At 51.5% G+C, this 111,624-nt stretch overlaps 3 protein-coding genes, 2 long non-coding RNA genes and 1 pseudogene across 7 annotated transcripts; 2 read left to right on the forward strand and 4 right to left on the reverse strand.

Moving 5' to 3' along the window:
- Nucleotides 1-3,559: 3,559 nt before the first annotated feature.
- On the reverse strand, nt 3,560-11,693 carry LOC141582715 (phospholipid phosphatase 2-like; annotated as a pseudogene).
- Nucleotides 11,694-28,039: 16,346 nt separating this feature from the next.
- LOC141582790 (uncharacterized) lies at nt 28,040-34,791 on the reverse strand. 2 transcript variants are annotated; one of them, XR_012515675.1, is made up of 4 exons: nt 31,515-34,791; nt 30,682-30,758; nt 30,040-30,131; nt 28,040-29,646 (listed from the first exon to the last, which is right to left on the reverse strand). It is a non-coding gene; the product is annotated as an uncharacterized LOC141582790 (long non-coding RNA). The 2 variants fall into 2 exon arrangements; XR_012515676.1 differs by having other exon boundaries at nt 30,682-30,786.
- A 447-nt stretch (nt 34,792-35,238) lies between these two features.
- Nucleotides 35,239-69,825, reverse strand: LOC141582697 (uncharacterized). The gene is made up of 3 exons (XR_012515594.1): nt 69,701-69,825; nt 48,953-49,197; nt 35,239-36,408 (listed from the first exon to the last, which is right to left on the reverse strand). It is a non-coding gene; the product is annotated as an uncharacterized LOC141582697 (long non-coding RNA).
- Nucleotides 48,224-59,962, forward strand: LOC120361814 (histone-lysine N-methyltransferase PRDM7). The gene is given in 12 exon segments (XM_074391495.1): nt 48,224-48,289; nt 48,657-48,780; nt 49,102-49,209; nt 50,620-50,669; nt 53,967-54,123; nt 55,538-55,639; nt 55,855-55,964; nt 55,966-56,127; nt 56,528-56,595; nt 57,762-57,896; nt 57,898-57,955; nt 59,717-59,962. Coding segments are annotated over 12 exon segments (1,386 nt in total).
- Nucleotides 69,826-70,005: 180 nt separating the features above from the next.
- Nucleotides 70,006-73,281, forward strand: LOC101035045 (5-hydroxyisourate hydrolase-like). Of its 2 annotated transcripts, XM_074391377.1 has the most exons (5): nt 70,006-70,201; nt 70,617-70,756; nt 71,133-71,282; nt 72,354-72,489; nt 73,004-73,281. In XM_074391377.1, the coding sequence occupies exons 1-5, from the start codon at nt 70,142-70,144 to the stop codon at nt 73,091-73,093; spliced, it is 576 nt and encodes a 191-aa protein (XP_074247478.1). In that variant the 5' UTR covers nt 70,006-70,141; the 3' UTR covers nt 73,094-73,281. The 2 variants fall into 2 exon arrangements, with proteins under 2 accessions (XP_074247478.1, XP_039319881.2); XM_039463947.2 differs by lacking the exon at nt 71,133-71,282.
- Nucleotides 72,029-96,730, reverse strand: LOC141579946 (dynein regulatory complex subunit 4-like). Its single transcript, XM_074391378.1, is given in 12 exon segments — nt 72,029-73,789; nt 74,414-74,479; nt 77,981-78,190; nt 81,056-81,142; nt 81,510-81,677; nt 82,284-82,480; nt 83,154-83,208; nt 86,356-86,562; nt 88,681-88,790; nt 88,793-88,859; nt 91,800-91,886; nt 95,856-96,730. Coding segments are annotated over 12 exon segments (1,407 nt in total). The 5' UTR covers nt 95,859-96,730; the 3' UTR covers nt 72,029-73,639.
- Between the last annotated feature and the right edge of the window lie 14,894 nt (nt 96,731-111,624).

The raw sequence follows: 111,624 nt of genomic DNA on the forward strand, positions 1-111,624 counted from the left end.
TATTTCTCTAATTCCATACATATTTATCTTTGTTGGTTAGTGGCCACCTGTTAATTAAACAATACTTCAGGCTGGGCGTGGTGGCTCACGTCTGTAATCCAAGCACTTTGGAGGCCAAGGCAGGTGGATCGCATGAGGTCAGGAGTTCAAGACCAGCCTGACCAACATGGTGAAACCCCATCTTTAAAAAATAAAAAATAAATAAATAAAAACCAATACTACATTATTCTAGGATGGGAGCCAGGAACTTTGATCTTACGGCATAAAACTACTCTATTACTCTTTGTGTAAAATATATTCCACTACTGGTTCCTAGATAGTTATGTCGGAGAGTACTTAAAATTGTTCCCTTGGCCGTTGCTTGTGTGTCGTTGAAAAAAAAAATCAAGTCATGTATATCTGATACAACTCAACAAGAGAGTGGGTCTCCGTGGGGTTCCAGGACCATCTTTATTAGAATCACTCAGGATGCTTATTGAAAACCCAGATTTCTGGGCAATAGTCAACCCATAAAATAATCAGAATGTGCTATGTCAGAGCCCTACAAACTGCCTTTTATCAGTGTTCACGGGTAATCCCTAAGAACCATTGCCGTGGGCCTTTAATACCTCTCATTTTGTTAAGAACTTCATTATGATTCAGCAAATGCAAAAATAATTCACATATGCTGATACTTATACTAGAACATGTAATTTAATCAGGTTTTATTGTTTCTAATTTACAAATAATAAACCCATACTTTTCCTATGCTAAATGTGAAGTAAATTCACTAACATTAAATCAGCACTAGTAACTATGACAACTAACATTACTAGACCCATTTTATCATTGAAATAAAGTAAGAATCAAATGCCCAGGGCCCTTATTGATTGTATATGTGTCATAAAGATATAAATACTCCTGTATATTTCTGAGTAACCATAGTTTCTTACACATCATAGCTTGTAAGATCTGTGTAGGTCTGTGTCCTAGTCAGCACAGATCTAAGCCAGCAGAAAGTTATTTGCCCCCTCCTTCAGAAAAATCAGGTGGAATGCTTTAAACACCCGGCATTTGAAATTGTGTCATGTATTTGTGTGTGTTTACTGATTTGTTGTCTGCAACCTGACCCACAAAGTGATACCTGTATGAGTGCCGGGGCTCTGTCTACCACTGAAGCACCAGCACCTAAAATAGTGCCTACTGGATACAGGTGCTTCACAAATATTTATTAAACAAAATGAAAGGGAATCGTCCCACATTAGGACAGTGCATAATATAAAAACTTCACCCTAAATAATCAATGAATCTTTGAAACCACAATGTTTATTTTCAATAGTCATTTAATTGTGTCAGTTTGTTTTATTAGCCAAAGTTTGTAGTATCATACAGCCCTTTTATGCTATTTGGTGCCTGGAAAATATGCAGCAGAGGCTTTTCTTTTTCTTTCTTTCTTTCTTTCTTTCTTTCTTTCTTTTTTTTTTTTTTTTTTTTTTTGAGACGGAGTTTAGCTCTTATTACCCAGGCTGGAGTGCAATGGTGCGATCTTGGCTCACCGCAACCTCCACCTCCTGGGTTCAGGCAATTCTCCTGCCTCAGCCTCCTGAGTAGCTGGGACTACAGGCATGCACCACCGTGCCCAGCTAATTTTTTGTATTTTTAGTAGAGACGGGGTTTCACCATGTTGGCCAGGATGATCTTGATCTCATGATCTTGTGATCCACCTGCCTCGGCCTCCCAAAGTGCTGCGATTACAGGTGTGAGCCACTGTGCCCAGCCAGGAGGAGGTCTTCAGAAACCAATTAACCTCAGAAGGTGGAAGCAATGCGGGGCCACGAGTACACAGCCATGGGAAATGATATTTACATGGCTAACAATCTGAGTTTCCTGTGAGAAACAACAGAAAAAAAAAATCCTCCTTGTACAAAGAGAGAAAATACTACTTTTTTTCCATGAAACCATAAGGGTGTGGGCAGTGTAAACCCAAAATTACGCATGAGAGCTTCCCCAGAGCCCCTTGTGGGTAGAGAAATGTGTCTTAACTGCCGCCCTGTCTGCCATCTTGGTACTGGGAACCTGTGAGAATTTCCGAGCCCGACACCCTGTATCCTGGCTTTTCCCAACAGATGCAGAGCAGTGCGTGCATATCCCAGCTGGGCAGCGCCCAAACAGTGAGACAGGCCACCAGCTCCCAGAGCTGGGCCCTCCTGGCTCCTGAGGACTCTCTGGGGATGGCTCTGGTCAGTACAGCCCTTTCTTTCTCTGCTCTCATAGCTGTGGGGTGCACATGTTCTTTCTGAAGCACTGAGACTTCCCCAGCCGAGGCCAGCAGTCGGACTCAGCCATGTCCTCTCCCTCACTCCAAACTTCCTCTGCCCCTCAGTCTTTTCCGCTCATCCCAACATAGCCACCTGCCCCCAGCAGACCACACCGGAGTCCTGTGCGCTGCAGCTGCTCCCACAGACTCGTGGTCAACCCTCACTGTGGTCCTGGCTTTCAAGGCCATTGTGCCTGGGAGGAGACGGAGGTGTCGACTGCTGTCAGGGCACGTGGGCCATTCCCATTTGCTCCTAATGAAGTGACTGTCCCTGTGGGATCTGGCTGGGAACCTCTCTCCCACCCACTGCTAGAGACTCACATTCTGAGCCCAGACACAGTCCTTGGGCATCACTGCCTGCTGTGGCACCCTAGGATACCTGGGAGGCTTCAGTGTGACTTTCCTGGCCAGGATCCCATCTGACACCTGCATGGAGGCAAGTCCCTGACGTTCAGCTGGAGTTCTGCAGGGTCTGGGTCACCTTCCTTCCCGACCGCCAAGGGCAGGTCTCCATTGTGGCCCCTTGGGTAGGGCTCCCAGGCTGCACTTTTGGCCCCCAGGGCTACACCACCCTTCCTGTAGGCTAAGGCCCGATAGGAACACCCTGCAGGGTGAGGGAATAAGAGAGGTTCCATGCGCAAAAAAAAAAAAAAATCAGCAGACACTTAAGTTACTGCCTGTACAAAAAACAAATGTACCCTTTACCCTCCTGTTGAAAAAGTAAGCTCTGTGTGTTCTGCCATCACTTCACGGAAACCAGCCTCTGAATTACCCATTTCAGAAGCGTGGCCCCCAGGTGCAGGGGGTGGACATGAGCAGAGAGGAGGGGTGTGCTGACCCATCTGACCCTTGACCCCAGCGCCCTACAGGGAGAAACGCAAGGGGCGGGCTTGGCTGCTGCCCTCCACCCTCACAGCCGGTGAGTCGGCCTGACGCCTGCCCTCGCGGAGCCCTCTGACAGGAGGCACGCCGTCCCAGAACGGCCGTAGGGAACAGAGGCACTGAGGCCACTCGTCAAACCAATGCCCCATTTTACTAAAAACCACATGTACATTACATTTTACAAAACAGTCCCTTCCTTAACCCCATGAAAGAATGGGGATATTTGGGGAACTAAAGAAATAGGTACCCCTCCAAATGCTCAGGGCTACCTAGGCCTCCCCAGACCTCTGGTCTAGTGCAGGGCAGAGGGCAGCAGAGCCTACTCAGGGTTCCTGGAGCCCGTTCGGAGCCCTCACTGCCTACCCAGCGCCAGAGGGACCACCTGAGGGGCCGGCCTCAGCTGGACTCACAGCCACTCCCTGCCTGGGCGGGGTCCAGTGTCAGGAGGAGGAGTGCGGGTACCCATAGTGGTTGTGGTCAGCCTTGCCCAGGGTCACCGTCAGTGACAGGCTGGGCTTCCGTTTCAGCTCCTCCTCCTTCCGGCAGTGCTGTGGGGTTCGGGCTTTGAAGAAGTCTGAGATGGAGCGGACCTGGCAGAGTGGAGGAAGGTGAGACTGGGCAGGGGCTGGGCAGGCACCAGGGACATGGGCATGAGCAGGAGGGGAGGAACAGGGTCCCAGGTGGGCAATGAGAGGAAGAGTGCCTGTGGGGGAAGAGAGCCCTCTTAGTGGAGGACCAGCGGAGAGCACTGGGGCGCTGACGAGCCCAGGAAAGGGCTGCGGTGTGCAGGCAGGAGACCCAGGGAAGGAACTGGGGGAAGAAGGTGTCCAGGGAAGGACTGGGTTTGGGGCGAGGGTTCCCAGGGAGGAATGGGGGAAGGAGGGGTTCCATGAATGGACTGGGGTTGGGACAAGGAGTCCCAGGGTAGGATGTGCTGGGTGAAGGTAGGGGTACAGGGAAGAACTGGGGTTGGGGGAAGGGGTCCCAGATGAGGATGTGGAGGGGGAGGAAAGGGTCCTAGGATGGACTGGGGTTGGGGGGTCCCAGAGGAGAAATAGGGGGGAAAAGGGGGTCCCAGAGAAGGGCTGGGGTTGGGGGAAGGAGTCTCAGGGGAGGAATGGGGGAAAGAGGGGTCCAGGGATGGACTGGTGTTGGGGAAGGGGTCCCAGGGGAGGAATTGGGGGAAGGAGGGATCCCAGGGAAGGAGGGGTCCAGGGAAGAACTGGGGTTGGGGGAAGGGGTCCGGGGGAGGATCTGGGGGGGAAGGAGGGGTCCAGATAAGGACTGGAGTTCGGGGTAGGGATCCCAGGGGAGAAACCGGACAAAGGAGGGGTCCCATGGAAGGACCACGGTTGGAGGAAGGGGTCCCAGGGGAGGACTCCGTGGGGCCAAAGTGTGCAGGGAAGGACCAGGGATGAGCAGAGAGTGGTCTCTGGACAGCACAGGGGGTGAGTCAGCGTCAGAAGCTCACAGTGAGGCCAGCCACCAGTGCCCCCTGCAGGAGGCCAGCAAGGATGTCTCTCCAGTGGTGTTTGTGATCAGACACGCGGGTGTAGCCCACATAGAGGGCAAAGGCCACCAGGAAGAACTGGTCCGTGGGCCGCAGCAGCCGCTCCCACTTCCAGCAGAGCCGCCTGCACGTAGAGCTGGGATGGGAGAGGACGCCTCAGCCTGTGCCCTGCCAGGCCCTCCCACGCCCACTGCACAGATGGCAGCTCCGAGGCTGGGGGCACAAAACCGGCCAGTCCAGGGCCTCCTGTCTTTACAAGCAAGTCAGTGAGCGCCCCCATGACCACCACGAACCACCCATTTTACAGCTGGGAAAACCGAGGTCCAGGGAAGGGAGTGACTGGACGGGCGAGCCCCAGAAAAAAGGAATCACCGCCAGGAACACCACGCAGTATATCCCAAAGGAGGCGTGTCCCGAGTAGAAACACAACCTGCGGAAGGAGAGGCAGCAGGTCGGAGGGCAGGCGGCTCAGTCGGCATCTTCCAATCTCCCCTTGCCCCCGCCCCTCCCGCAGAAGGGAGGGTTCAACACGGGAGCTGCTGACGTTACAGGCCACCAAATCCCAGGAGCTCCCTGTCCTTTCCAGTTATCTGATGATGGAATCAGAGTCTCCAGTTGGGGCTGTGGCATGAGACGCCTCAACCGTGAAGACTCTGGACCCAACACCCAGGGTGGATGGTAGTGTCCAGCAAGCAGGCAACACTGGTTTCGTTTTCACTGCGTTTATTTTCAGGATTTTCTCCCATCTGTGGAACTCAGGGAAGATTTCTTTTTATATAAATTCGAGATCCCATGAAGGACATGAATGAAACATAGAAAATAGGAAGCAACAAAAAACTGGCAAAAAAGTCACAATCAACGTTTTTGGACCTAATCAAAAGCTTGCAGGCACCAGAGGAACACTTGATTAATATAATCCAGTTGAGGCCGGGCATGGTGGCTCACGCCTGTAATCTCTGCACTTTGGGGGGCTGAGGCAGGTGGATCACGAGGTCAGGAGATCAAGACCAGCTGACCAACATGGTGAAACCCCGTCTCTACTAAAAATACAAAAATTAGCCAGGCGTGGTGCCACATGCCTATAATCTGAGCTACTCGGGAGGCTGAGGCAGGAGAATCACTCGAAAACCTGTGAGGTGGAGGTTTGGGTGAGGCAAGATCACACCACTGCCTGGGCAACAGAGCTAGACTACATCTCAAAGAAAAAGAAAAAAAAACAGATATTCCAGTTGGATCTCAGAACCAACAGCTTTGTGGCATTTTAACTCAACCTGGTCCCTCTCTCACCGCCTAGACTGTGGTGGCCTGAGGGTAACAGACCACACGCCCAGCACAGGTTCCAAGAAGGGGCCTTATTTGCAACTGCGGACAGGGGTATGGTTCGAGGGCTGGCCTTGATCTCACCTGACTGGACATTCTCCCAGTGCCGAGGTGCTACCTGGAGGACATTTGTAGGAAACGTTTACAACAAATTTGTTAGTCTCTGCTGCCTGGGGCCACGAGAGCAGATGAGGCAAAAAACAGAGGAGCCAAACAGCATAGGAGGAAAGACCAGGGAATAAAACGCTCTGGGGAATGAAGGCTTGGAACCTACAAGAGCCGAGCGGTGCTGGCGCTTGGAAGAGGCCTTCGAGGGCCCTGCGCTCACATCCAGCTGGCCTTCCAGCTCTGCACAAGCAGGACGTGAAAGTGAAGGCAGAGAAAACCTGTTTCACCGTGGAAGGGCTGACCCCACAGGCACACAGACCCCTTCTACAGACTCGGGAGGGTGTGGTGGGTTTTTTTTTTTTTTTTTTTAAGTTCCAGATGTTTAAAGACATCTCTGTCCTATCACTAGCTGACCACCAGGCTAAAAGAACAGGAGGAGAAGGCCACTCATCACAGTCAGAAAAGTCATTAAACAAATAACCACTGCAACAAACAGCAAGAACACACCCCAGGGAGGAGCGAGACTCCTATTTCCAGAGTGGCCACATTATAATATTCTAAACACATAGTTTAAAACAAAATAAAACGGGTCGGGCTCAGTGGCTCACACCTGTGATCCCACTGCTTGGGAGGCTGAGGCAGGCGGCTCACCTGAGGTCAGGAGTTCGAGACCAGCCTGGCCGACGTGGTGAAACCCTGTCTCTACTAAAAGTACAAAACTTGTCCAGGTGTGGTGGTGCATGCCTGTGATCCCAGCACTCAGAAGACTAAAGCAGGAGAAGTGTTTAAACCCAGGAGGTGGAGGTTGCAGACAGCAAAGATCGCACCGCTGCACTCCAGCCCGGGTGACAGAGTGAGACTCTGTCTCAAAAAAAAACAAAGAAAATAGGTCAGTTAAGATTATTCAGCCGGGCCAGGCACAGTGGCTTACATCTGTAATCCCAGCACTTTGGGAGGCTAAGGTGGGTGGATCATCTGAGATCAGGAGTTCGAGAGCAGCCTGGCCAACATGATGAAACCCCATCTCTACTGAAAATACAAAAAAATTAGAAGGATGTGGTGGTACATGCCCATAGTCCTAGCTACTTGAGAGGCTGAGGCAGGAGAATCACTTGAACCCAGGAGGCAGAGATTGCACTGGGCCAAGATCGTGCCATTATACATTGCACTCCAGCCTGAGTGACAGAGATTCTGTCTCAAAAAATAAAATAAATAAAAATAATAAAAATGAAAATACAAAAATTAGCCAGGTGTGGTGATACACACCTGTAATTCCAGCTACTGGGGAGGCTCAGACAGGAGAATTGCTTAAACCCAGGAAGTAGAGGCTGCAGTGAGCCGAGATCAAACCACTGCACTCCAGCCTGGGCAACAGAGCCAGACTCTGTCTCAAAAAAGAGATAAAAAGATGATTTAGCCTGAATGGGCTTGGGGGCTCACGCCTGTAATCCCAGCACTTTGGGAGGCCAAGGCAGAAGGACTGCTTGAGCCCAGGCATTCCAGACCAGCCTAGGCAACATGGTCAGACCCTATTTCTAAGAAAAAAAAAAAAAAATGTAAAAACCGGCCAGATGTGGTAATGTATGCCTGTAGTCCCAGCTACTTGGAAGGCAGAGATGGTCTGAGCCCAGGAGTTCAAGTCCTGGGCAAGATAGCAAGATCCTCATCACTAAAAGAAAAAAAAAAGGAAAGGAAAAAAAAGTAAAAGACAGTGACAAGGAACTGAACAAGGAAGGCATAACCTAGGCAATCCTACACCAAATGACAGAGGGCCTTCCTTATCAGTAATTACACTGACTATAAATAGATTAAACACTCCAACTGAAAGTCAGAGATTCGTTAAATGCCTTAATTCAATAAAAAGATTAACATATGCTGGAAAAAAGAATAAAAAGTCAAGATATGGCTGGGCGTGGTGGCATACACCTGTAATCCCAGCAGTTTGGGAGGCCACAGAGGGTGGATCGCTTGAGCTGAGGAGTAAGACCAGCCTGGGCAACATGGCAAAACCCTGATTCTACAAAAAACATAAATAAACAGTAGCTGAATGTGGTGGCCAGTCCTAGACACTCGGGAGGCTGAAGCTGGAAGATGGCTTGGCCTGGGAGTCCAAGGCTGCAGTGAGCTGAGATCACCGTCGTCTAGCCTGGGCAACAAAGTGAGCCTCTGTCTCGAAAAAATCAGAGACTGGACAATACATAAAAAACCCGGCCCAATTTTATGCTAGGTATGAGACTTACTTTAGAGTCAGAGACATAAATAGGTTTAAAGTACAAGATTGGAAAAAAAAATATTCCATGCAAACAGTAACGAAAAGAGAGCCAGAATAGCTATATTAATATCAGACAAAATGGACATCAAGACGAAAATTGTTGAGACAAAACTCATATGTATCATTCTATGATGATGAAAGTGTCAGTCTATCAAAAAGATATAGCAATTATAAAGGTAAATGTAGTAAACCACAGAACTCCAAATTACATAAAGCAAAAACGGACAGAACGTTACAACATGAACTTCCGAAACACAAGAATGCACTGTGTTCAAACAGTAAAAACATACAAAAACAATTGTTTTTATTCTATTTACTTACCCTCTTTTTTCTTTTTATTTATCTTTTTCCTGTAGCCTTGAGCAAAACAAAAACAATTTTTTTTCTTGAGACAAAGAGTCTCGTGTCTCCCAGGCTGGAGCACAGTCAGCTCACTGCAACCTCCGCCTCCCGGGTTCAAGCGATTCTCCTGCCTCGGCCTCCTGAGTAGCTGGGATTACAGGCATCCGTAACCAGGCCGGGCTAATTTTTGTATTTTTAGTAGAGATGGGATTTCTCCATGTTGATCTGGTTGGTCTCGAACTCCTGGCCTCAAGTGATTTGCCCACCTCAGCCTCCCCAAAGCACTGGGTTTACAAATGCAAACCACCACATCTGACCAAATTTTTTTTTTTTTTTAGTCAGAGTCTCACTCTCTCACTCAGATGGCACTGCAATGGCACCATCTTGGCTCACTGTGGTCTCTGCCTCCCAGGTTCAACCGATTCTCTGCCTCAGCCTCCTGAGCATCTGGTATTATAGGTATGCACCACTACATCCAGCTAATTTTTGTATTTTAAGTAGAGATGGGTTTTTACCATGTTGGCTGGGCTGGTCTCGAACTCCTGACCTCAGGTTATCTGCCCACCTCGGCCTTCCAAAGTGCTGGGGTTACAGGTGTGAGCCATCCTGCACAACCCCCACCAAAATTTTTTTAAGAAAAAGAATCCGGGCACAGTGGTTCATGCCTGTAATCCCAGCACTTTGGGAGGCCAGGGTGTGCGGATCACCTGAGGTTAGTAGTTCGAGACCAGCCTGACCAACATGGAGAAACCCCGTCTCTAGTAAAAAATACAAAATAAGCCAGGCATATTGGCGGGTGCCTGTAGTCCCAGCTACTCAGGAGGCAGAGGCAGGAGAATTGCTTGAACCCAGAAGGCGGAGGTTGCAGTGAGCCAAGTTCATGCCATTGCACTCCAGTCTGGGCAACAAGAGCAAAACTCCATCTCAAAAAAAAAAAAAAAAAATTAGAGAAAGAAAAAGAGAAGGCAGACACCAAAGACCACATAGTGTATGATTTCATTTATATGAAACATTGAGAAAAGGCAAATCTACAGACAGAAAATAGGATAATGGTGGTTGCCAGGGGCTGGGGGAGGAGTGACAGCTAATGGCTACAAGGGTTCTTCATTTCCTTTCCTTTCCTTTTTTTGAGACAGGGTCTCACTCTGTCACCCAGCCTGGGGTAGGCACAATCTTGGCTCACTGAAACCTCTACCTCCCGAGTTCAAGTGATACTCCCATCTCAGCCTCCCCAGTAGCTGGGACTGCAGGTGCCCACCACCAAGCCTGGCTAATTTTTTTTTCTTTGAGATGGAGTTTCACTCTTGTTGCCCATGCTGGACTGCAATGACACAATCTCAGCTCACCACAACTTCCACCTCCCGGGTTCAAGCAATTCTCCTGCCTCAGCCTCCCGAGTGGCTGGGATTATAAGCGTGTGCTGCCGTGCCTGGCTAATTTTGTATTTTTAGTAGAGACAGGATTTATCTATGTTGGCCAGGCTGGTCTCTAACTCCCAACCTCAGGTAACCCACCCGCCTCAGCCTCCCAAAGTGCGGGGATTATAGGCGTGAGCCACCTAGCCCGGCCTAATTTTTTGATGTGTTGTAGAGACAGGGTTTTGCCATGTTCCCCATGCTGCGGGATTTCCTTCTGAAGAGATGAAAATATTCTGGAATTAGGTAGAGGAGATGGCTGTACAGCATTGTGAATGTACTAAAAATGAACTGTACACATTAAAATAGAAGAAATGGTGACTTTTATCTTATACAAATTTTATTTTGATTTTTTTTTTTTTGGTCTGACATTACCCTAGGCTTGAAAGTCAATATTTTGATTTTTTTTAAAAGGACAACAATGAGTTGAAACGTTTAAAGACCTATCAGTAGAGATGGTAAGAAGACAGTGCAGAAGAGGGCAGGACTGAGACTCGGAGGAGAGAGAGCACGCTCCTGCAGGCCTCCTGCTGTCTGCGGGGTGCTGGGAGCCCTGAGGCCCCACTCCTGCCTGACCACCTGCCTGCTGGCTGCTCACCACCTGGCTTCTGCGGCTTCTTCAGCTCCCACTGCCCCCCAGAGTGAAGGTTGCTCATCCACACTCACCTGGCCTCGGTGACATCAGCAGCGTTTCCCCTGCACACCCTCTCCAGCTGCACGTAGACTGAGCAGTTGACCCAGCTCCACTCGGGGTCACAGACGGCCAGGAAGTTGGGGTGCAGGTGGCTGACCGTGTACTTGGCCAGGTCCGTCAGAGACTGGCTCACGGCCACCCCAAACAGGAAGGTCCCCAGCACCTTGTACACGGCAGCCAGTAGTTGGTGAAGTTGGAGCGGGAATAGAGCCGGTCCATGTGCACCAGGTAGGCTTCTCCCACCATGACCTGGGCATGGGACAGCTACAGCGACCAGTGGGGGTCCCGGTCAGCCCATGGGTCCTCACTGGGCCTCAGTCCTCCCCACGGGCCTCCCCAAGGCTGCTGCAGAGCTGGGGACTCTAAAAGAGCCCTAGATAGACTCGGTAGCTCACGCCTGCTATCCCAGCACTTTGGGAGGCTGAGGCGGGTGGATCACCTGAGGTCGGGCGTTTAAGACCAGCTTGACCAACATGGTGAAACCCCATCTCTACTAAAAATACAAAACTAGCCTGTGTGATGGTGCACGCCTGTAGTCCCAGCTACTGGGGAGACTGAGGCAAGAGAATCACTTGAACCCAGGAGGCAGAAGTTACAGTGAGCAGAGACCCTGCCATTGCACTCCAGCCTGGGCAACAAGAGTGAAACTCCGTCTCAAAAAACAAAAGGGGGTTCCTATTACCCACAAGTACCACTCGGGGCAAGGCTGTGTCCCCCAGCCCCCCACAGACCTCCAGGCCACCCCCATCAGGAACCCAGGGTTAGGCTGTACCCCATCCCGCCCCCCTCCTTGTCCCCCTGAACCTCTCCTGCCTTACAAAGATGATGGTGACCGTGATGGTGACCCCGGCCATGAGCCCATGGGTGTCTGGTCAGTAGGGGTACCGGGTGGAGTCAACCCCGCAGTAAAATCCTCACTTATACTGGGCATTCACCAGCGACAGGGAGGCTGGAGGGGGAGAAGGGCCTGGGAGCTGCAACGTTCTCCAATCAGCTGGGCTGTGGGGCCCCCACACCTGCCCTGCCTCGAGGCCTCCCATCGACAGCAAGAAAGAGCTCTTCTCACAGCACGTGGGAGGCCGAAGCAACATCCCTTTCCCATCGCCCTCAGATGAGCACTAACTCCCCAGGCCCTGTCACCGTCACACCCTCCCTCTGCTCCTTGAACAAACCGGGCAAACGCTCACCTCAGGGCCTTTGCACAGGCACTTCTCTCTGCCCAAAGTATCTTATTTCTATTTTTAAAAGTAGAGACACTGGTCTCATGTTGACCAGGCCGGTCACAAACTCCCGGGCTGGAGCGACCCCCCAGCCTCAGCCTCCCAAAGGTCCAAGATTACAAGTGTGAGACAACGTGCTGGGCACCAAAGTGACTCTCACTTCCGCTCAGTTTCATCTCCCCTCCCGGCTGTCCACACCGGCGTCCCTCTCACAAAAGGAAAGGTCTGTTTAGCCGTGCGTGGTGGCGCATGCCTGTAATCCAGCTACTGGGGAGGCTGAGGCAGGAGAATTGCTTGAAACCAGAAAATGGAAGTTGCAGTGAGCCGGTATCGCGCCACTGCACTCCAGCCTGGCGACAGGGCGAGACTCTGTCTCAATTTATAAAAAGAAAATAAATAAATAAAAATAAAAGAGAAAATCTGCTCTTTTTCCCTCTTGTTCCATGTGGAATTATGCAGTCACCTGTGGGACACTGGACTTAATCTCCCCCACTCCACCCGCCAGCACCAGGAGGGGCCTATTGTATTCAGGAAGGAGACCCTGGAGGCTGCTCAGAGCCTGGCTAGGGCAGATGTTTAATAAACATCTGTTAAAACAGGCAGGACTTATTTCAACCTAAGAACTGGCCAGAGAAGTCAGGAAAGTGCCAAAGCAGGGGCACAGCGGAGATGCCTTCATGCTCGCCCCTGCCCGTCACTGACTCTCATGCCAGGGCACATGCCAGCCACACAGTGACTCAGGGATCAAAGGCACATTCTCCTGAATTCCACACTTATAGAAGAAGGTGTCACATGGCACTGGGGCTCCCGGGGCCCTGCTGAGCTGAGGGGCCTGGGAAGCCAGAGTCAGCTACAGAGAGCAGGGGCCGGGGGCAGCTCCCTGTTCCATGAGGCAGGTGCACAGCGAAAGCGCAGGGTGTCTACCCCAGAGAGAAAAGAAGGCAGGGCGTCTTTGGCCCAGCAGGGCAAGGACAAAAAAGCGTGGCTCTTCTGAATTCTGAGAGTCTGAGGAGGGACAGGGAGCCTCACACTCCTCCCTGCATGCCAGCTGCAAGGGTCCTAGGACACGGCACGCCTTTGATGCTGGCTGAGTCTGGGGAAATAAAGCAGTGAAGACAGCAGAGGTCTGCCTCACAGGGCAGAGGGAATGCAGAACAGAACGGGCAGTGCAGGGGCCCGGAGGGGGGACGGTGCCTGGAGAGGCGAGCGCTGGGGCAGAGGGAGCTGCCATGTAAGAGCCCAGCTTCTGCTGGGGTGCAGGGGCGGCTGGCGCCGCTGTAAGTGAGGGCAGAGACCAGGGAGGAGGTTCCTACAATTGCCGCGCAGTGGAAGGTCAGGGTCACAGGACTCCAGCAGCTCCCTGCGTCTCAGCAGGCGGAGGCTCACACCAGTTGGCCTCTGTTTCCGACCTCCCTGCCCTAGTAACTCCAGCTAGAGACTCAGACACCCCCATGACAACCGGCCCCGGGCTTCCCTCTGCCTGGAAAGCTCGCCCTGGGGTCCCCGGAACAGGCACCTTCTCTTGATTTGACCCCGGGGGGCCTTCCCGCCCTCACGCTGCCCCCACAGCCCAGTCTGGAACCTGTGGACTGCACTGTGACCGGCTGGAGCTTCCAGATGGAGGTGCCCTCGGCCTGGCCGCCACCCCTGGCACACAGCAGCCACACCCAACCCCACCCCGGCAGCACCTCCCGGATGTGCGGCCTCCAGCAGGCGATTCCGTGAGGCTGCACCTCCCTCACATGCCGTTTACAGAACCGTTTCGGTTATCTGCATGCTGCTGAGCGCCTGGCAGCCAGAAAGTGCCACACACGTTTAAGTAACTGACAGCACAGCTGCTCAGGACATGGCACCCATGGCTGGCAGATACCCCACAGGACATGGCACCCAGGGCTGGCAGACACCCCACTGGACATGGCACCCAGGGCTGGCAGACACCCCACGGGGACCTCGTGCTGTCCCCTGGCCCCCCCTAACAAGGGTCTACTTCGGAGGTCATAGGGCTTGGCCAGAGAACCAGGAAACAGGCTGGGGAGGAACACGCCCCCGCCCCCGGCGGTGACAGAATTGCGCGGGGAGGAAGGGGGCATTGTCCCTTCGGCCACAGAGCAAACACTTGGCCTTTGTTTCCGGGATCCTGGGGGGGAAGGGGGCCTTGGGGCGAAAACCCGCAGGACAGGTTTGGGTCTCCCGAAGCCCCGAAACCTGGGACCCAGCTTTTCTCTCCAAGTGTCTCCCCTGCCCGAGGCACAGGGATTAGGATCCCACCGATGCGCTGGGCGCCAGGGCCAGGTCAGCCCCTCCGCGAGCACTCAGAGTACCCACCCGGGGGCGGAGGCGCGGACGTCCGGGGAGATCCAGGCCGCTACCACCCCTCGGGCCCGCCTCCCACGTGAATCACAGCCCAGGCCTGGCGCGGCGGGAGGGAGGTGTACGCGGCCCCTGCACGGCCACTTCCTGCTGCAGGGCTGGGAGGCAGCTCCAGCGCCCCGGGCGCTTTGAGACCCCCCAGCCCCCCGGGCCCGAGACGCGGGGACCCCGAGACCTGGCAGGTGTGTGCCGCGCGGCGCGTGGAGGGAGGTGCGGCCTCCGGGGTCCACGGAGGGAGGAGGTCACTGCGAACCTGCGCGGAGCCGGGGCCGTGTCTGTCCGGGAGGATCCCCACACCCGGGGCACGTCGAGCAGCACGAAGGCCCGCAGCTCCCGACGCCACTCCCCGATCGTCCTGGCCAGGCTGCAGGTCAGGTGACCGCGGAGCCCGCCCCGGGCAGAAGTGGGGGAGTGGGGTAGGGGTGAGAGGAGTAGGAGAGGAGAGGAGAGGTGGGGAGGGGAGGGACGGAGAGGGTGGGGAGGAGGAAGGGGGAGTGAGAGGGGAGGGGAGCGGCATGCGGCACGGGGAGGAGTGAGTGGGCGAGCGTGTGGGCTCCTCAAGGACCGTGCGCGGCTGGAGCCCGGGACCCTGACCCGTGCTGTGCGGTTTGCACGCAGTGGTGCCAGGCTCGAGGGTCCCCGCGTGGAGAAGGAAGGCGGCAAACGGCAGGACCGCGGGGCCGCTGGGAGGGTGCGCTCTGGCTCCGCAGTACGGGCCCCCCGACTTTCCTCCCAGGAAGTGGCACCCGCGCTCGCTGCGCACCTTGAAACCTCCGAAAGGGCCGGGCGTGGTGGCTCACAGCTGTCATCCCAGCACTTTGGGAGGCTGAGACGGGCAGGTCACGGGTGGTCAATGGTTGGAGACGAGCCTGGCCAACATGGTGAAACCCCCTCTGTGCTAAAAATACAAATATTAAACGGGCATGGTGGCGCGCACCTGTGGTCCCAGCTCCTCGGGAGGCTGAGACAGGAGAATCCCTGGAACCCGGGAGGCGGAGGTTGCAGTGAGCCGAGATCATGCCACTGCACTCCAGCCTGGGCGATGGAGCAAGACTCTGTCCCAAAAAAAAAAATCAATTAAAAAAAAAAAAAAAAAAGCCTCCGAAAGCAGGAAGGGGCCTGTGGCTTCATGACAGGGGTGTTTCTTTTCTCCTAATACTCAAAATCCTGGTGCACTCTTCGATCCCCGGCATGTCAGAAGCTCAGGTTCCTCGGTACCCACCCTGCTGACGGTGTTGGGTGTCCGGGCTTACCCCATGTCCAGGCGCCGTTCCTGCCAGCACACTGACGATCCCATTTAATGGAAGAGCACGGGGGCATGGGGAGGTGGGAACCCATAAAATGGCTCCGGGGTCTGTGCCCCCACCAGGTCCTCGGGAGCCCTGAGCTGAGGGTGCCTGGGGGCTGAGGGCGCCCAAGCCAGGAAACGGAGGCCCAAGGGGTCCTTTCAGCCGGGACCAGCAGGGAGGCCTCAGGAGTGTCAGACCCACCCCTCCCGAGCCCAGCCTTGACCTTTGCCACTCCCGGTCACTTAGTGGGGCATGGCCGGGATGGGCCCCCGGGTCCACCGCCACCCTGAACCTTCAGCACCACGATCAGCCCCCTGGCCCAGCAACACCAAAACAGGGTGCGTCTCAGCAACTGGACTTGAGCTGGGAGCTCCTCAACCCTGCTTCCTGGATGGTCAGACACCTGCACCTCGGGCAAGGGGCTCCTGGGAGACAGCAGAGGTCACGGTGGTGCTGGGTAGGAGGAAACGGTGCAAGCCGCCCTGTGGCTTTGAGTTCCCCTGCTGCACTCACGATGGGGCTGGGCTGGGCTGGGGCTCCAGCTCCAGGTCCAGCTCCTGTCGGGATTAGCGTGCCCGGCATAAATAAATGCTACATAAATGTCGCCTTCAGCATCCCTGCTGCACTTTGCCCCACACTTCAGCCTGTCTGCAGAAGAGCGACTGCTGCTGTCTGTGTAGCCTTCACAGCCCACGTGCACTTTCTGCTACGATGGAGAGGGTGCTGCATCACACTGGAGTCGAGGAAAGGCAGGGTTCTTTAGTGAGCACCTGCTGTGTGCTGGGGGCAAGGGAGAGGTCACTTGGAGGGGCTTGCCACCATGGGAGGGGGGAAGACAGTGGGGACTATGGGATTGGGCCAAGCCAGGAGAGAGACACCCAGGAGAGGGGAGAAGGTAAACCTGGGAGGATAGAGGGTGGGGTGGAGGTTAGAGGCTGTTCCCCTTTCCATCCTTCTCCTTGGGTCAGCCCTTAAAATCCCTGGGCAGGGCAAGGATTAAAATGTGGCTGGGGAAGCAAGAATTCAGATTAGGGTCAGGACTGGGTTGTCTCCTACATTTACTGACTGCATCGACCACACTTCAGGGGACTTCCTGTCAGAGCTTTCTCAGCTGTGTCTACAGCTGCTGCAGCTACCTGGTCCTCCCTTCAGGACGAACGTGCGGCCAGGGCACCTCCCAGCAGGGACAGAGCTGGCCAGGAGGCCAGGCCTCTGCGCCTTGCTCCTTCACCTGCACGTGGCAGAGCTGGAAGTGGGTGGCAGTACACGGGCCCCAAGCTGGGTCCCCTAGAGGCAGGACCACCCCTGGGGGCCTGGCCGCCACCCCCAGGCAAGCAAGCCCCTCTTCACAGGCTCTGCCACCTCGGTGCCTCATAGCAACCTGGATGGCTCCAGGTCTGCCTCCAAATGGACACTTTGGAGACCGAGACACCTGTGAAGGGGACAGAAGGGGGCCTGGCACACAGTAGGTGCCACCTCAATGCAGCCAGCCACTGCACCTGCCCTCACTTTCTGTGCTTCTCCGTGACTTGAAAGGTGAAATACCTTGCCCAAGGCCAAAATGGGAGTCGTCTCCCAGGTTTCTGGTGTGGGGCTCCTGGAGCCAAGCAGGTACCCATCGGTAGGTCTGACATGCAGGCGGTGCGCAGGGAAGGTGGAGTGGGTGGATCCCTCAGTCTCTGTCTGCATAAAGGGGACAAGACAGTAGCTACCACCTGGGCTTGTGGAGGAGATTAAACAGTTGCTTGACCCAAAGACAAACACTAGGAAACATCATTGAACAAAATACGGAGTCAGCGGGTATCACGTGTTTGCTGGGTCAAGATGTAAAAGGTACTTCTTCCCGGGGTGAAGATGAAAAAGCATTGGAAACCACTGCCTTCAGGGTCAGAATCCAGGACTCCTGAATTCAGAAACCCGCTAGGACTGTACAGTCCCTGGTGGGGTGCCCCTTAATGCATTATCGGGTAACCTGACAGTCAGGAACAGGGCAGCCCTAGGGCTTCAGCACTCAGTCTGCTGTGCTCTGTCTGTGAGGAAGTTTGCACTGGGCACACCAAAGAAAACCACATAGCAATAGCCCTGCATGCAGGGACACCCTCCCTGCCCCTCATCTGTAAGTGCTGCGTGCCATCTCGGTGTGCCCGAGGGCTCACCGTCCCTGTCTCCGCCCCCCAGCCGGCACACAGTGGGTGCTCAGGCTGTGCATACTGGGATGACGTCACCCCCGGAGGATATGACAGCAGCAGGGAGCTCGCTGAGAAAGTTTTAACTGGCTCACAGCATGACACCCAAGCAACAGTGGAGGCAACGGGTGTGTTCCCGAGGGGAGAGTTGGTTTCTGTCTGCTTCTTTTTTTTTTTTTTTTTTTTTTTTGAGACGGAGTTTCGTTCTTGTTACCCAGGCTGGACTGCAATGGTGCAATCTCGGCTCACTGCAACCTCCGCCTCCTGGGTTCAAGCAATTCTCCTGCCTCAGCCTCCTGAGTAGCTGGGACTACAGGCCCGCGCCACCATGCCTGGCTAATTTTTTTGTATTTTTAGTAGAGATGGGATTTCACCGTGGTGGCCAGGATGGTCTTGAGCTCCTGACCTCGTGATCTGCCTGCCTTGACCTCCCAAAGTGCTGGGATTACAGTCGTGAGCAACCACGCCCGGCCCACACGTTTGTTTATCTGCAATTTGAATCTTAAGTGGACATCCTGTATTTTATCAGGCCACCCTACCCAGGAACCACAAGGCCCACCAGGGCGAGAGGAACAGCTGGGTCAGGTCAGTAGGGACCCAGACAGTCCCACTCCAGAGCCAGGGCATCCTCAGCACAGCGTGGGCCTGGGAGCCTGAGGCTCTGGGGACAGTGGCCAGACCAGGACCATCAGCTCTGGGCAACTTTCTCCCACCCCAATTCCCCGCCACAGAAACTGTCTCAGGAGGTCCCATCTCCAGGGATGCCCTGGCTAAGGCCTGCTTCCTGGCAAGGCCACTGACTCTGTCCAGAACAGATTTCTATATTTGATTAGCAGGTAATTTGGATTACAGGCACGCACCACCACACCCGGCTAATTTTGGTATTCTTAGTGGAGACCGGGTTTCACCATGTTGGCCAGGCTGGTCTCAAACTCTTGACCTCATGAATACAAATTCTCAATCTTTTCATAAAAGGAAAGCATTCAATAAACTAACACAAACAAATAATAACTTTTCCTTGGCCGCCGAAAAGCTTAGAACAATCAGTTTGTTCTAGAGAGGTGCAGGCTCTCCTGAGGTTACCGAGACCAAGTCTGCTGGAGGCCTAATTAGTCCTAGGAGCCTGGTGTGGAGCGAATGCAGAAGAGCCCCAGGGTAGAGCGGGTCCTTCAGATCCTCCTGCCTGGGTCTGGGCTGCAGGGAAGGCATGATTCCACCACTCCAAGGCCAGCCCAGAGGCAAAGCTGCACTATGCAAGCTGTGACCAGGCTGACCCAGCTTGAGTCTCACACATCAACTCAACTGCGGACGGCCAGGGGCAGGGCCTTCCTGGGGCAAAACAGTATCCCCTCCACCCCTTACCTGTCTTATGCACATCTAGGGCACCTGCAGAAACACAAGACACTACGAACAGGAACGTGCTCAGTCAACCAGCAATGTCCACGCAGGACACCATGAACAGGAACGTTCCTAACCAATGACATCCACACAAGACACCACAAACAGGAACGTGCTTAGTCAACCAGCGACGTCCACACAGGACAGCATGAACAGGAATGTGCTTAGTCAACCAACATCCAGGCAGGACACCACGAACAGGAACGTTCTTAACCAATGTCATCCACACAGGACACCACGAACAGGAACATGCTTAGTCAACCAGCGACATCCACACAGGACACCACGAACGGGAACATTCTTAGTCAACACATGACATCCCCTAAGTGAGCAATGGTCTCTCCCGGCTCCAACCTAATATTCCAACCAAATCAAACTTCCCTGAAACATGTCTCCACTCCAGCTAAAAAAAAGTGCTAAGGCTCCCCACTGCCACCTCCTGGTTTCAGATTCCTCAGCCTAAGAGGGACGGCGTTCCCGCACTGCCCTCCTGACCTCCATGCTCACCCCACACAAACAGGACGCTCATGCATCTGGGTGGCTGCACCCAGCCGGCCATGGGGTCCTCCCTCTTGCAGTTCCTTCTCCATGAGGCCCGCCCCACTACTGAAGTGAACAAGGGACCCAGGCCTGGCCAACCAGAAAACCCCTTCTATTCGGCAGCTCCTGATTCAGGTGCAGGCACAAGACCCAGCGACCAGGTTTACCCAGGAGTTTTACTGGAATCATTGGGCAAGACTCAGGCTTCCCACAGAAATCACAGGTGCCAGGCTGTGTGCCTGGGGTTCCTGGTGCCACCTCGGTCACCACAATGGGAACTGCACCTGAGAATAAGGTCAGTTCGGGCAGCAGGAAAATAGAAGCATCAAAATATCATAATGTGGATCATGACGCCTGAATCCTGTTTCTAAAGGCCCAGGCATCCCTGAACTGGCTCTTAAAAGTTTAACTTCTGGGCCAGGTGCGGTGGCTCATGCCTGTAATCCCAGCACTTTGAGAGGCCAAGGCAGGCGGATCACAAGGTCAAGAGATCGAGACTATCCTGGCCAACATGGTGAAATCCTATTTCTACTGAGAATACAAAAATCATCTGAGTGTGGTGGTACATGCCTGTACTCCCAGCTATTCAGGAGGCTGAGGCAGGAAAATCACTTGAGCCCAGGAGGTGGAGGTTTCAGTGAGCCGAGATAGCGCCATTGCCCTGCAGCCTGGGCAACAGAGCAAGACTCTATCACAGGGGAGCAGTGGGGAAGAGTATAACTTCCACCAGCACCTCAATTTCAGACTCTCAAACAGACGGTAACGGGAAAATGATCTGATGACCAGCAGCCAGTGAAGAGGCATGCTGAACAGTCTGAAATGTGTGTCTAACCCAAATTAACCCTGCCAAAGGACTTGCTTAAAAAACAGAATGGACTGGGTGCAGTGGCTTATGACTGCAATCCCAGCACTCTGGGAGGCTGAGGTGGCTGGGTTACCTGAGCTCATGAGTTCAAGACCAGCCTGGCCAACATGAAGAAGCGCAGTCTCTACTAAAAATGCAAAAATTAGCCGGGTGTGGTGGTGGGCGCCGGTAATCCCAACTACTCAGGAGGCTGAGGCAGGAGAATTGCTTGAACCTGGGAGACAGGGGTTGCAGTGAGCCGAGATCACCTCACTGCACTCCAGCCTGGGCAACAGAGCAAGACTCTGTCTCAAAAAAAATAAAAAAGGACAGGGTGTGGTGGCTCACTCATGCCTGTAATCCCAGCATTTTGGGAGGCTGAGGTGGGTGGATCACCTGAGATCAGGAGTTCAAGACCAGCCCAGCCAACATGGTGAAACCCCATCTCTATTAAAAATACAAAAAATTAGCTGGGCATGGTACGGGCGCCTGTAATCCCAGCTACTAAGAAGGCTGAGGCAGGAGAAGCACTCGAACCTGGGAAGTGGAGGTTGCAGTGAGCCGAGATCGCACCACTGCACTCCAGTCTGGGGAACAGAATCAGACCATCTCAAAAAAAAAAAAAAAGATTGCAAAGCAACAGCATGACAATTATTAGTAATCATTATTAAAAGATTAAAGATTGCCGAAGATGGGGGTGAATGGAGAATTTCCACAGAAAAATTAAAAACACCCAAGAGCAAATATTAAAAATAAAATATACAATACAGCAATTAAAAATTTTGTGACACGGACTAACTAGCAATCTGGTACATTAGAAAAGAGGACTGGTAACGCCAAAGACATGTTGATAGAAATTATTCAAACCGGCCGGGCGCACCAGCTCACACCGGTAATCCCAGCACTTTGGGAGGTCAAGGGGGTGGATCATGAGGTCAGGAGTTCGAGACCATCCTGGCCAACATAGTGAAACCCCATCGCTACTAAAAATACAACAAAAATTAGTCGGGCATCGGGGTAGGTTCCTGTAATCCCAGCTACTGGGGAGTCTGAGGCAGGAGAATCTCTTGAGCCCAGCAGGCAGAGGTTGCAGTAAGCTGAGATCGCACCACTGAAATCCAGCCTGGGCGACAATGCAAGACTCCATCTCAAAAACAACAACAAAAAAAGAAATTATTCAAACAGTAGCACAGAGACAGAAAATAAGAGAACAAAGAGAGACCCGTGCGACAACCCCCAGGCCCATCACACGTGACTGCAGAGACCTGTGGGACACCATGGCCATGATACAGGTGAACACAGAGACCTGTGGGTTACCACAGCCATGATACAGGTGAACACAGAGACCTGTGGGTCACCATGGCCATGATACAGGTGAACACAGAGACCCGTGGGACACTATGGCTGTGATACAGGTGACTGCAGAGACCTGTGGGTCACCATGGCCGTGATACAGGTGACTGCAGAGACCTATGGGTCACCATGGCCATGATACAGGTGAACACAGAGACCTGTGGGTCACCATGGCCATGATACAGGCGACTGCAGAGATGTGTGGGTCACCACGGCCGTGATACAGGTGACTGCAGAGACCTATGGGTCACCATGGCCGTGATTCAGGTGAACACAGAGACCTGTGGGTCACCATGGCCATGATACAGGTGACTGCAGAGACCTGTGGGTCACCATGGCCGTGATACAGGTGAACACAGAGACCTGTGGGACACCACGGCCATGATACAGGTGAACACAGAGACCCGTGGGTCACCACGGCCGTGATACAGGTGAACACAGAGACCTGTGGGTCACAATGGCCGTGATACAGGTGACTTCAGAGATCTGTGGGTCACCATGGCCATGATACAGGTGAACACAGACACCCATGGTCACCATGGCCATGATACAGGTGAACACAGAGACCTGTGGGTCACCATGGCCATGATACAGGCGACTGCAGAGACGTGTGGGTCACCACGGCCATGATACAGGTGACTGCAGAGACCTATGGGTCACCATGGCCGTGATTCAGGTGAACACAGAGACCTGTGGGTCACCATGGCCGTGATACAGGTGACTGCAGAGACCTGTGGGTCACCATGGCCATGATACAGGTGAACACAGAGACATGTGGGTCACCATAGCCGTGATACAGGTGACTGCAGAGACCTGTGGGTCACCATGGCCGTGATACAGGTGAACACAGAGACCTGTGGGACACCATGGCTGTGATACAGGTGAACACAGACACCCGTGGGACACCACGGCCATGATACAGGTGAACACAGAGACCTGTGGGTCACCACGGCCATGATACAGGTGAACAGAGAGACCTGTGGGTCACAATGGCCGTGATACAGGTGACTTCAGAGATCTGTGGGTCACCATGGCCGTGATACAGGTGAACACAGACACCCATGGTCACCATGGCCATGATACAGGTGAACACAGAGACCTGTGGGACACCATGGCCGTGATGCAGGGGAACACAGAGACCTATGGGACACCATGGCTGTGATACAGGTGATTGCAGAGACCTGTGGGACACCATGGCCATGATACAGGTGAACACAGAGACATGTGGGTCACCATAGCCGTGATACAGGTGACTGCAGAGACCTGTGGGATACCATGGCCGTGATACAGGTGAACACAGAGACCTGTGGGTTACCATGGCCGTGATACAGGTGACTGCAGAGACCTGTGGGTCACCATGACTGTGATACAGGTGACTGCAGAGACCTGTGGGTCACCATGGCTGTGATACAGGTGGATGGAGAGACCTATGGGTCACCATGGCCATGATACAGGTGGATGGAGAGACCTGTGGGTCACCACGGCCATGATACAGGTGACACCAGACACCTGTGGGTCACCATGGCCATGATACAGGTGGACGGAGAGACCTGTGGGTCACCATGGCTGTGATACAGGTGAACACAGAGACCTGTGGGTCACCATGGCCATGATACAGGTGAACAGAGAGACCTGTGGGTCACCATGGCCATGATACAGGTGACTGCAGAGACCTGTGGGTCACCATGGCCATGATACAGGTGACTGCAGAGACCTGTGGGTCACCATGGCCGTGATACAGGTGACTGCAGAGACCTGTGTGTCACCATGGCCGTGATACAGGTGACTGCAGAGACCTGTGGGTCATCATGGCCGTGATACGGGTGAACACAGAGACCTGTGGGTCACCATGGCCGTGATACAGGTGACTGCAGAGACCTGTGGGTCACCATGACTGTGATACAGGTGACTGCAGAGACCTGTGGGTCACCATGGCCGTGATACAGGTGAACACAGAGACCTGTGGGTCACCATGGCCGTGATACAGGTGAACACAGAGACCTGTGAGTCACCACGGCTGTGATACAGGTGAACACGAGACCTGTGATTCACCATGGCTGTGATACAGGTGACTGCAGAGACCTGTGGGTCACCCTGGCCGTGATACAGGTGGATAGAGAGACCGGTGGGATGACACACAGCACATGGCACATATACCAGAGACCCAAAAGGAAGACAGAGTGGAACATCAGAAAAATTTGAGAAATATTCTCCCAGAAACTGAACTCTAAGGAAGAAAAAGAAAACAAACATTTTCAGAAATCACGGTCAAGACTTCAAAATCTGTTAAAATGCATCCACCCTCAGGCTGACGTCACTCAGTTCAGAAAAGTAGACCCAGGGACATCACAAACTGTCAAAGTCCAAAAAGTACAAGAAAATCATGTATATGGTCCAAAGAGATTTCATATTTATAAGGTCCAGCCCTATAGGGTCCTGTGAACCCCTCCCTGCAGGTGCAGAGGTGAGAAACTGTAGAAATAAAAGACACAGACACCGAGAGAGAGAAGAGAGTTCGGGGGTCCACTGCCAGCCGAAGCACGGAGATCTGCAGTGGCCTCGAGTGCCTGGATGCTCTGACTTAATTTTCTGAGTACAAAGCAGGGGTCGGGGAAGGTCAGGGAGGTAACGGTGGTAGGTGACAGGGTCAGGTAAATCTCGTGTCTTGGAGACAGGGGGCCCAGGACCTTCACGTGGCCGAGGCCAGGAGAAAACCTAATACGTCAGCGCTCTTCATATATTTGTCAGAAATATCAAGGACATAAAGATTACGTTACAATTATTCTTACCTTTTAAGAAAAAGAGAAACCAGGTGCAGAAGCAAGGCGTCAGAGTGGACGTGGAACATGACTGCTGAAGCCATTATCACAGAGATAGTTAAGCCCCCGGATGTCTGCGGGCCTCCCTGACAGCTGTCAGGCCCACCGCAGGAGCTTGGAGGAGCAGAGTTTTCTCCTGCCTTCCCCAGGAAGGAGATATCTCGGCCATTTTGGACACCTCCTCCAAGTCTTTAGCTGGCTAAACAGCAGGCGCTTCCCCAGGGCCGCGGGGAGCTTCCTGAGCACGGGTACTGCGCACAGCCGAGGAGCCCTCCAGCAGCCCCTATGCGGGTATGACAGAGGGCTTAGGGCATTATGACTTAGGGTCACTTTGTTCACAGTGTCACCTCAGTTCTATGCTTCATAACCCAAGAGTCATTAGTAAGATTAAAGGTTATATTGAGTATATATCTTTATAGGTGACTGTAAGATTATATATGATTATAGGAAGGAATAACTATGTGCCTACATTTCTAATTCTCTTCTAAATCAATATTTATATGGGAACAGGCTGAGGCTCCAGACCCTTGCCAGGGCACTTTCACGGTCCCCCCTACATATATTAAGGAAAACAGAAGAATGAGAAAATTCCTCATCAGAAACAATAGAGAGCAGGCATGAATAGAACTTTAACAGGCCAAAAGAAAAAAATCGTCCATTTGGAATTCTGTATCCTGTAAAAATCTACTTCAAAAGAGGAGGAGGAGCCAGGCGTGTTGGCTCACGCCTGTAACCCCAGCAGTTCGAGACCAGCCTGACCAACATGGAGAAACCCGTCTCTACTTAAAAGTACAAAAATTAGCCGGGCGTGGTGGTGCGCGCCTGTAGTTCCAGCTACTCGGGAGGCTGAGGCAGGAGAATCGCTTGAACCCAGGAGGCAGACGTTGCGGTGAGCCGAGATCGCACCGCTGCACTCCAGCCTGGGCAACAAGAGGGAGACTCCATCTCAAAAAAAGAAAGAAAGAAAGAAATAGGCCGTTGAGCCACAAAAAGATATGGAGGGGCCTGAAATGAATATGGAAGAGGCCAGCCTCAAAGGCTACACACTGTCCGTGTCCACCACAGAACATCCTCGTCAAACTGCTCAAAACCAGCAGGAGCGAAACGTCGTCAAAGCTGGCAGAGAAAAAACAACAGAGGACTGAAGGTTTCCCGCGGGAGGTAGGGTGAGCAAGAAGACAGAACACCTTCCCAGTCTGAAGGAAAATGTAAACCGGGGCCGGGCGCGGTGGCTCACGCCTGTAATACCGGCACTTTGGGAGGCCAAGCAAGGTCAATCACCTGAGGTCAGGAGTTGGAGACCAGCCTGGTCAAAATGGTGAAACCCTGTCTCTACTAAAAACACAAAAAATAGCTGGGCATGGTGGCGGGCACCTGTCATCCTAGCTACTCCAGAGGCTGAGGCAGGAGAACTGCTTGAACCTGGAGGGCGGAGGTTGCAGGGAGTTGGGATCGTGCCATTGCACTCGAGCCTGGGCGATGAAGGGAGACTCCATTTCAAAAAAAAGACGCGATACTGAAAACCATAACATTGCTCAGATTGAAGGTCTTACCAGAGAGGTAAAAACCCACAGAGTGGAGTATCAATTCTCCCCAAATTAAAGATTCAATGCAAGCCTAATCAAAACCCTAGCAAATATTTTTGAGGCAACTGACAAGTTGTGTATCTACCTAAGTTTTAAGATTAAAACTTGTCAGGGCTGGATGCGGTGGCTCACACCTGTAATCCCAGCACTTTGTGAGGCCGAGGCAGGAGGATCACTTGAGATCAGAAGTTCGAGACCAGCCTAGCAAACATGGTGAAACACCAACTCTGCTAAAAATAAAAAAATTAGCTGGGCATGGCGGCGCATGCCTGTAATCCCAGCTACTCGTGAGGCTGAGGCAGGAGAAGCACTTGAACCCGGGAGGTGCAGGTCGTGGTGAGCTGAGATTGCGCCATTGCATTCCAGCCTGGGCAACAAGAGCAAAACTCTGTCTCTAAAATAAATAAGTAATAATAAAACCTGTCAATTGCTGAAAAAATAATTTTACTCTTAAACTTATATACATACAATGAAAACTTATAAAGCTGGAAGACTTGCACCACCTCAGACTTACATGTAACGTGGAACAATTGTGACAGTGTGGCATGACTCAGGGTGAGAGAAAGGAGACACTGTGCAGACACCTGATTTATCACAAAGGCATCACTGCAACTCAGTGGGGGAGAGAATGGACTTTTTTTTCCTTTTGGAGACAGAGCCACCGTGCCTGGCCATGGTCTTTTCAATGTGTGGTGCTGGAGCAACTGCATATCCGTATGGGAAAACAGTTCCCTAACCCACACCTCATACCATTTAACGCCATACACCAAAATTCATTTATTTTTTTTATTTTTCTGAGATGGAGTCTCACTCTGTGGCCCAGGCTAGAGTGCAGTGGTGCAATCTCAGCTCACTGCAACCTCCGCCTTGTGGTTCAAGCAATTCTCCTGCCTCAGCCTCCCATGTATCTTGGACTACAGGCAACTGCCATCACACCTGGCTAATTTTTGTATTTGCAGTAGAGACAGGGTTTCGCCATGTTGGACAGGCTGGTCTCAAACTCCCGACCTCAGGTGATCCACCCGCCTCAGCCTCCCAAAGTGCTGGGATTACAGAGTGAGCAACAGCCCTGGCCACCATACACCAAAATGTAAATTAAGTTGGATCACAGCCTTAAATGTGAAAGGAAAACAATAAAGCTTCTAGAATAAAATGTGGAAGAATACCTTCAAGAGCCTGAAGGTAAGCAAAGACTCTTTTTTTTTTTTTTTTTTTTTGATACGGAATTTCGCTCGTTACCCAGGCTGGAGTGCAATGGCGCGATCTCGGCTCACCGCAACCTCCGCCTCCTGGGTTCAGGCAATTCTCCTGCCTCAGCCTCCTGAGTAGCTGGGATTACAAATAGGACACAAACACATTACTTTTAAAATGAAGATCGGTGGCCAGGAGCAGTGGCTCACGCCTGTAATCCCAGCACTTTGGGAGGCCGAGACAGGTGGATCATGAGGTCAAGAGATCGAGACCATCCTGGTCAACAAGGTGAAACCCCGTCTCTACTAAAAATACAAAAAAGTAGCTGGGCATGGTGGCGCGTGCCTGTAATCCCAGCTACTACAGAGGCTTAGGCAGGAGAATTGCCTGAACCCAGGGGGCGGAGGTTGCGGTGAGCCGAGATCGCGCCATTGCACTCCAGCCTGGGTAACAAGAGCGAAACTCCATCTCAAAAAAAAAAAAAAAAAAAAAAAAAAATGAAGATCGGTAAGCTGGACTTTACTGAAGACACCACCAAGAGAGTCAATGGGCAAGCCACGAACTGGAGCAGACAGCGGCAATGCGCAAAGCCCACAGAGGACTCGCTTCCAGAACTCGTAAGTCACTCCACAAATCAGAGAGAAAGACCACCCAAGTCAGAAATGGGGAAAGCTTTGGGCACGCACAAAAAGAATATCCAAATGGCGAGCACACTCTCCAGGGAAATGCCAGTGAAAGACACGACGCGACAAGAGTCCATCCCAACTCAGGCAAGTTCACCCTCGGGGTCAAACGCCGAGAATGTGAGCGACTCCCACAAACCATGAGTGAGAAACGTGGGCAGCAAGTGTGACCCCAGCACACGCCTACCATGCGACTCCCTGCTGTCCATTGAGAACTGAGCACTCTATCCACAAACCAGACACAAGGGCATTCACAGCCCACAAACGGACCCAACTGTGACACCAGCCCACAGCAGGAGGGGTGGGCAAACATGGCACCCAAACCAAGCACCACAGTGCAATACGCAAGACACAAGCACACAGACGACTCCAACAGCACAGACGTCATACGGAGTGGGAGCAGCCAGCGGTGTCCCGTGGCTGAAGTGATGCTGGCTGCCGAGGACAGGGCACCCTCATGGGGTGAGTTAGGGTTAGAAAGGCCCCTGACAACAGGCTCCGAGGCCAGGGCTCCACCCAGAGTGTGACTGCAGGTGCCTTTTCTGGGTGCGGGTCCCGTGTCCCCTCTGACTCTGCCTTCTGGATGTCCCAGCTTGGCTGCACTTGCCTGCCTCCGTCCCCCTCTCACACGGGTCCATCCCAGCCCTGGAATCACCTTGGAGAAGGCTCCTGAGCTAGGAGCACCGGCCCAGGGCCTCCGAGGGCTCCGGGGAAAGACAAGACCCAAGTCAGTTGGCACGTGAGTCCATGCCTGGAAGGGGCCAGAGCGGCTTGGCTCTGAACTCTAGTGGGAAAGAGATGAAGATCAGGTCCAGGACAGGGAGTGCCCTGCAGAGGTGGGGAGCCAGGCAGGGGAAGCTGAATGACACCCAGCAGGTCTCTCCGGAGAACCCATCTGACCCGGGACTCCTGAGGAGGCGCCTCAGGGCAGAGAGCCAGAGAAGGCAGTGCCCTGGCTCGGGGGAGGCAGCTGGAGTCAAGGGCGGGGCAGGATGGACTGCCGAGGGTCTGGCTGCATGGTTTGACAGGAGAAGACCCCAAGAGATGGACAGAGCTGGGCAGAGTGGGCAGGGCCAGGCATCGACAGGCCCACCAGTCAAGAGAGCCTCCACTTTCTGCTGCCACAGGCTCGGCTGCCCAGCAAGCCACAAAGGGCGGGCACCTGACCAGGCTGGGCCCCTCAGACTGACCAACGATCTGCAGTCCAACCGGGCCCCTCCCCTGCAGAAGTGAGTTCCCTGCCCTGGGCCCCACTCACTCTTCTCACAGGGGCGGTTCAAGTGCAGGCTGCTGAGGTCAGCTTGGAACTGAGGTCCCACCATGATCTCCTGCAAACAAGGGCCTGGGAATCAGGACTCTGAGGAAGCATCTGGCACAGGAGGGAGGCTGGCTGTGGCTGGCTTCGGCAGAGGGGCCGCCATTCAGACCCCAGATCTGTGTGTGCAATAGACCTGCTGATGCCAGTTCTGGGGTCTGAGGACGGGAGGCAGAGGCCTGGGTGTGTGAGGGGAGGCTGTGCCCTGACACTGGCCCGGCAGGCCCAGACAGGATGTCGGAGAGACACTCTGGGTCAGCAACAGGAGCCGGGACTCCGGTCCCGGCCCACCCTGGGGTTGAGCAGCACGTCCCTCCTCTGAGAAGGGGCACACAGCCAGGGAGAGGGCTCAGACCGCTGCGGTGACTGTGGTCGATACGAGGTTGGGAGAAGCAGAGCCACGTACCTTCTTACATTTGTTGGCAGGAAGGGAGTCCTCCTCAGGGTCGGAGGAGGCAGAAGAGCCGGGCTCTTTGACTTCATCAGCCAGGAAACGAGCTTAGGGAAAACGGAGGCAGGTCCCCCAGAGTCTCTACTGCCAGCAGCCTGCACGGCCCCTTCTCCGGGCAAAGACCCTCCACTCCCACTCTTCATCCACTTGATCCCCAGTCTGTGATCTCGTCCCTGGCCAGACACCGGGACGTGGATGGGCACAGAACCCAGGACCCGGGGTGCACTTTGGAGAAAGAGGCCTTCCCTTCCCTTCCCTTCCAAGTGGCTGCTGCACCGCTGGGCCCCAGCTCTCAGCTCCCAGGAAAGCCAGCACACAGGCTTGCAGGGGAGGACGGCTATGGGGATGCTGTCTCTAGATCTGCTACGGAACCAGCACATTCCCCCCTTGTTTAAACTGAATCACTCCGAGAGTCCCTGCTCACTGGCCAGGGTGGGGGAGAACAAGGCATTGGAAGCTACCAATGCTTCCCACCAGGCAGACCCCCTCATCTGTGATGAGTTCTTGGCCCGCACCAGCCCCAGGGCCCTTCATCAGCATCACCCCCACCTGGCCTGGGGCCTGGGCACCGGAGAGGAATGGAACAGGGTCACCTACATCCACTCCGGTTTGGGAAGAGGTCACGGACGGGGTGAGGTCATCAGCAGATGACTGCGTCTCTTCCTCTTCTTCCCCTGAAAGCAAATCCTTCACTATTTGTTCCTTTTAACAAAAAAGTAAAGAACGTTTTACAGTTGAGCACTCTTGGGATAACACTAACGACAACAACAGTGAAGACGCTGGGGGCTCCCTGAGGCTCACATGGGGCCTATGCCCAGTCTTCAGAAAAGGAAACGGAGGTGGCCGAGGGTGCACAGTGTTGCGGTGGGGAGCAGGGATGGAACTGGACCCGTGGGGTGCTATTCCCATTACACAGATGAGGAGCTGGAGGTACCCAAGGGTGCACAGCGCAGGGGAGCTCATATCCAGCCACCAGAGCTGGGAACGGTCAGAGCTGCCACTGGGCACCACCCAGAGCATGTGGCTCTTTCTCAGCTGTCCATGTGGTGTTAACCTTCTGCAATGCAGCCTTCCCCTGCTCCAAATGCCCAGCCCTCGAGTGGTGACCTCTGGGTACCTAATGTCAGAGAGCCCAGTCCTGGGGAGGTGGCCAGGCCATGGTTCCTCTGCCTTCCAAGGTGCACTTCTCCAGGATAGGCCCCGACTGCCCCTCCACCTGCCCACACCAGAAGGACACGTGGCCCGGGGTTAAGGCCAGGGTCCAGCCTCATGCCCACAGCCATTCCAACCCTGGCAGAGTGGTACAGGTGGCCACATTCGACTTGTTCTGGGGGCCTTTGTGCTCCTCTCACTGAACACCCCCTGCTGAGAGGCAGCCCTGGTCCCCGCACCTCTGCTGGGGGCCAGTTCCAGGAAGGGCACTCACTCACCTTGTCCAGGGTCATGTCTGGGAGGTTGGGAGCCACGTCGCCACCCTTGCTCTCCTATTCTGAGATGGGGTCTGAGGCCTCGTAGCCATAGAGTGCGAGGAGCTCATCGAAGGGCATGTCGCTGCTCTGAGTTAGGGAGGGGAACAGGACCCCATCAGGAGGGACTCTCAAGGGGCTCCTGTCCCCTCTCCCTTACCTGAACCTTGCTGGCCACAACCAGGGCTACTCTGACACACCCACAGCAGCTCCCCACACGCAGCACTCCCCAGCCAGACCCCAGGCCCAGTCCCTCATCAGAGAGCTCCTTCACAATCCCTCAGAGAGGCACTGGAACACAAGGGTCACCGGCTGAGGAAGAGGGCACCACCCTGCCCACAGTGCCTCTTCACACAGGGTGAATGACAGGAATACAAGGATGGTGTGACACCTGGCAATCTAGTATTTTAACTCAACATCAGTTTATCAAAGGGAAAAAAAGTAACCTGAAAACTATTTGGTAAAATCTGACATTTATTCCTGATTGAAAAAAAAAACCCCTCAGGAAACTACATAAACCGGCCAGACACAGGGGTTCACACCTGTAATCCCAGCATTTTGGAAGGCCAAGGAGGGCAGATCACTTGAGGCCAGGAGTTCAAGACCAGCCTGGGCAACATGGCAAAACGCCATCTCCACTAAAAATAAGCTGCGTGCCTCCTATTGTCCCAGCTACTCAGGAGGATGAGGCAGGAGAATCACTTGAACCCAGGAGGCAGAGGTTGCAGTGAGCCGAGACCGCACCACTGCACTCCAGCCTGGGAGACACAGCGAGACTCTGTCTCAAACCATTAACAAAGAAGAAGAAAAGTACACAAACAGATGGAGGCTTCATAAACATAATGGAGAAGCTGTCAATTCACACTGGGTCAAAAATGAGTAACCAGAGAAATCACCATCACAAACAGGAACAAGAGTGCCGTGATGAACACACAGCTTGATGCTGAGCCTGTGCAGCCTGCCAGGAAGTGGAAACAGGGCACGTAATTCCCAGGAAGGAAGAGACGTCACCCTCTTCAGCGCTGCTTTCAAATCCCCATGCCCCTCTCATGGGAGCCTCTACACCACTGAGGTACAGCTGCCTGCTCAGACTCCACCCGGCCCCAGGGGTCACTCTCAGCATCCACCTTCCTGAACCTTCCCTCTCATTCTCTCAGGACATCAGCACTGGCATCCCCTCCACCCCAGCTCCTGCCCAGACTCTTCCTGGGGCTTCAAGTCCACAAAGAACCTCCCGGCCCATTCCCAGCCCTTCTCCAAGTGGAACGTCCATACCGAGTCCCCCTTTAGTTCTCACAGGACCCGACGGACAGAACAGATTCTGTATGCCCATGACCTCCAGGAGTATGCAGGTGGGAGGGCTGACACGGTGGTCCCAAGGCCCCTGGGTGCCCCAGGTGAAGCCCTGTCTGAAGAGCACTAAGCCGTGGTTTCTGTGCTGGGCCTCACTGACACTCACACTGATGGTGCCACACTGGCAGCCAGCAACAGCCCAGTGCCTGTGGAAGCCACAGCCAGGACACCACCACTCATCCCTCACAGACCAAAAGCAAACTCCCCAGCTTCACTTCAGAAGATGGTGGGCACATTCTGTGAAGTGGCATCCGGAGCAGACACCTCCATGTTCTGTATGAGGGCATGGGAAGCAGAGCGGCTGCTGCCTACCAGGTTGAGGGACTCCTTCAAGGAAGCGCACGTGGAATGGGTGGTGAGGCGAGGGGGCCCTTCCCAAGGTGGCTCCTTCAGGGAAGCACGAGTGGAATGCCTGGTGAGGCGAGGGGGGGGCCTTCCTGTCCTTTCACCTCAAGAGTGCTGGCTGACTACAGCCGCTCAGACAGGAGCCTCGCAGGCAGGCAAGGGGGGCTGCTACTTCAGCAGAAACAGCCGACCGTAACTGCTGCAACCGTAGAACTCAACATGAACTTGCCAAATTTCCAACATTTACAAAACCTGTGGTGAGGCTGGCAGTGACATTAACTGTTACAGTCAACCCTAACCCCAACATGACTGTATCTGGAGACGAGGCATTTCCAGAAGTGACTAAGGTCCAGTGAGGCCATGAGGGTGGGGCCCCGATCCAGCAGGATTAGTAACCTTTGAAGAAAAACACCAGAGAGCTCCCTCGGGTTCTCTGTCCACCACGTGAAGACATGGGAGCCAGGAAGAGAGCCAGCACCAGAAGCCACTCTGCGGGACCCGTTCACGGACCTCTCTGCCTCTGCAACCGTGAGGTTCACTGGTTATGGTCTCAGACTCCACTCCACAAAACTACCATTTGCTGAGTTTTGCTATGGCATCAAAGAAGAACACCCACCATTATCTGAAAAACTGTTAAATACGCCTTCCTTTTCCAACAACAGATCTGTATGAGGCTATATTTGTACTTCAACCATAATACCTTATCACAACAGACTAACATCTCCCTTAAAAGACAGAAGCATAAGAGGCCGCGGTGGGAGGATCACTTTGAGGTCAGGTGTTTAAGACCAGCCTGGCCAACATGGTGAAATTCCATCTCTACTAAAAACACAAAAATTAGCTGGGCACAGTCATGGGTGCCTATAGTCCCAGCTACTCTGGAGGCTAAGGCAGGGCAATCACTTGAACCCGGGAGGTGGAGGTTGCAGTGAGCCGAAAATGCGCCACTGCACTCCAGCCTGGGCAAAAGGGCCCCACTCTGTCTCAAAACAAAAAAGAAAGAAAGAACTTGAGTCATGTACAGTGCCTCACACCTACACTCCCAGAACTTCGGGAGGCCCAGGCAGAAAAATTGCTTGAGGTCAAGAGTTTGAGACCAGATCTAGCAAAATAGCAAGGCCTCTACAAATAAAATAAAATAAAATAAAAAGGTTAGGCCAGGCCCAGTGGCTCACGACTGTAATCCCAGCACTTTGGGAGGCTAAGGCGGGTGGATCATGAGGTCAGGAGATCGAGACCATCCTGGCCAACATGGTGTGAAACCCTGTCTCTACTAAAAATACAAAAATATATTAGCCGGGAGTGGTGGCATGCACTTGTAATTCCAGCTATTTAGGAGGCTGAGGCAGGAGAATAGCTTGAATCCAGGAGGTGGAGGTTGCAGTGAGACGAGATCACACCAGTGCACGCCAGTCTGGGTGACAGAGCAAGACTCTGTCAAAAAAAAAAAAAAAAAAAAAAAATGAAGCTGGACTTTCATATATGCTTCTACATTCAAAGAGATTTGGAAAACTAAAAATTCATTCTTCTCACTAATTGTTTTTCTTTTGGAACACAGAGGTTTTCTTTCATTTTCAAAAAAATATTTATATTCACATGTAACTGACTTGTTCAAGCGATTTTTTATGTATGTGTATATATATATATATATATATATATATATATATATATAGAGAGAGAGAGAGAGAGAGAGAGAGAGAGAGACAGAGTCTCACTCTGCCACCAGGTGCCAAGCTGGATGAGTGGCACAATCTTGGCTCACTGCAACCTCTGCCTCCTGGGTTCAAGCAATTATTCTGCCTCAGCCTCCCAGGTAGCTGGGACTACAGGTGCATGCCACCATGCCTAGCTAATTTTTGTATTTTCAGTAGAGAGTGGATTTCACCATATTGGCCAGGATAGTCTCGATCTCGACCTCATGATCCGCCCGCCTCGGCCTCCGAAAGCGCTGGGATTACAGGCTTGAGCCACTGTGCCCGTCCTTATTTTTAATTTTTGAGATGGAGTCTCACTCTGTTACCCAGGCTGGAGTGCAATGGTGCAATCTCGGCTCACTGCAACCTCCGCCTCCCAGGTTCAAACAATTCTCCTGCCTCAGCCTCCCAAGTAGCTGGGATTACAGGCATGCGCCACCATGCCTCGCAAATTTTTTTTTTTTTTTTGCATTTTTAGTAGAGACAGGGTTTTGCAATGTTGGTCATGCTGCTCTTGAACTTCTGACCTCGTCATTCTCCCGCCTTGGCCTCCCAAAGTGCTGGAATTACAGGCATGAGCCACCACACCCAGCCTATTCATGTCATTTTAAAATGAGTTGGCAAATAAGTATTCCTACATGTCAATTTTAACTTTTAATGTAGTAAAAAAGCAATAGATAAAACACATTAACAAAGCTCCTTAAAACTCTCAATAACTTTTTTTTTTTTGAGACAGGGTCTCACTCTGTCAACCCAGGCTGGAGTGCAATGGCGCCATCTCAGCTCACTGCAACCTCCGCCTCCAAGGTTCAAGTGATTCTCCAGCCTCAGCCCCCCGAATAGCTGGGACTATGGGCGTGTGCCACATGCCCAGCTAATTTTTGCATTTTTAGTAGCGGTGAGGTTTTACCATGTTGGCCAGGCTGGTCTCGAACTCCTGACCTCAGGTGATCTGCCCACCTCGGCCTCCCAAAGTGCTGGGATCACAGGTGTGAGCCACTGTGCCTGGCCAAAACTCTCAATAATTTTTTTTCCCCAGTCTACACTGCCTCGGAACGCTCAATAATTTTTAAGAGTACAAATTGGGTTCTGAGACCACAGGGTTTGAGAGCAGCCGGCTTAATGCCCGGCCACCGTGCTGCTCAGAGAGCCCCATGAAAGACCCGGTCACCAATGAATTCAGCTCCTAGGATGGTGCCTGGCACTTTGCAGAGAGATGCACAATTTAGCACTTGCCAACATGAATCTGACGGCACAGAAACTGTGAGGCTGACCCCAGAGGGCTCCACCCAACACGGGGGCAGGATCGCCTCGGCCAAGTACGTGAGAGATGAAGTCCTTCTCCAGCTCCTCCTTGGGCTTGTCTGAGCACCTCGAAGGCTCCTCGCACTCCCCCTCAACACTGTAGTTCTGTGACAGGATCTCCGCGAGGTTGAACTGATGGTCTCCAGAGCCTATGGACACTGCTGGGGAGAAGACAGCAGCACAGGTGAGTGCCTTGCCCGCCTGTCCCAACCACCCTGCAGAGACTGGGGGTGCCTGGGGCAGGGGAAGCCCTAGGGGTGAGGTCCTCTGCACCGCAGGGCCAGCCTCCCACGTGGGTCCCAGCCAGGACACCCCACAACTCAAGCACCCCACAACAGCTGGTGAGCTGCACACACTAATTCCAAGGATTTTTTTATTGGGGTGGGGGGGGGCTGTCTTTCTGAGGGATTGCTTGTCTTCCTGAACAGGGAACTCTGTGAGGATTTGGAGAGCGTGGACTAGAAGGAGACAGACACCCATCTCGTTAGGGTGGGCGGAGCAGCAGGACTTATCAGAGCTGAGTGCACGCGAGACTCCACGGCTCCTGAAACGGGTGATGCCAAACCCTCACCTGCGTGGGTCAGCACAGCATCAAGGACCACGCAGGGGCAGTGCCAGTGGGACCTGGACAATGCCAGTCCCTCACGCTCCCCCTGCAGGGCCACATGAAGCCGCCGTGCGACACACACGGCCCAACAGACGGCGGCTGTCATCAGACCCAGGGTTTCCCCGAAAGAACTGGGGTGTGTCACCATTTCTCTCCACGTTTAGTCTCCAGTTAGTCAAAGTTTAAAACAAACAAAAGGAAATAGCCAGGGTTCAATCAATCCAGACAGGGAGCAGTGTAGTCCAAGGCTAGGGGCCCGAGGGCCGGGGGTCCAGGGCAGGAAGCCTCTAGGAGGGCAGCCACAGAGCCTGCGTGGCTGTACACAGAGGGGCGCACCACTCACAGAACAGGCAGCTGCGGGATGTGGAAGACCCCTGGTGGCAGGCGCCTCGCTAGAGTGAGGGAATGACCTGGAGCTGCCTGGGTGCACCTGGACCCTCAGTGACCACGGCATCCCTGGAGGAGCCACGTAGGGAAAACAGGGATGGCAATGCCTTCTTTGGAGACTGGGGTGTGGACGAGTTTTACGCCGTGAAGACATGCAGCCCTACACCTGGCCCACGGGAGCGCAGCAAGGGGAAGAAGGAGCAGTCACAGAGACACTTGCCCACCCACATTCCACCCTGTGGGCCCAGCACAGGTGGCCAGCAGGTGGCCTGGGACCTTGATGCCCCTCGGGCAAGCAGCATCGGCGCAGGGAGGTGCAGGGAACCAGGGTCTGCCTGTCTCCCCCGCTCCACCTTCTCCAGCCTGCATCCCTCAGCAAGCCCCCTCTCCCAGCACCCCGGCAAGATGAGGTGGCCCTCAGCTGATACAGAACGTTCAGAACAGACCAATCCACAGACAGAAAGGGGCACGTGGGGGCCAGGAACCAGGGAAAGGGACGGTGGGAGAGTGACTGTTAAGGGGGATGACAGAATGTTTTAGATTAGAGTCAAAAGCTGTGTGACCTTGGATACACTAAAAATCAATGAATTATAAACTTTAAAGTAGGTGTATTTTATGTTTTATAAATTACCTCAATCGTTTTGTAAAAAGGCCATAAGTTATTATTACAGTGTTCAATCTCAATCTCTCTCTCTCTCTCTCTCTCTCTCTCTCTCTCTCTCTCTCTCTCTCTCCTTTTTCTTTTTGAGACAGAGCTTTGCTCTGTCGCCCAGGCTGGAGTGCAGTGGCACAGTCTCGGCTCACTGCAACCTCTGCCTCCCAGGTTCAAGTGATTCTCCTGCCTCAGCCTTCCGAGTAGCGAGGACTATAGGTGCGCACCACCATGCCTGGGTAATTTCTGTATTTTCAGTAGAGATGGGGTTTTACGAAGTTGTCACAGGCTGGTCTCGAACTGTTGACCTCAAGTGATCGGCCTGCCTCAGCCTCCCAAAGTGTTGCATGAACCACCGCAGGAACCAACAACATCGTTCATGTACATAAACACAAAAACCCTCAACAAAATACTGGCAAACTGAATCCAGCAACGTATAAAGACGATCGTACACCATGAACAAGTAAGATTTATCGCAGGGATGCAAGGTTGATTCAACACCAAAACTCAGTTACTATAATACACCACATCAATAAAATAAAAAACCAAAACATAGGATCATCTCAACACGTCCAATTCAACAAAATCCAACACCTTTTCATAATGAAAAATACCCAATGAACTCAGAACAGAAGGGAACGTCTCAACCTGACAAAGAGCATCTAGGGAAAACCATACTCAGCACTACCCTCAAAGGTGAAAGCCTGGATGCACTCTCTAAGCCATCACGCATGTAACATGTACTCTCACCTCTCACACGCCACGGAGAGCTGCAGGATGCCGTCAGTATAAGAACATGAAATAAAAAGAACCAAGATTGGTAAGGAAGCCAGGCGTGGGGGCTCACATCTGTGATCCCAACACTTTGGGAGGCCAAGGCAGGTGGATCACCTGAGGTCAGGAGTTCAAGACCAGCCTGACCAACATGGTGAAACCCTGTCTCTATTAAAAAGAAAAGAGAGGCCGGGCGCAGTGGCTCAAGCCTGTAATCCCAGCACTTTGGGAGGCCGAGGTGGGTGGATCACAAGGTCAAGAGATCGAGACTATCCTGGTCAACACGGTGAAACCCCGTCTCTACTAAAAATACAAAAAATTAGCTGGGAATGGTGGTGCATGCCTGTAATCCCAGCTATTCAGGAGGCTGAGGCAGGAGAATTGCCTGAACCCAGGAGGCGGAGGTTGCGGTGAGCTGAGATCGCGCCATTGCACTCCAGCCTGGGTAACAAGAGCAAAACTCCGTCTCAAAAAAAAAAAAAAAAGAAAGAAAAGAAAGAAAGAAAAGAGAGAATAATCAAATAGATGCAAGAAAAAATGATAAAGGGGATATCACCCCAGATTCCACAGAAATTCAAACCATCATCAGAGATTATTACAAACAACTCTATGCACATAAACTAGTAAACCTGGAAGAAATGGATAAATTCCTGGACACTTGCATCCTCCCAAGCCTAAACCAGGAAGAAGTCGAAACCCTGAATAGACCAAAAACAAGGTCTGAAATTGAAGCAGCAAGTAAGAGCCTACCACCCCAAAAAAGCCCAGGTCCAGATGGGTTCACAGCCAAATTCTACCAGACATACAAAGAGGAGCTGGTACCATTCCTTCTGAAACTATTCTAAATAATCAAAAAAGAGGGAATCCTTCCCAAATCATTTTATGAGACCAACATCATCCTGATACCAAAACCCAGCAGAGACTCAGGAGGAAAAGAAAACTTCATGCCAATATCCATGATGAACAGAGATGCAAAAATCTTCAATAAAATACTGGCAAGCCGATTGCAACAGCACATCGAAAAGCTTATCCACCATGATCAAGTAGGATTCATCCCGGGGATGCAAGGCTGGTTCAACATATGCAAGTCTATAAACATAATTTACCACATAAACAGAAGCAAAGACAAAACCACATGATTATCTCAATTGATGCAGAGAAGGCCTTTGACAAAATTCAACAGCCCTTTATGCCAAAAACTCTCAATAAACTAGGTATTGATGGAACATATCTCAAAATAATAAAAGCTATTTACGACAAACCAATAGCGAATATCATACTGAATGGGCAAAAACTGGAAGCATTCCCTTTGAAATCTGGCACTAGACTAGGATGCCCTCTCTCACCACACCTATTCAATATAGTACTGGAAGTTCTGGCCAGAGCAATCAGGCAAGAAAAAGAAATAAAGGATATTCAAATAGGAAAGAAGGAAGTCAAATTCTCTCTATTTGCAGACGACATGATTGTATATCTAGAAGACCCCATCGTCTCAACCCAAAATCTCCTGAAACTGATAAGCAACTTCAGCAAAGTCTCAGGATACAAAATCAATGTGCAAAAATCACAAGCATTACTATACACCAATAACAGACTTAAAGAGAGCCAAATCAAGAAGGAACTGCCATTCACAATTGCTACAAAGAGAATAAAATACCTAGGAATACAACTAACAAGGAATGTAAAGGACCACTTCAAGGAGAACTAAAAACCGCTGCTCAACAAAATAAGAGAGGACACAAAAAGATGGAGAAACATTCCATGTTCATAGTTAGGAAGAATCAATATGAAAATGGCCATACTGCTCAAAGTAATTTACAGATTCAACACTATCCCCATCAAACTACCAATGACCTTCTTCACAGAACTGGAAAAAACCACCTTAAACTTCATATGGAACCATAAGAGAGCCCACATAGCAAAGTTGATCCTAAGCAAAAAGAACGAAGCAGGAGGCATCACACTACCGGACTTCAAACTATACTACAAGGCTACAGTAATCAAAACAGCATGATACTGGTACCAAAATAGAGATATACACCAATGGAACAGAACAGAGGCCTCAGAGGCAACACAACATATCTACAACCATCCAATCTTTGACAAACCTGACAAAAACAAGGAATGGGGAAAGGATTCCCTGTTTAATAAATGGTGTTGGGAAAACTGGCTAGCCATGCGCAGAAAGCAGAAACAGGACCCCTTCCTGACACCTTACACCAAAATTAGCTCCAGATGGATTAAAGACTTAAACATAAGACCTAACACCATAAAAATCCTAGAAGAAAATCTAGGCAAAACCATTCAGGACATAGGCGTATGCAAGGACTTCATGACCAAAACACCAAAAGCATTGGCAACAAAAGCCAAAATAGGCAAATGGGAACTAATCAAACTCCACAGCTTCTACACAGCAAAAGAAACAGTCATTAGAGTGAGTCAGCAACCAACAGAATGGGAAAAAATTTTTGCAGTCTACCCATCTGACAGAGAGCTGATACCCAGAATTTACAAAGAACTAAAACAGATTTACAAGAAAAAAACAAACAAGCCCATTCAAAAGTGGGTGAAGGATATGAACAGACACTTTACAAAAGAAGACATACATGAGGCCAACACACACATGAAAAAATGCTCATCATCACTGGTCATTAGAGAAATACAAATCAAAACTACATTGAGATACCATCTCACACCAGTTCGAATGGCGATCATTTAAAAATCTGGAGACAACAGATGCTGGAGAGGATGTTGACAAATAGGAACACTTTTATACTGTTAATGGGAGTGGAAATTAGTTCAACCATTATGGAAGATAGTGTGGCAATTCCTCGAGGACCTAGAAATAGAAATTCCATTTGACCTAGCAATCCTATTACTGGCTATATATCCAAAGGATTATAAATCATTCTACTATAAGGACACATGCACACGAATGTTCACTGCAGCACAGTTTACAATACCAAAGACCTGGAACCAACCCAAATGCCCATCAATGATAGACTGGACAGGGGAAATGTGGCACATATACACCATGGAATATTATGCAGCCATCAAAAATGATGAGTCCGTGTCCTTTGTAGGGACATGGATGAACCTGGAAACCATCATTCTCAGCAAACTGACACAAGAACGGAAAATCAAACATCGCATGTTCTCACTCATAGGCAGGTGTTGAACAATGAGAACACATGGACACAGGGAGGGGAGCATCACACACTGGGGTCTGTTGGGGGGAAATAGGGGAGGGAGAGCGGGCGGTGGGGAGTTGGGGAGAGATATCATGAAGAGAAATGCCACATATAGGTGATGGGGAGGAAGGCAGCAAATCACACTGCCATGTGTGTATCTATGCAGCAATCTTGCATGTTCTTCACATGTACCCCAAAACCTAAAATGCAATAAAAAAAGAAAGTACATCCATGCAATGGAATGCTATTCATCAAGAAAAAGGGGTGGCCTACAAAGCCATGCAAAGACATAGATGAATCTGATATACATATTGCTAAGTAAAAGAAGCCAGTCTGGGTGGGGTGTGGTGGTTCACACCTTTAACCCAGCACTTTGAGGCCGGGGTGGGTCAATCACCTGAGGTCAGGAGTTGGAGACTAACCTGACCAACATGGTGAAAATCTGCCTCTACTAAAAAATACAAAAATTAGCTGGGCATGGTGGCAGGTGCCTGTAATCCCAGCTACTCAGGAGGCTGAGGCAGGACAATCACCAAACTCTGAAGGCAGAGGTGGCAGTGAGCCGAGATCACACCATTGCACTCCAGCCTGAGTGACAGAGTGCTGCTGCTTCTTTTCTTTTTCCATCTCAGAAGAAAAAGATGAAGAAAGGAGAAGGAGAATGAAGGAGGAGAAGGAGAAGGAAGGAGAAGGATAAGGAAAAGGAGAAGGAAGGAGAAGGAGAAGGAAAAGGAGAAGGAAGGAGAATGAGAAGGAGAAGGAGAAGAAGCACCCAGTCTGAAAAGATCACATAAGGTATGATCCCATTTTTGTGACATTCTGGAAAACTGCAACCATGCCTCATTGCAGGCTCAAACTCTGGGCTCAAGCAATCCTTCCACCTCAGCCTCCCAAGTAGCTAGGACTCCAGGCAAGTGCTGCCACATCCAGCTAATTTTTTTTTTTTTTTTTTTTTTTTTTTTTTTTGTAGAGACAGAATCTCCCTATGTTCCTCAGGCTAGTCTTGAACTCCTGCCCTCAAGTGAACCTCCCAGCTCAGCCTCCCATGTAGCTTGCACTTATGGCATGGACCACTACACCCAACTAATTTTTTTAAAAAATGATAAAGACGGGCCCCAATATGTTGCCCAGACTAATCTCAAATGCCTGGCCTCAGGCAATCCTCCCCACTTGGCCTTGCAAAGTGTTGGGATTACAGGCATGAGCCACTGCACCCCACCTGATTTTTTAATCAAGTTACTTTTTATTGTTGAGTTTTATGACTTGTTTTATACGTTTCTGGATATTAACTCAGTTATATGACTTGCAAATATTTTCTCCCATTCCGTAGGTTGCCTTATCACTCTGTGGATGGTCTCCTTTGCTACACAGAAGTTTTTAAGTTTGATGTGCTCCCATCTAATTTTGCTTTGATTGCTTGTGCCTTTGGCGTCATATCCAAGAAGTCATTGCTCATTCCAATGTTATAAAAAGTTTATTTTTTTTCTTGGAGTTCTGTACTATTAGGTCTTACATTTCAGTCTTTAATCTATTTGAGTTAATGATAATAGATAATGCATTATGCGGTAGTATTCCATATAATGGAATTATATGGTTTGGATCTGTGTCCCTGTCCAAATCTTATGTTGAAATGTAATCCCCAGTGTTGGAGGCGGGGTCTGGTGGGGATAATTGGATCATGGGGCAAACTTGTTATGAGCGGTTAAGCAGCACCCCTCTTTGGTAACCTGTAGCGGGATATGGTTAAAAGTGTGCAGTCCTGCCCCCAGCACCTTTCTCTTGTCCTCCTGCTCTCACCATGTGAGTGCTGATTCCCCTTTCTCCTTCCACCATGAGTGTAAGTTTCCCAAGAAGCCAAGCAGGTGCCAGCATCATGCTTCCTGTACAGCCTGCAGAACAATGAGCCAATTACATCTATGTTCATTAGAAATTACCCAGTCTCAGGTGTTTCTTTATAGCAGTGCGAGAATGAACTAATACAGACGCCAATTCCCCAAGGCTCCCTTATCTCTTTGCAGGAGGCTCTGGCCGCAGCTGACCTGTGAGCCAGGAGAAAGCAGGGGCAGCTTCCTTGTGGGACCTGGGTGCCTTTGTTCTGCAAGTCCTCCTGCCCACTGGCCTCTCCCAGGGCCCATGCCAAGTCACTGTGCAAGAGCAGGTGCGCCCTGCAGCCCCTGCAGCCCAGCCTGAGTGCACTGCTCCACCTGAGTATCTTCCCCATGACCTAGGAGGACATTGTACTCCCCAGCACAGCAAGAGCCCAATCCCAAGCCACAGGACTTCCCAGTGTTCCCAGGGCTGTGGCACAAAGCTAGGGATACCGAGGGGGAGATCTGCGGCCAGCACTTGAATGGGGGAGGAGACTCCACTCTCAGAGCACTGAGAGGGGTGAGTGAGACCCGTGGGCTCCTGGGCAGCAGGGGAGTGAGGCATGCCTCCCTCCAGAGGGCCAGCCCAGAAAGGGAGCAACCTATGCAGCCTCTGCCAGAGGGAGCCCCACAACCCAGAACACCTAAGGAAAGAAATGCAGGCAGGCGCCAGTGATCACAGGAGGCTCCACAAAGGTCCAGGACCTGGTGAGGGTTCATCGCTCTCTGGTCTCAACACAAAGCAAGCCTGCAAACACGAAGTACAAAAAAGCCGTGCAGCAGGGGGTTAGCCTTGCTGCCAGGGATCAGCCTAGCAGCCAGGATTAGCCTTGCAGTGGGGGATTAGCCTGGCAGCTGGGGATTAGCCTTGGAGTCCGGTTTATCCTAGCAGCCAGGGATCAGCCTAGCAGCCGGGATCAGCTTGGCAGCCGGGATTAGCCTTGCAGCGGGGATCAGCCTTGCAGCCGGGGATCAGCCTTGCAGCTGGGGGTCAGCCTTGCAGCCGGGGGTCAGCCTTGCAGCGGGGGTCAGCCTTGCAGCTGGGATCAGCCTTGCAGCCTGGGGTCAGCCTTGTAGCCGGGGGTCAGCCTTGCAGCCGGGGATCAGCCTTGCAGCCGGGGGTCAGCCTTGCAGCGGGGACCGGCGTTACAGCCGGAAGTCAGCCTTGCAGCGGGGATCAGCCTTACAGCCGGGGATCAGCCTTGCAGCCGGGGGTCAGCCTTGCAGCCAGGGGTCAGTCTTACAGCCGGGGTCAGCCTTGCAGCCGGGGATCAGCCTTGCAGCCGGGGGTCAGCCTTGCAGCCGGGGATCAGCCTTGCAGCCGGGGGTCAGCCTTGCAGCGGGGACCGGCGTTACAGCCGGGAGTCAGCCTTGCAGCGGGGATCAGCCTTACAGCCGGGGATCAGCCTTGCAGCCGGGGGTCAGCCTTGCAGCCAGGGGTCAGTCTTACAGCCGGGGTCAGCCTTGCAGCCGGGGATCAGCCTTGCAGCCGGGGGTCAGCCTTGCAGCCGGGGATCAGCCTTGCAGCCGGGGGTCAGCCTTGCAGCCGGGGGTCAGCCTTACAGCCGGGGGTCAGCCTTGCAGCCGGGGGTCAGCCTTGCAGCCGGGGATCAGCCTTGCAGCCGGGGGTTAGCCTTGCAGCCGGGGTCAGCCTTGCAGCGGGGGATCAGCCTGGCGGCTGCTCCTCTTACACACCATTTATGGGATCACAGCCCTAACTAAACACCAACATTGACCTGCCAATAAAGCACCTGTGAAATGAAGCGCAGTTCCTACATAGAAGGGTCCCGAACGGAGCCCTAGCCCCTGATGCAGCCAAGAGCCAAGCAGCCTACTAGACCCAGTTTACACCACAGCTAACGCAACACCAGCCCTCCCGCATGAGACTCAACGCGAGAACTCTGGCAATCCAAAAAGACACCGTGTCCCCTCAGAAGACCCAGGCCTGCGGAGGGACGTGAGGCGCAGCCCCCATCCCCGGCTCAGTCGCAAACACCTGGGCTGGGGAAAACAGAGTGACCAAAACCGCGAAGCTGCACCTGCGCGCTGGACGATTCCAGTCGGACGCGCGCAAAAGCCAGGCCCCTCCCCGACCTCCTGAGCCTGGAACCGGGTTGTGCCCGTGACTGACAGGCAAAGCTCCGCCCTACTCCCCGCCCCTTTAGCATCACTTGACTGCCGATTGGCGGGATCGCCTTGGTCTCGGCGCTGATTGGTAGCTTGTGCCAACGGAGGACTACGGGCTGGCGCTTCGCACTCCACCACGTCTCACACCCTGAGGGGCGCCGAGAGGACGCCCGGCCACAGTGGACACCGCGGCAGGAGGGCACGGGAGACTGTGAAGAGCACGGGGAGCCTTTGTCGTGCAGCGTAAAATCCTTGTAAACCCTCCGCCCGAAACCTTCATATTTTAGCCTGGAAGACCCCCAATCCCCACACCCTGAGAAGCTCCAAATCCTCTCAGCCTCCAGAGACACCAAATCCTGTCACCTTGAGGGACTTTTTTCTTCTTAGGTGGAGTCTCGCCCTGTCGCCAGGCTGGAGCGCCATGGCACGATCCCACCCCTACTTCCTACAACATCCACCACAACTCTATACGTAATTGCCCCTATTCTAGCCCTTTCAGTCGCCCTTATCCTATGAACCCCACTACCTATACCGCACCCCCTTATCAACTTTAACCTAGGCCTTTTATTTGTACTTGCAACATCAAGCTTAGCTGTTTATTCAATCCTATGGTCTGGGTGGGCATCCAATTCAAACTACACACTAATCGGTGCACTACGAGCCGTAGCCCAAACAATCTCCTACGAAGTCACTCTAGCCATTATCCTACTATCAACCCTACTAATAAGTGGTTCATTCAATATCCACTCATTAATTACAACACAAGAACATTCCTGACTTTTACTTCCAACATGACCCCTTACTACAATATGATTTATCTCCACACTAGCAGAAACTAACCGAGCCCCTTTCGACCTAACAGAGGGCAAATCAGAGCTAGTCTCAGGGTTTAATATTGAATATGCTGCTGGCTCTTTCGCCCTATTCTTCATAGCAGAATATATAAATATCATTATAATAAATGCCCTAACTATTACCATCTTCATAGCAACCCCCCACAATATAGCTCTGCCAGAATCTTACACAACAAACTTCATAATCAAAACTCTCCTATTAACCACGGCTCATTGCAACACCCTGAGGGACTTTAAATCCCCTCAGCATAAAACTCCCAAAGTACCTCAGCTTCAGAGACCCCAAATCCCTTTACCCAGAGGAACACCAAATCTCCTAATGATTAGATCCCCAAATATTCGGAGCCTCAGGAGCCACAGTTCCCCTCACCCTAAAGCACCCCAAATCCCTCAGCCTGAAGAACCCTAAATATCTCACCCACTGAGAGACCAAATTTATCCAACCTCAGATAATCTAAATACTCAGCCTGAAAACTCAATCCCTTCAGCTTCAAGGACTAAATAACTTCAGTGTCAAAGACCCTAAAGCCCCTTAATGAGAGACCCAAATCTCCTTTACCTGAGACCCAGAATTTCCTCAGCCTCAAAGATCCCAAATTCTTTCATGCGGAGAAACTCCAAATCTCCTTAACCTTTCCAAGCCTCAAAGATCCCAAATCCTTTCATCCAGAGGAACCCCAAATCCCCTCAAATCCTGTCAACTTAAGCATCCCAAATTTCAGCCTAAAAGACCCCAAATCTCATTCTGAAAAACCACAAAAACTGTCAGACTGAGGGATGCCAAAGCTCCTCAGCTCAAGACCCCAAATTCCCTCAATCTCAGCAACCCCAGTTTCTTCAGCCTAAGATACCTCAAATCCCCTCAGCCTGAGGGACCCCAAATCTCAGCCTGAGAGATAGCTGCCCCTTAGAGATGCATACTGCTTTACTCCTGGATTTTTCCTGAATCCCCAGGAACATTTCTCATAGATAGGATTTGGGGATCTCTATGATCCCCAAATCCTATCTATGAGAAATGTTCATTTTGCCTTGCTGAAACAAAACCCTGCTCCTCAGTGTGACCCAAGTCCCAGCAGTCGGGGAGCCTCAAGTTTCCCTTAGGACTCCTCTGGCTCTCACTCCTTAGGACTCCCCTTAAACACCCATAGCTACAACCCTCCAGGCCCCTGTACCACCCTGCTCCCACTCTCCAAATGAGCCAAGCTGCAGGGGAACTGAAAGAACAAAATCCAGCTTACATTAGGTGGTAGTTCATGGCCAGTAGAGACCTTCCCATCCCATAAGTACCCCCAGACCTCCCTGAGGTGCTCAAGACCTCACCAGGAACCCACATCTTCCTGCTCTGAACACCCCAGCCAAATGAAGAAGACAGAACCTGGTTCTGGGTAGTGGTCAGGGCTGTTGCCCCCTCTTAGCACCTTCTCCTTCCACAGGAGCCTTTGGCTTAGGAGCTGGGAGAATCGGGCCCTTCCCACAGTTGGAAATGAAGCAGGGCCTTCTAGACAGTCCCAGCACCATGAGCCCTGAAAGGTCCCAAGAGGAGAGCCCAGGAGAAACAGGGAGAACAGAGCAGAAGCCTATGGTGAGAGGTGGGGGAGGCAAAGCCAGACTCATAGCAGGAGCTGGTCTCTGGAGTGCTGCAGACTCCTGGCCTGTACCCCTGGGTGACCCTGTCTGCATGTGCATGGAACAGGGGCAGCTGGTCCTGGCCAGGACGCTGGAGAGAAAAGAACACTGGCATCAGTGACTGCTCTGCGTCAGCAGAGAGCTAGGAAAATGCTCAGTGTCTTCTCAGTTAAACAGGATGCAATCTGGAGAAGAAGGGAAAGTCTTTATGTTTCACAGAGACTCCCAGAGGCCCCAGGCCAAGCCCTACACACAGGGTAGAGGAAAAGCACCCACTCGACATGTACTAGTAAATCACTGATGGACTCTGTTACTTCCTCTAGGTCAAAGATGCCTTCAAAGACATTGCCATATACTTCTCCAAGGAAGAACGGGCAGAGATGGGAGACTGGGAGAAAACTCGCTATAGGAATGTGAAAAGGAACTATAATGCACTGATTACTATAGGTAACCAGAGTGCTAGGCCCATACCAGCCTGCAAACAAAACAGGTCTTTGGTCCTATGTCATTTTAGTTCTCAGGTAGTGGTATCTGCCCACAGTTCCCTTTTGTATGAAGACAAATCTGGAGGGAAATTGTGTTCTTTTGTGTCAGTGTGGGGCTGAGTGTGGATACTGACCATGCAGAAGTCCCATCTTGACCTTGTTCAGGACTCTGCCAGCTCTTCAGACTGAGCCGCACTGGCTTTGTGGTCCTTTTCATTGCTACTGCCCTTTGTTCCTCTGCCCAGCTCTTCCCTTTTAGAACAAACTTTTTGCTTCATTTCAGGTCTCAGAGCCACTCGACCAGCTTTCATGTGTCACCGAAGGCAGGCCATCAAACTCCAGGTGGATGACACTGAAGATTCTGATGAAGAATGGACACCTAGGCAGCAAGGTAAGAGGAAAGCAGAATTTTTTATTTTTTTATTTTTATTATTTTTGAAGCAGAGTCTTGCCCTGTCACCCAGGCTGGAGTACAGTGGTGCAATCTCAGCTGACTGCAGCCTCTGCCTCCTGGGTTCAAGCAATTCTCCCACCTCAGCCTCTCGAGTAGCTGTGACATGGTGGTGCACACCACCATGAGCCACCGTGCATAGCCCCCCGTAAGATTTAGAGTGACCTCTGGCACCTGAAATCCCAGCACTTTGGGAGGCCAAGGCAGGCGTATCACTTGAGGTCTGGAGTTTGAGACCAGCTTAGCCAACGTGGTGAAACCCTGTCTCTATTAAACATACAAAAAAAAAAAAATTAGCTGGGCATGGTGGTGGGTGCCTGTAATCCCAGATACTCAGGAGGCTGAGGCTGGAGAAGTGAGTGGCTCACTGCAACCTCTGTGTCCTGGGTTCAAGCAATTCTCCTGCCTCAGCCTCCCAAGTAGCTGGGACTACAGGTGCCCACCACCACACCCAGCTAATGAATCTTTATAGTTTTCTGTATGTAAGATCATGTCATCTGCAAACAGAGATAATTTTACTTCTTTCTTTCAATTCGGATGCCTTTTATTTCTTTACCTTGCCTAATTGCTCTGGCTGTGACTTCCAGCACTATGTTGAATAGAAGTAGCAAGACTGGAAATCCTTACCTTGTTTATGACCTAAGAAGAAAGGCTTTCATTTTTCATCATTGACTATGATGTTAAAAATGGACTTTTCTTATGTGACCTTTTATGTTGAGGTGATTTCCTTCTATTCCGAGGTTGTTCAATGTGTTTGTCATGAAAGGCCAATTTACATTTTAAAAATAAATGTAATAGATACTTTATGAATATAGGATGAAACAAAGATGAAGTTTCTTCTATTTTTTTTAATCTTGAGAATATTAGCAATGCCCCAATAGAAGCATAGGCCTTAATGATACCTCAGAAAATATTTTTAAATCACCCTCAGATAATACTTGGAATCATCACTATCTGGTTCAGAATTCAGAGCCAGGCATGGTGGCTCATGCTTGTAATCCTAGCACTTTGGAAGGCCAAGGTGGGTGGATCACCTGAGGTCAGGAATTCAAGACCAGCATGGCCAACATGGAGAAACCCTGTCTCTACTAAAAGTACAAAAATTAGCCAGGTGTGGTGGCACACACCTGTAGTTCCCAACAACTTGGGAGGCTGAGGAAGGAGAACCACTTGAACCCGAGAGGCAGAGGTTGCCGTGAGCTGAGGTTGTGCCACTGCACCACAGCCTGGGCCACAAAGGAAGACTCCATCTCAAAAAAAAAAAAAAAAAAAAAAAGAGAAAGAAAAAGAAAACCTCCAGAGTTTGGAAACATTTACCAACCAAACCACTGATTTCTCATCACCTTTTAGTCAAACCTCCTGGGATGGCCTTCAGAGTGGAACAGAGTAAACACCAGAAGGTAAGTATTTCCCAAATCCTACTGACAAGAAATCTTCCTCCTAGATCCAACACAGGTAAAAGAAGAATGTACAGAATGTCCTAGAACTACTGTCTTCCTTTCCTGATCTCTCTTGTACAATGTCTGAGGCCATCATTATTTTAAGAGTTAATAAGTACAGTAATAATAATCACTACTATAGTGTTATTTTCTCGATATTTAAGAGTTTATTTTAAGCATTTTACATGAATAAACTTCACATATCATACCTATTCAACTTTACGTATAGTTCCTATTAAGTAGCTTCTGTAACTATAGCCATTTTCTCGATGAGAAAACTGACATATAAAAATCTTCAATTATAGGCCTGGAATCACATGCAGTCTAATCCAAAACTCCTTCTCTAAAGCACTTACAATATCATTAAAAGTTTCATAGTTTTATAAAGTTTATGCTGCCTTACCCATATATCTTTGCCTCATTCATTCAACTGACTTTTCAACCTCAGTTTTTCTCTGTTACAGTACAGTGAGATTTGCACTAAAACACTCTGATTAAGGGAAGCTTCCAAGTAAATAGACAATTCATACTGTGATGGTCCCAGAAGGAGATAGGGTCCCTCCCCTCATAAGGGACCCATTCTGATCAGAGGAAGCAGCTTCCAGCCCTGAGAAGTTTCAAGTTTGAAGACTGAGAAACAACAAACCAGAAAATTGTTTAGGACTTCATATAGGTTACACCTATTAAGAAAAAATATTTTCTGGAACTGATTTCAAATGCTCATTCCTGTAGAAGGCAGTAACAGCTCCTTCCTCTGGGCTCCAGTAAGGGAACTCTCATGCTGTCTGGAATCATTTGTTTAGCCTGCCTGCTGCCTCTGTGCTGTGAGCTCTTCAGGAGTCTGGTCCATACCTGATTCTTCTTAGAACTCCTAAGCCTGGCTCAGGGCCTCTGAGAGCCCCCTGAGTGTTTTCTGAATGAGTGATTCCAAATTTATGAAATAAACTATAGGTAACAGGGTCAAGGAATGCTGAAAATATCTTTGAGTTAGATTTCAACTGTAGAACATGATATCAGGACTATGAGATAATGTTTGTTTGTTTGTTTGTTTGTTTTTGGTGGGGCAGAGATTTGAGACAGGGTCTCACTCTTTCACCCATGCTGGAGTGCAATGGCTCAATCTCAGTTCACTGAAACCTCCATCTTCTAGGTTAGTGACATCCTACCGCCTCAGCCTCCTGAGTAGCTGGGACCACAAGCGTGCACCACCACACCTGGCTAATGTTTGTATTTTTTCATAAAGACAGGGTTTTGCCATGTGGCTCATGCGGGTCTTGAACTCCTGGGCTCAAGCAATCCTTCCACCTCGGCCTCCCAAAGTGCTGAGACTACAGATGTGAGCCACCACACCCAGTCTGTGAGAATAATTTTTTATTTTATTTTATTTTATTTTATTTTATTTTATTGAGACAGGGTTTCACTTTTGTTACCCAGGCTGGAGTGCAGTGATGTGATCTTGGCTCACTGCAACCTCCACCTCCTGGGTCCAAGTGATTCTCCTGCCTCAGCCTCCCAAGTAGCTAGGATTACAGGCACCCACCACCATGCCTAGCTAGTGTTTTGTATTTTTTGTAGAGGTGAGGTTGGCCAGGCTGGTCTTAAACTCCTGACCTTAGGTGATCCACCTGCCTCAGCCCCCACAAAGCACTGGGATTACAGGCGTGCACCACCATACCCAGCCAAAAAAAATTATTACTCTCACATTCACACTGTATTAAGTAGCTCATGAAACACTTTGGTGAACATTATTATCTTTCATATTCCCTATAATATTAAGAATTAGCACCAGGCCTGGTGGCTCACACCTGTCATTCCAGTTCTTTGGGAGGTGAGGGTGGGCAGATCACCTGAGGCCAGGAGTTTGAGACCAGCCTGGCCAATATGGTGAAACCCCATCTCTACTAAAACTACAAAAATTAGCAAGGTGTGGTTGTGGATGCCTGCAATCCCAACTACTCAGGAGGCTGAAGCAGAAGAATTGCTTGAATCCAGGAGGTAGAGGCTGCAGTAAGCTGAGATTGTGCCACTGCACTCCAGCCTACGCAACAGAGCAAGACTCCCTCTCGAAAGAAAGAAAGAAAAAGAAAGAAAGAAAGAAAGAAAGAAAGAAAGAAAGAAAGAAAGAAAGAAAGAAAGAAAGAAAGAAAGAGAACGAACGAACATGGGCCAGGCACAGTGGCACACACCTATAATCCCAGCACTTCAGGAGGTCAAGATGGGTACATCAATTGTGGTGAGGAGTTCAAGACCAGCCTGCCCAACCTAGCGAAACCCTGTCTCTAATAAAAATACAAAAATTAGCTGGGCATGGTGGTGCATACCTGTAGTCCCAGCTGCCCAGGAGGCTGAGGCAGGAGAATTGCTTGAACCCGGGAGGTGGACGTTGCAGTGAGCCGAGATCACACCACAACACTCCAGACTGGGTGACAGAATGAAACTCCATTTCACCAAAAAATAAAATAAAATAAGTATTAGCCAGGTGTAGTGGCACGTGCCGGTAATCCCAGCTTCTTAGGAGACTGAAGCCAGAGAATCTCTTGAATACGGGAGGCAGAGGCTGCAGTGAGTTGAGATCGTGCCAGTGCACTCCAGCCTAGGCAACAGAGTGAGACTCCCTCTCAAAAAAATTAGCATGTATGCCAGTTTCTGGATTGGGAAACTAAAGAGAATTAGCTAACAATACACCCTTATTCAAGCAGACAAGCAGAACTGATATAGGAACTAAGTAATTCCAAAACCAAATATTCTTTCCAAGATATGGCAATGTGCAATTCTGACATCACTTTCTTTGTTGTCTAGATACATTTTTGCCGGTGATCTCTGTTCTGTTCCCAGCCTTACTGCTCTTTTACCTCATTTTCCAGATGTGCCTTGTCCCTCTGTGTTTTTCCACATTTCCCCTTCCGTCAAATGTCTACTAGTTTATAGAAGATTCCCTCCTTCTCTCTGTTAGCCCTTACCCTCTTCTTTCACAGACCCGTTGATTCTCCAGATAGTCTTCCCAAGTTTTCTTCCTCCCTCCCTTTAGCTTCTATAGAGAATTTTGAAAGAAAGTTGAAGGAAAGAGCCTTAAGACATCTGTTATAGTCCCAGATTCACTACCCACTTAGACCTTCTCTTTTCCCTCTAGGATTTAGATACTCTAGGTATTTCCAAGGTTTGGAGCATTAACTAGAGTCATGCATATGAAAAAACGTTGCAAGCCTTAAAGAACTAAAGAAATGCATGTTGTTGTTTAATATGTGACTCACATTCAAGGGAATGCCCAAGGCGTCATTCAGTAATGAATCTAGTTTGAAGAAATTGTCAGGAACAGCAAATGTACTGAATACAAGTGGCTCAGAGCAGGTTCAAAGACCAGTGTCCCCTCCTGGAGAAGCGAGTACCTCTGGACAGCACTCTAGAGTAAAACCGGGTAAGAAAAAATATTTAGGGGGACTTTAATCCCTCTATGTCCTCTAGAAAGGTTGATGAGTATGGTCTGCATATGTGGGGTAGAGTTTGGATAGCCTGGGCTTAAGCGGGACTCAATTGTGAGACCAGAAGTTAGATGCAGCATTTTGTTAAAATTATTTATTTATTTGTTCACTGAGACCAAGTCTCACTCTGTCACCCAGGCTGAGTGCAGTGGCGTGATTTTGGTTCACTGCAACCTCTGCTTCCCAGGTAATAACAATTCTCATGGTTCAGTCACCCAAGTAGCTGGAATTATAGGTATGCACCACCAAGCCCAGCTAATTTTTGTATTTTTAGTGGAGACAGGGTATCACCATATTGGCCAGGCTGGTTTCGAACTCCTGGTCAAGTGACCTGCTCACCTCAGCCTCCCAAAATGCTGGGATTACAGGCTTGAGCCACCATGTCCAGCCTTGGATACAGTATTGAATAGCATGTAAGAACATTAATTTTGAAGTCACTCATTTGGGTTATAATCCACACAGAAGCATTGGGGCCCTGGGCAAATCTTATAAAATCTCTGAGCTCTTGAATGGTAATCTGTAAAACGAGATCAAGTACATATAGTTCATATGCTGTTTGAAATAATTAAATATAAATGAATTGATACATGCAAAGTGTTCAATAAGTACCTCTCCGATAATAGATATTCCTTTGTGCATTTCTGCATTTCCTCTTCCATAAAATGTCTATTAGTTTATAGAAGATCCCCTGTAGAGACCATATTTTCTTAGTGTTGTATGTCCAGGCTTTGTTCAATGCCTAAGATGTAATGTGCCCTCAAGAAATATTTTCTTAAGGACTAAATGCATGAAGGAAACATTTTACAAGTAGAAAGGTTGGGAGGTTAATGAGATAATGGTAACGGTCAGAACTAAAATTGAATAGGCCAGGCGCAGCGGCTCAAGCCTGTAATCCCAGCACTTTGGGAGGCCGAGGCGGGTGGATCACGAAGTCAAGAGATCGACACCATCCTGGTCAACATGGTGAAACCCCGTCTCTACTAAAAATACAAAAAATTAGCTGGGCATGGTGGCGCGTGCCTGTAATCCCAGCTACTCAGAAGGCTGAGGCAGGAGAATTGCCTGAACCCAGGAGGAGGAGGTTGCGGTGAGCCGAGATCGCGCCATTGCACTCCAGCCTGGGTAACAAAAGTGAAACTCTGTCTCAAAAAAAGAAAAAAAAAATTGAATAGGCATCTGCAGTCAGTGCTGGTGTGGGGTCTAAGTCCCTCTGAAGCAGTAAAGAGGGGGGACTGGAATATGTAGCAAAGTAGATGCTCATTTGATGGCAGGAGATTTCACATTTTCTTATGAAACAGGAACGAACACCCCAGACTCCCAATTTTACCCATTTCCTTTTCTCCAACCTAGAACTCAGGAGGAAGGAGACTGAAGGACAGATGTATAGCCTGCGAGAAAGAAAGGGTCATGCATACAAAGAGGTCAGCGAGCCCCAGGATGATGACTACCTCTGTAAGTGACCCTCTTGGCCACTCACACAGTTGGCTGTTATGTCCTGGTACAATAATTTCATCATTTGGCCCCCAAAACATTCTCTTACTCTAATGAGTTAGAGTACAGGACTGGGGCTAAGTAATGTGAGTGCCGAGCTCTTTCTGAAGTTCTTATATCCTTAATCAAGGAACTTGGATTATAACTTTCCTAATCCCTGCTGCCCTCACTTCCAGATTGTGAGATGTGTCAGAACTTCTTCATTGACAGCTGCGCTGCTCACGGGCCCCTGACATTTGTGAAGGACAGTGCAGTGGACAAGGGGCAACCCAACCATGCAGCTCTCAAGCCTGCCCCATGGGCTGAGAATTGGGCCATCAGGCATCCCTCAGGCTGGGCTTGGAGTATGGAATGAGGCCTCTGATCTGCCGCTGGGTCTGCACTTTGGACTCTATGAGGGCCGAATTACAGAAGATGAAGAGGCAGCCAACAGTGGATACTCCTGGCTGGTAAGAATTACCTGCCATTTCCCCTGTTCTGTCTTCCCACATCCCTTCTGTGCCTTTGCTGGGACAGTACCATCTTCACGTTAGGTTACAGGCAGAGATAAAGTGGTTAGCTCTGTGTACTCAAGGGTCTTTGCATGAACATGGAACTTCTATTTAGAGATCAGAGGGTATGTGGGAGCAGAGTGGTACAAAGACAATAAGTGCATCCTCCCTTGTGGGGCTTCTGCTCTGACTGGATGAATCAACTCAGATGTGCGGGTGATGACTACGGTGCATACCATGTGGTCTCAACTGGCAGCTGAAGCCATGCAGGCCCAAAGGCCACTGATGACATGGAGTAAAATAATTCTTCTGATTTTTACTCTCTAAAAAGCCTTTACCTCATTTTTCTGAAACTCAGATCACCAAAGGGAGAAACTGCTATGAGTATGTGGATGGAAAGGATAAATCCTGAGCCAACTGGATGAGGTAAGGCCAGGAGCTCTCTGAGTTTCAGAACCAACCTTCCTCTCTCACAATCCCAGATTTCCTTCCTTCTCATCATGGCGCCCTCAATGATTTCCACATTCCGTGTTTCTATTTTCTCCACACAGTGCTGTTTTATACCATCAACATTTAGAAATAAAAGATGAAAATATAGATATTATGATTTATTGGTATCAAAACATAAATCTGTATGCTAGACAAAATTGAGGCACCAAGATAAACCTTGAGAAGCCTAGATTCACGGGGACACTGCATTCATGCTTTAATTTATGTAATCCACATTTATTAAGCACTTAGTATGTTCCAGGTTAGGAAGTGAAGTTCATACTTGAACGGATCATACAACCCATGTCCTACGTGGAGGATGTATTGCAGACAGACATGAAACATTGGTTATAGGAACATTTAACCGCAATTTTCTTATTTTTTTAGAAGCACACATTACCAAGACAACCCAAAACAAAGGACCTTTAATCTGTGAGGGCAGCAAATCTTCCTGGCCTCAGTAAAATTAAAAACGAAGCCTAAGGAGACGTGAGCTGCAGGATGACCCAGCCCCTTTCCACAGTGGGCTCTCATTTTGCCAGAGAATCGAAAAATGAATAAACTATTATTCTTCTGTTATCGGGCCAAGAGAAAGAGGCTTCTAAGTTTCTCTGGAAACCTGGGCAAGGCAGGTGAACGGCACCTGGGTGAACTGTAGGATGACTGAGGAAGGCTTCTCAAAGCAAGATGGACTAGGGCTGAACGTAGAATGACGTACGCTAATCTAGAAGCAGAGTACATGATCAAGCACCAACTTCTGTGGCATAAAACAATTAATTTAGAGTTTAGAGAAGCTAGGCATTGATGTGTTTTATGGTCAATCAAGGTGGAGGTAAGTCCAGAGGTGGGCTTTGAAAAAATGGTTGATTGCGCACGGCAGGGACACATTCCAGGCAGCATGAGCACTGTAATCAGAATCGTAAGTTCATATGACCTTGTGAAAGAGATTTAGGAAAGAACAGAAGGCTCCCAGAGGAGTTGGCGGGGAGTGGTCAGCACTAGACCACAGAGGTCTAGACCAGCAGGTGATGGGCCAGACCTGGATCTGACAGATACTGAGAACTCACTGCCTCTTTTCTTTCCCTTTGCTGCCTTGACCCCAGGTATGTGAACTGTGCCCGGGATGATGAGGAGCAGAACCTTGTGGCCTTCCAGTACCACAGGCAGATCTTTTATAGAACCTGCCAAGTCATTAGGCCAGGCTGTGAACTGCTAGTCTGGTATGGGGATGAATATGGCCAGGAACTGGGCATCAAGTGGGGCAGCAAGTGGAAGAAAGAGCTCATGGCAGGGAGAGGTAGGCATCACTATTACTCTTTTAAAAGGACAAGAAAGAATTATCCTTGAGAATTTTTGTGATTTAACTCTTATGTAGAGTAAAATGACATCTAAAGTCAGTAAAATTTCAGATCAGTGGCTTCCAAGATTAAAGCTTCATGTTACACACCTTTGCCGCTTTGGAACGACTTTTATGTTTTTAAATTTTTGATTTTATATTCTAAGTACTTCATGCACAAAATAAAGACAAAAATCAAGTTCTCAAACACCTCCAGCTCTCCCAACAAGGTAGTTTCTTCTGGCATTCCTTTTCATTTCTTAATGATATGCATGTGTTGTTATTCATTCATTCATTATCTCAGTTAGCTGCCATGTGAATTCCTACTCTGTGCCAGATGACGTTGCACATAGACACTGCCTCTGATGCTGCTTGAGGTTGCCTAGTCTAGCTGATATGTAGAAAAGGCCCAAGATGTGGGGTTTCTGGATTTTTTAAGATGTAGTAAATAAAAGTTGCAAGAAGTGTAAATATGAGTTGATCAAGACAATCAGAAAAACTACTCTTGAACAGATGACATGTAAATCAGGGAACCATATGAACACATACAGACATATGCGTAATATCAGACAGCGATTAGTGCTTTGAAGAAACTGAATCCAGGAAGAGTACCTGGGGTAGAGTGTGGTAGGGGACTGTCAGGGAAGGTTTCTCTCAGGAGACAACATTTGAGAAGTGCACGTGCCTGTGGGGAAAGGGTTCCGGGCACTGGGCGCAGCCAGTTCATAGGTCCTGAGGCCAGAAAGACTTCAGCTTTGGCTCATTTTTGGAAAACAGACTGCAGTTGGTCATCCCCTCAGAGCTACTCCAGTTTCTGGGTGAGAGGGAACAGTGACAGAATGAAGGGGGGAGCACGGAAGTAAGCCTGATTAGGGATATTTTTTGAAACAAGATTTCCTATTGTATTTGAAATGGGCTCAGACTGAATGAAATAAATCAAGCATAAATACTTGATATGCAGCCTGAGAAAGAGCATATTCTCATTTTATGATCTGTGGAATCTGAAATAAAAGCAGCCCATGCACCTAGTTGGGGCAGCAGGCCCTTTAGTCAGTGGGACCTGGACCGTTCTGTGCTGGCCAACCTGAATCCCACTTTCTGATGGAGAACCAAGCACATAACAGTCCTCCATTAAATATGTCATTTTGAACGAGGAGACTCAAATTCAGATTTGCTCACACATCTTCTCTTTAACCACATTTGTGGATCTCCAGGTTGAGTGCTCCTAATCATTCTTTTCCCCTCTTTGGAAGTCTCTAAGGACAATCTCACCTAAGTCATCAAGAGTGTTATTTTTTAATAGAATAAAATAGCGGAAGACCTTGTGTCAGTGAAAGTGCCCAGGGACCAGGGAGGAAAGATGTGGTAGAGGGTGATCAGGGAGGGTTTTAGAGGACTTGGAAGATACCTGTAGTGTGGGGGAAAGTTCACTGCAGTTCCATCTGTGTGAGGAATGACACTGCCTCTGATGCTGCTTGAGGTTACCTAGCCTGGCTAATATACAGAAAAGGCCCAAGATGTGGGATTTCTGGATTTTGTAAGATGCAGTGAATAAAAGTGGAATGGAAAAATAGACCGTAAAGGTCCATCCAGCACTTGGTGGGAGCGAGCTTGCATTGTTAACATATGAAGAATGATTGGTTCTTCATTTGATCTTCATGACTTCATATGTGGTAAGGCCTGACCAAAATATCTACCCTGACCAAAAACTTTCTCTTTCAGAACCAAAGCCAGAGATTCATCCATGTCCCTCATGCTGCCTGGCCTTCTCAAGTGAGAAATTTCTCAGTCATCGTGTGGAACGCAATCATTCCTCTCAGAACTTCCCAGGAACATCTACAAGAAAACTCCTCCAACCAGAGAATCCCTGCCCGGGGAAACAGAAAGAGGAGCAGCGATATTTTGATCCATGCAACTCTAATGACAAAACCAAAGGTCAAGAGATCAAAGAAAGGTCCAAACTCTTGAATACAAGGACATGGCAGAGGGAGATTGCAAGGGCCTTTTCTAACCCACCCAAAGGACAAGTGGGGAGCTCTAGAGTGGAAGAAAGAATGATGGAAGGAGAGTCCAGAAAAGGCCAGAAAGTGAATCCAGTGGACACAGGCAAATTATTTGTGGGGGTGGGAATCTCAAGAATTGCAAAAGCCAACTATGGAGAGTGTGGGCAAGGTTTCAGTGATATGTCGGATGTTATTGCACACCAGAGGACACACACGGGGGAGAAGCCCTCTGTCTGCAGGGAGTGTGGGCGGGGCTTTAGCCAGAAGTCAAACCTCCTCAGACACCAGAGGACACACACAGGGGAGAAGCCCTATGACTGCAGGGAGTGTGGGCGGGGCTTTAGCCAGAAGTCAAACCTCCTCAGTCACCAGAGGACACATATGGGGGAGAAGCCCTATGTCTGCAGGGAGGATGAGTAAGTCATTAGTAACAAAACTCATCTCAATAGCCACAAGAAGACAAATGTGGTCACCACACACTTGCACCCCCCAACTCTGGCTTCAGAGGAAGTCTACTGACCCCTTACATTCCCCAAGAGTGTAAAGAGATCAGAAATAGATGATTAAACAAATCCGCCACTTTCGTGACTAGAGATGAGGAAGAAAAACAGGAGAGTTTGTAAGTGTTCAGAGGAATGTCAACATGTGGTTCTTTCCCACACTGCTCCCCTCCACTGTTGGTTGTTTTTTGCTTCCTGTTCTAATAAATTTTGTCTCCATACAAATCTGAAGCCCAAGTGTGTACACCTTATTCTTCCCTTGTCAGTGAAGGCAGAAGAGTCCAGAAGGGTCACAGAGAACTCATCTGTTCAGCTCAAGTCTCCACAGGAATTCAACCCCCAGAAAGAGATAAGCTTGGAGTCTATCTGGTTTAATTATTGGAGAATCAATTCCCAGGTCCAGGAAGAGAAACATAGGATTTTAGAGAGTCATATCAGGAAAGGGAGTTCCCTGAGGAGTGTGGCCTCTTCCCCTAATGGACCCCTCTCCTCTGCTGCCATTCTCTCCCTTGGCTCCTCTCGTCTCTTCTCCTGATTTCCTCCAATCTCTGTAGCCCCAGAGGTGAAAGCCAGATGGAACATGCATATGTGTATATATGTGTTCACATGTGCTATATGTGTTAAGCCAGCAGGCATGGGTGTGGGGGTGTGTGCCCTCAGTATATATATCTGTATGGGTGCAAGGGATTTCAAGGGTGTATGTGCATGTACTTGCGTGTGTGTGTCTCCACTTGAGGGAAGACTGCAATCAGGGAAGGAATGCCCCTGCTTCCTCCAGGGGAATCCTAGATCCTCCCTCTCCTTCTACAGAGACACAAAAATGCAAAAACAAACACTTTACTATTTTCTAAAAAAAGATTATGAAAATAAATAAAGGAAAAGTTTTTTTTAATTAAGATGCACACTCTCTGTCAAGACCCAGCCAAGTTCGAGGAGGGCAGAAAGACCATCCCTGCAGGCCTAGGTCTTCCTGTCCTCCAGGGGAGGCTTAGGAATCAAGCCTCCCTGTCCCTGCAGCAGACACATGACTGAAATGTGCTGAAGTTCCCCTCAGAAGAAAGTTAAACAGGGTGGTGTGGAGGAGGAGTAAGTGCCCCAGATGCGTGGGCCACTGGCTTTGCCGCCCGAAAAACCTCTGCCTTTGATTCTGAATCTGATTCTTGAAGTGAAAGAAGGGCTCTAAAAGCAAAGAGGGGAAATGGAGTGCTCGGAATCCAGTCAGTTCCCCACTCTGAACAATCTAAGTTCCTTTTCTCATTCAGTTGCCTCTTGTTCATTCAAAGCCAGCTCAATCCTTAGTTGGGACTTGGTGGTAAGTGATAGCTGCTAGATGGCACTAACCATCAGGCATTTAATGAGGGGAAATTTCTATGAAAATAAAAACCAAGGCGAATAGTTGGAAACCCATTCTGAGTCCACAGGTCAGTCAGTGGAGAGGGTTTCTAGCTGTTGAGCTCAGGGATGGAACAAACGCCTTTAAACAACTGCCCCCAGGCATAGGTGTAGAGAGCAGGACTTAAGTCCCACACTCAAACCACTCTGGGCCTGATAAAACTTGCACACCTCACATAGCTCAGACTGCTCTGAGCTATTTTTCTTACTCACCTTCTTTTACAATCTAGAACATTTAATGGATTTTCCTACCTATCAGCCAGTTCAGGAACATTTCAAGTAAAGAAGCTTTAGATCTATATATAAATATCATTACAGTCAGCCTTCTCTGTTCCGCTGCATTGATCTAAGCCATGACTGTGTTCTGAAGGTCGGGCTGTACAGGAAGCATAGCGGCTTCTGCTTGCAGGAGGGCCTTGGCAAGCTTCCAGCTATGGCAGAAGGCAAAGTGGAGTGAGATGTCTCACATGGAGCAGGAGCGAGAGAGAGTGAGGAGGGAGATGTCTCACACCTCTAAATGACCAGGTCTCATGATAACTCACTACTATCATGAAAGCAGTACCAAGTGAGGATGGGGTTGAACCCTTCATAAGAAATCCACGGCATGATCCAGCTGGCTCCCGCCACGCCTCACCTCCAACACTTGGGATTACAATTCGACATGAGATTTGATGGGCTGCAGACCCAAACTGCATTATTCCAACCCTTGCCCCCCAAATCTCATGTCCTTCTCCCACTGCAAAACTACAATCATGCCTTCCCAACAGTCCCTCAAAGTCTTAACTCATTTCAGCATTAATTCAAAAGTTCAAAGTTCCAAGTCTCATCCGACACAGGCAAATCTCTTCCACCTATGAGCCTGTAAAATCAAAAACAAGTTATGTACTTCCAAGATGCAATAGGCGTACAAGCATTGGGTAAATATTCCCATTTCAAAATGGAGAAATCAGCCAAAAGAAAGGAGCTCCGGGCCTCATTCTAAAACCCAACAGGGCAGTCATTAAATCTTAAAGTTCCAAAATAATCTCCTTTGACTCCATATCCCACATGCAGGCCTGTAAGGGGTGGGCTCCCAAGGCCTTTGGCAGCTATGACCCTGTAATTTGGCAGGATTCAGCACCCCCATAGCTACTCTCATGGGCTGGCATTGAGTGCCTGAGGCTTTTCCAGGCACAGATGCAAGCTACTGGTGGGCCTGGAGGATGGTGGCCCTTCTCACATAGCTCCAATAGGCAGCTTCTCAGTGGGGACTCGGTGTTGCGGCACCAACCCCACATTTCCTCTCTCCACTGCCCTAGTAGAGGTTCTCCATGAGGGCTCCACCCCTGCAGCAGGCTCCTTCCTGTACATCCAGGCTTTTCTGGACATCCTCTGAAATCTAGCCAGAGGTTCCCAAGACTCAACTCTTGCACTCTGTGCAAGCGCAGGCTTAACACCACATGGAAGCTGCCAAAGCTTATGGCTTGCGCCCTCTGAAGCAGCCACCAGAGCTGTACTTGGGCCCTTTGAGACACAGCTGAAGCTGGAGTGGCCAGGATGCAGGGACCAGGGTCTCGAGGCTCACAGGACAGCAGGGATCTGGGCCTGGCCGCCAAACCATCCAGCCCTCCTAGGCCTTCAGACTGTGCTGGGAAGAGCTGCCTTTAAGGTCTTTGAAATGCCTTCAAGGCCTTTTCCCCATTGTCCTGGCTATTAACACTTGGCTCCTTTTCACTTATGCAAATTTATGCAGATTTCTTGAGACCCTCCCCTAAAAATGGGTTTTTTTTTCTACCACTTGGCCAGGCTGCAAATATTCTGAACTTTTACCCTCTGCATCCCCTTTAAATATAAGTTATAATTTTAAATCATTTGTTTGCTCACACATATGAGCATAGGTTGTTAAAAGCAATTAGGCTGCATCTTGAATTCTCTTCCGCCTTTACCCTAAATCATCATCTCAAGTTCAAACTTCCACAGATCCCTAGGGCAGAAGCACAATTCCACCAAGTTCTTTGCTAAAGCATAACAAAAATGACTTCTGCTCCAGTCCCAATAAGTCCCTCATTTCCATCTGAGACCTCGTCAACCTTGTGTCACTATACTTATCACTATCAGCTTTTTGGTACAACTGTTTAACCAGTCTCTAGGAAGTTCCAAACATTCCCTCATCTTCCTGTCTTCTTCTGAGCCCCTCAAAGTCTTCCAAACCCTGCCTGTTACCCAGTTCCAAAGTCACATCCACATTTTCAGGTATCTTTATAGCAATGCCCCCGTCCTGGTACTAATTATCTGTATTACTCTGTTCTCACATTGTTACAAAGAAATATCTGAGACTGGGTACTTTATAAAGAAAAGAAGTGTAACTAACTCATGGTTCTGCAGGCTGTACAGGAAGCACTGCAGCATCTGCTTGGCTTCTGGAGAGGCCTCAGAAAACTTACAATTATGGTGGAAGACAAAGGAGAAGCAGACACATCGCATAGCCAGAGCAGGAGGAAGAGAGTGAGCTGGGAGGTCGTACACACTTTTAAACAACTCCACAACCAATTGAACAGAAACCCTTGTGGCAAGGACACTCCAGAGAAAGCTTGAGAACTGAGTTCCCAGCCATGATGTTACAGGAGCTCAGACACTACTTGCTATGCCCTCTTCCTCACTACCCACCATTAGGCTTTCTTCCCCAAGGGCTACACTGAAACCACCCACTTTTTTTTTTTTTTTTTGAGACAGTTTCACTCTTGGTGCCCAGTCTGGAGAGCAATGGCATCATCTTGGCTCACTGCAACTTCTGACTCCCGGGTTCAAGCAATTCTCCTGACTCAGCCTCCCGGGTAGCTTGGATTACAGGCATGCACCACCACACTCAACTAATCTTGTATATTTTTGGTAGAGCTGGGGAGAAACCCGCCCTCTTGAGGAACTCCACCACCACAACTGCTATGGCCCTTTTGCAGTTTCAATACAATTAACTGCATTCCTCCCTACTAAAAGACCACCAACAAGGCAGTGGTTCCAGCCAATCTACAGAGAATGCATAGTGAGGGTCACTGCATTCTCTACTTCACCTTGGAGGTCAGAGTCCCAAAAACTCCACCTTCAAGTCGTGCTAACAGTGACATTTTTTGAACACTGGACCCAGAGAGAGGCAGGAAGCTCAGTCACAAATGCACACATTTCTCCTCTCATAAATATTCATAACTCCTCTTATAGTTTATAGGGGTATGTAAATCTGGCCAAGCCATTCGGTATAAATCCCTGTCTCAGTCTTCTGCCCCTTGACGTGCCTATTTCTGGCTTCTGGCCAGAGACAATGCTTTCCCGCCTGTCCAAATGACCAGGCTGCAACTCTTGATGAGAAATAGAGCTCTCCTTTCCAAATCTGTGAAACCTCATCATTCTTCAGTTGACAAACTTAAGGAAAATCCGTAGAAATGCCATTAGTGGTTTTTTTCCTATGAGAATAAAAGCAAGCTGCTGAGATTGATTCAGTCAAGCTGTAACTCCCCAAAATACATGAGGCAGTAGAGAAAAATGGCTCCCTGCAACCTCTGCCTCCTGAGTTCAAGTCATTCTCCTGCCTCAGCCTCCCAAGTAGTTGGGATTACAGGCATGCATCACCACACCCAGTAATTTTGGTATTTTTAGTAGAGATGGAGTTTTACCGTGTTGGGCAGGCTGGTCTCGAACTCCTGGCCTCAAGTGATCCACCCATCTCTCAAAGTGCTGGGATTATAGGCATGAGTCACCATGCCCAGCAAAGACCATGCTTCTTATTGTTTCATTTTTTGAGACAGCGTCTTGCTTTGTCACTGAGGCTGAAGTGGAGTAGCGTGAACACAGCTCACTGTAGCCTTGACCTCCCGGGCTGAAGCGGTCCACTCACCTCAGCACCCCCAGGTAGCTGGGACGGAAACCACCTTTGCAAAATTATGGCTGGGCAGTGAAAGAGCTCTAACTTAACTGACGCCATCTTGCTTCTAGTAACAGCCCTTTTCCAAAGCAGACTCCTTCTTGCCTGGGAACTACATAGCCTTTGCTGGACTAATGCTAGCTGTAAGATTAGAAATGATGGTTTAGGTGTCATGCAGCTGGAGGCTACAGGATTCTGGCCTTGCTGAAGTGTTCTAAGATCAGTGCCTGAGACATGTCGTGGACCCTACACTTGATGGATCAGCTGGCGCTACCAAGGTCAACAAATTGAACTCCATCTCCAAAAAAAAAAAAAAAAAAAAAAAAAAAAAAAAGTAGACGCATGGTCTTGAGTGACAGCAGAACAGGCAGATCTCCTTGCTGTTACCTCTTCCCACCCTAGCCAGGCTTATATACCACAGGGAAAGGGTGTGCATGGTCTATAAGGACAATTAAAGCTGACCCTCCAGGAAAAGACAAGAATGCTATATATATCATAACCTGTAATTTGTGCAAAACATCAAGACAGGGGTGTTTTGTTTTCTTTTGTTTTACTTCCCAAACTACATTGCTGTAAAGATAGTTTTGACCTAAGTACAGGTTTTATGATAAGCACCTGCACAAGGAACAGTAGATAAAGTAGAAATCTTGGAGGCATTTCTGGAACTGGGGTTAATCAGAAGTTAACAAGGGCCAGGTGCAGCGGCTCATGCGTGTAACCCCATCACTTCAAAAGGCCAAGGTGGGAGGATTGCTTGATCCCAGGAGTTCAAGACTAGCATGGACAACATAGTTAGTTAGACCCTGTATCTACCCACCTACCCCTCAAAAAAAATAGCCTGGAGTAGTGGCACACCCCTGTGGTCCCTGCTACTCAGGAGGCTGAGGTGGGAGGATCGCTTGAGTCTGGGAGGTTGAGGCTGCAGTTGCTGGTGGGCTTGGGGTTGGTCTTTAAATGCTGGTGAAACCCCAGCCACGGCTTGTGTTCCAAATTCTTGACACTGTCATAGAAAGAATTCAGGGAGGAGTCCCCATGAAGCCAAAGGCAAGAAGCTTTTATTGCAAAGCAAAAGTACACACTCAAGCATGGGACTGCAGATGTACTCAGGACATTCCCACACATGATGGAATTTGGGGTTCTAATTTTACAGGTTTTTCCAATTAGGTGGTGGAATAACCATGAGGTTTTATAGGAAAAAAGTAGAGATTTCTTAGAATTGAGATGCCACCGTTTCATACTAAATACCATGCTTGGAACAGCCATGGCACTGGTGGGAGTGTGGGCAATGAGTGTATAATTAAGTCTGGGTGGGCATGGGTCACACCTAGCACTGTGTGAACCCAGAAGGTCTCCACCAGCAGATCCCCACTTTTTGTTTGTTCATTAGGGTCCTATCAGCCCAGGCTCATCTCTGTAGCTAATACTAACAGCTCCTTTCTTGATGTTATGTAAAATTGCTGCCTGATAGTTTCTCGCTTCTCCTGTCATCATCCAGCATTCCTATTTTATGGATGTTTCTTTAATCTTGTGTCAACAAAAAGAGTGAAACTCTGTAAAATATTTGAAGATACTTATTCTGAGCCAAATATGAGTGACCATGGCCCATGACACGGCCCTCAGGAGATCCTGAGAACATGCGCCCAAGGTGGCTGGGGCACAGCTTGGTTTTGTGCATTTTAGGGAGGCATGGGACATCAATCAAATACATTAAGAAATACACTGTTCAGTCCAGAAAGGAGGACAACTCAAAGAAGTGGGAGGCGAGGTGGGGGAATGCTGGGGAGGGGCTTCCAGGTCATTACAGGTAAATTTAAACATTTTCTGGTTGATTATTGGTTCAGTTTGTCTAAAGAAAGACCTGGGGGCAATAGATATAAAATGTTCAGGTTAAGATAAAAGACTGTAGCCTGGCACGGCGGCTCACACCTGTAATCCCAGCACTTTGGGAGGCTGAGGTGGGTGGATCACCTGAGGTCAGGAGTTCGAGACTAGCCTGGCCAAAATGATGAAACCCCTTCTCTACTAAATAAAAAAATTAGCTGGGCAAGATGGCAGGTGCCTGTAATCCCAGCTGCTCAGGAGGTTGAGGCAGGAGAAACGCTTGAACCCAGAGAGTATAGGCTGCAGGGAGCTGAGATCACACCACTGCACTCCAGCCCGGTGACAGAGACTCCATCTCAAAAATAAATAAATTAAATAAATAAATAAGAAAACGTGGCAAATAAACTAGTAATGGGGTAAAATACTTTGACATCCTTCTTTGTCACATAATGTTATGCCAGAGTCAGTTTTCCCTGAAGCTCACGGCCTCTTTACTCAAGCCCTCTGCATTCCTGCCTCGAAGGGATCTCTCTCTCCTCCTCACTCTGAGTTGCTGAAGCTGATCCTAGTCTCTCCAAATGAGGAAACTAGGCACTCCAACACCTAGTCTCAATCCACTCGTCTGTCTGCGTTAACACGGCAGGCACCTTCTTCCTCTGTGGGTCCAGAGCCCATTCTGCCTCCCACCCACTGGACAGGTACTTGCACCCTAGTCTACCTTGCCCCCACATTAGACTTGTCCTCCAAACCAAGAACTCCCTGTCCCTGCTACATTACATGCCTGCCCAAAAAGACCAATACTGTCCATTCCCTTATTACTAGCCCTCAGAGTCACCACCAGTGTCGAGTCAGGACCCGGAAGCCTGAGAACCTCGTTACCACATTTCCGGTCACTCTCCAAAGACTTCCACACTTGATCTTAGCCAAAAAGCCAATAAGCAATCTCTCCGGAGACTTCCAATTGTCACTAGAAGAAACAGACTCTGTCACTCATCTCCAAAACCAACTAGACTCTTTATAGCAGAATTCACCCTACAAAACTGCAGAGGTCTAGACCTCCCCACTGCTGAAAAAGGTTTATGCCTATTTTTAAATGAACAGTGCTGATTCTACCACAATGAATCAGGGCTAGTACAGCCAAGGCGGGCGGATCACGAGGTCAAGAGATCGAGACCATCCTGGTCAATATGGTGAAACCCCATCTCTACTAAAAAAATACAAAAAATTAGCTGGACACGGTGGCGCATGCCTGTAGTCCCAGCTACTCAGGAGGCTGAGGCAGGAGAATTGCCTGAACCCAGGAGGCGGCGGTTGCGGTGAGCCGAGACTGCGTCATTGCACTCCAGCCTGGGTAACAAGAGCAAAACTCCGTCTAAAAAAAAAAAAAAAAAAAACTCAGTGACCGAGCACAAAAACTTAGTCATTCCACCTGCCTCGAGTGATTCCAAAACTCCTGGGTGCCCTGGCTACTGCCCCTCGTAGGCCCCGCCAGAACCCCGTCCTTCTAGCATTTTTCCCCTGCCTCTTACCACTCCTCACCCAGTTTTTACAAGACCGTGTTAAAGCTTTCACCCATGGGGCAATACAAGATATGAAGCCGCTCCAAGAACACCAACAGCTCCTGGAACGGCAACCCCTGCAACCTAGCCTCCCAAACAAACGTGCCCCCATCCAGCAAGAAGCAGCCCCTCTTCCATTACCTACTGAAACACCGGATCGTTAGGGGCAGCTGAAGCCCCACTCGGATTGCTCTGCAGCTGCATTCCTGTCTAGGCGCCACAGCAAAGCTGCCGGACCTGCTGCGATTGAGCACCGCCTGAACGCAGCCACCTGGGGCGGCCACGGGAAAACGAACCTCCCTTCAGACTCCTGTTTACAGGGCCTGGTTTTTTTTAAACTGGCGCCACAAAAGTCACAGAATAATGTAAGTCTGTCGAAAGCTGAAAAACGACCTGTTCCTGTTACAAGCTGGTAGATTATGTAGGTCCCGAAACTCCCTTCCGCCCCCCTAACTTCGTATACACCCTCATTTTGTAAGCTGGGGCTGCCTCCTCTGATCGTTAGGGGGCAGCCCAGCAGGTGAATAGAACTTGCTTACCTGGCTTGGGTCAAGTCCGCTTTGTCTCGGCTAATCTTAACCGTACTTCCCCGTAAGGGGCTTCCATGGCAAACCTGTGGGCCTCCAAACCTGGCGCGGACCCCAATCCTGCCCCACCCGCTGGCCCGCGGCCCCCCAACCCCCGCGCCTCGCCCCCGGCCCCGCCCCACACTCCCGGCCCCACCCCCACCACCGGCCGCCCCGCCCCCGGCTCCGCCTCAGCCCCGCCTCCCGGCCCCGGCCTGCGCCCGCCCCGCCCCGCCCCGCCCCCTGTCCTCGACTCCGCTCCGGGCTCCAGGTCTCTGCGCCCTGATTCTCCACCAGCGCCCCTTCCTAGGCAAAGCCCCGCTGGGGTCCTCCTGGTGGGCACGAGGTGGTCCGGGGCAGAGTGACGGCCCTGCCCTTCCCTCTGCCCGCGGGCGTCGCAGTCGGTGGGGCAGGATGAGCTCCGGGGCCGCCCCGCGACTGCTGCGGCTCCAGCGACACCTGGGCCTCCAGGAGGTTAGGGGACCAGGCCTGGACATGCCGGGCTCCTGTCCCCTCAGCTGCCTAGGGCGGGACTGAGCTTCGAGGACCCAGGAAAGGGGGCAGAGGAGAGAGCCCAGAGACCAGAGGGCCTGGGGGACGATGGCCCTTTCGTGGGGGGTGTGGGCAGGAGACTGGGTCCCCAGTGGGGTGGGGGAGCGGGAGATCGGGGGGATTGGCCGGGAAGGGTCGGGAGGCACGGGTCCGCTGTTGACGTTTGGAGCCTCTTCAGCTGACTAGGCAGTTCCAGTGACCCTTGCCCCCTGTCCCCTGGGCACTGGGAGGACTGTCCAGAGGTCTGTTTACACCTTACAGCTGGTATGGATGCAGGATTGGGGCGGGTGGGCACAGGGCCCCAGACGCTCACCCTGGCCTCCTTCTCCTGGCCTAGGGCAGCAGCATGGAGCCTCTGGGCAGCCCACTGACCACCCATGTGCTGGATACCGCCTCCGGGGTCCCAGCCAGGGGCCTCTGCCTCTGCTTGTCCCGGCTGGAGGACCACAGCCAGCAGTGGATGGAGCTGAGGACTAGGTAGGCGCGAGACGCTGGGAGGCAGGTCCTGCCCTGAGACAGATGGCAGGGGCTAGGGAGCCAGGGGGTGAGGCTGGAGAGCAGGGCTGATGCTGCTGACCCTCCACTCCGCCCAGGGTGAGGGGAGGGACGAGGGCCTCCCTCCTGCCTCTCTCAGCCCATAGGGAAATGAGTAGGGGTGCTGTTTCCTCCCACCTCCAACTCAGGGCACTGAGCGCCTCATGGGGTCGGAGTGTTTCTGCCTGTTCCTGGCAGCTGTGCGGTGGTGGGGGGTGGGTTAGGTGAGCCCTGAGGGGAAATGGAAGACTTCACTGCCTCTGACATCACAGTTAGCCCTGTGCCAGGCAGTAGCTGGACACTGCTTTTCATTCTCCAGACACCCTGAGGCCAGCACCATGGTTACTCCTTCTACAGCAAGCCCAGGTCTGTGCTGGGATTCCCAGCCAGGCCTGAGGGCACCAAGTCCCTCGGCCTCCATGGGGCCTTGCCCACTGCCCCAGACACAGGCTCCACGGGCACTTCCCAGGTGGGTGTCACCCCCCCAGGCCTTATGGCCCTACGTGGGAAGCAAGCCCCTCTTCCAGCCAGAAGAGCAGGGCTGGGCCCACAGGATCAGGTGTGCCCGTGCCGCTCCTCCATCTTCATTTGACCATTCGCAAAAGCTGAGGCACTAATTCCTCCAGGTCCCACCTGAGGAATTAGGAGAGCACCATGTGGGCTACGAGTCTCAAGGAGGTTCCCCACATACACATGTACTATCCTTTTTTTTTTTTTTTTTTTTTTTTTTTTTTTGAGATGTCGTCTCGCTCTGTCACCCATGCTGGAGTGCAGTGGTGCAATTTCAACTCACTGCAGCCTCCACCCCACAGGTTCAAGCAATTCTCTGCCTCAGCCTCTCTAGTAGCTGGGATAGCAGGCGAGGACCACCACACTTGGCTGATTTGTTTGTATTTTTAGTAAAGACGGGGTTTTGCCGTGTTGGCCAGGATGGTCTTGAACTCCTGACATCATGGCCTCCCAAAGTGCTGGGATTAAAGGCGGGAGCCACTGCACCCAGCCTGCTCTTTCTAATCACAGCTGAGTCACACACTTTAAAGACCAGCTGGCAAGAACGATGTGAGGTTTTCCAGAGGTGACTGTGGGCAGAGCCACAGGCATTCAGGACCCTGACAAGGCACCAGGGCACACGATGGGTGTGCTCCGTGCAGTGGACAGGCCTGCTCTGTGGTGAGGGTTTGGCAGTTATTGACCCAGAAAGCCACACACAATATATTCAGTGAAAACCATAGCTTATAAAATAATACAAATACTATAATCCATTTGATGAGTTAAGTTTGTCAACAAATATGCATAGAGAAAATCTGGAAAAATATATGCCAGTTCTAAGGTGGTTACTGCTCATGGGGTAAATTATGGGAACCTTTTCCCTTTTTCTTCTCTGTGTTATGATGCTCTAAAGACAGTGCTGTGGGGTCCTGACTGCTCCCAAGCTGCAGGCCGAGACTTGCTCACCCAAGTCTGACAGGTGGCGTGCAGACCCAGGAAAGCTGCGGTGGGGAGCTCCTCATCTCCCTCTGCACCCTCATCCCCTCCCCAGCTACACAGACCCAGATGGCCGCTGCCCTGGACTCCTGACGTGGGACCAGATGAAGGCAGGCACCTACAAGCTCACCTTCGACACTACAGCCTACTGGAGGAAGAGGGGGCAGGAAAGCTTCTACCCATACGTGGAGGTGAGCGCCTGGTGCGCTGGAGGGCTGAGGTCTGTGACTCACTGGGACCGGCAGGTCAGGTCCTGCTGGCCAGCATCATTTAGGCAGTGAGCAGACTGGTCCTGGGTGGTGGCAGGTGGGTGAGCTCACTTGCTTTGAGCTCCCAAAAGAAAGGTTTCCAGGTAGAGCAAGACTCTATAGGACACACCCATCGCTGACCTGCCCAGGGTCAGGCTTTGCGGGGAGATTGGGCCAGGGGTGACTCATCCCCTCTGTTGATAGAGGTTTTCCTCTGAGCCGCCTCCAGCTCTGTGCCTGACCTCACTGCCTCACCCTGCACTGCAGCCACACAGAAGCATCTGCCCTGTCAGGCTATGGCTATGCTCAGGGCTGTGGCTTCTGAGGAATGTCCCTCTGGTGGGGAGGGTTCACCCCATCCCAGACCCTCTGTCTGGGCTGCTGAGCTCTCCCAGGCACGGCGGGGCTAGTTTGCTGCTGCCCCCTCACCCTCTCCCTGTCCTTCTCTCCACCTCAGGTTGTTTTCACCATCCCCAGCGAGGCCCAGAAGTTCCACGTGCCCCTGCTGCTGAGCCCCTGGTCCTATACCACCTACCGAGGGAGCTAGAGCCAAGCCCGGCAGCAGGAGGCCACCTGCCCCTTCCCATATGTGAGCTGTGCCCCTGTACCCCAACAGAGTGGGCCTTGTGCTCATCAGGGAACACCAGGGTCACCCACTTCCTAGGGAAGTCCTGGAGATTCCCAGTGGGCAGCTGTGACTCAGGTGTCAATAAAGTCACTGCCAGCACCCGCAAAGCCGTCCAGTTGTTGGGACAACAATGGCGTGAAGACAGGCAGCACACTGTGCCCAGCCCCAGGTGAGCACAGGGCCCTCTGAGAAGGTCCTGCTGTCTGTGGTTGGAGGTGCCCAGGGGGCAGGCACAGGCACAGGCTGGACATGCACCCAGCGAAGGAAGTGGTGGGGACACCATGGGTGAGGGTCCTGCAGGCAGTTCTGTCCACAGAGCCAGGCAAGACAATGGAAGGACTTGTGAAAAGCTTTCATTTGCTGATGATGAAATCTAAAACACTTGCTGTCCTTGGTGTGAAAGGGGGTGTCATCTAGAGAGTTCCAAGGCTGGCTCTGGGGGCTGTGCTCCCCTCAAAGGGGCAGCTACGTGGGGGTGCCCACCAGTCCCGCAGGGCCCTGGCCTATCATCTGCCCGATCACAGCTGTCTCCAAGGGCTTGAAGCCCAAGTTGTCCAGACGGATCCCGAAGGCCAACAGCTTTGCTTCGTACGTGCGCAGCAGGTCATTGTGGGCCTGTGGGAATAGGGGAGCATTAGGGAGCTGAGGGTCCCCACACCCAGGCCCACCAGAGCTGAGGGTCCCCGTGCCCAGGCCCACCAGAGCTGAGTGCAGCTCCGTGGAGGGGCAAGCATCATGAGCCTCACGGTGTAAAAGGATAAAGCCAAAGGCCTATCAGTCATGTGCTGTGTGGAAGACATCACCCCGCTCAGGTGTCAAAACAGGGAGAGGCCGTCACTATTCCCATTCCACAAATGAGGACACAGAGGCAGAGGGCAGAGACAGGGCAGAGCCGTGGTCTGAGAGGCTCTGCCCCTGGCTCTGCTCTGGCCCCTGGGTGGATGCTCCTCCCTCAGGTTCCTCATGCCCTCCCTACCCAGGGGAAGGGGCTGACCAGGGAAGGGTCCAGGTGCCCCCACACCCATCCCAGCAGAGACATGGCCTAGATGACAGTGCTGTGCCCCAAACCAACAGAATCCAGCTGCCCTCAGCCATGACTGCACCCTCACGTGGGGACAGTGATGGCTGCTGTGTCAAACGAAGTACAAAGTGGGCACCGGTGGGGTCCTCAGAGAGCATCTGCATTTAGAACAGGCTGGCGCTGAGGGTGTCTCTGAGGGAGGGCAGCACACATCGTACCTTACAGACCCGGACCAGCTCATACTGCAGGTCCTTGATGGTGCTGTTCTTCAATTCCAGAACATCCTGAGGAGAGAGAGGTGAGACTTTGAGACTCATCTTTTGACCGATGCAGTGGGGGTGGCCTAGGGGCTCCAGGCTCTCCTCAGAGACCCAGGGAACAACAGCCTGGTTTGACGGTGCCTCCATCCACACAGGGTTTTCAGCCGAAAAAGGTCTCCAAGGGTTGAGAGAAAACACAGGAGGAGCAGAGAACACGGAGCCACACGTCTCCATAAATGGTCCAGACCGGGCGAGGCAGCCCACGCCTGTGATCTCAGCAGTTTGGAAGGCCAAGATGGTGGATCATTTGACGTCAGGAGTTCAAGACCACCCTGGCCAACACGGCGAAACCCATTTTTTTTTTTTTTTTTTAAATAAAGACAGGGTTTCACCATGTTGGCCAGGATGGTTTTGAACTCCTAACCTCAGGTGATCCACCCACCTCAGCCTCCCAAAATGCTGAGATTACCGGCGTGAGCCACCACGCCCGGCCGAAACCCCTTCTTTACTAAAAATACAAAAATTAGCTAGGCATGCTGGCTCACACCTATAATCCCACCACTTTGGGAGGCCAAGGCAGGCAGATCACTTGCAGTCAGGAGTTTGAGACCAGCCTGGCTGATGTGGTGAAACCCTATCTCTACTAAAAATATAAAAATTAGCCAGGCGTGCTGGCTCACACCTGTGTAATCCCAGCCACTTGGGAGTCTGAGGCACAAGAATCGCTTGAACCTGGGAAACAGGTTGCAGTGAGCTGAGACTGCACCACTGCACTCCAGCCTGGGTGGAGCAAGACACAGTCTCAAAAAAAAAAAAAAAATAAAGTCCAAACCCACAAGAAATGCAGATGAGGTGACGGCAGGCAATGTGCAGCCACACATGGAGACTGTCCACTGAACACCACTCACACACTGCTTACATGTCTCGAAGCTTGTGAATGTATTCTCCCACCTTTTCCTAACAGCAAAAAGTGGTCTTCAGCAGCGTTGGCCCACCCAGATGTGGGCAAGGGTCTCACCACATGGCCAGGCCGGGGGCTTCTTGGGCTACTGCCTGTGGCCATGACTGGGCCCAGCCTAGCTTTAGGGCCATCTCTGCTGCCCTCACAGAGCAGCCCTCACACCTGCGCAGCCTGCCAACAATGACCCTGCCGGGGCCTCTGTCACTTCGCCAGAAGATTCCTCACTTAGAAGTCATAGTAACAATGACCGAGAAAGGAAGAGCTGACCCACATTTGGCTCCATGCTCACCCTGGTGTGTCGGTACAGCAGCAGTGACCCTCATCTCAATGGTTCAGCAGCCGGCCGGGTGCAGCCTCAGCCAGGAGCTGGGAATGCGCCTCCTCCTCCTCCCAACAGTGGGACCTCACTCCCTCACCTGCCTGTGCTCACAGCACCCAGTGCTGAGCAGACAATCTCAGAGTCTGCCTCTGGCCCCGGTGAGACCTCACTCAGCCTCACTCCCTCAGGCCCCGAGAGCCAGGCCATCTCAGTTGACCAGGGTCCCACAGTTCCCCAGTGTGCAAACACCAAGCCACCTTGGCCCCTCCCAGCCCCGCTGGTCGACTCAGCCTCTGGGCAGTTCTCAAACCCTCTGCCCATCCCCATTCTGTGCTGGCCCCAAGCTGTCCCCCCAGCCCTTCGATCCCCAGCAGTGGCAGGGTAGGCTCTGTCCAGTTCTTCCATGGTTACCATGGGCCCGAAACTCAGACACAGCTGACAGGCCTTTCAGAACCAGCCCCTTAGCCTTGCATCTGTCCAACACCTGGTGCCCCCAGGGCAGCTCAGCAAGGGGCTCCAGCCTGGACGACAGAAAAAAAAAAAAAAAAAAGAGATTAGCTGACTTGAATGAGGTCAGCCCTCGGCCTGATGTCAGTGGTGAGCACATGCATTTGTGTTCAGCTCAACTGCGTGTGGACCAACCACCTTAAAAACGCCATCTGGAGGCCAGGCACAGTGGCTCACGCCTGTATTCCCAGCACTTTGGGAGGCCAAGGCAGGCAGATTATGAGGTCAGGAGATCGAGACCATCCTGGCCAACATGGTGAAACCCCATCTCTACTAAAAATACAAAAATAAGGTCAGGTGTGATGGTGTACACCTGTAATCCCAGCACTTTCGGAGGCCAAGGCGGGCAGATCACTTGAGGTCAGGCATTGAAGACCAGCCTGGCCATCATGGTGAAACTGTCTCTACTAAAAATACAAAAATTAGCCAGGCATGGTGGCACATGCCTGTAATCCCAGCTACTTGGGAGGCAGAGGCTGCAGTTTCAAGATGGCACCACTGCACTCCAGCCTGGGTGACAGAGCAAGACTCAGTCTCGGAAACAAAACAAAAAAATACCATCTGTGAATGTTCTCAGGATAACAGATGCTTCCACAGTGAGGAAGCCTCGAGCCGAGGTCCCAGGTATCTGTGTGCTGAAGGACGAGCCCAGCACAGCAGCAGAGTCAGACAGGGTGCGGTGGCCCCGAAGGCTGCGTCCCTGTGAGCAGCCAGTCTCCCTCTGTGGGGCCTGTTGGTGAAGACCTCACGACCAGCTGTTGTAAGCTCAGGGACAGCAGCTGGGCCAGGGGCATGCGTCATGCATCTTAAATGGCCCAAAGAAAGCCACAGGCTGTGCCTCAACTGGCCAGGATTCCAGTGTCAGTCAGAGACCTTTGCCCTGTGCCTGTTCCTTCTGTGACTTTCCCTAACCAGGTCCAGGGTACAGAGGCCAAGCCCAGGTCCAGAAGCTAGACACAGGTGTTAGGCACCTGTGAGGCAGTCTGAGGCTCCAGCATCCTCCTGATCCTCCAGGGCATGCCGCCTCTCCCCATTGGGGGCCCAGGCCTCACCTGCTTTATCCCAGGACACCCTAGCAGAGCAGCACCATACGTAACCGTGACACAGAATGATGGAATGTTCCGGGCTCTTCTTAGACCTCATGTCCCCAGTACCTGCAAAGTGGGGTCAGGGTCCCCAGGCTCCCAAGACCCTGCACTTACCATGCCCGTAACTGCCCATGTCCTAACCCAGCCCATCTCAGGGCCTCCCGGTGCCCTCTCTGTCCCAGGATGGGGGTGGTGCCTGGGCTGAGAGCTCAGGAGGTGCAACCATCCTCCAGGCCTGTGTCTGGGTCTGCTGTCACCAATGGAGGCGCTCAGGCCCACAGAGACTCCATGTGGCTTTTCCACTCCCACACACATTGTCAGGCTGCAGTGAGATGACTAGGGCCTTAGGTGCTCAGATAAGCCAGGCCTGAGAACTGGAGTGAGCAGAGACCCAGAGGCGAGGACACACCGTGAGGTCACACAGGGTCCAGGGAAGATCAAGAGACTTCAGCAGAACTGATGAGAAGACCACTAAGACGGCGAGAGGCATCCACGCCGCTCTGTTCTCCGGCCACAGGAAGCCCATGAATGCCCCCGCCCAGTGGTTGACCGAGGGGTCTGTGCCTGTCCTAGGAGGCACAGCACAAAACAGAAGGGTCCTGCCATAGGGAAGAGGCCGCCCACTGGGGCAGCCCACCTCAAGGGCCTACCTCGAGCTTGCGGGACACCAGCGTCAGGGATGCAGGGTCCAGGTTGGAGGTCGCCAGCACCTCGTTAAACTGCACCTCCTTCTTCTCCACAGCGGCGCTGAGGGCCTGCAGCTTGCGCCCTAGCACCAGGTTCTTAAAGCTGGTCTTCTGCTGCACCTCCTGGACGGCAGCAGTGAACTTCCTGTAGAGCTCATCCCGCTCCTGCTGCACCTGCAGGGACAGCGCTGGGTGGGCTGTGAGGCCCCTCCCCTGGGGACATGTCACCGGGGATAAGCTGTCTCCCACCTCTGCACCCGCCCAAACACGGTGCTTCTTTCTATGGGAGGTGGCTTTCCAACAGTACCCACTTCCACAGCACCCAGCTGGTTGTTGTCCACACTGCCCACACCCTGGCCCTCTGTACAGCTGTCCACACGGTGGAAGGCAGGAGGAGAACAGCGTAAGCCTTCCCCTAAGGAAGGCGTCTCTGAAGCCATGAGTCCTGGTAAGAGCTGGAGCAGCCCCACCCTGAAAGCCATGGGTGGCTCCAAGTGAGGGCTGTGGGTTCAGCTAAGACGCGGGATCCAGGGCACCCAGCTGGCAGAGCTGCGGGTGGGTCCCCATGGAGGATGCGCTCTCTTGGATCCCACGTGCTGCCTGCCCCACAAATGGAGGACCTGAACAGCCTTGGAGCCAGCTGCCTGCCGGCCAGTAAAACCATTCTTTTTCACCTCCTAATTGTTCTACGAATTGTGCACTCTAAACAAATCTAGACTTTGTCAAAGACTATAAAAAAGTGAACAGCCTGAGCTTGACACGGTGGCGCACACCCGTCATCCCAGCACTTTGGGAGGCTGAGGTGGGTGGATCGCCCGAAGTCAGGAATTAGAGACCATCCTGGACAACACAGCGAAACTCCATCTCTACTAAAAACACAAAAATTAGCGGGGTGTGGTCATAGGTGCCCATAATCCCAGCTACTAGGCAGGCTGAGGCAGGTGGATTGCTTGAACCCTGGAGGCAGAGGTTGCAGCAAGCTGAGATTGCACTACTGCACTGCAGCCTGGGCAAGAAGAGCAAAACTCCATCTCAAAAAAGTGAACACCTTAACCCCAGTTCCCAGAGCCCACCACTGTGAACACGTGGTGTGACCAATTCTAGAACGTTCTCTGTAGATTTAAAAACATTTACGACTGTTTGGAAGAAAAAAGGACCATGCTAAAACACCACAGCTTTTTTCAAAGCCACAACCTGTGATACCTGCAGCACCTCCAAGACAGCACCTGGCCCTGCATTCCTTGTAACTGGTGTCAGAATTCCCCAGATTTGCTGAAATCCAGTTCCTTGTCCATATGCATTAGACTGTAAGTGCCTTTGGTCTCTGCATTTTGCTGACAAATTTGAGCTCTCGGTTCTCTAGAAGAGACACTGACTTTGGTAATTTCAGGAACTACATCCAAATAGAAGAAAATATGGCAGAGAACAAGGCTCCAACCCAGGCACGTCTCTGCTCTCCTCTTCCTAATAATGTTCACTCAAAACCCACAGCAGGGAGGAAGAGTCCCTGTCTAACACAGCAGTCCTCAGGGTCTCACCGGCTGCCCTGCAGATGCCCTTCCCCTGAGCTGTGCAAACAGGGCTGTACCCAGGAGCTGGCACAGCCCAGCAATGCACGTCCTGCAGCACCCGAGGCATCTCTGAAGGTGGGTCTAGATCTGACAGACAGATGGGATGTTCCTGAGGGGCCAACCCCACTACAACCGTCTGTGTTCATAAATGTCAATTAAGAGAACAGAAACAGCACCCATCACTGCTGCTTAAGGTAAGATGCTCCAGCCACGCAAACCACAGACAAAGCCTGAGGGGCCCATGGTGCTGGACTGGTCCTTGGCCAGAACTTTGAAACTGCACAGAGGCAGGGAGTGTCCAGGGACAGAGACAAGACCCAGCATTTAGAAATCTGAGACGCACACGCTAAAAGATGTTTCCCATCCAATCACATGTGCACAGGTTTAAACCTGTTAGAAGTGGTACAGGTGAGGAAGGATGGAAATGGCCCCTCCAGCACCCTGGCAGCTGTGTGACTCAGAACGGCCCTCTGGACAGACGATCAGAATCCTCAGTGCAGACCCCCACAGACCCGACAATCCCATTGCTAGGAACTGACTTTCCTAAGAAGCAATCTTACACAGGTGCACAAAGACAAATTTATTGAGGTAGCCATGCTTACAACAGCAGAGGATTAGAAACAGGGGAGTCAGCTACATGAGCGATCAAACATTCACGAAACAGAGCACCATGTGGCTAAGAATGAAACCACTTCCTATTTGCAGCCTGATACACTGTGAGATTAGAAAGTAAGCTGTGCTTATGCCTGATCCTGTGTTCATAATCCACAGTCACATGCACACTAGAGCTTGCAGGAAACCAGGAAGGGAGCTCACAAAGCTCGCCAGTGTGAAGACCAGTGCTGAGCAGCTGGAGACTCATTTTCTCTTTTTTTTTTTTTTTAAGATGGGGTTTCACCATGATGGCCAGGCTGGTCTTGAACTCCTGACCTCAGGTGATGCACCCACCTTGGCCTCCCAAAGTGCTAGGATTACAGGCGTGAGCCACTGCGCCAGGCCTGGAGACACATTTTAACTTACACTTAAGACCCCATGACTTCTTTACAATGAGAGAGTAACAGGTTAGTACTTAGAAACCTACACACATGGAAGAAAGATGTGCTGAAGGCGCCAGGCCTCCTTCATGTGCTCAGAGGGGAGCTCTTAAGAAAACAAAAGTCATGTGTGATCCACTCCCCACGAGTCCACAGGCCTCCTGCAGGACATGCATGTGAGTCATGTGTGATCTGCTCCCCATGAGACCCCAGGCCTCCTGCAGGATATACATGCAAAATAGGCCACAGGTTTTTGCCTCTTAGAAGCTATGGGATGAGTTACAGCTTCAGAATCCAAAAACATGGTGAAGGCACCTGAAGCTGTTCCAGGGGCCAGGGCAACAAGGAGAGCCCCGTCCCTGGCTGGCAGACAATGGCCCATCGTGACCCATCACTACCACTGCCCGAGCAGGGCCAGCCTGGTGCCCACTCACCTTGGTGAACCGCTGCTCTAACACTTCGTGCTCCCACTGCAGGTCTTTCAGCTCTTTCTCTGTGACTTTTAAACGTGCTTTTGTGCACTGTAGAGAAAACAGGGAGTAGAGACAGAAAGTATTCAAGATTCACAATCATCAGGTAACAGTCTCCTGGGAGATGGCAAGGCCAAAAACCATCACCATTAAGACCAGGCTCCAGGACACCAGCAGCTGAGCCCTACCAGGGCAGGTCAGTAGCATGCGGTGAAGATGAGGGCCTGTCTCCAAAACACCCCCAGACTTGACTTTCCCCAGAAAACAAGGCTGAGAAAGGAGAAATGCCAGCCTCCCCGTCTCCTTTCCTGCCCTGAGGGCCAAGCCCCACGTGCAGCCTCAGGGATCCCCGTGATGTTCCTTCCTCCTGAGCTGAGGCTGGTGCCAAGGAGGGAGATAAATCCAACAGGAAACTCACGAGCAGGATCTGCTTGTCCCTCTTGTAGTTCGCGAGCTGCTTCTGCATCTCACCCATCTCCTCGCGAGCCTTCTGGAGAGGGTCCGCCAGGCGCTTGTTCTGCACAGACACCTCTGCCATCTCCCTCTCCAGGTGGTCCTCCTTCTTCCGCATGTCCTCCATTTGCTCCTGCAGGCACAAGCATGGGCCCGGGAGGGGTTAGCAGGCAGAACCAAAGGGGCCATGGCTGCAGGGGCAGCCAGGGGGCCCTCCTGCCCACGAACAGGTCCTGAGGCCACATGCACACTGGCGCTTAGATCCCCGTTGTAGGTATAAACACAGTATTTCTGCAGTTGCAACTTATTCTGAGTTTTCTGGGAATACAGCTTCCACGCAGATGGAGGGACTACACTGTTCAAGATTACACCAAGGGCCGTGGCCTCGTGTAGAAGATCCCATCACTGCCAGCATGTGAGTGATGAGGACACCCGTCCACTCCAGCCACAATGGGGTGCCCGCTGAAGTTCCACCAGGCTTTTACATATCAATTACATTTGATTACCTCCCCCTCACTACAGTGAAGAACTATCCTGACAGCTTTTAACAATACGTATAGACAGGTTACATTATTTAGGAATTTCAGTTAGAGACACTAGAGGGCCATTGTCAAACAATGTTATGAAATGGGGTGTGTCGGGAGGAGGGCTGGGGTCTGGATCCCCAGGACTCTGCAGCCCACATCCGAGCACAGGCAGAGTATGTCTTCCCCACCCCGCCTCGTGCGCAGCACCTCACCTTGAGGGAGTTGATGAGGGCCAGGTTGTTGAGGGTGATGTCGTTGTAGTAGTTCTTGATGTCGGTGAAGGCCTCCTCATGGCGCTGCATCAGCGTGTTGATCTGGCCATTCTTCCTCTTCTCCACTTCGTGCAGCTCGGGCAGATCAAGCTCGTCCCTCAGCATCTTCATCTTCTTGTCATATTTGGCCTCAATTTCTGAAAGGCAGCAACAAATAGCCGCTTAGCAAGGAAGAAGGTACCCCTATGACTACAAAACGGGGAGCCTGTAAACAGGATCCCAAACGCCCACTGTGGTCAGAACAGCTTTGCAAGCAAGCTCTGCAGGAGAACAGAGGGCTTTAGTGCTTTCTGCTGATGCTCATACTCAGCACACATGCCACTGTCCACCAGCCTTTGCCAGTGACAGGCATTGCTAATCGCTCCCTGCACTGGGACTGCCAACAGCTGAATGTCAGCTGACCCCAGGGAGCATAATCAAGGCCTGTGTGGCCATCCAGACACAGACTACGGGCTCTTATTAGTAAACCAGACAGACTTCTGAAATTGGAGCCTTCTCAGACCAGGAATCATGAAGACTATTTTAAGAATGCCGCCCACGGCACTGAGTACCACCTGCTGATAACTCCTGATTTTAGCTAGGAGTGGGAAAGTGTGTGATAATCACAGCCTCCCAGACTCACATGGAAGTAAGTCGTTCTGGGATTCTGAGTGGGTCCACTGACCTTGGAAACTCCCACGTTCTTTCCCTTGCATGCTTGGGCTGTTTTAATCTAGTCTGTGTTCCCTGAGTTCAAAAGCTCTGGAGGTAAGTTCCCTTCTGATGGGGGCTCTGGCACCACCCTACACAATGAGCATGGGGGAAACTGACCTCGAACTTGCCTCTCAAAATCATTCCACAACTTGGTGATCTCCTCAGTGTGTTTCTGCACAGGAGAAAAGAGGCCGTTACTAGATAGCCAGACACAGAGGGAAGCCCACTCCCTTCAGGCTGACCCTGGTCCTAACCTCCATGAAAAACCCAGCTCAGCAAACCTCATTCTGCTGCTGGTTTCTGGGTTCTCCACACCCCCAGGTTCATGGAATATGCCCAGGATAACATGGTTCTGGTGACCTCCACATTTCCTAACTCACTTCCCTCAACTAAATCACCTCTAAGCTTGAGAGAGGATATGAACAGACACTGTGAGCACTGAACCCAGCTTCATTCCCTTGCCAAACCATCCCACAGCCTGGAGGGCAGCAGTCACATACACAGAGAGCTGTGGCATCTCTGCAGGTCTCGTGTGTAGCTTCCAATCTGCTGCACTGTTGCCTAAAGCAGCATTTTAGAAGTATTTTAATAGGCTGGGCATGGTGACTCATGCCTGTAATCCCAGCACTTCAGAGGCCAAGGCAGGAGGATCTCTTGAGGCCAAGAGTTCAAGAGCAGCCTAGGCAACACAGCAAGACCCTCTACAGAAAATTTAAAGATTAGGTGCATGTGGTGGCACATGTCTACAGTTCCAGCTACTTGGGAGGCTAAGGTGGAAGGATCACCTGAGCCCAGGAGTTCGAAGCTGCTGTGAGCTACAATTGTACCATTGCACTGCAGCCTGGGACACAGAATGAGACCTCATCTCTAAAAATAAATAAATATATATTTTTAAACAAATAATTTGTATATATTTCGATAAACATTATATATTAAAATTTTGGATTTAAATTTTTTTTTTTTTTTTCCTCGAGACAGAGTCTCACTCTGTCACCAGGCTGGAGTGCAGTGGCGCAATCTCAGCTCACCGTGACCTCCACCTCCCAGGTTCCAGTGATTCTCCTGCCTCAGCCTCCCAAGTTGCTGGGATTACAGGCACGGGCCACCCCACGTGTATTTTTAGTAGAGACAGGGTTTCACCATGTTGGCCAGGATGGTCTCGATCTACTGACCTTGTGATCCACCCGCCTTGGTCTCCCAAAGTGCTAGGATTACAGACTTGAGCCGCTGCACCTGACTACTAATTTTTTTTTTTAAAGCAGTATTTTCATCCAACAGGGAACTCTGATTGTGTAACAATACCACATCCAGGACCTCGATGAAGATCAGACAATTCTGGAGGGTTCAAGACTTCAGCACCCTCATGCTTTTCTGCAAAGTCAGCAGTGTCACCAAGCTTCTTCCAGATTCAGTTGAGGCTGACCTGCTTCCAGGCATGAGGCAAATGTGTTAGTCTCCTTGAGACCAGGTGCAGTGGCTCGTGCCCACAATCCTAGGACTCTGGGAGACCAAGGTGGGCGGATCACCTGAGGTCAGGAGTTCGAGACAGCCTGGCCAACATGGTGAAACGCCATCTCTACAAAAATACAACAATTAGCCGGGCATGATGGCAGGTGCCTGTAATCCCAGCTACTTGGGAGGCTGAGGTGGGAGAATGGCTTGAATCCAGGAGGCGGAGGTTGCAGTGAGCCACAATCGCGCCACTGCACTCCAGCTTGGGTGACAGAGCGAGACTCCATCTCCAAAAAAAGAGAAAGAAAGAAAGTCTCCTCTACCCAGCACCAGGAAGAACTTTTGAAGACTAAAGTCAGACACATGTCTCCACCACCCCAGTTCTCAGAGTGCAGTAGATTCCCCCAGGTCAAAGTCCCAGTCCTCACCCGGCTTTCGAGGCGAACAAGCACAGACCCCTCTCCCCCAGTGTCGTCCTTCGGTTCCTCTGGGCCTTCCCACTGGCCCGCCCCTCTCCCCACTGGTAACCTACTTGTACAAAGCTGCATCCCTCCTCTCCCCACTTTGCTTTCTCTGTGTCATGTGTCCCCACCAGATTCTCTGTTTTATCTGACACATTTATTTTGTCTTCCAACTCACCTGTTGTCCTTTCTAGACCATCAGCCCCGGCCAGGCAGGCATTTTGTCAGAGATCAGATCAGGACCTAGCAGCTAAAGGACACTCAGCAAACAAATTTCTTTCTTTTTTGTTTGGTCTCACTCTGTCACGGAGGCTGGAGTGCAGTGGTACGATCCTAGCTCACCACAGCCTTAACTTCCTGAACTCAAGGGATCCTCCCACCTCAGCCTCCCAAGTAGCTGACACTATAGGCATTGCTGCCACACCAGCTTATGTTTGTTGTTACTGTTATTTGAGATGGAAACTCGCTCTTTCATTCAGGCTGGAGTGAAGTGGTGCCATCTCGGCTCACTGCAGCCTCCGCCTTCTGGTTTCAAGCAATTCTCCTGTCTCAGCCTCCCAAGTAGGTGAGATTACAGGCACCCACCACCATGCCCAGCTGATTTTTGTATTTTTAGTACAGACGGGGTTCATCATGCTGGCCAGGCTGGTCTCAAAATCCTGACCTCATGATCCACCCGCCTCGGCCTCCCACAGTGCTGGGATCACAGCCCTGATCTACCTCACCGGGCCATGGGTTTGTTTTGTTTTGTTTTTTGGTAGAGATAGGGTTCATCCTGCTGAGCAGTCTACGGAAAAAGAAAGAGATCAAAAAAAAAAAAAAAATCAGAAAAAAACAAGATAGGGTTCGACGATTTCACCCAGGCTACTCTCAAACTATTGGCCTCAACTGGTTCTCCCATCTAACCCTTCCAAGTGCTGGGATTATGGGTGTGAGCCACTGAACCACGTGTACAAATCAATTTTAAAGGTGCCCTGGAAACTCCCAGCTTCAAAGGTAAAAATCAGCACAGCTTGTGACAAACCATCACAGCTGCCCAGGGGCCGACACACTGGACATTTTAATGGTTGGTTCACTTTCTACTAAACACCTATGACACTACTCTCTAGCAAAGTACCTGGGCATCATGTGTCAGCAGCACATCAAAGACCCTGAGCTGGATTTTAATTTGGGGATGTCGATTTTTTCCTCAGGGCTGAGACAGCATTGTGCACTTGGCCCCAAAATGGGGTTTGTTTGGATACATGCTTAAAAATATACATATATTTCAACAAACTGAAAAAATGCAGGAGATCTTATGCAAAAATATGAATTCCCAGTTGCTGTTGAATAAACCAGAGTTCATGCAGCACTGGGCTTGCGTCCCCAACGATCTGTCAGCCCCCACGTGCCCCCATCACACCTACCAGCCGCAGGTTCTTCACCACCACCTCATTGGCCAGCTCCTGCTCCTTGAGCTCCACCTTCAGCGCCCGCATATCCTTGCGCAGCGCACCCTCCTGAGTGTGGTGCTCCTTCTGTGCCAGCTTCATGATCACGGTGCCCTCAGCCTTCATCTCTGTCAGGTTGTTCTGGTGATCATAGAGCAGGTGCTTCACTTTCTGCTTGTACACCTGCAGGGCAATGGAGTACCACCTGCTCACCTGCACCACAGCTATTCACCTACACGCCTCCTCACCTGCACCACACCTGCTCACCCATACCTGCTCACCTGCACCACACCTGCTCACCTACACACCTGCTTACCTGCACACCTGCTCACCTACACCACAGCTGTTCACCTACACATCTCCTCACCTGCACCACACCTGCTCATCCGTACACCTGCTCACCTGCATCACACCTGCTCACCTACACCATACCTCCTCACCTGCACCACACCTGCTCACCTACACACCTTCTCACCTGCACCACACCTGCTCACCTACACACCTTCTCACCTGCACCACACCTGCTCACCTACACACCTTCTCACCTGCTCACCTGCACATCTGCTCACCTGCACCACACCTGCTCACCTGTAGCTCACCTGCACCACAGCTGCTCACCTAAACACCTGCTTACCTGCACACCTACACCACAGCTGTTCACCTACACACCTCCTCACCTGCACCACACCTGCTCACCTGCACCATTATCTGCTCACCTGCACACCTCCTCACCTGCACCACACCTGCTCACCTACACCAGAGTTGTTCACCTACACACCTCACCTGCACACCTGCTCACCCGTACACAACTGCTCACCTACACCATAGCCGCTCACCTACACACCTGCTCACCTGTACACCTTCTCACCTGCATCACACCTGCTCACCTACACCACAGCTGCTCACCTACACACCTTATGTGCAACACACCTGCTCACCTACACACCTGCTCACCTACACACCTGACCCATACACCTGCTCCACACATGCTCACCTACACCACAGCTGCTCACCTACACACCTGCTCACCTACACACCTGCTCACCTGCACCCACCTGCTCACCTACACCCACCTGCTCACCTACACCATACCTCCTCACCTGTAAACATCTGCTCACCTGCACCACACCTTACCTGTACACACCTGGTCACTTGCACCCACCTGCTCACCTAACCACACCTGCTCACCTGTACATACCTGGTCACTTGCACCCTCTTGCTCACCTGCACCATCTGCTCACTTTCATGCTTCCTCACCTGCACATACCTGTACACATGTGGTCACTTGTACCCACCTGTCCACCTGTACACATCTGTATGCACCTGGTCACTTGCACCCATCTGCTTACCTGCACCCACCTGTTGACACCTCATCTGCACATACCTGCCCCACCTGCTGACCTGCATCACCTCCTCACCTGTATTACCTGTGCCATCTGCTCACCTGCCCATGCCTCCTCACCTGCACACACTTGCCCACTTGCATCCACCTGTTTACCTGCACCGTCTGCTCACCTGTCCATACCACCTGACCTGCCCACGCCTCACCTGCACACACCTGCTCACCTGAACCATCTGCTCACCTGCCTACATATCCTCACCTGCCCATGCCTCACCTGTACACACCTGCTCACTTGAATCCACCTGCTTACCTGCACCATCTAACCACCTGCACCATCTAATCACATGTACACATCTCCTCACCTGCACACATCTGCTCATTTGCATCCACCTACTCACTTGCATCATCTACTCCCCTGCCCATGCCTCCTCACCTGCACACACCTCCTCACCTGCACACACCCGTTCATTTGCATCCACCTGCTCACCTGCACCATCTACTCACCTTCACCATCTACTCACCTGCACCCACCTCCTCACCTGCACACACCTGCTCACTTGCATGACTCCTCACCTGCACACAGCTACACATGCCTGTTCACTTAAGCAAACCTGCACACTTGAGGCAGAGTCAGACACCAAGGCTGGGAGGTGAGGTGCATCCCCAGCTCACGGGGTGCTGAGGGGCAGAGCTGAGTTGCAAACAGGCCAGCCTGCCCCCAGAGCCCATGCTCCTTCCATGTTGTGGAGGCTGCATGTTGAACCTCAGGACCTGCAGGGTCTCACCTGATATTGGAGAGATGAAGTGTCTCTCCCTCGGCCTCTTTTATAAAAAACACCTTCAGGGCTGTGACTCCCAAAGCTGAGGACAGACAGTGCCCCACCCTCACCCTCAGTGGGCCCAGCTCCTCTGTGGCTGTGTGGTGACCAGGTGGGCATGGGCAGGCTGGCCCCACTCACCTTGATCTCCACTTGGTGCCTCTCCTCGGCCTCTTCCATCTCCCGATCTTTGTTCCTGAGCTCAGCCTTCTTCTCCTCCAGCTGCCTCCGGGTGATCTTGTCCCGCTCCGCTGGAAGTAGTTGCGCTCCTCCCGCTCACGGTCCAGCTCCTCCCGGATACAGCCCACATGTTCCTCCACCTGGCCAGGTGCAGTGGGTCAGCTGAGCACTGGGCAAGGGCCTGTGCATAGCAGAGGGGCAGGTGGTCGGAGAAGGGCAAGGAACAAAGAGGGTGGACCCATTTTCACCTAAAATTAAACAGCTGAACATAAAAAGTTAAGATATAAAGCTAGGAAGCTCCAGAGACAGAATACATTCAACAAGTGGCAGAATTCTCTTCTATTTGGCCAATAAACATAAAATAACTATATCCTTTCATCCATTTCTGAGAATTTATACCTAAGAAATTTCTCGAAAGAAATATAAGAGCTTGTTGCTGAAAGATATTACCCACACCATTATTACAAGAGCAAAAATGTTAGAGGAAACAATCTGAGACCAATGTAAATGGGGAATGGGCTAGAGGTAGCGGCTCTCACCTGCAATCCCAGCACTTTGGGAGGCCGAGGTGGAAGGATCCCTTGAGCCCAGGAGTTTAAGCCAGCTTGGGCAACATAGCAAGACCCCATCTCTGCAAAAAAAAAATTTTTTTAATTAGCCAGATGTCATGGCACGCACCTGTAGTCTCGGTTACTGGGAAAGCTGAGGTGGGAGAGTCACTTAAGCCCAGGAGGTTGAGGCTGCAGTTAGTCATGATAAAGCCACTACACTCGAACCTGGTTGACAGACTGAGATTCTGTCTCAAAAAATAAACAGCCAGGTACGGTGGCTCCCAGCATTTTGGGAGGCCAAAGCAGGATGATCTTTTGAGCCTGAGAGTTGACCAGCCTAGGCAACATGGCAAAACCCCGTCTCTACAAAACAGAAAAATAAAAATTAGCCAGGAGTGGTGGCACGTGCCTATAATCACAGCAACTGGGAACACTTTGGGAGGATGATCACTTGAACCTGGGAGCTCGAGGCTGCAGTGAGCCGTGTTCACACCACTGCACTCCGCCCTGGGTGACAGAGCAGGACCCTGTCTCTAAAACATAAATAAATGAATACTGCAATGGTTGAAAACTTAAAAGTATATCAACTGGGAGAAATATCACATTACCCAAAAAACAAATACGCAAATAAAGTAGCAGCATTTAAACAAATTCATATAATGTTAAATGAAAAAAAAATCACCTTTAAAGATAAAATGTTAAGCAAAAAATATACAAGACCAGCAGACTCCTAACCCTCAAGAGGATTCAACTGCAAATCTGCAAATAGGTTAAAAAAAATGTAGGACAGGCTTCCAGCTTTCTGTGGAGCTCATTTCCCTTAAGAATCAGTTATTTTTTGGGCACAGCCCCTTTCTTTTTGGGCGCCTTTGGAGATAATTGGGTAAGAGAGACTCTAACAGCTTCCCCCTCTTGATTGGCTCTGATTTGCTCACAGGCCCCTCCAGCCAGGCGTGTCCAGGTCACCTCCAGCCCTACCCTCTGCCTGGACCCTGAAGATGTCTTCTTAGTCTGTGGCTCTGTGTGCCATGCGCAGTGCAAGACCCTGCCCAATGGACTGTACAGCCACTGCCGTGCAAGGCCTGTCTCCACAGGGAGGGGAAGCAAACAGGGAGGCGGCAGCAGCTCACACGCTAGGACAAGGCAACAATCCACTCTCCACCCAGCAGCTCCAGACACCTTTCCAGAACACAAACCTCACCCCATCACCCCTTCACTCAGCCCCCGGCTTGAACTGCCCACACTTTCCCTGCATGTAAAACACAGCCGTTCTTTAGCACAGTTCAAGGACCTCTGCCCAGCTCCAACTTCAGGTCATATGACTCTTCTAGTCTCCTTCATATTTACTTTTTATCTTAATACTATCAAAAGAAGGTAACAATTATTACAATAACACATAAGCTGACAGCACTCATGACCTGTGTCAGAGGCTCATGGGGCAGTCATCCATCAGGGCACAGGCTAGAGGCTGCACTGTGCTCACCACAGCAAGCAGGTTTCAGGAGCCTCTTAGGTAAAATTGTAATTACATAAGAATGTTCTGTAGCCCTTAACTGCATTAAAATGAAGAATGGACTTGAAATAATTCCTACAAAGAAACTACAGAAACATCACCTCCTCTTCAAAATAAGCACAGCCAAGAAGAAAAAGGCAGCCCTGATGGGACTTATATCAAAAACAATGAATGATCAATCAGGCTGAGATGTGATTTTAAGTAACTCATCTTTCTTTTAAAACCTTCCTTTTTGAGATAATATTTAATTGTGAATAAAATAAAGGAGAATGCTACGTGTGTGTGCTATGATAAGTCTATACACAACAGTTGGAAAAAAGGGTAGATTGAAAGAGAATACTCAAAATTAAAAATAGCTTTTAAATCAGAAAAACTTGTCCTTCCAAATTCCTACCGCCCTATTAAAACGTTCTATAATGGGTTCTATTGCCTTTTTGAAAACACATAGTCCACGTGAAAGCTTTGCAGCTGATGGGAATTATGGACCAGGCTGGGGTGCTCGTTCTGGCTTGCACAGAGGAGTAGATCCACATGGTGAGATGGACAAATGGTGCAGCCACGTGAGAGGTTCACACAGGAACCCTGCGTGGCACCCACCCCAGGACTAGGCCACAGCTGGCTCTGCCCATCTGACCCTGCGTGGTGCCCACCCACCACAGGACTGGGCCACAGCCGACTCAGCCCACCTGACCCTGCGTTGCGCCCACCCCGGGACTGGGCCACAGCCGACTCTGCCCACCTGACCCTGCATAGCACCCGCCCACCCAGGGACTAGGCCACAGCCGGCTCTGCCCACCTGACCCTGCATGGCACCTGCCCACCCCAGGACTGGGCCACAGCCGGCTCTGCCCACCTGACCCTGTGTGGCGCCCGCCCACCCCGGGACTGGGCCACAGCCGGCTCTGCCCACCTGACCCTGCATGGCGCCCACCCCGGGACTGGGCCACAGCCTGCTCTGCCCACCTGACCCTGCGTTGCACCCACCCTGGGACTGGGCCACAGCCGGCTCTGCTCACCTGCTCCTTGCTCATGTCCTCTGGGGTGAGTCCATCGACAACTGGAGTGCCTTTGGCTTTGCCTTTCTTCCCTTTCTTTTTGGGCGCCTTTGGAGATAATTGGGTAAGAGAGACTCTAACAGCTTCCCCCTCTTGATTGGCTCTGATTTGCTCACAGGAGCATTTGGCAGAGAAGGTTCTGGAACCTCTCTCCCTCCTGCTCACCTGAAGCATATCATTACCCTGAGTGTTCCCACCCTCAACCACACACACATATCCTGTGGTTGCATTTGGAGAAGCACAAAGGAGAAACCTTCCTCTAAAGAAGAACATTCCTTCTAGAAAAGAGAGGGAATGCATTTTAAAACCACTGATTCCTTGGTCTGTGGTGGCCAGGTGCAGTGCCTCACATGTGTAATCCCAGCACTCTGGGAGGCCAAGGCAGGAGGATCACTTGAATCTAGAAGTTTAAGGCTACAGTGAGCTATGGCTGCATCACTGCACTTCAGCCTGGGCAGCAGACTAAGACTCTGTCTCCAAAAACTATGACAAGGGAGCCCATTCCAAACCCACTCACCCCTTGGTAATAGTAAACACCTCTGCTGTGGATGCAAAATGTACTTGGGTTCCACAGGGAAGAACCCCAATACCACACTGCCAAATGTTACCACGTTGGCTGCAATGCTTAGAAACCACCATGGAAAGACATCCAGGAAGCCATTCAGTAAGTATAGGGAGAAAGGCCTCCATAACCATAACCAGCTGTGACAACCAGAGGTTTCCTTTCTTCCAAACAGAAAATTCCTTCAGAGAAGCCTGGTCAACAAAGCTTGGGCAGAAAGCACCCACCATGAGTGCTCCGTAAATGGGTTGCCAGACGGAACTGCACATGGCGTTGTGTGCGGTTTTAGCAACTTTGACAAGGTTGGGAGAGAGAACTTTCTAACCCCACTCCCTTGTGAAAGTTGCTAAAACGAAGCATGACACCACGAGCAGTTCTGTCTGGTCACTCACTCACAGCACTCAGCAGATACCGAATTTCCACAGCCTATCCTCCGTCACCCACTCACAGAGCACTCAGCAGATACCGAATTTCCACAGCCATCCTCGGTCACCCACTCACAGAACACTCAGCAGATACTCAATTTCCACAGCCTATCCTCGGTCACCCACTCACAGAACACTCAGCAGATACTCAATTTCCACAGCCTATCCTCGGTCACCCACTCACAGAACACTCAGCAGATACTCAATTTCCACAGCCTATCCTCGGTCACCCACTCACAGAACACTCAGCAATAATGAATTTCCACTGCCTATCCTCGGTCACCCACTCACAGAACACTCAGCCGATACCGAATTTCCACAGCCTATCCTTCTGACTTTGCCACTCCCAGTGGTCTTCAGCCTATGCTTTTCTGTGTCTACATGTCTCGGTAACCTGTTTTGAGCACAAGATCTTATTCCGTCACCCAAGCTGGAGTGCAGTGGTGTGATTACAGCTCACTGCAGCCTCCAAATGCCGGGCTCAAATGAATACTCCCACCTCAGTCTCCCCGGTAGCTGGGACTAGGGAAGTGCATTGCCTCTGCGCCCAGCTGTGGAACATTTTTATAATTACAAATTACATGTGGAAATTTTATTTATTATTTCAAAACATTAAAATCTAAATCCATTTATCCTTTTTTTTTTTTTTTTTTTTTTGAGATGGAGCCTCCCTCTGTCACCCAGGCTGGAGTGCAATGGCACCATCTTGGCTCACTGCAACCTTTGACTCCTCAGTTCAAGCGATTATCCTGCCTCAGCCTCCCCAAGCAGCTGGGCCTACAGGCACTTGCAACCACACCTAGCTAATTTTATTTGTATTTTTAGTAGAGACGAAGTTTCACCATGTTGACCAGGCTGGTCTCAAACTCTTGATCTCAGGTGATCCACCCGCCTAGGCCTCCCAAAGTGCTAGGATTACAGGCGTGAGCCACCGTGCCCAGCCCAATTATTTTAATTTATGTTTCATTTAGTCCTGAGTGAAAATATTATGAGGAGCCGAGATATGTCCAGCCTGGGTGACAGAGTGAGACTCTGCCTCAAAAAAAAAAAAAAAGAAAAAAGAAAAAAAATATTATGTGGAAATTTTAGAAAACACTGATGAGAAGAAAAAAGAAATATTACCCATATTCCTTGGTCCCAAGGATCCAATCATATTCTCACAAGCTAGTGTAAACAGAAGTAGTTTAGCCAGGCACGGTGGCTCATACCTATAATCCCAAAACTTTGGGAGGCTAAGGCAGGTGGATCACCTAAGGTCAGAAGTTCAAGACCAGCCTGGCCAACATAGTGAAACTCCATCTCTACTAAAAATACACAAAATTAGCTTGGCGTGATAATGGGCAACTGTAATCCCAGCTACTATGGAGGCTGAAGCAGGAGAACCACTAGAACCTGGGAGACGCAAGTTGCGGTGAGCCAAGATCATGCCACTGCACTCCGGCCTGGGCAAGAGTGAATCTCTGTCTCAAAAAAATAAATGAATGAATGAATAAATAAAGTAGTTTGGTAGTTTTTTGTTGTTGTTTTGTTGTTGTTGTTGTTTCTTAGAGTCTCACTCTGTCACTCAGGCTGGAGTGCAGTGGCACAATCTCAGCTCATTGCAACTTCCACCTCCCAGGTTCAAGCGATTCTCCTGTCTGAGCCTCCCAAGTAGCTGGGATTACACGTGCTCAGCTAATTTTTACATTTTCAGTAGAGACAAGGTTTCACTACGTTGGCCACGCTGGTCTCGAGCTCCTGACCTCAAGAGATCTGCCCACCTCAGACTTCTAAAGTGCTAGGTTTACAGCCGTGAGCCACTGAGCCCAGGCTTTTTTTTTTTTTTTTTTCCCTAGAGACAGAGTACTCTGTCACCCAGGCATCTCACTGAGTGCAGTGACACCATCTCAGCTCACTGCAACCACCGCCTCCTGGGTTCAACCGATTGTCCTACCTCAGCCTCCTCAATAACTGGGACTACATGCACGTGCCAACATGCCCAGCTATTTTTTGTGTTTTTAGTAGAGACTGGGTTTCATCATGTTGGCCAGGATAGCCTTGATCTCTTGACCTCATGATCCGCCCACCTCAGCCTCCCAAAGTGGTCGGATTAAAGGTGTGAGCCACTGCGCCTGGCCTCCCAGCCTAGTTTCCTAGTTTATTTTCCAGTTGGTTTTCAGAAGACCCTTCCTGGTTCAGAAAACCCATCCACTTAGATCTTAATATTTAACGTACTGCTCTCTCTACTCCCTCCACTCCAAGAAGGCCACCTCATCAAAAAGCCCTAAAAGCCGGGGAGGAAGGTTCAGTATCACTGAGCATCTGGGACATTCACAGACAGCTGCAGGAACTTGGGCTATGAGAGCTTTCCTCCCCCACCAGCTGAAACCCACCCTGCCACACCTGCCCAGAAACGGAGTTACTGACAACTCTTGTATCATAAAGGGAGAGCCCTTTACAGGAAAAAGACATAGATGGAGCTGATGAGGCCAAGAGCTCTGCCTTGCTCTTCCCGGTACGCTGCCAGGCTTTCCAAGGGAGCAGTGGTTCCTGTATCCCGAGGAACTGAGCAGTCCACGGGCAATGGGCACGTCCTGGCCTCCTTGGTGGAGAGGGACCTCGAGCCACTCTGGTGTGCCCCAGGCTCTCCATCCCGGAACCCAAAGGTCCCAGGGCAATCGCTGCCTCCGACTCTATTCCCGGGGGACCCCGGTGCGCTGCAAAGCCCCTGTGAGGTGCAACCCTAGGTCCCGGGGAGCCAACAGAGCGAGTCTCCACCCCAGGACGGAAGCCCCCCTGACGCTCGTCCACTCTCCCGGGCACCGCGCGCCGCGGACCCTGGGCGTTCTACGACCAGCCCTGGTCTCAGCTCCGAGTGCGGGCAGGCCCCGGGGCCGGGAGCAGCTTGAGTTTGCCCCACGGGGTCCCCCATTTCAGAATCCCCGCACGCCGGGCCTCCACTTCCGGGGTCTCTGTGCACCCAGGCCTCCCTGCCCCGAGCCTTCCGAGCCCCTTGGCGAGGACCTCAGCCCGGCTCCCGCCCTTGCTCACCATGACGCCGGCGGACAAGCCCAGCCACAACCGGGGTCCAAAGCGCCAGTCCCGCGGAAGCCGCGCCGTTTCCCGGCAACCGTTGGGCGATGCCGAGGTAAGTCGCAAGATATCGTGAGACTCCGCCCGGCGGCAGCCAAAGGAGGGCGTGGGTCCCTAGAGACGGGCGTGCGTCCCTAGAGACGGGCGTCAGGAGGAGCCATCAGGGATCTTGCCAGACGTTGGGAAGATCCCGCTGGCGGCACGGAAGCCTTTCGCTGCAGGATGCGTTGTGTTTTTTTTTTTTGCGGGAACCTCAGCTCCAAGAGGGAGGACCGTTCACTTCTATCCTTCAGCGCCCAGTACGGCTCCCGGCAGGTGCTCAGTGGCTGAATGAGTGAATGAAGGACCTGTGAATGAATGATCCATCTGCCTGCCACCCAAAGCTCGGGGACGTCACCCACATGAGATTCAAACCTGGGCAGAGACTCGACCCCCGGGACTCACCGCCCCCGCCCACCTTGAGGGGCCCTCCCAGCTGCTGCGCTGGCGGGTTTAGGCACACTCAAAACACAGGAATAGGAAAGAAAAACCAGGAAGTATCCCCTTCACAAAAATAAACTGCTCTTCCCCAGTCCTCAGGGATGATGAGAAACCAGAGGCTTCCAGACAGGCCCTGCAGAAAACAGCTGCCACTTCCTTTTCTAGCAAGTCTCTCTTCTGAAAACTACTGGCCATTTTACAGTATCTAAAGTGAATTTCCCGTCCCTGAAACCACCCTGTTTCCTGCATACAACCATCTATGTCACCCAGAAGGCTGTCATAAGCAGGTACTTCTTTTTCTTTTTTTTTTTTTTTTTCGGACAAGGAGTCTCGCTCTGTTGCCCAAGCTGGAGTGCAGTGGCGTAATCTCGGTTCACGGCAACCTCCACCTCCTGGGTTCAAGCAATTCTGCCTCAGCCTCCCGAGTAGCTGGGACTACGGGTTCATGTCACCACTCCTGGCTAATTTTTGTATTTTTAGTAGAAATGGGATTTCACCATGTTGGCTAGGATGGTCTCGATCTCTTGACCTCATTATCCACGTGCCTTGGCCTCCCAAAGTGCTGGGATTACAGGCGCGAGCCAATTTTTTTTAGATAGGATCTCCTTCTGTCTCCTAGGCTGTGATCACAACTCACTGCATCCTCAACCTCCTGGGCTCAAGCAATCCTCCCACTTCAGCCTCCTGAGAAGCTGGGACTACAGGTGTGAGACACCACACCCGGCTTTTTAAAAAAAAGTTTTTTATAGAGACGGGGTCTTACTTTGTTGCCCAGACTGGTCTCTAACTCCTGGCCTCAAGCAATCCTCCTGCCTTGGCCTCCGAAAGTGCAGGGAGCACAACGTGAGCCCCACACCTGGCCCTAAGCTTTCAACCTTAACATCTTCTTAAAAAGTGGTCATCTTGGCCAGCTCGGTGGCTCATGCCTGTAATCCCAGCACTTTGGGAGGCCGAGGCAGGTGGATCACCTGAGGTCAGGAGTTCAAGACCAGCCTGGCCAACATGGAGAAACCCCATCTCTACTAAAAATACAAAAATTAGCCCGGTGTGGTGGTGCATGCCTGTAATCCCAGCTACTTGGGAGGCTGAAGCAGGAGAATCCTTGAACCCAGGAGGCAGGGGTTGCCGTGAGCCAAGATTGTGCCATTGCACTTCAGCCTAGGCAACAAGAGTGAAACTCCGTCTCAAAAAAAAAAAAGTAGTCATCTACTTGGGAGGTTGAGGTGGGAGGATCGTTGGAGCCCTGGAGGTGGAGGCTGCAGTGAGATCACACCACTGCACTCCAGCCTAGATAACAGAGTGAGACCCCAGACCCTGTCACAAAAAAAAAGGGGGAGGTAGTTCTTGCAGCAGCTCTTGTTCTCCTGTGCGGATGAAGATTCCAGAATCTATGCTCATAGAAAGTTGTGCCGGGGGCAAAGTGTGAGAAATGAAAGAAGGCTTGGTGGACTTAGGTCTTCCTGTCCAGCTTGGGGAGGAATCTGCCACATGGGCTGGGCTTGCTCAGGCCTCAGGCACCCACACAGTGGTGAGAATCTGAGAATCACTATGATGAGAGGCTTCCTGTTTGCCAACCCAAGAACGGATGGTTCTTGGAGAGGAGCAGCCAGTTGGAAGAACTGCACTGGCTCAGCCTGCACAAAGCTGTGATTTATTTATTTATTTATTTTTTTGAGACGGAGTTTCACTCTTGTTGCCCAGGCTGGAGTGCAATGGCGCGATCTCGGCTCACCGCAACCTCCGCCGCCTGGGTTCAGGCAATTCTCCTGCCTCAGCCTCCTGAGTAGCTGGGATTACAGGCGCACGCCACCATGCCCAGCTAATTTTTTGTATTTTTAGTAGAGACAGGGTTTCACCATGTTGACCAGGATGGTCTCGATCTCTTGACCTCGTGATCCACCCGCCTCGGCCTCCCAAAGTGCTGGGATTACAGGCTTGAGCCACCGCGCCCGGCGCGTGATTTATTTATAGTAAGCAGCCCTGAGGCCTTTGTGAGGTCTGGCGGGTCACTGTGCCTGGGCAAGCAGGAGCCAGCATCACCGTGCCAGACTCCTTTGTTTGGCCTGATAGACGCCTCCTCCCCCAGGCATAGGGTGGGAGGGGTCTCCCAGGGGAAGCCTGGCAGGTCAGACAGTGCCACCGGAGAGCACAGTGGGGTGATTATTATTATTTAACAGTTACTTCACAAGCCTAATATGCTAGCTGCTTCATGCTGATTGGCTTTTTGCTTTAGAAATCTGGCTTAGAGTCCTGAATTAAATAGCTGTATTAACAATAATTCCTTTCAGCAAAAAGGGCAAGAATAGGAGGGTTAGCTCAGGGTAGCTAGACAGGGTATTCATTTGTCACAAGGGAAGAGCACAGCTTCGTCTATCAGTGTGGATTGCAGAGATGAATCATTTAGGGAGCCCTGACTGCCGGCTCCCCGGGGTCCTGACAAGGCTCACTGCAACCTGTCCTTTTCATACTGAACTTGAATTCAGATGTTTGGAAAAAAGCCTTTTCTTCACATACGTGGCTTAAGATACTTTCATTCGGCGTCAAGCTGTGCAGCTCAGAAACCCAGATAAATGGCATCTGAGTTTCCTGCAAAATCCCAGAGCAAATTTTAATACAAACAAACCAACTGCCCTCTTTCTCATTTCTGATGCTTCCTGCCACCATTACCCACCAAGTAAACCGCCTCCAGCCACTGGAGGTTAGGATAACAAGAGTGTTTATGAAGACTAGACTTTTTTTTTTTTTTTTTCGAAACATGCCATCATAGTCACTGCAGCCTTGGACTCCTGGGCTCAAGCGATCCTCCCACCTCTGCCTCCAACCCACTCTACCTGCCTTATATTCTTACTTTTATTTTTTGAAGAGATGGTGTCTTGCTTTGTTGCCCAGGCTGGTCTCAAACTCCTGGACTCAAGCTGTCCTCCCACCTTAGCCTCCCAAAGTGCTGGGATTACAGGCATGAGTCACTGTACCAGCAAATGGACTTTCTTTTAGAGAGAAATTTGAAGTATTTACAAATGCAATGATCTAATATGTATACAGTTTGCTTCAAAATGACCCAGCAGTGGAGGGAAGTGAATGAGGACAGGCCATGACTTGGTGATTGTTGACTCAGGGTGATACATACATGTGGGTGAGTTGTGACATTCTCTCTACTTTTGTGTTTCCTAATGTTATTAATAAAAAGTTAAAGATAAACAGACACTGTCCTCTGGAGTCTGATTACCAGCAGGGCAGTCTTTGACGAGACCCCCTCTGTATCATTTATTCATCTCTCAAATGGGAATCATTCATACACAGTAATTACTGTTACAGTTACCACAGCTGCGTAACAACCCTAAAACACAGTAGCTTAAAACAATGGTGGCATTTGTTTTGCTCATGAATCTGCAACTTGGCCATGACAAGGTAGGGATAGCTTGCCTCAGCCCCACTGATCACCCCCTCCCCAGGAAAGCCCAAAGGCAGGGTCTGGAACCTTGAGGGCTTACTTACGTAGGCAGCTGAGGCCAGCTGTTGGCAGAGGGCTCAGTAGGAACGCCAGCAGCAACACACACAGGGGTCTCCCGTATCTCACAATATGGAGGAAGTTCTAGTTCCAACAGGGGCCTTTCCAGAGAGCAGGACGCTGCTCAACATGCAGCCTTGAAAGTCACATGACATCGCTTCTGCCGCCCTTTATTGGCCAGAGCAGTCCCAAGCCCCAGTAATGGTTATGGAGAAGCAGCACAGATAGGGAGTGTCTTCATGGGAACAGAAGGTTCTGAAGACACATGGGATCAGAACTACTGCTGTGGCCATTTTGAGAAAACACAACCTGCCACCTCAAACAACTCCGGGTGGTCCACGCCCATCCCTGTCCCCACTTCCCAGGGCAGCCCACACCCCACAGCTGCACTCCCTGAGAGGCGAGGCTCTGCACCCTCAGGGTGGCCTGGAGGCCAGTGGGTCATGAAATCATTTCAGAGGCTTTTAAGCAGCAGTTCTGGTTTTTGTCTTGTAAACCAAAGAAACATGGAAACTATGAGCCTGCCCTGCTGACTTCCAGGCTGGAAGGCACGCTGTACCCTGCTAACTGGAGCTGGGCAGGAGTCAGTCTGGGCAGGGCAGCAGGGCAAAGGGTCTGACTGTGGCTGGTGGAAGCTCAATGCATCACTGGCGTCTGAGCCTCAGCCCCTCCTGCAGTCTGGGCCGCTCAAGTCCATCTGTCAAGTTCATCACCTTTCCACTCCCAGACCTCCTACCTGACACTTGGGTTTGGTTTGTTTTGATTAAAGTGTGGAGACTTAAATGAATTCTTTTGCCCCCACTGGGGTTGTGAAACTATCTCCACTATGTCAGGGTACACCAAAAACATAGACCTTCTCTTATAACCAAGACTCTCCCCCATCCCCATGCTACACTGGGTCTTGTAATCCACTCAAGATAACTGTAACTACCCCAAATGGTAGATGGACAATGGGGCGAACCTGGGGTCTCAGAGTATATACGTGTGGATAGGACACGGAAAACATCTTTCCCACTCCTTCTGGGACTCATGTTTGGCCCCTGCCTCCTAAACCAACTGCTCAGGTTCATAAAATCTAGGGTAGACTGTAAAATTAATGACATTAAGGTCTCAATATGGTCCCTTAGAACCGACAAAAAATACTAACCTGTTGTAGGAATCAATGATTTAATTCCTGTAAATAAAACAAGGGGAGAACGTGACATGGTAAAGGCCCCATAAAACGGCATACCTCAACCATACCTCGGCTTTCTGTTGAAATTGCTCTCTGTAACCCTGATGTGACAGGCAAGCAGTCCAAACCCATGCCATCCTGGCCCCTTCGACTTGTAATAAGTAATTAAGGACTGTAATTTCTGCCCTACCCACGCAACGTGTAAACTAATGCTTATCTTGACTTCTGTGAACCACTTAAGTAACAATCAGAATGTCCAAAGTCCCCTGGCCCTCGGAATGTCTGGAGCCCCTCACCCTCATCTCTGCCCAGGAGGTGATTTACAGAATCCACTAGCCCTCAGAACATCTGAAGCCCCTCACCCCCACCCCTGCCCTTCACCCTCACTCCCGAGGTGGTTTTACTGGTATAAAAGGTCTTGACACCCTCCTTTTGGAACCACGGGTTGGAGAGACGCGAGTTGTCCCTTGCCGCCGGCAATAAAGACCCTGCAATTTGGCACACTTTGGTCTTGGTGTTGACTTTACATGCGCGGGCCAGCACAACAAAAGTGCAGAGCACGGGCTTACAGAGGTACCCTCCCAGCGCCCAGCTGTGCGTCCTCGGGCAGGTTACCTACCGTCTCTGTGCTTAGCTCCTTAGCCTGAAAGGAGACCTCCTTCTTAGGGTCACTGGGAGAAGCGATGGGACACCCATCACGCCAAGAGGCGCAGAGCTTGGTGCTTGTGGGTGTGCTCCAAGAGGCGGCCCCGCGCTTGCTGGCTGATGGGTTTCATCGAAGCTGCCCTGGCGCTCCCTGCAGCCCGGGCCAGCTGCCCTACCCTGGCCTCCCACCCCCACCTGCCCCCTCCAGCCCCGCGAGCGCCTGCCTCGTCCCCACCCACCCCCGCGTGGATTCATTCACACCGTCAGGCGCGCTCTGTGATTCTGCCATTACCCTGCCCCACTCAGGCCCTCCCGCGCCCCAGCCAGCCCCGCCGGGTCCCCGCACGCACGGGCCTGGAGGAGAACAGGAGCGCGTGAGCGGGGCGGCTGCCGAGTGAGTGCGCAGGAACCGAGGACGCAGAGCCAGGGTCAGGAGTCCGCAGCCGGGTCCGGTGGGGTCCGTAGGGTGCGGCAGGTGAGGGAGGGGAGGGGCGGCGGGGCGGGGTGGGGGCGGCGGGACCGGGGACCGGCAGGGGGCGCGCGCGGGTGCGGGTGGGGCCGCACCTGTCCTGCGGCTGGCGGGGGCCGCGGTCCCCCCTCCCCCCGGTTGCTGCCCCGATGCGCTGCGCCCGGAGCCGGGGTGAGTCGCTGCCGCAGCTGTTGGGACAGCTGGGCCAGGAGACGCTGCCGTCGCCCGCGCCCCTCCTAGACCCCGCCGGCCGCGTGGAGCACCCGGAAAGCGCCGGCGCCGGAGGCGAGTTCAGCCCCAGCCCCCGGGACCCCCAAGCGGCGCCTCCCCGCAGCAAGCCGCTGCCCCTCCCGACAGGGCCCCCCTTCCCGCTGCCGGAGCCGCCGAGAGCCCTTTGGCAGGTGGGGGGCGGGGCCTGTCAGGCGGGCCAGGGACGCCTCCTGGGAGCGGTGCCCGCGCGGGCTGGGGGCGCACAGGCCGGTCTCCGCCTCCTTGTTCTCTGCGCGCTCGCGGCCCGGGCGCATTCGAGGTTGGGTGGCCCGGAGTTTCGTTCCGAGCCCCCTCCCAGCCGAGCCAGCCGGGACCCCGGGGAGGGGGGAGGGGCGTTCCGGGGCTGGAGTTTGGGGTCCCTGTCGGCGGGGCGTGGGAGTGACACTGGCCAGTCGCTAGCTCGCCCGCTTTGTTCACCCAGAGGCGAGTCTCGGGGGCTAGGGCCGGAGACTGTGGGCAGGGACCCTGCCGGGGCGTGGGGCTGACGTGGGTCTCGGTGGGGGCGCGGGGCTTGCAGGGGTGCAGCCCCCCGGGGCTCCAGAGCTGCGGGAGTGGTTGCTCCGGGCACGGCCCGGCGCACGCTCATCGGGGAGGGTCGGTGTGCCTGGACCGCTGGCTGCCCTGACGGTGGAGGCCTTTGTGCAGGACCTTGGAGTCGGTAAGCGGAAGAAGCGCTCACAACCCCCTTCCCAATCAGATCCTTTTCCAAAAGCGCTTTCCGGGTTCCACTGGCCTAGGTCGCAACTTGGATGCAATTGCAGACTCCTCACCTGCCTGGCAAGGCCCACCACCTCCTGATTTCCTAGAGGCCCCATTCCATGGAGCCAGCAGGTGCCTGGGGCACTGGCCAGCCTGTGCTCTGTAACTACACGGGAACCTCAGTCCCCCAGCCACACACAGTGGCCTCCTCTGGAGCCCGAAGGCCGGTCCCCGGGAGAAACAGGTCCGCCCACCCTGTGTATCTGCAGACCAAGGTCAAGGGATGATGTCCTGGACATGCCCGAGGGCTGGTGGGCTTGGTTTTGTTTTGTCATTTGTGGGAGGGACCAGAGCTCCTTCTTAACACTGACAGTAGCAGCACTGTGGGCATAGGAAGCCTGGAGGTTGGGGCCTGAAGGCTTCGGAGTCCCAGCTGTGACTGCCTGTGAACTGTGAGAATAGGTGTGGACGAAGCAGTTAGGCCCCTCTGAGCCTCAGTTTCCAAGTCTGTCAGTGGAGACAGCTCCGAATCCCCGGCAGGGCTGTGGAAGCCCAAGGCATTGGGAGAGGAGGTTAGTATCTTTTCTCTTCTCCTTTGAGAAAAAGGAGGATTTCCCAGAAGCTTAAAGGCAGAGAAAGTGGGTTCCATTTCTGAGCCCATCACTCACTGGCTGGGGGCTTCGGATAACTAACGTGCACAGGTATTTACTGACAAGGTGGCGGCGGCTCTGTGCAGGGGACTTAGTGGGAAGATGGTGCCCACTTCTCAGATTGTCAGATGACAATCTGAGAGCTCATGCTCTTGACACCAACACCCACTTCCTTGACTGCAAAGGGGCCACTGATGCCTACATTGTGGGGCCTCATGAGGTCACATGATAGTGACTCCAACTGTCATTATTTATCACATAGTTTTGAAAACCTTACAAAAGTAGCGAGAATAGCACGACGAAGCCCCATGTGCCACAACCCAGCCCCCAGGCCCAGAGCCTACTCTCCAGAATACCACCAACCTCCCTTCATTGGTAGTATGAACCAAATCTAGACATATTATTTCATTGATAAATAATTCAGAAATATCTGTAAAATATGATTTCTATAAAGCGTTACTAAAACACTGTTTTTGCACCTAGATGAATTAATGATTTCTTAATATCAAATGTACAGAACACGGAGGTGCAGGTGCAGGTTTGCACAGGAGTGTGACGTGTGCCCTCCCTGAGGGCCCCACCTGGAAGCCAGCGCTGTAACCCACCCCAACTCAGTCAGCCCGAGGGTCCACAGGGAGAAAGACAGGGACCCTCAGGAGGCTGAGAGTCTAGACAGGGCCACCTCAGCATCCCTGAAATGCTTTGGGGGTCTAAGTCCAGGGACAAGGGTGCTGGGGGATGGGGTGCAGGTGGCCCCTGCCTCTGCAAGCCTCTCTCCTTCCCTGCAGCCAGTTTATTATATTCATTCATTCATTCACTTCATTAGTTCACTCCTCCATGCAGTGGTGTGTGCCAAGGGCCTCCTTGACGCTCTGGGTAGGGCCCTGGGTACACAGCAAGTAACAGGATTTAGGACAAGTTTTCCAGTTAAGAATGTACTGGAAAATAGGTCGGTAGCAGAGCACAGGGCATCAGCAGTCAGCCCTTAGGGAAGCCTGGAGGGCTGGGCTGAGGCACCCCAACGCCTGGCTCCCTCATTGGGGTGCTGCTTCAGTGCCCACTCAGCCCAGGCCCTGGCAGCCCTGCAGGGGGATGGGTCCCCCTTGATAGGGGCTGTGCTGGGTGAGGACCAGAACACTGCTGTGACCGCACACCTTGGGGTCCTTCCTGGGGCATCAGAAACAGCTGCTTGCCTCTGCCCTGGCCCTGGAAACCCTGGGGCTGCCAGCACCTGGCCCCCATGCCTGCCTGGCACTGAGCCTCTGGTCCCCACCCTGGGAAAAGCAGCAGGGTTCGCCCATGAGGAATTTGTTTCTTCTTCCCACAAGAGCTTGTTGAGAGGGTGTCAGATAGACCCTGGTGATTGCTACCACAGCTACTCACTAACTGCGGGCTCCCTGACTTACCCTCATCTATTTATTGCACACCTACTGTGTGCTAGGTCCCAGAAACGCAGCCATGAACTAGATGGAAGCTGCTTCAGTCCCAGCCTGCTCTGGGGCTGAGCCTGGGGCTCCATGGGCCAGCTCACAGTATACGTGTGTATCATTCCTCCCAGCTTTGCCTGTCAGCTCCAGCCAAGATCAATCAAGCTGTGTTTCCATCGAGGACTGTTTTTAAACTGAGATGATATTCACATGTAAAGTTCATCCTTCTAAAGTGTACAACTCAGTTTTAGTATATTCACAAAATTGTGTGGCCATCACTATATCTTCATTACCCCCCAAGAAAACCCATGCCCATTCTCCCCTTCTCCACTGCCCCCCCACCCAGCCTCTGACTATGACTGATCTAACTTACGTGCACTTGCCTGTTCTGTATATTTCATAAGAATGGACTCCTGCAGTATTTGTCCTTTTGCGCCTGGCTTCTTTCACTGGAGTGAGGTGTTCATGCTCAACCATCTGGTGTCCCGTGTCAGGGCTGCACTCCTGGGGCCTGACTCACACTCCTCACTACACACACCACATTCCGTATATTCACTGATCCACTGAGGGACACTGAGCTTGTTTCCACCTTTGGCTGCTGTGAATCACGCTGCTATGGATATGCATGTGTGGGTTAGGGATTTCAAACTCAGAAATCCACATAGAACTTTTGACTCCCCAAAAGCTTAACTGCTAATAACCTACTACTGACCAGAGTTTTACCGATACAGTCAACTAACACATATTTGCTGCATGTAATGCGCAGTGGGTTCATATCATTTGAGGAACCACTAAGTGCTTTATAGCAGCCACAGGCCTGTCAAGATCCATCCTGCCCCTCCTGGGGCTCAGGCTGTGTATGTTCCTGGCATCACATTCTTCCGGCCAAAAACTTAGTGTCCTGAGGGCAAAGGATTGTATCTTCCACATTTCCCTTCCACAAAGCCTTGACACAGGCCCAGAGTTTACAGAATAAAGACCAGGCCACTGCCAAAGGGAGATGGAGAAGGGTCAGACTAGATACCCGGTGGCTTCAAATGCTCACAAGACTGAATCCCATCAATGCCAGGACGCCATCAGCTACAGGTGCATTGCTGTCTCAGGAATGTGAAAATATGAAAACATTTTTTTTTTTTTTGAGAGTCACATTCTGTCGCCCAGTGGCTCATGGCAACCTCCGCCTCCTGGGTTCAAGTGATTCTCCTGCATTGGCCTCCCGAGTAGCTGTGACTACAGGTACATACCACCACACCTAGCCATATATATATATATATATATATATATATATATATATATATATATATTTTTTTTTTTTTTTTTTTTTTTTTTTTAGACAGTCTCGCTCCATCGCCAGGTGCCAGGATGGAGTGCAGTGGTGCAATCTCAGCTCTCTGCACCTCCGCCTCCTGGGTTCAAGCAATTCTCCTGCCTCCAGTAGCTGGGACTAGAGGTGCGCACCACCATGCCAAGCTAATTTTTTGTATTTTTAGTAGAGACAAGGTTTCACCATGTTGGCCAGGATGGTCTCAATCTCTTGACCTCGTGATCCACCCGCCTCAGTCTCACAGAGTGCTGGGATTACAGGCATATCCTAATTTTTGTATTTTTAGTAGAGAGATGGGGTTTTGAATGTTGGCCCAGGCTGGTCTTGAACTCCTGAGCTCAAGTGATCCACCCACCTTGGCCTCCAAAGGTGCTGGGGTTACAGGTGAGCCGCTGTGCCCAGCCTGAAAAGATACTTCTTAGAGTCAGTGCAGCAGGCCTGCTGCGCGCTCTACAGGGCTAGACCTTTGTCCACGGATGACTGTGGCCCCCAGGACCCCAGGATCTACAGAGGACTGTTGGTATTCCCATGCCCCTCCCCAGGGCAAGATGGGGAAGAGGCCTGCGGTGTGGCTGAGGTCCTGTGTGGGGCCCCCAGTTCAGCACAAGCAGAGGGCACCCAGCATATGTGGAGGATAGCGGGGGCAGTGCCTGCAGACTTACCTCCCACTGGACTGTGCCCTCGCCGGCCTCATGGTAAAAATACAGGTAGACACTGTCCCACTCAGCTCAGAACCCTTCAGCAGCTTCTCCCAGCCCACTCAAAGTCCTGAGAACATCCACACAGCCTGCACACACGCTGGACGGCTATCCTCAGCTGCACTCTGCTGGCTCCAGGCCTTCTCCCCCATGTCACACAGCTCCCTCCCACCTCTAGAGCATTCTCCCTAAAATGGGAAGACAGTCCCGCACTGCCCCTGGCACTGACTGCCCCTCAGAAGGGCAGGAATCATCTATTTTGTCTGTGCCATGTCTTCAGAACAGCAGGCAATTCGAAAGTCTCGGTGGAGTGAATGAATGAGTGCCTTTTAGAGTGCCTTGGTCTAGATGACGGCCCTAGCCAGCAAGAGGGTGGCTACAAGCAGAGACTCCTCCTCTGTTCCACCTTCTTTCAGTGATCCACTCTGCCTCCAGGCCCCCACCCCTAACCCATATCAGGACCCAGGAAACCTTAGCCAGCAAGTCTGAGGTTTTCCTCTCCCTCTCCTGGGCCCCGAACCAGGATCCCTGGCTGGTAGGTAACAGCTGAGAGCTCCAGCTAGGTCCATGGCCCCTCCCTGTGCTGTGTGCTGGGGACAGATGCTGAGCTACTCTGCCTCAGCTTCCTCCTCTCAACTACAAAGCTCAGAGTCTTCCCCATGTAGCTGGGAGTTAGGGGTTAGTTAGTAAACACAGAATGTTGGGACTATACTAGAAAACCATGAGCCACTGTCTTTTCTTAAGACAGGGCTTCTCTTTGTCACTCAGGCTGGAATATAGGGGCAGGATCACAGCTCACTGCATTCTCTACCTCCTGGGTTTCCAGCCGTCCTCCTGCCTCAGCCTCCTGAGTAGCAGTGAGACAGGTGTCCACCACCACATCCAGCTGTCATTATTATTAACCCAGAACCACCTGCCCCACCCTGCCTCTGAGGGTGCTGTCCCACAGAGATTCTCTGCAGCACTGCTCTTGCCCCACCCTTCCTTGACATCGGGGGGCTGTCAGAGAGGAGGGGGTGGGAGGCCAGGGTGTAGGATCGCTTGAACCCAGGAGTTCGAGACCAGCCTGGGCAACATTGCAAGATCCTGTCTCTTCCAAAAACAAAGTTTTAATTAGCCAGGAGTGGTGGTCCAGCTACTCAGGAGGCTGAGGTGGGAGGACGGCCTGAACCCAGGAGGTCAAAGATGCAGTGAGCTATGGTTGTGCCACTGCACTCCAGCCTGGGCAACAGAGTGAGACCCTGTCTCTTAATGTAAGAGAGGCCAGGCACGGTGGCTCATACTTGTAATCCCAGCACTTTGGGAGACCAAGGTGGGCAGATCACCTGAGGTCAGGAGTTCGAGACCAGCCTGACCAACATGGTGAAACCCCGTCTCTACTAAAAATACAAAATTAGCCAGGTGTGGTGGTGCATACCTGTAATCCCAGTTACTAGGGAGGCTGAGGCAGGAGAATCACTTGGCTCCAGGAGGCGGAGGTTGCAGTGAGCCAAGACTGCGCCATTGCACTCCAGCCTGGACAACAAGAAAAAAAAAAGGAGGGGTGCCCCTCAGGACAGAAGGAGGGGCAGAGGTGAAGCTCCTGCTCTGGGTGAGGGTGCCATGGAGGACGTGCCTGGCCTATAAACTGGGGAGTTAAGAGTCCCTGTGGCCTTCCTCAGCTGGGGACCCTAGAACAGGGCCTCCTGGCCAGTGACTCACCCTGCACCTTGGTTCCCCACTCATACCTGCTCTCAGGGCTCTGGGCCAGCCATGCCATAGGGACAGTACCTGCTCCGTCTTGGACCTGGCAGGTCTGGAGCCCCTGCCACACCCTCCTGAGACTCGAGGCTGGGACAGAGACACACCCTCTGCAGACTCATTCAAGGGTCAGCTGTATGTGCATGGCTACCACTCTGAGTTGTGTGGAAGCATTTTGGAATCGTGACCATGGCTCAGGCCAGCAGGACATGAGCACACTGTGGGGGTTGAGGGGCCCTGGGGCTGCAGCTACGCCATCCCCTGAGGAAGGGCCCAAGGGCCAGGCTGGGTCTCCTGGGGGTGTCCCCTCCCCTGGACACCCCCTCGGCGCTACGGAGAGTGGTTCAAGCAGGCTTCTTCTGGCTGACGTCCAGGAAGTCCCCCTGTTCACAGCCTCAGAAGAGAGTCCACATCTCACTCTCTGTCTCTTGTGCCCTGTGGGTGGGCAGGTATCCCTGCTGGGCTTGGGGGTGGGCCAGGACCCCAGTAACTTAACCCTTCCAGGATGCTCAGAAACCTCATTGCAGATGACAGTGGAGAGGTGGACACCAGATTCCCCAGCCCCTGTCCAGCCTGCCCAGCCCCCAGGTCGGAAATGGGCCATGTGATGACACAGCACTCAGGGCTTCTCAGACGGGCCGGGTGGGCCACAATGATCTCACAGGTCAGGCTGCGGGGCTACCAGCCAGGAAGCCCCTGACACTCAGCTCACTGCCAGGTCACCTGCCACAGCCACACTGCCAATTCCTATGCCACTGGGGACCTCCCAGCCCTGCACCGGTACTCCTCACTCAGAGGCCAGGCACCTGAGGCTCTCGGCTCTGCTGGGGAGGGGTGAGAGTGTTCATCACTCAGAGGCCAGGCACCTGCAGCTCTTGGCTCTGCTGGGGAGGGCTGGGGGTGCTCCTCACTCAGAGGCCAGGCACCTGCAGCTCTTGACTCTGCTGGGGAGGGCTGGGGGTGCTCCTCACTCAGATGCCAGGCACCTGAGGCTCCCTTGACTCCACTGAGGAGGGGTGGGGGTGTGGATGCTCCAGACCCACTAGGGCCACCTGGCAGTATCCAGGCTGCTGGCTAGTGCCATAGGAGGGCAGGCTCACCCTTCACAGGCAGCTGTTGGCACTGTGAATCCCAGCTGCGGCCCCCACAGGGAGACCCTCATGGAAGCAGCTGGCTCCCCTGGGGCTTCAAGCACACCCAACTATGATCAGTGCTCACCACTGGAGGATGCCAAAAATACCCCACAGGGTCCTCAGGGTGCCGCTGGCAGGAGTGGGAGGGCCTTTGTCCATCTGACAAGTGTGGTGGCGGGTGCTGGCATCCCTGGAAGGCGCCTGTGTCTCCCCTGCAGGGTCCAGGAAGCAGTTGAGGGAAGGAGGCCCATCTGGAGAGGGGGTTCCTGCAGGGGCAATGGGCCCAGGGGGAATCAGGTGTTTTGTCTCTCCCCTAAGAGATGGACCTGCAGGGTCTAGGGCCAAAGGGCATCGAGCACTTAGGGACAGGCCTGACTCTGGCTAATGGGACCCTCTGGCTGCCTGTGGCAAGTGAGGTGCCCACTGGGTGAGCAGCTGGGAAGGCTTGGGGAGAGGCTGAGGGGATCCGGAGGGACGGACACAAGAGTCCCCAGTGTCCCAGGCTTTGCATCCAAGGGGCCTCCTGCTCTCATCTGACGAAACAATTGTTAACTATAAAAAAGGAACAGTTAGGCCAGGCGCAGTGGCTCATGCCTGTAACCAAGACCAGCCTGACCAACATGGCGAAACCCCATCTCTAATAAAAATATAAAAATGAGCCCGTGTGGTGTTGGGCACCTGTAATCCCAGCTACTCGGGAGGGCCGCACCACTGCACTCCAGCCTCGGTGACAGAGCAAAAGTTCGTCTCAAAAAAAAAAAAAAAAAAAAAGGAACCCTTGGGCCGGATGCAGAGGCTCATGCCTGTAATCCCAGCACTTTGAGAGGCGGAGGCAGGTGGATCACAAGGTCAGGAGTTCAAGACCAGCCTGACTAACATGGTGAAACCCCATCTCCACTAAAAATACAAAAAAAATTAGCTGGGTGCGGTGGTGCGCACTCGTAATACCAGCTACTCAGGAGGCTGATGCAGGAGAATAGCTGGAACTCAGGAGGCAGAGATTGCAGTGAGCTGCGAACACGCCACTGCACTCCACCCTGGCAACAGAGTGAGACTGTGTCTCAAAAAAAGAAAAAAAAAATGCATGGGAAAAACCTGGAATATTTGCCCAACTGTGAGGCGTGGCTGATGGCTAAGGGTGACAGAATGGCAGGCCTGCCTATTCCTCCTGCCTTTTAACTTTCATTTACTGAGAATGCATTATTTATTTATTTATTTATTTATTTATGAGACAGAGTTTTGCTCTTGTTACCCAGGCTGGAGTGCAGTGGCGCGATCTCGGCTGACCACAATCTCTGCCTCCCAAGTAGCTGGGATTACAGGCACGCGCCACCATGCCCAGCTAATTTTTTTGTATTTTTAGTAGAGACGGCGTTTCACCACGTTGACCAGGATGGTCTCGATTTCTTGACCTTGTGATCCACCCGCCTCGGCCTCCCAAAGTGCTGGGATTACAGGCGTGAGTATGCATTTTGAATTCAAACACAACGACATAGGGTTTTAAAAGGAA

This window comes from Saimiri boliviensis, chromosome X, assembly GCF_048565385.1.
Source record: "Saimiri boliviensis isolate mSaiBol1 chromosome X, mSaiBol1.pri, whole genome shotgun sequence".
Classification (NCBI taxonomy): Eukaryota; Metazoa; Chordata; class Mammalia; order Primates; family Cebidae; genus Saimiri; species Saimiri boliviensis.

Excerpts from the sequence above, each read along its gene's own strand:
- LOC101035045 (XM_074391377.1), top strand. The coding sequence starts at position 70,142 with ATGAGCTCCGGGGCCGCCCCGCGACTGCTGCGGCTCCAGCGACACCTG. Across the intron at positions 71,283-72,353 it reads GCTCCACGGGCACTTCCCAG|CTACACAGACCCAGATGGCC; the intron begins GTGGGTGTCACC and ends TCCCCTCCCCAG. Across the intron at positions 72,490-73,003 it reads GCTTCTACCCATACGTGGAG|GTTGTTTTCACCATCCCCAG; the intron begins GTGAGCGCCTGG and ends TCTCCACCTCAG.